The sequence below is a fragment of the Mchenga conophoros genome, linkage group LG11, assembly GCF_057382185.1.
Source record: "Mchenga conophoros isolate Kocher_MC1m ecotype Shallow Benthic linkage group LG11, M_conophoros_male_GT1.1, whole genome shotgun sequence".
Taxonomy (NCBI): domain Eukaryota; kingdom Metazoa; phylum Chordata; class Actinopteri; order Cichliformes; family Cichlidae; genus Mchenga; species Mchenga conophoros.
In genome coordinates this window covers 18,620,163-18,748,173 of record NC_140536.1, presented here as the reverse complement: position 1 = coordinate 18,748,173, position 128,011 = coordinate 18,620,163, and the positions used below count along the sequence as shown (strand labels likewise).

Sequence of the window (128,011 nt, the reverse complement as noted above, 5' to 3'; positions counted from 1 at the left end):
ACATTAAATTCCGCAGATCTGGGTCATAAATATTTCTGTCAAAGGTCAAACCTTTAATTTTTCCCATGAGAGCAAGCGCTGGCTTTTCTTTTCACAATTAAACTTTAGTCAGCTTTTTAATTGTCTTTGATTCTTTGATTAAAAATAAAATCTACAATCCTCAAAATAATTATTCACGTGCTGCCATTTTGCATTTCCACTCTGCTTGCATGCATTGCGTGAGAGGAGCTACAGGCTCGGACGGGCGTCACTGAGTTGCGGCTGCAGATCACCCCACTCACCTCGAAGTTAGAGCCTCCTTTGGCATCCCTTTGCACCTTTTTTTCTTTATTAAAAAATCACCCGGGTAGCAGAGCTTCACTGCGGCGCTGAGCAGGAAAAGAAACTGGCTTTTGTCGGTGCCTCAGATAAACGCGGCCTGTTTAAAAAAAAAAAAGTGTCCCACTCTTTCTAAATGTTACATAAAGCTCCAGCAGGATCCCCGTCAGATGAGCGTCTGGAAACAAGAGAATGGATCGTTTTTGTTTTTAGAAATGAAGACAAAAAAAGGGGCATCCTGCAAAGCATGCAGCAACAAAAAAACATGGCGGATTGAAAAATCTCCCACGCCAGAGTCATTACGCCTGCAATTAGAAAGTCATTTGCATAAATGCTAATGAGTCAGAAATTCATGTCGGCACTGGAGAGAAACGAGGGGATTTTTTTTTCATGTGGCCTTTGAAGAGGGAGAAGGATTTTCACACGGATGCTGGAGGCCCGAGGAGGCTTTTATTTTCCCAAATGATTAATTTTTAGGTTGAAAGTGGCCGCCGTCAGATTTTTAAAGCGTGCTGTTTGAATTAATGATTTGCAGGCGTTAAGATTCAGTCAACACCGTTTTGGTTTTGCATTGTGCTCCAACAGACACTGCTGCCTTCTCGAGGCTTCATATGCCTGCTGATAAGACGAAAATTTATTCTGGAAGTGACAGCTCTCAAGTCAAGTTTAACACCACAAATCATCACCAATTAATAGTTTCTCATCTCTAGACTCATCTTTTAGTTCTGTGAAGATTTTTTTGTTTCTCTTTTTTCTTTAATATATGCAAATCTGCATCATCTGCATGTAATTTGCATAACAGTTTATGGCTTTGAGTGTTTTAAATCGGGTGTCCATTGTTTCATGAAATGATGTTTTTACAAGCAAAATTGACAAATGTTGTAATATTTACCATCGTACATTTCCAGATGCAATAACTTTAATAAATTAGAATAATACCGTACATTTAAATAAAGCTCCTGTTTAGTCAATCCTGTATTAGGAATATATAGGCCACTACTCACATCTAATTAAAAACATAACTTTGTCATTTTCAGTCCATTTAACAGTGCTTACAAAGAGCCATGGTTCACTGTTTCTTTTACCATCCTAAAGGAAACGCTGGTTTTATTTAGTTAACTTTTTCTCAGCTCTTTCTGGTGACCAATCCCTTCTGCAAGGTTTATCAGATGAAACAAATGGTTTTATTAAAGGCAACTAAGTCATTTACTAATGCCTCGTGTGTCTGTTATAGATCAATATAAGATCAGTAGTTGCTATCAGACAGGCTGAAAGTGAATTATGAAGTCTTCTGACTCCCTAAAAATGCACAAATTTCGTGTTATATTTTTTCCCCAACGTATAACATGCAAAATACTTGTTTTATGTCCTTTCCCCCCCTTTTTTGCACTAAGCGATTTGTCATGACATTGTTTGCCTGATTAATCAAAATCCTAAAAAGGCAGCTGTCCTGCTGGAGGAAATTGTCCCTGTTAGGGAGCTTAATGTGTGTTTTTTCTTTCTTTTGTTATTCCTTTATTATTATTAACAGATTATAACCAATGTAAAAAAATGAATATTCATTAACATCAATAAACCCAATAGTTGGATCTTAGAAAATATTGACGACGAACTCGAAACGGTGTAGACGCAAAAATGAAATCTGTAGTAGAGTTTCGGATGTCCTTGAATAAAGTGACAATAAAGTGAAGTATGGAGTGTCTTCATGCCTCGTCTCTTTTTGTAAAAGCACATGTCTGTTCTCCTGAGCAGACGGTGAATGGTGAGTGAAACTTGTTGAAGGCTCCTGGTGCAGCTGCTGAAGCTTGGTGTGACTTCTACCTCCAGCAGCAGCAGCAGCAGCCCCGCGGGCGTGTCTGCACGCGTGTTTCAGTGGGTCACGGCTGCAGGAGAAGGATTTACTTCCTTCGCTTTAATTTTTTTAAAATCAGTTCCTGGGAGTTTTGCCACTGACGATGAGATGACGCTTAATTAGAAATTAATAGGCTTGAAGCTTTCGCAGTTCGGGCATGCGCAGTAAAGTTGTGAATCCACAATGACGTGCACGACGAAGGAAAAAACGGGGTTGGCGGGTTACGTGTGGAGGAATGAGTCGTGTGTGTGTGTGTGTGTGTGTGTGTGTGTGTGTGTGTGTGTGTGCGCGCGCGCGCGCGCGCGTCTACAACACAGATTATTTAGATAATAAATTAATTTATTGTCTAAGAATGTTGTATAAGAGCATTTATGAAACACTGCAATTTGGGATACACCCTGCACCTTTCTTTCTTTTTTTCTTCTTTCATACATTTCAAGAACAATGACTCAAGTGCAAAATAATGACAATACATCAAAATACATTTAAAATCATCGTTTTTCTATAAGCGTTCCTTTAAGATTACTCATTACTGACTGGAGACCCACATCACCAGAGTGGATGGGCTCGACCTTTATTAATCATAATAATGACAAATGAGCAAGAAATATTATTTAGAAATGATGCAGTGACAGAGAGGATGAGGTTTTTGTTGACTGCGCTGGCTGTAAAGATATCCGTCATTTCACTAACCTAAAATACACCCTTAAATGAAATGACTATTTTGGAACAATTAAGGCGCTGTAGTCTGCTTTCAAGAACTCTGAAAGTGACTGCCTGAATCTTATAGTGGCTTTCTAACTTTACTTGTTTCTATATTTAAGGATTGATGACGAATGATTAAAAAAGAGAAACAGCTTCCACTCCTTTCACTTTGCAAGAAGAGAAATTAGATCTTGAAGCTTCTCTAACTCTTTTTAAAAGATTTTTTTAAAGTAAAACACAAAGAGGGAGCATAAAAACAAAGTTGTCAGTCCACAGCAAATCTTAATATCACATCTCTGTTCTCGGGTGTCGCTTTATTTAAGCCCCTGTTTAGGCCTTTTTGCTTCCTCTGTGCTCGCAAAGTGCGAGAAGACTGATCCACTAAAAGCGGAGATTTAAGGGAACATTAATTCACTCAGATTGTGGTGAGTATAAGTAGATTTATTTTGTTAAGGTATGTCGTAATTAAATGACCTGTTAACGTTTATTCACAGCAGTTTCCAGGTCAGGAGAGCTAGAGCTGATACCTAGAAACATTTTATGGGAGGTGTTCAGAGAGTGATCTCTAAAGCCACCAGATTAAGAACATAAATGGTTGAATAATAAATAAAATCAACAGAACAGTGAAACGCGGGCCTAATTTTCCAAAAACAAAAAAAAATGTTCTGCTGCTGAACTGTTTTGATTGGCTGCCACCTCACTGCAAGAAAGAAATATAAATCAAGCCAATCGGTGATGACCTGAACTGATCACACCAATTCACTTGGTTATAGTGAATAATAAGCATGACCTGTGAAAAGCTAATGCACACTCTGCTTTCATTTTCACACGTTGACTCAAACGGGCTCGCAAAAACAAACCCAGTAATACCTGAAAAATACACCTGCCAGATACACCTGAGATTAATAAAGGAAATATGCAGCTCAGATTTCCTGCTGTGTGTGTGTTCGTTTCCCAGAGTTTGAAAGAAAATCCTGAACACTAATCATCTCACTGTATGAAATAAGTCACACATTTAATGACAGCAGAATGCGCTTTCGGTAAATGTACGTTTGTCCGCATATTTTCTTCAAAGACTGACTGGATTGTCGGTACACCTCCTATGAAGAAATGTAAACACTGCAGCTCCACAGGGAGACGCAAAAAGGAGCCAAGTTTACAGATCTGTGTAAAACAAATCACTTGATTCTTTTCTTCTGACATTTTTAATATTTTTTTCCCGATTCAGTGCGTCACTGTGGTCATTTCGGGACGTCATATGTGACAGAAGAAGAAAACTAATTGGTACAAATAATTTAAGTAAAAAAACAAAACAAAACGAAAGAAGACAAAAGTCCAGTTTTCAAAGAGTTCGTAAAGATCTGGGCTTAAAATATTGAAATGACAATATTTTTTTTTCTTATTAGATACGATGAGCCCAAAAGTGTGACTTTTTCCTTCTTCTTCTTTAAAATATGACTTAACTTGTTTACATATCAGAATAGATATCTGTTTGTTCTGCGAGATGTTTAAATTTTTGAATGCGAAGTATTCGGATAAATCGGATGTCACCGAAATCAAGAGTTAAAAGTATATAAACGTTAACAACCAGAGGAAAGAAATGTCTTTGGCGGATTACTGATCGAGGAGGGAAAATGAATGACTCTCTCTCTCTCTCTCTGTCTCTGTCTCTCTCTCTCTCTCTCTCTCTCTCACACACACACACACACACACACACACACACACACACACACAATTAGACACGCGCGCGCGCACGAATGCATGGCGCATTTGCATGTTGTATCCCACGGTGGAAATTACAATAGCGAGCAATTAATATGCGCATAAATTAAAAGTGAGAGGGGTTTCTGAATTCCAGGAACAGGCGGTCATCCAAAGAGGAGGAGAGAGGAGAAAAAAGAGGCTCTGTTCACACGGGACAGCAGCAGCAGGAGGAGGAGGAGGAGGAGGGAAAAAAGGAGGAGAGGCAGGATTGAGGAAGAGGAGGAAATAGATGATGGATGGAGTGGAGGAAAAGAGGAAAGCGGTGAAGAAGGAGAGGTGGGGAAGATGGCAGGATGCAAGGAAGTGAAGCGCATTAAAGGGAGAAGATGTACAGAGGGGGGCAGAAGATAGGAAATCTGAAAATGATTCCTTTATGATGTGTTTCGTTTGACAAGAGGCATCAATGTGTGTATTCTGAATGTATTATTTGAAAACAGTTACACAAGTTTTTCCACTTATTGTTATTATTATTATTTTAGTGACTAAAATGATTAATGGTTAAATGGAAGTGGTGCTGAAAAGTGGTGAAAAGATTTTTTTAAAGACCCTAACAGTAACATTAAAAACAAGGTATTGTGTATCAATATGTAGTCTAAATAATCCTTTATCAATAATCAATTTGGAAGACTATAAAACACCAGTATGCACTCTCATCCCCTGCACCAGTCTGTCATCATGTTTTTACATCATTTGCTTTTAACAGGAAGCCCAGTAATTACACACACAGCAGATTACTGGTCATACTCCAAGCCCCCAGCAGCATACACCACACTCCAGCAGATTTGAAGTGCATACTGTATACAAAAAGGCAAACCAGATGGAATTTATGAAAGTTTTCATTTTAGCTGTCTTTATTTTCGTCCAGTGTAATGTTACAGATCACCACCCCACACACCAACGAAACCACAACCAAATATCAACCAAACATCAGATCATAATGATGAATAAAAGCCACATCCCTACAGCCTTCCCCAAATATTAAACACAACCATATAGCCTTGATGTGTTTATGAATTGGTCTGCAGGGCATTTTAAAATGTTTTGGACCCAACAGATATCACAGGAGGGGATGCATTGGGTAGTGTGAGATGGAGGCAGATGATTCAGCCCTAAAGGAGCACGGCCAAAAGAAGAAGAAGAAGAAAAAGAAACTGATTAACTTCAGGAGAAGATGTGTATAAGGGTAAAAAGTGTGGTACGTTTACTGTGTCTGACATCCACACTTGATGGAATTGAGTCTCTTCCATCTATGAGAAGTGTAAATGTTTGCAGTGAAAAGGCTCTACAATCAAAAGAAAATGTCTGTTTAAAGCGATTGCAGCCAGTGTGAAGCCTTTACGTTTTAGACAGTTTATTTGGAAAAAACCTTTTTGTCACCTGATCTTTCAAATTCTTCATGAATTTGTGCATTTCATAGAGAACCCATTTAACACCTGAGGTCCCGTGGTCCTCAAGGATCCGATTAACTGTTTGGGAAGTTGGTGAACCTCTTCATCATTTTCTCTTCATCAAAGGACCCCTTTGAGTAAGGCTTTGTTTGGGAACTCCTTGGGAGCAAACACTGCCTAAGAAGACCCTTAAAGATACTTCAAAGTACCCTGAGGGACCCTCTAAAATAAATAGAGTTCATTAAAGAACAAAGCGGATGGAGGAGTCCATACACGTACTTAGTTTCTGGAACAATCTGTTGATTATCCTAAAAAAAATAAAGATTATCCTTAATGATCTATTACTATTTTACATGTTTTTCTAAACAGGATGCATTTAAAATCTGCACATTTTTGGCACCAACCAACCACAAATCAGCTTTAAAACAAGCAGTGAGAAGGCAGGGAGGTAGACACAACAGCAGACATTTGTTGCATTGCAAAAATAATTAGAAAAGTCCAGAATAAATAAATACACAAAGGGAAGGCTGAGATGGCTCCTATCACCTTTTTGCCATACATGATACTGAAGCATGTAGAAGACAAGGCGGGCGCTTGAGAAACATTTAACAGCAGGTGTAAACTGCCCCCTATTGGTGCTTTTTTCAGTTCAGTCCATTCTAAGACTAATATCTCCCTCTAGTGGATGTATGGCTTTACTACAACACATCGTCATTTCATTCACGAACTGCTGAGAAAAAGTAATAAATGCACATGTAATTTCCTTATGGTTTATATCTGTAGTGCTATCTCAACTAATGCTAACAATATTATCTATATACTACTCCGATTGCAACTACTAATACTGGCGTCACCAGAACTTCTGTTGTAGCTCCAGTATGAGTAGGGGATCTGCTTTCCTTTCAGCTTGTAGTCTGAAACCAGATGCTCATGCCACGATGAAAAGATTCTGCACACCAACAAAATTAGATTCATAGTATTTTTATGTAATTTCATATAGTACATAGTTAGGTTGTCAATTTCTTGGATTAAGACACAATCTTTGTAGTTTTGCCTCTGTCTGGATTTTAAATCAATCAATGTGTGATTGAAGTGCAGACTTTCAGCTTTAATTAAATAGCTTTTACAAATATAAATGTAATCTAATGCAATCTCAGAAATGTGTGGTCAGGTGAAGTCTGTGCACCTTATTTAATGACAAAATTGAGCAGGTATCGTATAAGAAGTTGATTCAAAGTGTTGAATTTGTACTCTACAGCTTTGCATTGTAATTTAAAATATGAAGAAAGCCCGATTAGACTTATTCGATTAGAATAATGGGAAGAAAAGTATAGAGAGGGGAAAACAACTCGTGATCTGAAGCATACCACATCATGAGCAAAACATGGTGGGGGCAATGTTATGGACAGGATGGTGTGATGGCTGATAGAAGTCCAGGATAAATTATGGCACATGCAGGGCTATACTCTTTGCTGAAATTCAGCCAAATGCTGCAAAGCAAAGAAAGGGGATATTCGTCAATATCCAACAAAGCAGCTTTTAAGTTTGGTAAATATTAAACTGCATGCAGAAAGAAAACAAACAAACAAACAGGTAAAAACTAAAGGTAGCTGCAGTAAAGGCCTGTCAGAGCATCTCAAGGGAGGAAATATAGTATTTGGTGATGGTTTCTAAACTTCAGTAATTCACTGCCACTGATTATCATCCGAGCATAAAAACAACCATTGTATTTAAAATGATGGCAGTTTTCTTAGTTAATTTTGACCCTTTGTAAATGGAAGCTATAAAAAGGACTGTTATTCTTAAAAAAGTTAACACTGAATTTTCTAAAAAACTTGAGTTGAAACCAAAAGTATGTCCTTCAAATGCATCTGCATTACTACATTTAACATCCATTGTAGGGTAAACAGAGATTAAACGACAATTTGTTCTTTGGGGGTCTTTTTTTCCAACACACCACACCTAAAAGTAATTATCTGTCACGATCAGCGTTTTGGTTTTAGTTTGTTATGTTTAAGTCCTTTAGGTTTTCTAAGTTCATTCTATCATGCCTAGGTTGTCATTATAGTTCTTTGTTTGTTAGTTTCCCTTTGTGTTTTCTACCCCTGTATTAAGTCTCCCTGTGCTATGTGTTTCATGTCTGCATGTCATTTGTTGTCAAGTTCATGTTGTCCTGTCTGTCTCATTCTGTTTCCAGTTTTATTTTGAAGAGGTCATGTGTTCCTGTGTTCATTGTGTTTAGTTTTACTCTTCTACTGCATGTCATTATGTTCATTTGTGTCAGCTGTTTTTCCCCATGTGTTTCCACTTCCCCATATCACCTCCTGTGTGCTTTTAGTCTGTGTGTGTTCATTCACGCCTTGTCCGAGCGTCTGCTATCCTACTTTGTCTCTATGTCTATGGTCATGTTCCAGGGTTTTGTTATGTTTAGCTCACCCAGTTTAGGTTATGATTTAGTTTTGTCTTTGCTTTAGTTTTTCTTTGCTAAAATCAGCCTTCAATAAACGGCTCGTTTTCAGTTAATATTAAGTCTTGTTATTTTGCGTGCAGGCACTTGGGTCCAACCTCTCCACTCCCTATAGTCTGCCTCTGCCAGACTGACAGTATGCTCAGACCATGACGGACCCAGCGACACCAAGCCCCTCGGACGGGCTTGGTGTCGATGGGAGAATGTGGGAGCTCTCGGGCAAAAGAGGCACGGGAGAAAAAAGTTTATCAGCTGCAGGGATGTTTTGAGGCATTTCCCTGGTTCCCTGATAGCAGCTGTAACAGTGCCTGCCTCCACAACCACTGCTTTTAGAAAAAAACAGCATTCACGTCATCAACGTACCTCACAAAGCTTTGAAGTGAGTGACTATATTTTGGCTCCTCATGTTTTTTCTAAGGAGAATATTAAAACTAACACTGCCTTACCAGTTAATGGGCCCGGCTATAAAAAGACTGTTTATGATTTTGAAATGACTAAGACTGAGAATTTTTCGGCCAAGTCTTTCACAGACCATCTTATCCCTTTGCAAAATTATCTAGCTTCTCTGTGCATTGATCATGCCACGAACTATGCGTCCAGGAAGCCAAATTATAAGACTGTTTGCCCTGGAAATGCTAGCCATGAGGCTCAGCTAAGCCGCTGTGGGACTGAAATCCAGGTTGGAGCCAGGGGCTGAGTTGGAGTTTGTGCAGCCTTTTCCAGTGTCTGCTGGAGGGCCCGAGGAGCCCGTCCAGCCTCATGCCACGTCAGCTGGGGGGCCCGAGGAGCCCGTCCGGCCACCTTCTGCTTCTCCACCTGCAGCTCCCGCGCCTCAGCCTGAGGGCGACGCCACGCCTCGGCTTCGCCTGGCCCTGCTTCAGCTTTGCCTTTGCCTGCCAAGCTACCAAGTCACGTCCAGCACTCCCTGGTCCTGTCTCACCGGTCAAGCCATGTCCAGCATGGCTGTTTCCGGGGCCTGTCAAAACAGTCTATCCACGGAGACCCACCACACCACCTGAGGGGTCGCATCCACATCCACACTACCGTCGACCGCCCAACAGGTCTCATCCACATCGCCGCCGGCCGCCTGCCAAGCCGCCCGAGTGTGGCCAGCTATACCTGCTTCGCCACTGCCACCTTGTCTCTGCCAGACTGTGACAGTATCTAATCCATCAGTCTTATAAGATGCCTCTTGACACTGGAGAGATTGTATTGCTCAGCTGGCTTGGGAACACCTTTTTCTCTCACATCAAGGTGCCAAAACGTTACAATGAGTTATTTTGATGCATTTGATTTGTTTCATCACAGCTTATACTTTTGTGTTCTTGTGTTTTCAAACCTAATACTGAGGCTTGAGACAATATGGCAGTTGTGGTTATTTGCACAGGTGTGACAGCTGTGTTGCTACAGAGGCAGAAGCTGAATATGTACAGAGCCAACATTTTTATGTGATGTTGCTGGATACACATCACTTTAATGTTTGGGAGTCCTGGAAGAGTCTAACTACTTAGACCTAACTATACACGCGTGTGCGCACACACAACCAGTCAACAGTTTGGATATACCTCATTTAAAGTTTTTCTGTATTTTCATGATTATTTATATTGAATGAACACTTATGGAATTGTGTAGTAAAAAAAGTGTGAAATAACTAAAAACATGTTTTTTAGATTCTTCAAAATTGCCGCCCTTTGCTTTGATTACTGCTTTGCACACTCTTGGCTTTCTCTCGATGAGATGAGCATCTCTGGGAGTTCCCAGAGATGCTGAGCACTTGTTGGCCTTTTTGCCTTCACTCTGCGATCCACCCCATCCTGAACCATCTCAACTGGGTTTAGGTCAGGTGACTGGAACCCAGGCAATCTGGAGCAGCACTCCATCACTCTCCTTCTTGGTCAAATAGCCCTTACACAGCCTGGAGGTGTGTTTGGGGTCATCGTCCTGTTGAAAAATAAATGACGGTCCAACTAAACCAGATGGGATGGCATGTTGCTGCAGGATGCTGTGGTAGCCATGCTGGTCCAGCGTGCCTTCAGTTTTGAACAAATCCCCAACAGTGTCACCAGCAAAGCATCCCCACCCCACCCCATCACACCTCCCCCTCCAAGCTTCACGGTGGGAACCGTGCATGTAGAGGGCATCCATGCACGTTTTCTGCAATGCACAAAGACACAGCGGGTGGAACCAATGATCTCAAATTTGGACTCATCAGGCCAAAGCACAAATTTCCTTAGCTTTTCCTTAGTACTGGTTTCTTAGCAGCTATTTGACCATAAAGGCCTGATCTCCTCTGAAGAGTTGATGTAGAGATGTGTCTGCTACTAGAATGCTGTGTGGCATTTTTCTGGGCTGTATTCTGAGGTTCTGTTAACTTTTGGTTTCTGAGGCTGGTGACTCGGATGAATATATCCTCAGCAGCAGAGGTGACTCTTGGTCTTCCTTTTCTGGGGCGGTCCTCATGTGAGCCAGTTTCTTCATAGCGCTTGATGGTTTTTGTGACTGCACTTGGGGACACATTCAAAGTCTGAGCAATTTTACTGACTGACCCTCAGTTCTTAAATGACAAATGAACCCTGACAAGGCACACCTGTGAAGTGAAAACCATTCCAGCTGATCATGAAGCTCAGTGAGAGAAGACCCAAAGGTTTGCAGCGCAGTCAGCAAAGCAAAGAGTGGCTACTTTCAAGAATCTAAAATATAAAACAAATTTAGAGTTATTTATCAATTTTTTTTTCTTTGCTTCATAATTCCATATATTGTGCTTCATATATTTCATATTTTAAGTATTCTACAATGTAGAAAGTAGCAAAAATAAAGAAAAAACATTAAAAGAAGATATACAAACTTGTATATTATACCTGAGCATATAGAAAATGACATAAGTCTGTTGGAAACTTTCCTCACCATAAGGATGAACGCTACACATGTCAGTCATTTATAATAAGGGGGGCGAAAAAAACAATGCACAGCTGCACAGCACCCATAAGTGTAGATTTCTGCTTGACCCCATCTCGATCTCTGAGTGGTCTCAGACCTAAATTAGTAGTTCCTTGCTGTTTGCACTGGCATTAGCTGACTGCAGGCTGACTGCAGAAAACTGTAACATTCATCTCCAACCTGTACACCCCGGTTCCTGATGTCCCTCCCTGTTAATCTGCTGTGTGACTCTTCACTCCTGATTGCCACACTTTAGCCCTAATTGAAGGGTGCAAGCTGAAGAGGTGTGGGGGCGTTTGTTGGCTCTGTTGCCATGGACACTGAGCGTTGCTAGGCAGCCAGAGGGATGCTGTGGAAGCGGAGTGCAGCAGAGCAGTGGGTCACTGTGGAGAGAGGGATGTGCACCCACACACACAGACCAACACACAAAACAGAAGGGGGAGACTAATAGGGAGAGAGGATGGAGAGGGAAATGAGAAGGGATGAGATAAATTGGATGAAGAGTACCTTATACTAATTGATTGGCTGCTGTGAGCACCAATGATTATTTAATATTGCAATTTAAAGCTGCACTCTATAAAATATGGTAAAATTGAATCAAAGTAGAGACAGAAAATAGGAATTCACTTTAAAAAGTGCCTCATCTTCACTGGCAGAGATGCTGGAGTCATCTTTTGCAAGGAATACACTATGCACATATGATGCTACATATAACCGGTCAGGCCAGATTAAAGTCTGGTATTTTCTGTATAGAGGAGCTAGGAAGTTTTACACAGTGTATCGAACAGATACAGTGAGATTTCTGTTCAGAAAAAGACAAAAATTTATTCGATTTCCTTTTCATTATGATCCCCAAACTTTATGATCCTGTGCTTAATGATGTGCACCACACCCAGCACACAGAGCTGAACGGGGAGACTAATAGGGAGAGCAGATATAGAAGAAATATGAAGGGATGAAATAAATTATATGACAAGTCCCTTATACTAACTGATTGGGTGTAAGGAGCGCCAATGGTTATTTAACTTCAACCTAAAGCTGCAACCTGCAAAATAGCCTAAACTTTGAATCAAAGCAGAGACAGAAAATAAGACTTCACTTAAAAAAAAAAAAACAGCATCATTGTCTCAGTTATTGATAGAGTTAAGATAAATGAGTTAGTTAAGATAGAAGAGACAGGAAAAAGCTGTGCATTGTGTTTTAAGCATTTATAAATGTCCACCATGTCAGACTGTGTAAATTCAAAACCAAAGCTGCATTGATAAATATAGTTCTTATTCACTTATTGGAGGACATAAATCCTATATTCTCTCTGATTTGATCTATGGTTCTGCTTCCACACACTACTTGGAAAAAATATCTCCTCTTTTCATTTAATTTAGCTACTCTAGCGCTTTTCTTCAGCGGTTAGTCTGTGACTGTGTCTGTTTGCAATGTCAACAGGCGGTTTCTGAGCTTGGCTGCTGAAAGGAGATGTCTGAGTCACACGGAAAATGTGCTGTGAAAACAAAAGTATAGGCTATAATTTGTATGAGCTACACAAGTCCCCAAAACATTTCCTGATAATTAGGGGCTGACATTTAGGTGCTAGACCAAACATTAGGCACAGAAGTTTAAATGATTTGCCCCACAGTCTTTCAGCAAATCAGAGTAGTTAATTTTTCCAGGCAGAAAGACAAACAAATTATTAACAGACAAAAATTCACATCTCGTGGTAAAAAGGTGCAGTACCTGTTTCTTGAAAAGTAGCTTGTTACGAGTATGTGAAGCAAGATTGGAGAGACTAAAATCTTTGATGATGTCCATGTATGTAGAGGACAACAACATCGGAACTTTGTGCTGAGAGTAAAAATTTTATTTCTAAAGATACTATATCAGTATATTTCTGTTCAAATAGTTAGAATTTCTTGTTTTCCCACTGCAGAACTGAGCAAACAATTCTGCAAAACGGCTAAATAAAACCCAACATGAGGAATTTCAACAACAAAAAACACACACACGACACCAAAGGCTTTGAAAATCACTCTGAGCAGGCTATGTGAATCTGAAGAACAAATCTACTGTGAAAAAGAGGAAATCTGGCTGGATTTTCACAGGCATAGCGAGCTTGGTGGTTCAAAGAAGACCCAACGAGAAAAGCAAAATCTCCAAAAATCATCATCTGGCAAGCAAGTAAAAAGGCACAGAGTAGAGAGACAAGTAAACAAGGAGGGGAGAAGATTAGGGCAGACAGATAAGAGAGAGATCAGGAGAGGAAAGGGAAAAAAACACGAGAAGTGAGACTGACAAAAGATAAAGAGCGATAACGAGTGACAGAGTGAGCAAAGAAGATAAGAGTGAAAAAGAGAAAAGATGGATGTTGAAAGTAGGGAGTCAGACTGGAAGCAGGTTCAAGAAATAAGACAAGCCTTAAATTTTATTATTTTTAATCTCAGTTCAGATTTGCTAGGCTTTTTGGTTTGTAGTGACAGGAGCAAAGTTGCAAATAATAACCAGAAACTCAGCAATATCTACATAGAGGGAACAAAGTTTCGAAGTTGACAAAATTCCTGATTAATCTTTTTAGTCACCTTTTCATCTCTGTGCCTGAATCTTCACTGTCTTCTTTACTTGTCTTTCCTTAAGTTGCTTTCCCTTCCCAGTATTTGTCCATAACTCGGTCATGAACTTGTCACAGCAATGCTGTTGTGGTAGAGTCACTGCTGACGCTTCTGTGTAAATGTTGTCACTTTAATATACAGTTAGGTCCATAAATATTTGGACAGAGACAACTTTTTTCCAATTTTGTTCTGAACATTACCACAATGATTTTTAAGTGAAACAACTCACATGCAATTGAAGTGCAGACTTTCAGCTTTATTTCAGTGGTTTGAATAAAACGATTGCATAAAAATATGAGAATCTAAAGCATTTTTAACGCAATCCCTTGATTTCAGGGGTTCAAATGTAATTGGGCAAATGAAATAACTTAAAATGTTCATTTTTTGTTTGTTTGTTTGTTTGTTTGTTTGTTTGTTTGTTTGTTTGTTTGTTTGTTTGTTTGTTTGTTTGTTTGTTTGGTTGGTTGGTTGGTTGGTTTTTGCTTTGTTTTATTATTTTCTTCAAGCCCTGTGTACAGGAGCTGCATACAAAAAGATATTTTGTGAAAAGGGTTGGCGTAATAAACAAATGCTTCAGCCAATACCTTTTGATTAGCCTTGTCTCATGCTTTCTTTCTTTATGGTAGATTTTTGTTCTGTTTTCACTGTTTTTTTTTCACTGTTTTCACTGAGATTTGAATTTGAATGCTAAACAATAAAAATCAAAATGTATGTATGTATGTATTTCTAATACTTGGATAAAAATCCCTTTGCTGGTAATAACAGCCTGAAGTCTTGAACTCATGGACTCATGGACATGACCAGATGCTGTGTTTCCTCCTTCCAGGCCTTTACTGCAGCAGCTTTCAGGTGTTTGTTGGCCTTTCTGTCCGAAGTTTAGTCTTCAACAAGTGAAATGCATGGGTTAAGATCAGCTGAGTGACTTGGCCATTCAAGAAAATTCCACATCTTTGCTTTATGAACTCTTGGGTAACTTTGCCTGCATGTTTGGGGTCATTGTCCATCTGTATAAAGAAACTAAGCCCAATCAATTTGACTGCATTTAGCTGGATTTGAGCAGACGGTATGTCTTTGAACACCTCAGAATTCATTCGGCTGCTTCTCACCTGTGTCACATCATCAATAAACACTAGTGTCCCAGTCCCACTGGCAGCCATGCACACCCAAACCATCACACTGCCTCCACTGTGTTTTACCTATGATGTGGTAGGCTTTGGATTATGTGCTGTTGCACGCCTTCTCCATACTTCTTTCTTGCCATCATTCTGGTCGAGGTTGATCTTGGTTTCATCTATCCAAAGAATGTTTTTCATAAACTGTGATGGCTTCTTTGGATGTGTTTTTCTTTTTTTAATTTTAAAAAATTTTTTTTTTAGCAAAGTCCAGTCTAGCCTTTTTATTCTTGAGGCCTATGAGTGGTTTGCACCTCGCAGTGAACCCTCTGTATTCACTTTCACGTAGTCTTGTCTTTACAGTAGACTTGGATATCGATACACCTTCTTCCTGGAGAGTGTTGTTCACTTGGCTGGTTGTTGTGAAGCGGTTTCTCTTTGCCATAGAAATGATTCTGCAATCATCCACCACTGTTGTCTTCTGCAGACATCCAGGTGTTTTTGTGTTGCCAAGTTCACCAGTGCTTTCTTTCCTTCTCAGGATGTACCAAACTGTAGATTTTGCCACTCCTAATATTGTAGCAATTTCTTGAATGGGATTTTTCTGTTTTTGCAGATTAAGGATGGCTTGTTTGAGCTGCACTTTTGACTGCATGTTGTCTGTTCACAGCAAAATCTTCCAAATGCAAGCACCACACCTCAAATCAACTCCAGGCCTTTTGATTATGGCACAGCAAAGGAACTGCACACACCAGCCTATTAAATAACCTTGAGTCAATTCAATTACTCTTGTTCCCTTTTAAAAAGAAGGTGGCACATGTTAAGAAGCTAAAACTCCTAAACCTTTCATTTGATTTGAATGTGGATACCATCAAATGAAAGCTGAGAGTCTACACATTATATTCATGTCTATTATATAACTATAATTCAGCTTTAGCTGCATCTGACCAGACAAGCATATGTCTCACGAGGAACAAAGGATCACAGATGAGAACTGTGTCTTTCTATTTTTCATGGTTTTGAAATCATCACATAAATGCAACTTTATTCTACTCTTGCATTTCCCTCTGCATAGAAGTACCAGTAAATAATACATGTTAAGTCACTGAGGATGAATTATTGCAGTCATTCTGCTAAAAGGTCATTCGATTGCAAGGACCTACAGTGCTTAGATACTTTGCTCAGGGCATAAGAGGAAAACATATAGCATGTCTTCCTAACATGCAGATGAAAACTCTAATCTACCAGCTGGGTACTCTCAGGACCAAATGGTGAGGTCATAACCCATGAAGCGTCAACACAGAATCCAGGCTCGCAGCTTAAGTCTCGTGTTGGGTAAATACATGGACATCAAGGTCTGTGCATCTGTACTGCACATAGCATGTTTTATACTGATTTAGATGAACTGGGATGCCATACTATGACATTTATTATCACCATCCGGCTCCCTCAAATGTTCAATAGACTACACAAGATTAATCTCCCACTGAATACTGAGGCAACATTTCCTCCTGTTTGAGTAAAGTTTGGTGAAATAGTGCCCAGCTTTGCTAGGAAAGTCTTTAGAGGACTGGAACAATATCATTCCCATGTTTCTAAAGATTTACATCTTTAGCTGGAACAAATAGGTCCAGCAATAAGAAGCAGATTAGCACAATGTTGATTTTAATACTTGGATTTCTTTGGAAAGGTCATGCGTCTTAAAAAATAGTATTAGAGAGCTCTAGTTAAAGTTAAAGGGACATATATAATGTCAGTTATAAATCAAATCATCCAGTATAAAGCTGATTTTATTTCCTGTACAAATATGGGATTTAATCGTGTTTGTGGGAGATCTTAGGCGAAGCTTTTTAAATCATCATGACTCATTCACTATTGTTGCTGTTATCGTTGCCTTGTGTACTGGGGGGGAATCCACATTCATTAATTTCTACACTCATTCATTCAACCTTTTCCATTAATGTATCCATTTACATTGACACTGCTGAGTGTTTTCATAAATTATACCTGGGAGTGAGAGAAGCAGAAGGTCAGCAGAGTGGCTTAAATTTGACTTATACAGACGCAAACAAGTCGTCCATCTGTGCAGCGATGTTTCACAGCGTGACAGGACTGTGAGAGGAAATGTGTGAAAATGAATGGAGCCTTAAAGATCAAGCTGTGCCAGGTTATGGTATCATATCAGGGTCCTCATATGGTGTCACCATCTGACTCTGACCTCCAATTATCATTAATATTATTAAAAGTATAAATAATAAAATTTTTAAGTTTGGAAAATGATAACTGTACAATCAGACCTTGACATGTCTGGTATTGTTTATTTGATTTCCTCATAGGCAGACTGTGGGTTGTTATAGTAACCATGCATCAGTTCACAGGCTCTCAACTTTACAGTCCCCTAACTCATGACTGTGTTACTGAATGCAAATATTTCCCTCTGTTGAGGAGATTATGATTTGTATAGTTTTAATGTTTTATTTGGGAACAGAATGTGTAAGTTTGGTGATGGAGTTTTTATTATGAATGAATGATGATTTTTATGAATTATTATGTCTATTTTTTTTATGCTTAAGGACAACAGATGGAAATTAGCCCTTGGCTATAATCTGGTATGTTTACATTCATGTAATTTTTTTTTACATTTATGTTCATTAACATGCACTGTCCTAAATAAAATAAATAAATAAATTTTGCATTCATGCCCTTCTGTCTGTAGTCACAATAGTTTTGAATGAATTCTGATAAAACTTTGCAGGGGTGTAGAGGGGATCAGGTTAATAATCCTTCAAATTTTACTTACATCCAATAGATTGAGCTGAAGGTAATTATACTATTATAGTTTTAAATAGAACTATGTTTCTTACTGCCATTGTTTGTATTGGCGACATATAAGCCTATAGGGAATGAAATATGTGGATTCTAAATATCATTCCTTTAGACCTCTGAGTGCTTCTTCAAGGTCAATTAAGGTCAAATCATCAGAAAATGTATTTTATCTTCAAAACAAATTTATTGAATAAGTGCTAAGGAGGTGCTAACATTTAGGAAGTTATACTGGAATACATGGATTATAGATATCACATTATAGTTTGCATCCAAATATATTGTCGCATGTCACCTCTGATTCCACTTTTATATGTTTCACATTTCTTTCAAACATATCTTTAAATAAGTTCTTGTCAAGACAAAGAGAATGAGCTGCCTGCTTAGTTAGAAACATACTGTAGTATAATATTACATAATATCCTCAAGCTATTTAGTCCATTTGTTTACAAATGAATGGCTCCATTACCTACTCCTACATAATGTTTGTGTAATCAAAGCAAACATCTGTTATGGAACTCTTATTTGATTTTTACTGCACAACAAATATCTTAAAGTACATTTAAAAAAAGAAAGAAAACAAAATGAATATGTGGAAAATACAGTACTATTCCCTTAAAATTAAATACTGCTTCTTGACACTTTTGCCTCTTGGTCTTGGTCAATTTTCAGAAATGAATTTGTCTTGTGCTTATTGGGCTCCAGGCTGCATATTAACAAGCTCGATTTTATTTATATAGCATTAAATCACAACAGCAGTTGCCCCACAATAATACAGAGAAAACAGAGATGATCAGAGTCTGATTTGATGATGGCACTATTTGAAGTGAAACTTCCATCCATCCATTCTCTAGCGCTTATCCTTTTCAGCGTCTCGGGGGCCAGGGTACACCCTGGACAGGTCGCCAGTCTGTCGCAGGGCTAACACATACACACAGACAACCATTTGCACTTGAAGTGAAACTTTTTACACATAATTTTAAAGAAAGTACAAAAAAATCACATTTTAAGACAATCTGAGGAGAGGTTAAGGGATCAGCAAGCTCAGTGACAACTTTTCTCAGAAAGTCTTAAATCTTGATATAAACTTTTGAAAATAACATCCAGTAGCTAATTTGAGTGCAGACTAAAGGGGTTGTCTGACTAGCAATGAGCCTCACCTCTACACACCAGTACAGAATGCTGTCCATGCCGTCTTTTGTGAATACTTTATACACAAAAGATATTCTAATTTTTTATTCAGCACTCTGATTATAAGATTTAATATGCCAGCTCAGTAGCTTCAAAAATACTAAGCTAATTCATCATTCTGTCTTCAAAACATGCAGTGCTCTGAGAGGTTAACAATTTGGAGCTAGTGCACAAACATGGAGCAGTTGTCAGTATTCATCGGTTCATGAAAGAAGAGTCTTCTTTTGATTGCATAACACCGGTCATTTTCTGCAGTGTTCTCCAGCCATAGTGACCTCATGCCCTCCCAAACACATTAGCAGTCTTCAGGAGCATTGTGGGTTGGGAATTCAAGCTGATGGACAGTAGAGGGGTTACTGAATTCCTGCTTATATCTCTGAACTTTCTGCTAAATGAGACCAACTGAGCCCAACTGAGCCCTTTCCCCCCCACAACTGCAGTTTGCACAAACACGAGCTCAAGCAATTAAAATACCATGGCAACATGAAATATAATGTTGAGACACTGGCACAACTGACTGCAATCTTCAGATTCACATTAAAATAAAGGCATTTCTACAACTAAAGAGATTCTGATGTTTTCCTGTTTGTCTCTTTGGGATCTGGGACTCAGTGAAACATGCTTCAGTGTTTTGCCTCACCAGTGCACCAACACCAATTTTCCACCCCTTTCATTTATAATAATGACAAAAATTACAATGACTAGCCTACCACCTTCCCATAAGTAACCTACTTACGGTCATTGGTGGCCACCTTGAAAGAAGAAGCCTACTACAGTACAAGTACAGTACAAGACAACGACATGCCTATATTAAAAATACATTGAAGCAACTCTGAACTATTGCTTATAGGTTGTAGCAATTAATTTAATTTAAGTTTTGTAGCTTTTCTCTCCTTTGAAGTTGTTTATACAAGCTTTCTAACACATGTTAAACCTGGTGCAGGGATTTACTTCCATTCACACCTCAGAACATCAGTGAAACCCACTTCAGTTCCTCCTAAAGGTGAGGTTGAGATAACAGCTGTGTGCAGATCAGCCACGTTTTTTCCAACACCAGAGTGAGAAAACTGTTTTTCATGTACGACTACTGTCTAAAATATCAGTGCATGCTGCAACAGCAATTTGTCTTCCCTGCAAAATATAATCTACCACAGACCAAAAATAGATAAAAAACAGCCACAGAGAGGTACTGCATGAAGATAACATTTAACACCGGACTAGTGCTCAGTAGCCAGTTTGTTCAGCTTTTCTCAGTGTATGTGTATGTGATGCAGGTCTCTTTGTGCTTCATCTGTTTAGTGCTCTATATATGATCTCAAATGAATTATCGAATGAATTACAGTTAACAGGGCCTCGTGTAGCATCTTTGCTTCAACAGGGGGCGCCAAGCTAAAGGTACAAGTTGGATTGAATGAAAAGCTCTTACTTCTATTATTGTGAGAAGAAAAAGTCCCCACAAAAGCAGTTTATGCTGCTACAATGGAATCTGTGCAATCCAACAACGACAAAGTTAAACTTCTAAATAATGCAGTAACTTATATGTCAGCAGGATCAGTAGCTTTGATTATGCCACTTGTACTGCCTGACATTGTTTGCTGTCATTTTTCCCGTGGCATTTCGCTGACCCCGGGGGCGAGCAGCTGACCGCTGGACTACCCAGCTGTAAGAGAGGAGGACAGCGGGACGTCCATCTGACTACTGCAATTCTCCTCTGAAAAACCCCACCGTATAAGCCTCTTATGTAAAGCAGAAAACACTGGGTAATCTCTCTCTCTGTCACTCCCTCTCTTAGTGTCTGAGCTGTTGTCACTATACTGCTACTAGTGTTTGTTAATTCATCACTTTGGTTCTTCCTTATTCAACTTTATCAGTAACAAGGAAATCTTATCTTCATCTTAAGATTTGTGATGTTGTATAATAAGCTTTACCAGCTATTCGGCCTTACTTTCCCTCAGTATGTTTTTATGTGAAATATTGTTGCTCAACATCAGCAAGTTTCACTGAGATAAAACACTGCAAACTAGAAGATTCCTGAACACAAATTCCTTCCCCTTGTGGGAAGCATTTCCATCTTGCTGCTGTGTGAGAGAAGTCAGCTGTCCACTCCCTGCTGTGTGCTGCTGTTGTCATATGTGGCATTACCATGCAATGTGACAGTGTAGTCCAGATTGTGTGGCACATTCCCTCTGCATGACGCCCACACATCACATTCAGGTGTGGGCCCGTGTACAGGAATACACTCACACACTCTTGGCATGCAGATGGTATATGCTGGTATGCTACATCATATGTTTTGTTCATCTTCAGTTCTTTTTTGTTATTCTATTTTAAATTATTTTACCTGACATTCCACTGATTTATTAAATGCTGGAAAGTAACAAATTACATTCATCCCAATATTTAGAGAAGTATTATTTCTTGCCAAGTACTTTATATTTCGCCCGGACTACATTTTAATGAACATTTTAGCTGTCAGTTACTTTGCAGGCATTTTGCAGATTTTTTATTAGTTTGTATGACACAGAAAATTCATCAAAGTGGGTCTTTTTTTAAAAGTCTATTTTCTACGTCTCTAAGTCGGACTTTATTCCATTTTATAATTTCACGGGTATTAAAAAGTTACTGACAAACCGCTGAACTAACTTTACAGGACCGTGACGTCACCTTTTGTAGTCGTAACGCTATCTCATGCACGAGCCTTATTAGCCGACTTCTCGAAGCCAAGCCATTTGCGCCGTGCTGACGTAACGTGACGTGGTCTAACGCACACACGCCGTTGAAATTGGAAAGAGTAAAATGTTTTAACATAGAAAGAAAGAAGTCTAATCGGGAGGGTGCAAAAGTAATCTTCATGCAGGTGTTTCTCCCGCTGCTCCGCCACAAGCGCCAACTGACTACATGTGTCAAGGTAACGTCCCTATGTCCCCACTGTAAACATCGTGTTCCTCCGCCAAGAACGGTTAAGTAGGGCGGCGGAAAGTTACTGAACCCCACTCGGTGGACACCCAGTACAAACACAACTTTTCCACGCGGAAATCAAATAGTTAATTTTTATTCATTTAATTGCAACATGTATAATAGGACTGCCTATGCGAATAGAACAAATAAAGGACGTAGCCTAACATTTATCCAGGGACTGGATATTGAAAAGAGGCAGTATTTTGGCCTTTCTAGGTAAATGTACAACCTAAACATCTATTGTGCGAGAGAAAAAGATGGCACTCGATAATTTAAAACGTTTGTTTTTATTCGTTTCCCCGCGAAAATTATACGAAAATCTCCTAAATGGTGGGAGATCTGGGAAAGGGGGGAATTCAAAGCAACTAAAGCAAGAATTAAAAAACAATCAAAATATGCTTAAGTCGCATAAGCTCCAATTTTCCGGTTAATGTAGCCCACAATAACAAGCAGTGAGAGTGTCTTTGCTCTCAAAACAAGACAAGCGGAGGGATATAAACTCTTAACACATGATGTCGCCATCAGCCCTTCCTACTTCTCAGCTCACCTTCCAGTAACTCCGCACCGACAATTTCATTGGTCGAGGCATCGCGGACAGCCGCCCCCCATTGGTCGCGCACCTGTCAATCTTAAAGCAATGCCACTCAGGATAGATTAGGCACCATTTGCCATAACTAAATAGTTACATTGTACATCAAGTAGGAAGAATTGTTTTAATTGGTAGTCCACCGCGCTCGGCGGAGAGTTCATCTTCGTCCAAACCGCCTGAACGCGTTGAATGCAACGAAGTGTAACGCTTGAATCTCCCGTCTCATCCAACAGATGTGGACACTGCCCGGGTAAGTCACTCTTTACCAGCTTGTGTCCGCATTTCACGTTTGCCTCATTTTTTTCCTGCCTCTTCCTGTGTTTGGGCAGTTCTGGCAACTGCGTGTCCAGTCGCCGTGTTGTTTGTTGTTGTGGTGTTTGCATGTTTGTGTCGGAGTTGAAAAACTGCCACAGAGCCGTGGTTGTGGTAACTCTGAGGAGGATGTGCACGGTGCTCGTGTAAAACCTCCCAAGTGTCTGTCAGTGTTTGTATCAAGAAAACAGTTCTTCGTGTAGTTTGCTAAGTTAATGCCAGTGCCACAGTCAGAGCTCACTTCTCACTGCGTGCTCGCACGTTTCAGTCCCACAGACCTTCAGTAAACAGCATCTCTCAGCTGGTGGATTTGAGCGTTGTGCGCAACAGTAATAACACTCCATTAAGAGCTGTCAGAAACGATTTACGACAAGTGTCAGCCGGGTTTTGACGTGATTTCTCTTCATTTCTTCAAAGCAATTTCATTCCATGAAAAGAACGCATGTTTAGTTTATTGGCAACTTTTATTGCGCCATCAATTTCGTTTACGTGTTAAATGACAGGTTTACATTGCGGAGAAAGTGGGCAGATGAAGAGAGAAGAGCGCAGTTTTTGCTCTAGGAAAACTGTAGTGATTGGTGAAATTGTGTTTCTTTATCAAAAACCACATCGGACGCTTTCCCTCATATCCTTTAAGCTATCGCGGCTGTTGAATTATTTTATGTCTCTTTCATGAGCCCATTTCCGACAATTGTGCTCTCATTGCCGTGCGTAATTGCTTCTCTCCCGGGAGAGAGTGCCATCAAACTTCTAATTTCCCCCTGAAACCCGGAAACCATTTTACTCGTGGAAGCAGCCTGTAATGATGGCATCAATAAACCCAAATAAAGCTGCTGTCAAGTCAGCTCTGAGTTTTGCTTGAAATCAGAAGGGGCCCGTCTGCCTTCTTTTCCCACGCACAGCATCTCAGAGAGGCAGGTGATTGGGATTAGAGGGCAGCAAGACAATGAGAATATGTCCCTAGAGACGAGTCTGGCATGTCAGGAGGCAGGAGGAACAGTTATCTATTACATCATTATCTAGTGCAGCAGAGGAATGCACCGCAACACTGGCAGATGAGCGGTTCAACAATGCCTGCAGGTAAAGTCCAGATTGCCAAAAAGGTGTCAGTGGCTCTCCAGGGAGCCAGTCCAGGTAAGGGTGCTAGCGAGCGTTGCAGCAGCCAGAGGAGAACAGATTAGGTGTTCTCTGTGAGTCTTTGTCAGTAGGGCATGTTCGCCTTAGAAGCTTACACCACAGATGAGTGTTTGTCCTGATAAGACAGGTAATATGGAGATGGAGGGCAGAACTGACTGTGGGCATTAAACCACTGATGAATATATAAAAGTATCACGAATTGCAACTAAATTCCTCATTTCAAGTAACATCAAATCAGAAAGCTAAAAAAATATATATATAAAAAAAACCTTGTTAAAATTCACAGAAGAATTTGCTTATTTACTACTTAAGACCGAAAATAGATTTTATCTTGTTTTTTAATCTTAATATGAACATGTCGTGCATCAAGACATGAAAGTTAAGTTCTAAGAAGTAACAAATTACAACTCTCAAGTGAAATCAGTCTTCAAAACAGAGTCAGAACGTCATCCAGAAAACTGGACCTGCCAACATCAGATCTTCTCCTGGTCTCCCTCAGCTTTCCTTTGGTCTAACATCTTAAATGTGATAGCTGCCTGAAAGTTTGCCGCTGTTTTGAAGCTGCCAGTATCCCAGTTTAATTCTCTAGTATAGTTTAAGTCTAAGACGTAAAGGTGGTCACAGGTTTGGGTGTAACTGCAGCATCCCAAGCTTAACACCTGTATTGTATGCTGTTCTCCCCCAATCTCTAGCTTAGGTTTTGTACTAAAAACACTAACGTTTACATCAGCCATATCTTTTTAAAAAGATATGTGAGTAAAATCTGAAGTTGGACTGATTGAAAGAAATGCTTTTTGTGTTTCTGACATTATCAAAATGTCCAGGCAGCGATTATCCCCCTTACTAATGCATCACCTTATCTCTCTTATCCTTTTACTTCCATGCGAGATTGTGAGGTGTGACCCTGCTGGCTGTAATCCTGATTCTGACATTATCAGAGGTCCTATATAAAACATTGCCATCTCCTTCAGAAGTTTATTCCACTGCTGCACTCTGGTGCACCTTTAAAAGGAGGCAAAATAGTTGCTCTTAGGTGTGCAATAGAGTCTCAAAGTACTCTCCCCTATGCTTGTGTGGCCATATAGGAATACAACCCATGAATTGAGCAAAATTTATTTTGTAACCGGACTTGTTCAATGAAAAGAGGCTTATGCTTCAGATAACTTACAGTATAGGCTCAACTGTCATAATGGGCTTTTGTGTCCCTGAGAACTGTGACTGCCGGCAAATCTGTACATAGCTCTCATTCCCAGTCAAAACACCATCCAAGCTAGGATAGAACTTACAGAGATGACTTTTATCGTTGAAATGAATTATCTTGAAATAAATTTTGCTGAATCCAAATTAAGAGTTGAGATTGAGAACATGGGGAAAAACAAAACGAACAAAACCAGGTTTGGTTGAGGTTTTCCATGCCAGAGCTCTACCATGTGCTCCCATCGTGTGCTCTGTTGGACACAGTCAAAACACAGTGGGGGGAGTGTGCCCCCTCCTTCTCTTTGCTTCTGCAAATTTGAGGAAGTACAATCATTCTCTCCTGGTGCAGCTTCCTGCTGAACTGCAAACACAGGCAGTCAGCCGGCGCATTTTCCAGACATTGCAGAGATTGTCGGTGTCTGTCAGAAGCACAGTGACATAGCTGAACGTGTTTAAATACACAGCCCTGTGGTTTCTTGTGTGTACAGCATTTAAACATTCAGTTTGATGGCTTCGTAGGACGTGTCCTTATATGTATCAACGCATGCAATTGCATTAATGCTGAGGCTGCTGATTGTTTTTTCATACTTAACTAAAAAAAAAAGTTTAGTTAAGTGTTTGAAAATTGTGAATTGGCCAAATAATAAATTAATTTAAAATGTTAATTTAATTTTCAATATGAGAAGCTGCAAATCCTCCCTTTGGAGAAGCTGTGAGAAGAAAATGTTTTGATGATAAATGACTGAACCGACTGAGTTATTCATTAATTTCATTTGAATTTAGTCAGCTAATTAGTTCATGTTAGGGCTGGGGTTGGACGACGTGTTAAAACTCTCCAACCTGCCGCTGTCAATCCAACAACTGGTGATAGCTGGCATGTTTGTGGACTTCCACACAGCGCTTTGCTCTGCAGTGCTCAACATTGACCAGCTCCAGCTCTCAACAGCTCTCCATTGGTGAATCTTACATGAGGCTCAAAAGCAGCAGTTCACATCTTCTACAGGGGACCATCTTCAGCAACTGGTCTTTTAATTATTGAATATTTACTTATTTTAATTATCAAGGAAGCAGAACACTCAAAAGTAAAATAAACTTGGCAAAAATCTTAAAAAAAAACATTCAATGTTATTTTAATATATAAATTTATGTTTTGCATTGAACCACTGTGGTACTGATGTTACGTGTTATATTCTTTCTTATCTCTTGGACATAGAAAAGGCCTCTAAAGTTTAATTCTAGCAAATGCATAAATGAAGCAAGCCACCTGCTAAAGACACTAGTGCGCACGTAAGGATTATGTGTTGAAATAGTCAGCAGCAACCTTTTTAATAAATGACTCACGCTAGGCGGATTATTTTTTTCAAAATGATAAGCAACGTCAAAGGTTGTTGACAGACCTGCCTGTCATATGTAATTCCTGTGTAATTACCTCTAGGACCAGCCTGTTGAAACAATAAGAATGCCTAACCGATTGAACCTCACCTCTTTCTGCGGAGTTAAATGTTTTTTTCCCCTGATCAACTGGCCAGTCAACTCAATCTAGAAGTTATTTAACATTCAGTTCGTTAACATCAAAGGGGTGTGACTAGTGGAATAATTCACAGTATAATGAAATCAAGAGATGTTATCTAACGATGCCATCACAGTTTTATGAAGAAAGAATAAAATGCCTCTTAAAAGGAATGAGTTCTGTATTTAATCATTCATCAGTGCTCTGGTTTCCTTTTCACCACTCTCTGCCATTTATCCAGAAGGACTCAGAAGGTTGACTAATTTGAAATCAGTACTAACCAGCAAGTTGGATAATGTTTGTTTACCTTGCCCCCATTTACCATGCCATGTGGAGATTTGAAGTAATAACTTTTTGTAATCTTTCCGAGCACTTTAAGGAGGCATGTTGGTCTTAAACTGCAGGAGGAGGCATGAAATGTCATTAAAGTGCTTAGAAAAAAAACCTTCTATTTACCAAGAATTGTAATGTGATATGACTAAAAAATGCACGAGGTACTAATGTTGCAAGTGTGTTTTCTTAAATTTATGTGGGTATTTAGATAATTGGGCTCTGGCAGTATGCCTGCTAGTTAATGTGCTAGTTAAACCTGATCATTAATTGAAGCAGCAGCTTTGATAAAATACGACCAAATTCTAACACTTCTTACCTACGTTGGGATAATGAAAGCTTAGACACTGTACCAGAGATTTGAATTAAACTAAGGAACAAGTGAGCAGCAGTGCATTTGTTCCCTGACAGATTTTCCAGAGCCCTCCATTAGTCAAGACCTTCCTGACTTTCATAGTGGAAAAGTCTGAGGTCTAATTTTCATTAATCAATTTGTTTGTTGGCTGGGCTGGGTATTGATGGGCTTTAATCACTGCTGAAGCCAAGGCCACATTAGCTAGTGAGAGCAGAAAATTACATCAGCATGCCGTGGAACTTAAAAACCCTGTTTTATATTTCAGCACCAAGGAAACTGAAGAGAAAAGAAATAAGAAAGTTGCTGAATAGAGGCAAGCTGTGCTACTGTAGCTACCATGTTGTGCAGGGCAAGTCACCTGCCATCTCATTGATTTGCCTGTTTACCCTTTCAACTCAGACTTGGCCTTGTATAATAGTAGTAAAGCATCTGTGTTGGGTATGTGTTTTCCCTGTGTTTTCACCCTCAGCTGACCCACGCTCTCATCCCACGATGGCGCAAAAGCCTTTCTTGTAGGTTGGGTTAGATAAGCGTCACCCCTTCACCGTTGTCAAACTGAAAGCCTTGCACCACAAGCCATGCTCCTTTTCAAACTGACGGAGCATTTCAGCAGAAAGGAGCAATTACTACCTGCTCTGGTCCTGTTGCTTTCATGGCCTCTTTTGTGTGCTGATTCCAGGGCAGATTCTATCCATGGCTGTTCCCACGCTGAGCAAGGAGAACAGGAAGAACTCAGCCGCACAGCAGGCCTCTGCCTTCTGCTATTATGGCCATGATTCAATCATTGCAGGGCAATGCTTTAGCCTGGCACATTGAAAGAGGAAAAAAAATGTCCTCACTCCCGCTCTGTTAATGGAACTTAAAGCCAAAGGTGTTTTTGTACCAAGAGGAGACCATCAGCCTTTTAATGTGGGAAGTAGCAGCAGCAAGCTTCACCTCACAATCCACTCTCCCCCTGCTGTGATTTTTAAAATGGCCTCCCTTCTGTGCTTGCAGCCAGAGAAGCCCCACGTGTAGTGGAGGAACCAGCCCAGGCGAGATTTGCCACTCCTCGCGCGGCTCATCGCGCCTACTGTTTGTTGTCTTTCCCCTGACCTCGAGTGGAAGAGTTCAGTGTGTTAGATTTTTAGATTTGATTTATTTTTAGTTATACATGCTCGGATTACAAGCAAAACAAAATAAATAGGACTTATCGAACAATGTTACATGACACGGATACAGTTTGCTGTTACTTGCGCTAAGTATTGCAAAAATCCATTTAACCAATCAAGCCAACATTTTCTTTGGCAATCTGGGGGCATCGATACTTGAAATACAATTTAGTGGTAGTAAATCGAAATTAAATCTACTGCAAAATTTCAAATCTGTGTGTATATCTCTCTGTAGTAATGCTGTGAAATATTTAAAATTGATTTTAACTTCACGAATGGAATACCAAAATAGCTTTTATTAAAGCGGAACATTTCCTGTCTACTAATGGAAGACCACGGGATGTGGCTGAAAGCACTGGAAAAAAACATGCGGACCCTGAGATAAGGCTTTTTGTTTGTTGTTGTTTTTTTTTGTCAAATTGCTATTGTCGTGGTTTGGAAAACAGCCTTTATGTGCAACTGACAAAGAATTTGAATTACAGAAAACTATCAATTGAACATTGCTGTATTTCTTAAAATGATTAAATAAAATCAGATATCAGGACAAACGGTAAGTATCTGCGATCGTGGGTTTGGTTATGCCAAAATTTGAATTTAAACAAACTTTCCAAGAAGTGTTACGTCTCCTGACAAGAACTACTGGCGATAAAGATATCAGGGAGATCTGAAATGCTTTTTTTGGCAAAGCATGACCGTGCTCGGCTCTGAGCTCTGCTGTAATTTACCAGCTTTTGTTTTCATACCAGCTGGGAACACTTGGACGAAAAAAAGAAGAGAAGAAATCTGATTATTCGTCCAGCATATGATTATCTTTTGGTCCTTTTTTTTTTTTTTTACAAAAAACAAAACAAAAAAAAAAACAGGATCCACCTTTGTATTTCTTAAACTCTTTGAAACATTTACGTGGGATTTAGGATATTTCCTCATGGTTTACACGTGGCATTGAATATCAGTGTTCCAGGATCTCAGTGAAGTGAGAACACCATCTGTCTCACCTTGTTAAAAGTACTATACCACCCCATAAACGCATGCATTTATTATTTGGTTTCAAACATCGTCACAGATTGTTTAGATTTTTGTAATTTCTATTTTATGCGATGTTAAAGCAGTGAAAAATAAACCTCTGAATACATCAGGGAAAAGAGATATTTCTAAACTTGAGTTATTTTATTGGCAGGAACTAAAACTGTTTAAGACCTGAAATATCTTGTTTAGCCATATCAATTTTTACGATCTTTAATGTACCATTTAACATTTTACATAATTTTTTGTGCATGCAAAAGGTCTGCAAAGTCACAAAAGATAATATGTATGTAGTTAACCTTTGCTTTGCTCGCATGTCCATAAAGCTATGTTTAAAAAAACCAAAACAAAACAGAAATAACTGCAAAACAGGCAGACTGTCAGAAACTTTACATCTGATATGGAAATCAGTGTCTGGGTTACTGTATTTTCATGTCTCTGACCTGTCCTCAGATGGCTTGTTTGTGAGTAATCCATGACAATATAACACATATAATCCAGGAAATATTAACGCCATCCTGTAATGTTGTGACTTGTTTATGGCTCTGGCTTGAATGTGTGCACATGAATGGTGAGGTTTAGTTACCAGTTTTGTGTAACTAAACCTCACTATGCTATGTTCATAAAAATATGCAAACAATGTTTTTTTTTATGTCGCTCAGAACAGACTGGGCTTTTATGCACGAGCGATTTAAAGAAGCCAGAAGGTGAAAAGAGCTGCTGCAGCAATGGCGTGTTTTGGTTGACCACCAAATTAAAATCATCAACCTGTAAATTAAATTGATGTAGGCTTCTTAAATTGAAAAAGATATGGTTGGTGGAGTCTGTGTTGGACGTTTATTTATATATATATATATATATATATATATATTTTAGGGCTGGGCGATATGACCCAAAATTCATATCTCGATATTTTTTAGCTGGATGGCGATATAAGATATATATCTCGATTTTTTTTTTTTAAAGCCATAAGTTAAGAACAAAAAGAGAGTTCTTAGTCACACTGTGTCCCAGATGTCACACGGGCACTTTTATTTATATACAGCGTAGATGTACATGAAGAAATTACTCAAAAATAAATTATCAGCATTTATTAAATAATCATGGTCCATAAATAAAAGAAAACAATGTTGTTTTTGTGCATAACAAAAAGCTCACAATTGTGCAGTCAAAATGTAAACTAATAGACGCTGAGCATAATAACAAAGAGACAGATTTCACAGCTGCACCACGTCTCTGAACAGGTGCCATTTGTGGTCCTTATACACACACACACACACACACAGTACGTATCACTCCGCGAGGCTCCTCCTCGGTAGCCGTAATCCTCCGACAATCCATCAAGCGGTGCAGCTCCGTAGAATAGCAAAGTCATATTAAAACATTTTTTGACAGATTGCTGAGCGCTGTGTACCACATAAAATCGGTTCGCGGTCAGTAAGCACAACCAGAATTCATACATAAGGCGCACTGTCGATTTTTGAGAAAATGAAAGGATTTTAGGCCGTGCAGCCCCTCCTGGCTGCATGTTGTTAGCGCGGTTAGCTCGCTAACACGTTGACGCCGTCCAGCCCCACGCACGGTAACTCGCTAACGGAGATTTTCCGCTTTCATCTTGTCATTGCCTGCAGGTGAAGTTATGGGGGAGGCGGAGTTGTGTTCAGTGAAGGAGAGGCGAGGCCGAGTAACGTTGCGTAGAGACAAAAGTGGACGAAAGAGAGGCAAACCTGCGGCTCCACAAGTATAATTATAACGTAACATAGACTATATCGATATAAACGATATTGTCACATCTTATATCTCGTATGAAAATATATCGATATTTTTAAAAAACTCGATATATCATATATATATATATATATATATATATATATATATATATATAATAAAAAAAATAAAAATAAAATTGGGGCAACAGAGAAAAGTGTTTTCACTGATAATGAAACTAGTCACTTTGGGCAGCACTGGACTCCACCGGTATATGATGCATATGGTTCGAACACATGAGTGTTTTTTGTTTGTTTTTTAAATTAATCTTGGATGGTACTGAAGCTCTTATGTTGTCAACATGCGGACAAACAGACAGTTGTGGGTCCCCTTGGCCACCCAACTTCTGGAGTCATTCACTCATGTTGACAAAATTTCTGTACAGACATACAAACACCTGCCAAAGTACTCAAACCAGAACCAGGTCCCCTTCAGGGCCACATTTGGCACTGAAGACAAATGTACACAGACTCACGAGCTGAAAATATTACCAGCTTTGCTGTCGTGACTGGTGAAAATTCCCTAATGTACATACTGTAATTGTTTCCTCATGTAGCCTGTAAGTACTTGCCAACATGGTCTCTCTGATTTGACCCTTAAGGCCAAAGTGAAAAATCAGGGTACACAAAAGCTGTAACTGCAGGCCAACAAACTCCCTTACTTACACAGGACTAATCCCTGTCCTCCAGCAAGCTCTTAATTGGGCCATCATCAGCTGCTGATCTATGGGTTAAACATCAATTAAGGTAATGAGCACATAGAGAAGAGGGAAGAAGATCGGGTTGGGGAGATGTGGGGGGAGTCAGTCCGAAGGGCAGGGAGGTGATCAGGGCCCACCCTGAGGAAGACTGAAGTGTGTGTGTGTGTGTGTTTCTGTGAAGAGGTAGCTTAACGAGTGGAGTGATTTTCGAGTCGTGGAGTGGAGTGTTGATTATGGCTGTGCGGGATGGAGGCTGCTTCAAACAGCTCAATGGAGACTTCTTGTTAGTTTAGCTGTGTTTGTGTTGGACAGGCTGTGGTCTGGGTGAGATCCTCAGCATGTTTCAGGACAGTAATGTCTAATCTGCTCTTCAGAATGCAAATACTAAAATAACAATGATGTAAAAATCTTAATTAAGTTAAGAGCTAAGGTACAAAATATGACAAATAATATCAATTGGCTAACTGTTTTTAATTTGAGTATTATAAATTATTTAATTATTTTATTGCTCCTTACTCAGAGATGTCTTGTAATTTTGGAATCAAATATTTTCTTCTATGTAGTTTTAAACATTTACTTATTCTGTTTTTTCCTCTGAGAAACATTCCACTAAGAACAATTGATTTGATTGATGATTTTATGATACTCTCTGAAAGTTCATTGAGGAGGAGACATCATTCCCATCCATACTGCTTGACTGACAGATGATATCTAAAAGGCACAGGACAAGATGGATATAAAATTAAAATGTAAGTTACTACTTGAAAAACCATTTTTCATCAAAGAGTACCAAAATAGTATAACATTGTCTAGTACTTTTGAGAAAATTAGTAGCTACATTGTAAAAAAAAAAAAAAAATTCACATTTGTATGTAACTAGGGATGTGATTAGGAGTGTTGTCCATCTCCTCCTCAAAGTGTTAATACTATAGGTTGTTTATTTGAGTAGTAGTCCATGAATGTTAGAAAGGAACCCAAAAAGCCTTTGGTATATTTTTGTTTTGATAAGGTTAGCATTAAACCTGTTTAAAACCTAAATACTTGAGATGGTCATTAGAGAAACATTCTAAGCTTTTGATGCTGTAATATACTGCAATTTGTCTTTCTACTTGTCTTCATTTGACTGAATAGTGAGAAGATGTTGTATCACTATGTGAGAGGTCAATAAAATGTCAAACATGTCTGCAAGAATTCATTTGAAACACTTTTGCCCCGTTAAATTCACCATTCAATATTTAATAAAACAGATGATTCAATCTTCAAAATACATAACTATTTTATAAGCAGACCTCTTAAGTTCACTTGTAGATTTAAAAGAATCCTAGAATGTGCTTTTCTTTCATGTCAGCAGTCATTTTTTATTGCTTCACATCAGCTTGTTCAAACAGCAACCACATTTCTTTCTAGAATTAAAGTTTTAAGTTATAGTTTTGAATGCAAAACTGCAATCAGTCAATCAGATAGAAGTGAAGTTTCTATCTTTTTTACTTTCCAAAAAATGAAAACATTTTCAGTTATGAAAACCAGACATCTCAGTATATCCAAGAGCTGGTTAACCTAAGTTTAAATGCATTAGTAACCCTCTATCTATTGTGCTGTGGGCAGAAATGTCATATTTTAGGTTCTGATTCTGATTGGCCAACTGGATCAAGAATCAAACTATAATCTTCTAAAAAATTATTTGCCACAGGAAATAGAAAAGTGCAAGTGACCATCAGAAAAAAGGTATATCAATGACTGGAACTATTAGAATGGACTTTCTGGGGCTCTGGAGCTCTCACTGTCAGTAACATATGAAACAGAAGCTCCAAACTGCAATGACATGTCTACAGACTCATCTACATGCAGGCGGCTAGGAAAAAAAATCAATGCCACTGCTGTTACAAATACCAAAACTAACCTTTTATTTATAGATTTTTTTTGTAACTTAATGCCTGTTTATCTACAAAAACAATTTTCTAATTGCTTTTGAAGTAAAAGTAACTTTGCCTCCATCAAATAGATTAAAACTGGCAAAACTCTAATTTGGGATCCATCCTAAAATCACACCATCAGGTATTTAATGGTAGCTTTGGATACAAGACTATTTTGATACTTCTTTGCAGTTGATACCAAAACTTTCTAGCACTGAATTAGGTTTAATGGCAGGTGTAAGGTAATATTCATGCTGACAATGACCAGTTTCATACAGTGTGTTCAGTGCAGGACTGTTGTGCTTATATTCTGTATGTGTTTTGTGTGAAAGGTAAAGGAATGGAATAGGCAGATATTGTTGTTGCACCTTTAAGCCGGCACCAGAGTCAAGTCCCAGAGACTGAATCAATGTCTGTGGGAAAGGGAGATCCAGTATTATGGTGCACTCTACACCAGACACCACGACTCTGTTCTGTTTCACGTCACACCTCTGATTCGGGTACATCAGCATGTTATCTGAAAACACACTGGAGCCTCAGTGCCATTTGTTCCATTCGCTGTGAACAAGCAAAGGTGGCATAATGAGAAGTTAGTGTCATTATAGTATGAAAGGGAGTTCATTTAATCCATTATTGATCCAATTTGCCAACCAATCAGTGTTTTCAGTTGAGCTAATGCTCTCGTGTTGGTTCCTGAATTGGTTTGTGAATAAGGTTCTGGGGATATTTAGTTCCCGGGGCCATTTAATCAATATGGCCATTACACTTTGTCCACTGAAGAGGAAACCTGTGAGATATACCTCTGCTCTATACTGATCAGCAAAATATGATGCAGAATATTTGGAAGTTTTGTTGCTATGAAAACAACTTGAGATGTTGTGGCTTTCTATATGGAAGGTGACTGCTGGTCTCACCTTTATATGTCACTCTGATCTTATAGAGAAAGTTGGATCCCAAATTCCTGTTTGACAAAATTTGCTCTCTGTTGATTCTAATTATGACCTAAATCATAATCAGCCCTCTGTGGTTTACCACAGACTTTCCATTCATCTCCCTGATCAACAGCAGCAGAGAATTTCTCTTCCTTGTCCTCAGATGACAGATTCTGGGGAAGTAGAGCAGGAGGGTGGCCTGGACTTTAAAGAGACCTTCTGGTAATCTGAAAGGTCACAGGAGCCTGAGTGTTCTGCCAGTGCCCTTGAGCTAGATGCTGAATCCTGAACTACTTAATAGCACTGAAAAAAAAAAAAAAAAAAAGTTTGGTTTCAGCGCTGATAAAAATGTGCAATAATTTCCAAAGGTTGTTGATGTATACCGTGTTTGCTCGCTCTGTGAGATGCAATTATTATGTGAAGGTCTGGTGCATAAAAGTTGAAGAGAAATGGGAAAAAAACAAAAAAACTGAATGGTAAATCCCTCAGTTGTTGGCTTTTTTTTCCTTCTTGGCTAAAAATATCTTGTTCAGGGTGCTAAATATATTTGGTCTGCCTCTGAAGAAATTGCTGGAAAACCAGCTTTGGAGCCAAAATGGAAATCTGGGCTGACCTCGTTTTGACTACGAGGTAGAAGCAGATGAGAAAATAAAAACACTGAATGCACGTAACATTTGTTTTGATCAGGGATTTTGGAGTCTGCAGGTCTCTGCCCCTCTCATTACATTTCATCTCCTGGAGTCTGTGGTGTTTTGTGATCCCACTCTGTTGCCTTGTGCAGTGTGCTTCACTGTAGCACTTTATCCAGATTAAGTTGTGTTTTCCTTCTTTTAATACACTTGTTACCAAAGAAATAATCTAATGCAAAACTAGCCAAATGGATATCGTACAGAGTGTTCAGTGGGATCAAAGGCCACTGGCCCTGGATCAAGACACAGCCCGCTGCTTCTCTGTAGGTTTAATGCAACTTAAACCCAACACAATTTGCAGGATTAACCTTTAGTAACAGGGCTTGATGGGCACTCGCAGCACTCTCAGGGTTGCACTGCAGAAAACCAATCTTGGTTTGACCTTGACAAGGCCGTACTATCAAAATCCACTTGCGTTCAGTTTGAATCCATTTAGTTCAGCTTCTGACAACCTTCAGCATTACAGCCTTTTTATTTAAAAATTCTCCTATGCACTTAGTAAGCTTGGAGTTCTTAAACAGAGAAAAAAGAAAGTGAAAAGAAGAGAAATGATAAACTAAACAAACAGCACTTAGTAAAAGCAGAAATAATCAAATAAGCTGCTTGCACTGTTGCTTATTTAATCTAAATAACATTTTTGTGTTTATGAGATCAAAAAATTAGATGACTTGGACTCAACATATTTAAACCTCTAATATCAATGAACATTTGATTTAAATCCATAAACTGGAATACTTCTAATGAGTGAAACTTTATTAAATAAGGTCAACTTGATCTGTATTGTCTTGCTTCTGACTTTAATTCAAAACTTAATGCTTTCATACTCACTCCAGTGTCCTACTGATGTTTAAAGGAAATAAAAAAACAAGTGTCCTAGTTTGGATTTCTGTCTCATAGTAATGGACCTTGCTTTCATAGCATCACAAAATCGGCATTTTATAACACAGCTGGAATCGAAGGTTCCTGACTTCGCCAGAAATCCAGTAAGAGCAGCAGATACCAGGAGGATTACTGAGAATCAGAATCAACAATGGCCAGCAATCCACAGCATTATATTTAGCTTAGATTAAGGCTTCTCTGTTGAATGACTCAAGCTGCAGTCTCCTTTGTGCACACTGATGGTTCACTGGAGGTCTATCTGGTATTGTTGCCAGAGAACTCTGAGAACAATCCCTCGCAAAAAGATTAAAAAGGAAGAAGCAAGCAGAAAAAAAGATGAAGTTGGGACATGGATCAAGGAGCACACCTACAAGACCGGAGGAAGCTACAAGAGGGAAAAAAAAGATGTATAAGAGAAGAGATTTTTGTTTCAAATGTCATGCATCTGTTTTAGGAAAGTGTACTACCTCAGATGCATCATTCAGTATTCAGAAACACGGATCATTCTGCCTCCAGAAACAGAAATGTTTCATAATCAGAAGTCTTTTGCTGACTCAAAACTTGAACGTTAACTCATACCTTAAGTTGCTTTTGCCAGGAACTGTTTTGTTAAAGTGAACGCCAGATTTTTCAAACTCTTCGCCTTACAGAAGGAAGCAGTTGAAATGGGTAAAAAAAAAAGAGAAAGAAATAAAGTCACTTGTGGCTTTCATGGTACCGTCTGAATAGTTGAATTTACTATACACTTTTAACCCTGAACTATTTTGCATTTGGTGGTGTTGAGGGGGAATCATGCGTGAGTTCATTGTATGAACGATAAACTTGAAGTGACACAACCGCCTTGATGATACCCAGTGATTTCCATACTCTAAATTTTAAACCCACTATCTTGGCTTCAACCTTGTAAGCTTGATTTTCATAAACCTTATACAGTGGGGCAAAAAAGTATTTAGTCAGCCACCGATTGTGCAAGTTCCCCCACCTAAAATGATGACAGAGGTCAGTAATTTGCACCAGAGGTACACTTCAACTGTGAGAGACAGAATGTGAAAAAAAATCCATGAATCCACATGGTAGGATTTGTAAAGAATTTATTCGTAAATCAGGGTGGAAAATAAGTATTTGGTCAATAACAAAAATACAACTCAATACTTTGTAACATAACCTTTATTGGCAATAACAGAGGTCAAACGTTTACTATAGGTCTTTACCAGGTTTGCACACACAGTAGCTGGTATTTTGGCCCATTCCTCCATGCAGATCTTCTCGAGAGCAGTGATGTTTTGGGGCTGTCGCCGAGCAACACGGACTTTCAACTCCCGCCACAGATTTTCTATGGGGTTGAGGTCTGGAGACTGGCTAGGACACTCCAGGACTTTCAAATGCTTCTTACGGAGCCACTCCTTTGTTGCCCGGGCGGTGTGTTTTGGATCATTGTCATGTTGGAAGACCCAGCCTCGTTTCATCTTCAAAGTTCTCACTGATGGAAGGAGGTCTTGGCTCAAAATCTCACGATACATGGCCCCATTCATTCTGTCCTTAACACGGATCAGTCGTCCTGTCCCCTTGGCAGAAAAACAGCCCCATAGCATGATGTTTCCACCCCCATGCTTCACAGTAGGTATGGTGTTCTTGGGATGCAACTCAGTATTCTTCTTCCTCCAAACACGACGAGTTGAGTTTATACCAAAAAGTTCTACTTTGGTTTCATCTGACCACATGACATTCTCCCAATCCTCTGCTGTATCATCCATGTGCTCTCTGGCAAACTTCAGACGGGCCTGGACATGCACTGGCTTCAGCAGCGGAACACGTCTGGCACTGCTGGATTTGATTCCCTGCCGTTGTAGTGTGTTACTGATGGTGACCTTTGTTACTTTGGTCCCAGCTCTCTGCAGGTCATTCACCAGGTCCCCCCGTGTGGTTCTGGGATCTTTGCTCACCATTCTCATGATCATTTTGACCCCACGGGATGAGATCTTGCGTGGAGCCCCAGATCGAGGGAGATTATCAGTGGTCTTGTATGTCTTCCATTTTCTGATGATTGCTCCCACAGTTGATTTTTTCACACCAAGCTGCTTGCCTATTGTAGATTCACTCTTCCCAGTCTGGTGCAGGTCTACAATACTTTTCCTGGTGTCCTTCGAAAGCTCTTTGGTCTTGGCCATGGCGGAGTTTGGAGTCTGACTGTTTGAGGCTGTGGACAGGTGTCTTTTATACAGATGATGAGTTCAAACAGGTGCCATTCATACAGGTAACGAGTGGGGGACAGAAAAGCTTCTTACAGAAGACGTTACAGGTCTGTGAGAGCCAGAGATTTTCCTTGTTTGAGGTGACCAAATACTTATTTTCCACCCTAATTTACGAATAAATTCTTTACAAATCCTACCATGTGAATTCATGGATTTTATTTTTTCACATTCTGTCTCTCACAGTTGAAGTGTACCTCTGGTGCAAATTACTGACCTCTGTCATCATTTTAAGTGGGGGAACTTGCACAATCGGTGGCTGACTAAATACTTTTTTGCCCCACTGTAGGTGCAACAGACTAATAACATACAACACTGGAGCACAAACCTCTTGGACAGGATGTTCCAGACAACACTCTACATTATTTGTAAGATAATTCCATTAAAATGCTCCAAAAGGCAGCAATATCACAAAGACTTTTTAGAGGTTGAGTTCAGTAACCTAAATTAGAGGATGAGAAGCCTAGCAGAAAGCTCTGGGCTATAGCTGCCTGTGCTAGTATGTCCTAAGATTAAGCACCCCATAAGGTTGTTCTGAAGAGAGAAACTAGCTAAAAAGACCAGACAACTTAATTGTACCAGGCTGTGAAGAGGACATTGGGTGATATTTTGTTTGGGCTTCCCCACATTCCTTTAGTTTCTACCTTTAGGCAACTCCATGATTACAAACTGATTAAGTTTTTGGTTTTCATTCCTGCTTTGTTTTGTCTTTGCTGTTGGTGACTCAGTTTAGCTGTCATGTTACCAAAAGGTCTGGGTATCATCACTGATAAATGACGTGAGATTAACTTGGTCTCTATGGTCCTTTTTGAGGATTCTAATCAGAGTCTGTGAAGGCTATAACACATGGGGATCTGAGTTGGTGGCACAGATCTGTGTGGTCTCAATTGGGATTGGAAAGAAACTGTGACTCCAGTCAGCATTTTTTTTTTTTTTTTTTGCCAGTCACACCAAGGAGGGAAAAATGTGATCTTTGCAAAGCACAGCACAAGTGGGGGGGAAGTAGAAATTGGGAGACTCTCAGTTGTCAGTTGTGAATGCAACCGAATTGCTGTGCCACCATACTGACGGGGTTACGATGGCGTGAGAGCAGGGGCTGCTGGCCAGCACTCCAGCACAGCTGAAATAGCAAGCAGCAAGAGCCAGGAGCTGAAACGCTACACCCAGGCTTCTCACACTCTCCTCGTCTCTCACTAAGCCTCTCTCCTTCTTTCTTTTTCCCATTCTCTTTCGTGCTCTTTTGGTCTTTTCCTATCATCTTTCTTATTTACTCTGTCTGTCTTTAATCTGAAATCTTGCCATTTTCTTGCTCTCCGTCATTATCATCTAGCCTCTATCTCATCGCCCATTCTCCCCACTCTTAATCAGACACCTCCCACACCTCTCATCCACTTCCAGTAAAGCCCAACGCGAGGTTACGGCCTCATTTGAATATATGAATGCATAACAGCCTCCTCCTTGCTGGGGTGTGGCATCGTTTTACAGTCACACAGCTGTGGCAGTGTTATGGGACCATCTGCACAAGGCTCATTAAGATAGCCATAAGCTAATGTGGAGAAAGAATATGCATGGAGGGAGGGAGGGAGGGGGGGGTGTTTATTCATCCTTGTTCCTCTTCTTTTTCTGTAGAACAGCCTTACCCCAGTTGGGATTATTTCCAGAGAGAGAAGAAGTAGAGGAAGGAGGAGCTTGAAAAATCCCCTTTCCACTCTTCCAAAGTTGCACACTTCCTTCTGCTTGTGTATTTGCATGTGATGTCGCTATGGCTTCAGGCGTGTGTGTGTGTGTGTGTGTGTGTGTGTGTTTATGCACAAACACTGGTATCTGTCAGTGACTGAGAGCATGAGGTTCAAAATATATCTTCGTATTGAAACTGTGCTGCTTCATCTTTTTATGACGTTTAAGATTTTATACTGTTTTACTAAGGGGAAGTGCAATGGAGCAGAATTTACCTTGTGAGGCAGCGGAGGTCTCATGAGATCATGATCATGAGAAAATCCATTAGCTACACACTTGAAGAAAAACCAAGTCACTTCTACTCAATCATATATGTGTCCGGCAGCCTCGCCTCTGTCAGTGCGCCCCAGGGTGGCTGTGGCTACAATGTAGCTTGCCATCACCAGTGTGTGAATGGGTGGATGACTGGATATGTAAAGCGCTTTGGGGTCCTTAGGGACTAGAAAAGCGCTATATAAATACAGGCCATTTACCATTTACCATATATGGGGAACTTCCAGTTAAAGGACAGAATGATTAGTACTTTCATACCACCTCTGAAGTTCACTATAGGAGACTGGCTAAAACTACAGGAAGTGAATAAGATGTTTCCACGTGATGATGAAGATGGTGAGATTTGGTTAAGAGATAATGGGTAATTAAGCTATTTATGCTTTAGTTGCACACTTTTTGTAATCATTGGGTTTAAATACACTGTGGGGGATTGATGTATAATATACTGTTCATGATAATTAATTTTAAATCAAGTTCAAGAGGTGCTGATGCCAGCCATTCTGTAATAACACTTTTGCACAAAGGAACAGTTTTTGATGCTGCTCTTTTTCTTGGATCTTTTTGTAAGAAAATAGTATTTTTCTTGTTTTTGGAGATATTAGAAAGGTCTTAAAAGTCACTAAATTTGTTCTTACAAAGGCTTCAGATACTCTGATGGCTTTTTTAAGTGCAGCTGAAATCCATGTCTCTTTTCTGATGTGCAAACCCAGCTCACGGCGTCAGCGAGGAGTGTTTTCGCGGGCAAAAGCACAGCCGTGTTTTCAGTCGATAGAGAGTGTACTTGTTTTCTGGCGGGCCGTGTCAGTGCAGGCATTAGATAACGTTTTATTTGATGGTGTTCAATGGCTGACTCGTCCTCACCTCTCGCCCAGGCCTCTCCTGCTCTCCAGCCCACATGCGCTCCCATGTAAAGCCAAACACACAGACATCCACCCACTGACTCACACACACGCACACTCACAAACACACACTCCCGCTCTCTCTGCATCCTTCCTCTGGAGGATTCTGGCAGTTGTTTATGTTATTGAACTGGTTATCACATTACAGCTGGAACACCACCAGGCTCAGAGAGAAAGAGTCCTCCCGCTCTCTTAAGAAATAAAAGAAAGGCGGCGAGAGTGCAAGGGAAAAACAAGAGCAGAGGGAAGACTAGATAAGAATATGTTCAAATGCTTTTGCAGTGCACTCATCAGCATCACCATGTTTCTTTACTTGTTTTGTGGAAACAGAAACCATGTCTGTCTGTGATCTTTCCAGAATACTTTAACTACATTTATTAGTGATTTAACAACAGCCTTTAACTTCCTCTAAACTGGATAACCAGATGTGTGACTAACTGAATTACCACTGCAATAGTTAAAGTTCTAATGAGTTTATCCACTGGTTAGTTGTTATGGCCAGACTGTAATTAATGACAGAAGAAGCAAAACTGGAATTCTATATTAGTGTCTGATGTCAAAGCAACAGATTTTGATCATTCATCACCCATTGATCCATCCTTCCTAAGTAGCTGTAGATCTATAATAATATCCAGCTGCTTTTCTATGTGCTTGCAACTGTCATAATTCACATACAACAGATACAGCTCAAAAATATTATTGTATTGTACTGTAGTTCGTATGTGTACTGTGTCACGGTCGCAGTGGCAGACCGTGTAGAGAGTGTGTGGAGGACTCAGGTGCAGACACAGGCGTGGACACGAAACTGAGTTGAACGAAAAGCGAGCCTTTATTGTGGCTGAAGACAAGGAGTGCAAACAGGGCAGAAGCGCAGTGACAAAACTAAACTATAACTAAACTGGGAAAGTGATACCAGGATAAACTATGAAGACACAGGAAATCATAACTATGAATACAAAAGACTGGCTGTGGCAACATGGAGGGTGGGAACACAGACGACGCGACACAGACTGCATGAAACATCGAGACTAAATACACATGAGGGATGATCAGGGGAAGTGGCCACACATGGGAGCACAGCTGACACACATGAACCTAACGACAGGACAGGAGAGGTGAAATTAAATACACTGACATTGAATACAGACTTTCAAAGTAAAACAGGAAACATGGAGATTAGACATGACATGAACTAAACATAACCACGCAGACATGACTCATGACAGGTAGACGCACGAACCAGGGAGACGGAGTACAGGGGAAGATGACAGAAGCGACAGCATGAACTTGACAACACAAGACACACATACATAAACACATGAAGGGCAAGGGAGGCTTAATACAAGGGTAATATAATTACAAATGAGCTGGAATAACTTAATGAACCTAAACAAACAATAAACATCAAAATAGACTAAACACAAAACACTGGGTCGCACAACCCAGGACCATGACATACTGAGTATGTGTGTCAGAAAAGTTGATACTCTGACGCTGACTTATATTAAAATTTGTCAGATTAGATACTCAGTTGCCACAGTATAAATACCAGGAGTGACACCTTTGCCTCCTCCTGCTGACACAGAACTTCATAAAACACGGCTGCAAGAAGGCCCATAACCCTTTCCCTCACTAGCAGCTGAACACATGAACAGTAGCGCAGGTATCTTGGCAAAGCATCTTAAAGACTGAGGGCCTTTCACATAGGATGCATGTGCTGTGTTGGACTTTGCAACCAATTCTTTTCTATGCACTGTGCAATAGCGGCACCCTGCTGTGTCCAGCAAAGCACAGCACAAGTGGGCTGCCTGTGGAACACTTGTGCATCACACCATTTGCTATACATTCAATAGAAATGCAGAATGATATGGAGCAGGCATGATTAGTACATGTAAAAATCATGAGTGGCTACAAAAAAATACATAGTACTCCCCCCACCTTCAGTCAGTGCACGTCGCTTCCTTTATGAAAGCGACTTGGTAGCTCAGTAAAGCTTTCATTTCAATAACAGAGATTAAACAGTCATCATAAATGTTAACCTGGCCAGCACACACGCTAACGTTAGCCATTGGCGGTAACTCACATTAGCCGGCTAGGGTGTATAGCTGATAATATAATGATAAAATTAATGTCTGAATTGAGCAGCTCTTTATCAGTTCTGTTACTTGTTAATTTTCTCTTAAAGTTCCTGATTGAAGCCTGAGAAAAGTCTACCAGCTATCTCCTATCTTATGTGTTCTTCTCCTATTAAGTTATACAATCAAATATGACTGAATATTGGTAAATAACTCCCTGTTGTAGTGGAACCTTTTGGATGAAAAGAGAAGAAAAACTCTGCACTCGAAGTTATGGAAACTTGTTTTCTGCTCTGTTTTGCACACCCAGCAAGAATACATAATCCAGATATGTGTTTTTTCTTTTTCTTTTTCTCTTTCACCCCATGGTTTCTCATCCAATCCAAAGAAGTGCTGCGCTTTCAAATCCCCTCTCTTCTTTCCAGCTTTCCTCCTTTTTACAAACAGATACTCGTCCTAAATATCTCAGCTGCGCTTCACCACAATTCACTTTGGAGAGAACTATGTCTGACAAAAGCGTTTGGAGAATGTTCAAGAGGGGTGGTATCTCCAAATTCCTGAATAAGGCTTGTGTGACAGAGCTTTTCTGTCTCCATCAAAGGAAGAATTGCATTGTGTGGCTGCAGAATCTAAAAGCCCGAAAAGTTTCTCTGTCAACAATCTAAAGAATATTAATACTCTGTGATAATAAACAGACTTTAATGTGACCTTAGGATTATAAGATCCACATACAGTCAAACTGTTTTTACACAGTGGTGATTGAAGTGAAAACCAGGGTTATTGTGGGTTAAAATGATTATGGATTAACATGACAGCATGGTTTTCTCCTCGCTGTAATGCCAGCACCGGCTTCACTGAAGCAAGGCAAAGGAGCTTAGTGCTTTTAGCCCGTAGTTCTCTTCTCTGGTAGCATCTGTTGTTACAGTCGGACAGAGCAAACACACACTCGAACCACTCAAACACATGCTGAAGGGTCATAAAGCCCTGTTTTTAATGTACTGAGGGGGAGACAGAGTGTGTGTCTGTGAGAGTAGGTGGCTGATACAGTATGAAGTAAGGGTTTTCACAGAGGACAATTCCTCTGGAGTCACAACAGGTGTGTGCGTCTCTGTGTGTGTGTGGATTGCAAAGGGGGAATTATGAGCCGGGTACTAAAAGGAGGAGGGGTGGGTTAGAGGACTTATGAAGGGTCCCCTCTGCCCCACCTGTAGCCTGTCAGCTGTTGTAAGCCTGTTAAAACGTCAGCTGTTTCTGAGGAGAAGTGTGTGTATGTGTGTGTGCGCTTGTGTGCATGTCTGTTAGTCAATGTCAGGGAGCTTGTGGAGGTTGGGGGGAGGGCTGGCTCTGTGTGGCACTCACCGCCCCATTGCACATCAAACGCCTTGTCCCCTCTGGGGATTTGTTAGTGCACAACACAGCGGCTTGTGCTTACGTTGCCTCTTTTCTGTTCATTGCACTTTGACTCAATTGTTCAGTTAAAGAAAAAAAAAAATCAGAATCAGAAAGCATCTCTGAAACAATGTCTCTATTTTGTCTCTTTATGAGCAGCAAGTTTGATTCCTTACATGACAGATGTCTTTGTTTTGTTTGTTTTTTTGCAATTGAACCAAACCCTAAAACTTTAAATATAATTAAGATCTTACTGTACAAAAATGAGTCCAAAAGAATCAGTCATGATCAAAAAACTTCAAGTTTAAATGTTAGGAAAGTAATTTTCAATATTTAGTGCTATCTAAACTTTTATTTGTTAGACAGTAAGAAGAATGTGGTAGCAACTTTCAAAGGTGTGACTCATGACCTGACAGCGTGGTCCTAGAGCTAAGCAGACTGTGTTTCAGTTTGACATTGTGGAAACTTTGATAGCGCTTTGGTTTCAGCTGTTGGCTCTGACACTGATCTTTTAGTGTCGAGAAGTAATTTTGACCACGTCAGCTAACTTCCACTCTTTCATCTTTGTGCTTGATAGAATAGCTGCATGTATCATTTAAAAAATATGGTAAATTAAATCACATTTAATGTTCATCTTGAACTGCTTTTCTGTTTTCCTTTATTCTTTCTGTTTGGCAGTAGTTGCGTGTTGATAGATTCTTTGTGCAAGGGGGCTTATTTTGTTTCGTTTTCCCCTAACCAATCAGTAGCAAATGAACCGACAAACCACAGCTGAAGAAACGGTTTTAGTAGTTTCTAGGAGCAGTAACCTTCGAGATCTAAGCTGATTTGAATGCTCCTGAAACACTTATCACTATTTTATTTTCACATTACTATATCTCTGCTTATCCTGATGTAAGAAGACATTGTTTACATTTGGCCCAGTAAATTCAGATTGGTTCATTTTTATTATTCCTCCTGCTATTGGTATGGAGGGCTGGGCCACTATATCAGCCAGTTTGAGCTTATTGTCAGTCCAGGTGGCATGAAATAATCCTCTCTGTGTTTGGCAAAAGGCTTTGTAACACTTCAAACATTTCAGTAGTACAATTACAGGTAATTATATGGCAACATGTAGTGTTTACCACAGGCATGCTTTACTTGCTTCTCCAAAGAGGATCTTGTTTTGTGGTTACACCAAGTCCAAAGCATGGACTGCAGCTCTGCTCTGGAGATCTGGAGGGCTCCTCTAACCAGAACCTGCAGCAGGTGGGGGCTGGTTTATGTGCTCACTGCAGCTCAAAGCAGAACAAAGACTGCCATTAGCAGCTGCAGAGCAAAGCGGTGTATGAAGTTGTGAGATTATCCACAGGCTGAGAGAGTCACAGAAGAACCAGCCCACACCACACCCCACGCCTCCATGTGTTCTGATTTTTTTTTCCTTCTATTCACTCAGCTGATGGGCTTCCAAATAATAATTTATAGTAAGTACAGACATATAATAAGCTCCCAAGTCACCAACATCACTAACAACCAATCGTATAGATTACAGGAGGTCAGAGCAAGTGAGCTTTGAAATCTGTGGTAATAAAGGTCTCTTGTTATGTAGAATGACCATTTAGGAGATAATTTTCCTCCTCCAGACCTCTCGATCTCAACAGCTCTTTGAAATTAACATAGGTGATCTTTTGATTCCAGATGTCTGCTCTTGTTGTGTGGGGTTTTTTTTTTTTTTTGGTTTTTTTTTCCTTCAGGGCGTAAGCTGAATGTCTGTTGTCCTGCACAATGCACTATGTCATGCTGGTGTGGGAGTCACAGGTGTTGAGTGATTTATGGCTTTAATTTACTTGATAGATTAAAATATGATAAAGTTTCACGCACAGGTCATTAATTAGAATAACTGAGCCAGCTGTAATTTTACTTTAAATCGCTTGGCAGGGACATGGAAAAAGCTTACTACTACACTTTACATATTAAAATGTATACTGTACACAGGAAGGCATGTTGTTAGTCAACAGGGATTGATTTCCCTTACGAAGGCAATGGTACTTCATTGATTACTCCATAAAATAAGCAGAAATCAGAGCGCTGCTTAATTTAGTGCTTCGTGTTATATTAAAGACAGATTCAAAGGAGAGTTTGATGTTAATAATCTGTCCCTAAAACTGTTCCTGTGTTGGGCAGTGACAGCCTGGAAAAGCGGTGCGCTTGGAGCTGCAACAAGAGGCTTTTATGGGGTGGGGGGGTTGCAGCCTTTGTGGAGCCAGCTGAGTGAGGCAGACAGTTGAAGGGAACAGGTTGCTGCGTCTGTTGGGGCTTGTCTTGCTGCTCTTGACTTCTAACCTATAGCTGCGACAGCTCCAGGGGCTAGGAGATACCAAATTTCCCCAGATTGAGTGAGCAAGGGCTAGATTAGATAAAGACAAATACAATACTGGTCGGTACTGTGACATACAGCAGTCCCTAAAGGTGTTCCAGTGCAGTCTCGTGCTATTTTTAAGTAGCTCACATTCTGTGTGTAGTTTAGATTTATTTCTTTGAAAATGTTATAAGCTTATCCAACCATGGATATGCCTGAAAAACCTCAGTGGGTGGCCGCTTCTCCCTACTTTCCCCTGACATGTTGACAGTGCTGGTGTACAGTCACTCCTGCTCTGGTGTATTTTCAGAAGAGTAAAGCAAAAGATGGGATAATTTACATGGAAAAATATTGGCAGATACAATCTGTGGGCTACATCGTTGAGTCGTTGCAGAATTTTTTACACACGCCCTTACCAAAACCACTGACGATGCCAATTCTGACACCAGAGCCAGTGAATTTATGGTGTTGTGGTTGGTTGTAGACTGGATATTGACTCTACTTTGGTAGTGCCCAAACTACCTCAAATAGATCCTTCTGATGCAGAGAAGCTCCATGGATTATCTCTGAAGATGTCCACAGAGGAAGTGATGACTTTAATTTCGCAGCTAGCAGAGACCATGGAAAGCAATTGCTGGCGACGCAAAGTGTGCAGGTCCCGAGTTAAACTTTTTTATGACTTGAAAGCAAGAGATTGAAGCGACTGCTAGTGAGAGTGCAGGATACCATTGATTGACATATAGCAAAGTTTTAAATGTATTAGAGGGTTACCTAGGCGACTGGAGTCTGGAATGTCTGGCAAACACGGTTGCCAGCTGTCAGCAACAAAGCAATGCATGACGAACGAATTACTTCCTGTGTGGACGCGCCTTAAGGGTGAGCTCAGGGCCCTATCGGAGCAAGCTCATTTCTGCAACTTCTGTATCTGTGATCTACGTGGCCACATGTGAGAAAAGGAAGGAAGGCAGACTGATCAGTAAATGAAAAGCATTCCCTTTGAGCTCAGCCACAACAAACTGGAACAGTGATCATATCCGTCTGGATTCTGTACAGAACTCCTCCAGCTTCATTTAATTAATTACATTTTTAAAATTTTTGCTAATCTAATGTGTTTCAGTTGGAACTTGCTCATTTTGAAGGCAGTTTTGAATTAAAGTAGAACTCTAAATACTAGAGTGCCAAACTGGATCTATTGATTTATTAAGTGGCAAACAATTACTTGCTTTACAAATCATTTATCTTTTTCGTAACTTCTTGACTGATATATTGATTTACATTGTTAAACTGCACATCTTTATTGGTCCCACAAAAAGAGACGTCAATGGCTGCGGGAATTCTAACAACAGATTTCAACTGTTTTTGTCATTATGATCTCAACAATTAACCAGTTTATTATGACATAAAAGGATTTAGAAGAGTTAATGGTTTTGCCTCATTGTTTTGTACTTCTTCATTTGCATCACATCCCTACCTTAATGGCTAAAATCAGATGCAAAGAATTGAAAGCAAATTCAATGTGCTTATCTTATATTTTCTGAATAGACATACGTGAAAATAAATGGTGAAAATTGAATTGAAATTGGTTTGATCCACTCAAGATGCTTTAGGGCATCTGAAAACCTGCTGGTTTGAAATCACTAGATTTCTAACATGAAATGTAAGTAAAACGAAGATTGGCTCTGGATGCTGGCACAGATAATGTGGAGTAATTAGACAGCCTCATTGTTTGGATGAGTACGTTCTGTTGGAAATGTTCATCTTCTGAGCTTTATTATGCTGTGAGATTTGTCGTAAGGATGTGAAAATGTGGAAAATTCCTTAATAATGTAGGTCACATGCGAGAAAATGGCTCACACTAGTGCCACACCAAAGAAAAGCTTTGTCATTTTTTTTTAATTTACCCCATCCTCGGGAGGGAGGCAGATTTGCATAATCAGGGTATTCACTGTCAGACCCTTGAAAGCATATCATGCTTATTCACAAACCTATTAGTCATTTGGTACAAAGACAAAGTACCAAATAAGCTTGTCTTCAACAAAACCTCCTGAGTTTTTCTTTGTCATGGCACATCACTCAGGTGGCACACCTTTCACATTGAACAATACGCAAAAACAAATCTTTTTGCCTTCTCTGCAGCTGTTCCAAGGATTTGCAGTTACATGGATGGATGTTTATCATTGCAAGAGCTGAAGCTTATATGCTTTTGTGTTTCCTTTAAACATAAATACACTTGCCTCTGGGCAAAGGAGCTGCTTTCTTTTACTGCTCTGCTAAAGAGGAGAGAATAGATATCCTTTGCTTAGTGTTTGTGCCTCCCCCACCTCTCCTCAGTGCCGGATCCCCACCACATGTAGCCAGCACCACACAGTCTTGGCCCGCGCTTGCAGTCAGTTGTCAGTGAGAGCGGAGGTAGGCTCATAGATCCCCATTTTAGGCTCCGGGCCAACACCGTGTGTTCAACACGGAGAGCCCCCAGGCAGTCGTGCACACGGATGACAAATGTGGATGGCAAGCGGGGGAAAAAACCTGGAGAACGGGGCAGAAAGATAAGGCCATCTGAGCAACCGTGTTTGTTGTTGAAGTAATTGTGCCCTCAATACTCTGACATTAGGATTGTTGGGTTTAGTAGTGGTGTATATTTTCCTAACCATGGGCAGATTTCCTGTTCCAGATACACAAAGGGAAAATATTTTTTCTTCTCTCCTTTTACAGATTTATCCATATAAGTTACTGCTGCAAGATGAATATGGCCTTTGGAATTTTTGCCCCTTGTTTAACCCGTTGGGTTCTTGGCACATACGTGCCTGCACCCATACATGTATTCACTGTGTGTGGAAACTCAATGACACAACTGTTTAGCAGACTAGTGGCCTCCCATTTCCCACACCCTCCGGCCCCCCTTTGGAGATTTCAAGGTCAGGAAAGGGCACGGGCTGAGATTCATGTCTTGGGAAGCAGAGTCGCTGTTGCAAAAAAGTCACAGAGAGCGAAGCGTTCCTTTTACAGTGGTTGCTGTCAAACAACCGTATCTTACCAAGATCAGATCTTCTAGGATTTGGATATGGCATCAGATAAGAACCGTCAGCAGTGGTCCACATTGGAGATGATGGGAAGGTGGAGATGTTGCAGTGTAGCTGTTGAAGTTTAACAGCAGAATTTCAAAATCGCATATTGAACGGTAGGGCAGAAGGGCACAAGACATTACCGCTGTGTTGAATTCTCCGACAGCTGAGCATTCGAGTATATGTGTGTATTGCATTGCATTGCCTTTGTGTGTGTGTGTATGTGTCCAGATTTTTGGGGGGTGGGGTCCTCAGAGAGTCCAGAGGATCAAAAGGTATGTGGGCAGCTGCCACCCTGTTGCTAGCAGCTTATGATCCAAATGGAAGATGTATAGACACACGTGCACGAGGGATAGACTGGTGTGCAACAAGGATCTCACACCCTCAGTTAGGCAGCTAGTGACTCCCTCACTCATTTGGGACACATACATATAGCCATATTCTGTTTAGCCTATAAACTGGGAATTACAATAAACACTATGTCAGAAGCTTAGTAAAATTAGGTTTAGTTATCAAAACACAAGTTATTAACTTTTGCATTTGTCAGCTGACGATTTCAGCATTCCAACATGTTTTTTGGGGGGGGCATATTTTTCCATTGTTTGTTGGCAGTACATGGAAAAAAAAAATCTCACTGTATTATTTTACCATAGTGGAGCAGATCAATCTGGCTGTGATGATCACTAAAGTGAAAGTTTGAGTAAAATAAACAGATCAGATATGAGATAATAATAATTTTATGCTGAACAAAAATGCAGATTTTTTTGATAGTGTACTGCACTGTTTTTTTTGTTTTGTTGTTGTTTTTTTTTTTTTTTTTTTTTTTTTTTTTTTTTTTGCTGTGGCATATAATGTCAAGTTTCGTATTTTAACTATCAGTTTAAACTTCAAGGAATGAGATTTATATTTAGAAAATAATCTATTGTTCAATTAGTTATAATTCAATAAAGTTAAATTTTGACCTACTAAAAAATTGGAAATGCAAGGATTTGCATTAAATGTGCTGAAATGCGGGGAAAAAAATTCTTTAAAGAGCTGACCAACACACACCTCATTTGCTAACATAGACTATGATGAATTGGTGGCAGTTGCTGAAGGCATATTAGGGCAAAGGGTGACCTGGGAGGGGTTTATGGGTAGAGAGGGGGATGAGTGTACTGTTTAATTGTGAGGAGTGAGGTAGAGTGACAAGAAGCAGCAGCAGAGGAGGGGGCTTGGTGGTGTTTGGGGTCCAGTAAGAAGGGTAATTTGGGGCGTCCAGAGTGAGGTGTTCCACCAGCAGTTGTCACTTCGGCAGTCGATGGTGGGTGGAGTGGCACATGTGCTGCTCTAAGCCGGACTGTCTTTCTATTCAGGACTTTGTATACCTCTGCAATCTTTGACTTGGACTACTTTGGAACTATTGACCTCAACATTGTGTTTTGTTTTCTGCTGTGTCATAGAACTTCCAAAACAACTTTTTGGCACCAAAAATCTTCGCTGGTAAGAGCAGTCGATAGAGATGTTACAGTTGGTTTGATTAAATTGATTTGATGTGAAATGAATGCTATGTTTCTTAAAACCATGAAGAGAGAAAGTCGTTTTTTTTTCTTTTAAGATTTCACACTACCTCGTCTCTGTTTAAAAGTCACGTTTTAGCTGAAGTTCTGAAAAAAGATGTTTTTCATGAACATTCAGAGATTTCTCGGGTCTCTAATCAGTCCAGGAAGCAATCAGTAGGTCTTTACGAGGTAGATATGGAAGAGTGCGAGGTGACTTGCTGTGTGGCCGGCTGTCCTTTGTCAGCTGCTGAACTGACATCTACCCAAGTCCCCAATGTGCTGAGAGAGGCTCAAGAGTGGAGGGAGGGTCTGTTGTAGTGATTTATGGTTGAAAGCTTGTGTTGTTGTGAAGCTCATAACGTCACACCTGCTCTTTTTCTTCCTTGAATTGAAGGCTTGCATGACCATTAATGGTGAGTTGAGTGCCATGACGCTTGTGCCCTTGACACCTGTTAAAACTATGTTCTGTACTTTACGTATGGTGAGATATATCGCATTGAATACAGCTGCTGGGGTTCTTTAACCTTTGCGATTACCCTGTTTTTACTGTGCTTTTTCCCAAAAAAGAAAAGGAAAAACACAAGGTTAATAGCAGGAGGTTGTTTTATCCTAGAAATAATAGGCTTATTTTGATTTCCAGGCTTAAATTGATTTGTCTGCCTTTGTGTTGTTTGTAGAAAAAGAATTACATCAGGAATTTGAAGGGTCTTGTTCTACAGATGGGAGATTATTACATGGATCGTGCGCTGCACTGTTGTTGGTTGCTCCATAGTGATCATCATTTAATTTTGGGATGATGACAGGAAATAAGTTTTCCTTTCTCAACATGGTTGTGATGTTTTTTCTCATTTCTACAAGTTTTATTGAGTTGCATTGGTGCCTTCTGCTTTTTAAACCAGTCAGAACAAGAGTGGATGGACTTGCAGGTCTCCAAGCAGCTGCTCCGCACTTGTTTTGAAAGGTTTCTTGACAACAAAGCCGACCTGGCTCGATCTCCTGTGACTAGATTGAAAGATGCCTCTCTGAGCTGAAGGAGCTTGTGCTTTCTAATGACCACACACACACACACACACACACACACACACACACACACACACACACACACACACACACACACACACACGCAATCATGACTGAGTCTGTGTATATCTGTTACCAAAAATGTTTTCTATAGGGAGAGTGAAATTGTTGAAAGGACTACAGTTACTTCTTAGAACAGTGGTGTTTGTGTGTGTGTGCCACACTCCGTGGAGTGTTTATTATTACTGAGTACCTTTAGCATACTTGCGGTGCCCACATTACACAGTTAATGACAGATAAATAAACATAACGTTTGTGGTGGATGATAAAAATAGGTAGGTATTTTCGTGCTGAAAAAAAAAAAAAAAACAGAATTCCTCCTCCCACTCACCTGCATTCATGAAAATAAACCCGACAGCACTTGCGTTAAAGCACTATGTGTTAGAGCCAGCCGGTTGTCTTGATCTTACCTGTCTGGCTCTTGCATAAGGTCCCATTGATGAAAACATGTTCGACTAGTGATGTCAAACTATCGTACGCACGCTGACTCGGGCATGCACGCCCTTCGTCCTCGAGTGTCACATTGATGTCATTAGTGTTTTGTCTGGCGGGCATTCTTCTTTGTCACATACCTTTTGTTATTGTGCCGCAGCACATTTGAAACGATGGGAAAAGCTTTCAGGGAGGAAACCTGGATTCCACCAGACATCTCAAGAGTTGCATTTCAAAACTATTTGCCCTAATGAGGCAGATTATAGATTATAAATGATCTGATCTCAAAGACAAACAAAGCCCAAAGTAATGGGTAGTACTTGAATGAATAATAAATTCATTAAATACTGCCGCTGCCAGAATAACTCTCATTTATAAATCAAATTGCAGCTGTTTAATTTGCTGTGATCCAAAAAAACAAAACAAAACACTGTATGTAAGAGCTAGTTCAATGTAATGGCACAGCGTTGATTGATTAGTTGTTTATTTAGCCATTATCATACCAGTTTATCATGTCATTTTTTTTTATGTCCTAAAACTGTCAGTAAATAAAGAAATTTATGATCACAGGAGTTCTCAGCCTGAGGGGAAATTATCATGTCTGAAAAACAAATATATCCAACTTACAATTACACAAACAGTAAGAAGAAGCAAATTATGCACATTTGAGTATCTCCAAGCACTACGTATCTGAAGATTAAGTCATTTTAGATAAGGTTATTTGATCAAACAAAAATAACCATCAATGGCATGTTTAGCTGAGATTTTAGACATCGGTTTCAGTTCTTGAAAAAGCATCTAGAAGACTCAATTTGATTTACTTTAAGTGACTGTAATACACCTTTAAATCGATGCACGAAAACTTTAGAACTTGTAGTGACCTCTTATACATGCAAGGCCACAGCAGATCTTCAAATACATTTAAAAAATGCCTCAAGCCCTTATTAGATAATCTGAAGGATTTCTAATCAAGAAACGGTTTCACATTTTTCCTATTTGTCACAGTTCTTACGCGGTTACAGTTTATCATTTTAAACTCTTACCACTGGCTCCTCTAATCAGTCCACACCTTTCAGGAACAGGAGTGCCCCTGAGCATGTTAGGAGGTTTTATCTTTTGGTCATGATGTAACCCAACAGGCCAAACCACATTGTCCATGTTGGTGATGCAGTGACAGGGGTAGGTCTTAGAGCGACAACAAATTACAGTTAAAGTATTGTATGGCCTGCCAACAAGTCCCCTATACTCCACATGGTTTCTAAAATTCAGCACAAAAGACATCTTTGTGAATCTGTGTTTGCACTCGCATACAGTATATACGTGCATTATGGGTATTATCGGGATATTTTTGCTGTATTCATGCCAGAGGCTATGAGCACAAACAGCAGATCAGTGACAGTTAGGGCGCCCTGTGTTAAGTGCGTAGGTGTGTTTTTTCTTTTTGTGCGTGCTGTTGTTTGTTTTTTTGTATACGTGTTTGGGAGTGTGTGTACGTGCTCGGGCAGACTGCAGTATTGATAGCGACCCAGCAGTGCGGGCGTGATTCACAAGCCATGAGGCACAGATCTTCTTACTACCCCTCCCATCCCATCTCATCTCTTGCCCCAAACCACCACCACCTCAGAAGTGCTGCCCTTGCACTGCATCAGCCCTACCCACTCTTTCCCACCTCTCTAAAGTCTCACCCATGATTGGTTAAGAGGAGAGGGGGGAAGGGGAGATCATATTCCACTGCCAGGGTTGGCAGCGCTGAAGCACAGGCACAATCACAATCATAAGCCAGGCTTCAGATACGAGGCCAGCAGCTCCCTCCTCCTCGTCCATCTCCCTCTCCTCCTCCACTATTTGTCACCATGCCCTCCCTTTACTCCACCTGCTGATATTCCACAAAATCAGCCATAGGGTTTTGTTGATATTGTAAAGATGCATGCTGGGTGATCTGAAGCTTGAGTGTGCTGGGAGCTGTGTCCAACAGTTGCCCGGGAACATGAGGCAACAGGCTGTAAATATCACACAGCTGGTGCTGGCAGAACACCCTCAAGGTTGGGCTCGCCGGGTCACATTTTCAGTGGCCCAGTTACACGCCAACCTTTTCCCAACCCCCAACCCTTCACTCTCAGCCCCATTGATGGTTCTATCTGTTTCCCAGCGAGGAGCAAATCTATTAGACTTTTCCTCCTCCTCTTACAAAACCCGATTCATTATTGTAATGCATCTTGAAGCTGGTGTGCAATGCATGAACCTTGGCATTAATGCCTTCAAGATGTCAGTGTCTCAGTGCCTATATGTGTTTGCAATTAAGACAGGAGGGGGGGGGGGGGGGGGACTGGAAAAGACCAGGGGAAAAAAGTGGTTAGAATCCCAAGTGGATGCTTTTCATTTGTGCAAGAAAAATGAAATGTCTTCAAATTAATTTTCAGCTTACGAATTAATCAACCGATTAACACTGGTTTGAGCTCAGCCTGCCATTTAACCTTCAACCTTTAAATGCCCCTAACACTGGAGAGTTTATTTCTGGTCCTTCTGTTTTTAATGAGGCAGAAGAGCATGTTCATTTTGATCACTCTTCTGGTCTGCTACATCTTTTCTGTTTTTGGTCAAATTAAACCACAGGTGCAAGACCACCTCAGACACCTGCTGATTTGATTTCATTTGATTCCCAGTTGAACAGCGCATCTGATTGGATCATTTGTCAAATTGTATTTTGTCCAACTTGTCAGACCTATTTTGATGGAACCTTGAGTGATAAATGAATATTGGTAAATTATTGATCCATGTCTACCTCAAAGTGAGCCACAGATCAGTCATTTTCCAAGCCTGGTGCAGAGGTCATGACTTCAACAGCTATATCCAGGCAAACTGCACACATCTTGAAACATGAAGCCCTGAACTCCTGTGCAGATATTTAGGCTATGTCTGTGATATTTTGCCAGCAGGGCCTGCTTAATGATATTTTTATATATTTCATTAGCAGTCAATATAATTTTCTTATATTTATATCATGACAAACAGTCACTGTTACTGATAGTGCACTTTAGCTTAGCTTCCTTTAGAGGATCATGTATCTTTTTGCCAGTGATTGCAAAAACCAACAAGTTTGCTGGTTTGATTCTTTTCACGTAAGCTGTGCTACAGAGAGCAATTTGTGATACCTAGCTTTCTACTGATTTTTTTTCTTTTTAAGTTTAGTTCTATGAGGTACTCTCTTATAGTCAGCATATTATGCATAGTAAATTGTGGCTGGCACATCACCAGCCACCATTTGTTACCATTTCCCTCCTGTCAGATCTTCTGGGAAAACTTATTTTAGGACCAAAAAACAAAACACATTTGACATCAATTGACCAGACAGTCCTGTCTGACACAAACTGACTATCAATCCCAGCATCAGTAAGAGTTATCGAAGTGTAATTTGAATCGAATCTTTTACGCTATTTAAAATTCGTGTTTCTTGACTGTGGCTTTAAAACACCCGATACTTTTCCACTTTGTGTTGTTAGCCAGAAGTCACATGAACCTTCCCGAAGTGCCAGCTACATCAACATTGGTAAACAGCAGCCGGTGATTCATGGGGCATTTTTTGGATTATGTATTCTTCACTTAAATGCCACTGGCTGGTGATTGTGTACCTCTGTTCAGGGTCACTGTCTGTTGTCTGAAAAAGACATTTTTTAGCAACTTTAATGGATGCTTTTTCTCAACAATAAGAGAGTTTATTGCCTCAGTAATTTTCTTTGAACAACTGTGTGAACATTGTGCCAGTGTTGTTGGGTTTTTATTTTTTATTTTACTTGGTCCTTAAGTTCAGAACAGCCTGTTTTTACAGCTTATTTTATTTCCTGTGTTGAATTTGTTCTCGGCTTGCATTTTTGTGCTGGTTTAACTCCTGGATTTGTGTTAGTTTTTTCATAACCATTAAACGTTATACGTCTGCTGGGTATTTAAATTGACCCTCATTACAATTGGTATAAGCACATACATATAGGTTTCAGACAATTCCCATGACATTGGCAGCTTTCTGTCCATAAAGCGTTAGAAACTGATTTTAGTCTAGGTTGATGTAATCATAGCTTGGGCTCGAATGGACAGCACATAGTGGGTGTCTGCAGTGGAGCTGGTTGCGATCAGCTTTAGCAGATGTTGGTGCTGAGTGGGAAAAGTAATGGATTTCTCTGTAGTCCTTTGGCAAGGCTCCAGCAGCCGAGAATCATCTTCACCACCACTACTCCTCCCCCTGACGGCCAACCCTCTACCGCTGACTGTTATCTCTTTGCTCCAGGCTGCTCCACTGCCACTTTACACACCAGGATGGTAAAGAATGGACATACAGGAAAACACACATAAACACAGACAAGCACAGAGACAGATAATACTCAGGCCTGACCAATATAGACGCGCTAGTGTTGTACTGGAGATTTATCATATGGGCATACCGATAACCTTCCCCCAAAAAATGTTTTAAGCTTAATGACTAATGTATTTTCTGTTCATTATGAGCGAGTAAACATTCATCAGCTTAAAGATCATTGGGGAAAACAATGGTCATCACTTTTCTTAGGATCATCATGTTTCTTTTTAACCAGGCGTATTCTGTCTCAAACTCATTTTTAAAAATTAACTCAGTACAATGATATAAGAGTCAAGTTGGGGCAATGTCTAAATTAGCATTTTCTTACATGCCACGCAGTCTATGTTCATTCACACTAGTGAAAATGGCATATAACATACATTTGTAGTTATTAGCTGACATTGCAGGGTGCAGTGCGACACTAAAAAACCCGTGCCTGAACCCATAACAGCAGGGAAAAACTGCTGAAATAAAGCACTTATAGTGTATTTTAATTAAAACTGTCCTGTTTCAGGTTTTGTTCTGCTTGAATTATCACTCATTTCTGACCCAAATATCTCACAGTAGCTGTCAGACTTTAGTGTGCACACACAGAGATGGATCATCATCTGATTACATCATGCCGTCCATCGTAAAAGCCAACAGAATGCTATACTGACAGAGATCATGTTTAACCCAAACACCCTCTTTTCCTGCTACATTTTGTGGCATGCAAGTGTATCTCTTTCCCTCCAGGTTCTGGCACATTAAGCCCGTAGCAGAAACATTGGTCGTATTGAATTGGAAATATCGAGGGCAGTGTTAGCCTCGGGGGCAGCCAGGCAGGTTGTCAGAAGGAAGGTCAGTAGTTCACAAACCTTGACTGGCTGGGAAAATCTGGATGGCATGCCCTTTAGCAAGTCATTTAACCCCTGATTGCCCAAAGGAAGATTTTTTTATTTTTTTATTGTCTGACTGTAAAAGACAGTTGCAACATGAAGCTTCCAGCTACGGCTCTGCATAAAAGTGAAGCAAGTTATTGCAGAATAGAGTATTCTTGTCAACTTTTTCCTCATGAATAAATGTTAAAATCATAATATAGCCCCTGTACCTCGTGGGTTTCCACCCACATCATTGGAATAGAAGATTTGATGCTTTGAAATGGTGATGCACTGCAATATTTTCTAACCATTCTTTTTATGGACTAATCTTTGTTACAGACTGTCCTAAGGCTGTGACCTGATGTGCCCTCTCTAGAACTTAGCTGACACATTTCTACAGTAACAGTATTTTTCATTTTTATGCTCTTTATGATGCTCTCTTAAGGCTCTTTAATTTGATGACCAGATTCTCAGTTGGCTTACTTTTCTGCATTGTGCCTTTTTTGTCTTTATGAAACAGCACATTATAATGGATTGCATTTTTTTTTTTTAATTGTCAGATATTTTGAGGCTGGTGGTTTTTTTTTGGTACATACTATAGAATGTAGTGTGCATCTTCAAAGGACACTGAAGACAACCCCAAACTGATGTAATTAAGAAGAACAGAAAAGAACTGACATCTTGTACGAATACTTTTTTTCATTTCTAGATTTCTTGTGTGGTAGGGCGTCTCTGCTTTGGTACAAAGTGTATGAAAACATCTCGCATTAGAAGCCACAGAGCTTTATCAACTTCAAATTGCCCAATTTATCTAAAGAGATGATGAATTTTTCATCAAACCTGAACAGCCGATATTTGTGCTTAAAAACTATAGAAATGTAGCACAGCTGTACTTTCAATGATTGCAGTTTCCTTAAAAGTTCTATATTCCTTTTATTCAGTTTTCCTAACTCCAGCCATAATAAATTGTTAAAGACTAGCCTTTCAATGGCCTCTTGGGGAATAAAGCATATAAACGCATTAGGCGTTCCCCAGGGTGCTAATCTGGGTCCACGGTAGATTCCTAATTATCAGTGTTTATCTTTTCATTGTCCAGAGCCTCTCTATCACTCGTGTCTGCTCAGTGAAGTAACAGACACACTCCAGGCTCTCCGCTTCCCATGTGAGAGCAGAGATTCTGCCTGACATCAGACATGGGAAGCGAGCTGCAGCAGCATGAAGGGTAAAAGGTCGAGACTTGACCACCCCAGGCAGATAAAGCAGCCTTTTCATGTGTGATCAGCCCACAGCCTAAAGACAAATCCCTCAGTTTGCTGCCTTTGAACTTCACTGCAACTGCAGTGAGTCCCCTACTCTCTCTGTGGCTGACAAAGAGAGAATGAACGCAAACCCTATTATTTTATTAAAATATTTCGCCACCACTTCTTTACTTTCCTTCATTTGAAGCTGAATGAAAGGAATGAATGTGCAACATAAAGAAATGCCTGCTCTTTCCAGGAGTACACTAATTAGGTGATCCAGGTAGAATTCATTATCCTTTGCTAGTTTTCCTATTAAATTGGTGATACTGAAAATGGAGACGAGGAGGATGAACGAAAGCGGATGAGATGGATTTTTATAAAATAATTTTGTTTAAGGGGCTGGAACAAAATATGTGAAAGATCTTGCCAGTATAATACATTCAGTTCCTGCAGCTCACTGTAGATGCTTAGTGTAAAAAATCGGGCTCAGGCAGCCTCCAGTTCTCCATCAAGCCTTTTTACAAAGCAATTATGACATTCATAACACTCTTTCTTCAGCCCCCTTCCACTCTTTCCCATCAGTGCATAATTCATAGGCAACTCATCTCCAAAGCTAAGCCAATTGCATCCTCTCTAAACGAGCATGCAGTGCAGCTCCCACAGCAGCACAAAAGGAATGTCAGTCTCATGACAGACTATTTCACGTTCTTTGTTTCATAAGAATGGATGTAAATAGAGGGCGTTCTTCTGCTGCTGCTCTCCCAGGTAGAGGGAATGCAAACAATGCTGCGGACCTGATGTGTGTACTTGCTGCTTTCCAGATGATTTAGCTCTGTAATTCTGCCACTTGGCTGCCACTGTGTGTGTGTGTGTGTGTGTGTGTGTGTGTGTGCGTGCGCACGTGCAGGCTGTGCTGTGTGTCCACACAATCTGTATGTATGTATATATATATATATATATATATATAGAGTGCTATTTTTAAAGATGAACCGTAAATAGCAGTAACAGGGCCTAAAACGGTCTTTGCCTCTGTTGCCATTCCTGGGCTGCTGCCGTCTCATTCATTCATGAGTTTGCATGAATTTGCAGAAACACTCTGGGCTTTCTTGCTCTGACTTGCCCTTTTAAAATATGGACTTCGTGATGTACCCATCCTCTGTTTTTGATCAGGCACCGTAGCGTATCCCAGACCGCCCTTATTTCATGGTTAGTTAGACGTATGAGTGAATTAGACACACGTTTTTTCACTCGTCATCTTTCGCTGTTCTGCATGGAATTAGGTCAGCATTCAGTTTAGGTAATAAGGCGTAATGATATTAATGGTCAGAAAATGACATTCGCCATCCTGTCTTTTAAATATGAAGTGTCACTGGAGATCTGCCCACTCATTTTGTTTGCAGATGTGTCTGGTATCTTTCGTGAGAAAATCTGTTTGAAAAGACTGAAAATTGCAATTTAACCACATTGATTATTTATATGGATATTTCATGGATTTAAAGGGAGAATAATTCCCTTTAGCATAGTGCAGATCGTCATATTGTCTTGTCACTACTGAGCTTCCTGTAGAGAAATGATCAATGCATAAGACGGTGTTTTGAAAATGGGAAATGAGCAGAATCCGCAGACTCTCTAATGTGCCTCTGATCGGGGATTCACATTCGGCGTGTCAGGCGGCCTGGGCCGGGCAGCCGGTTGCCGTGGGCGACCAGCAGATCAGTGATGTGGCGGTGATGCCTCTAATGAAGCTGACACAGCACAGCCTCCCGACTCGCGGGCCCCTGAGGGCCTCTTGCTCTGCATGTAGAGCCACAAACACTCCCACCCCCCTCACCTACTCTTCATTTCAGCCAAATGTGCTTCTGATTTGATAGTGCCTCAAATGGATTGCTGCATCATTTATTCTCTTGTATATGTTGGGTTTGTAGTAGCTAAATAAGGTCATAATATACAAACAAAGCCTCGCTCTCCTTGCCCTTTTCAGAATCTCTGTCTCTCTCAGCCTGATAAATGTCTCTTGTGTTGTTTTCCAGAAGCTGCCCAGCTGAGGTGAAGGGGAGGGCAGAAGATCCTAGTTCAGCTTGAGTGTGGATGACCTGCCCCCAGAAACAGGACCATGATCTGAAAAGCGTGCTGTACACAGAGCCCCGTTCTTCCTTTCTTCCTTCTCCCTCTTTTTTTGTTTTTGTTTTTTTCTATCTTGCTGGTGAAAGCCTCCCTGCCTGGGTCCTTCAAACAGGGTCAGTGTGCACAGCGAGGGCAAACTGAAAGCGAATAGAGATTCAAAGAGGAGGAAAAGTAACAGCAGCCATCCGTGACCTCACATCTTGTCACTTTCCCCTGATCCTCCCACTGCAACACCAGAACCATGGGGAGGAAAAAGATCCAGATTCAGAGGATCACTGACGAACGCAACAAACAGGTTAGAACAAATGACCTGAACTGTCATGATATGGAAAGAAACTCCTGTTAAACTTTCCTGTTTCAGAAACCAAAATTAAAGAACTAAAGTTTTCAACAAAGTTAATATAAGTAGCTGGATAATTATAAATAGTTGGATTTGTGGATCAGTCCTGTGGTATTTGAAAATGAATCCTGTATTGACCCTGTTTCATGTGCATGCATAAGGAAATCCCAAACGCCCTTGTAGTGAAGAATATGATAAATGTCATGCAGTGTTAGGTAATCAAGATTTAATATTGAGTTTTATTTAATTTTTTCAGGAGCTTAATTTCATAAAAACTGGCATAATTATTGTAAGGAACTTGTAATATAAAATGAACACATTAAATAGCTTGTTTGCAAATGTGGTCCATTGCTATAGACATTATGTTGTTCATATAAGAAATGAATTGCACAGCTTATACATTATGATGTACATTTATAATAAAGCTGGACCTTGCAGTTGTTAAAATGGGGTAAGTATCTCTGCACAGACAACACTAGATGACTTTGATATGTCGCCGAGTGGGTTTCTTCTGCTGATAGCACCACTGTACCACAAGGCAGTTGTATTTGACCCATCTGGAGTGATCGTGGGACAGTTTGTGTCATTACTTTATCTTCTTCGGTCTCAGTTTCCACTTGCTTGAGAAACTTGCAGCAGAAAACACAGGCAGCACACAGTCCAGACATTGTTGTTAACTTTGTTAATGCACTCATTAGCTATGCTGTAGCTAAATGGTTACACTGAAGGCTAAAGACAAAATTAACAACCACACACATATTTGTTTAATTTCTGAGCTAAACTTCACGATCCAGTCGGGAGTGTTAAATGACCCATATATAGCCAGTAGATGCAGGCTTTCACTGAGCTGATTTCTCTGTATAGCTCTCATCTGTCCTGCTCAGATCTAAGAAAGAAATGATCATTTTCACTTTTCCAGCACTGAATTCCATTGTGGTGACAGAATACTTTAGCTCAGGCAATAAGAAATTCCCACAGGGATCCTTTCCGTTTTTCATATGTCCCATGTAGCATGAACAACATAGTTGCAGCTCTCTCAAGAGTGCCACAACAGAACAGTATAATAGCATTGTGTTTTATGAGGCTCATATGTGTCGGGGGGTTTCTCTGACACCTCCCCTTCCTACAGTGGAAAAAGGCAAGAAAAAAAAAAGTATGATATTTCCCCAAAAAACAGACTCGGTCCCTCTGGTTACATCAGTGGCATTGTCAGAGAGGATGAAAGGGTAAATGATCCATCTAAAATGAGTCAACTGGTAAATGGGCTTCGCTCCATTGAGCAGATTGAGTAATGGATTTGACGTGCCCACCTTCAAAAACAGAGAGAGAAGAAAAACAAGATGGAGACAGGCGTAGGGAGAGAAACAAGGTGCCTGACTGAATAAGACCCGAGCAGTGTAAAAGCGAGGTGGCCGTAGGGTTTGGAAAATCATCCTCAGTTTTCTTCTCATCAATCTTAGCAGGTTGCATTTCGATAAAGAAGAGGAAGCAGTGCCTGCAGGGGGTCGGTGAAGTATGATGACTTGTTATTCATCAGTACACAATTGGACATAAAGGAGGAATGGGTTGTAGCTGTTTCTGCTCGAGCAGCCAGTGTTTGTGTCAGGTGTTGAACAGTTTATCAATAAGGTGATGAACTCTGTGGTAATACATGATCATAATGTCACAATCCCAAATTAATCATTGACTGCGATCAAGCGATTTCCCCGCAGAAAATGATTTCTTAATCACTTTGTCAAACCAGTCAGCGTGATGACATTCTGATGCTCCTATCGAACCGAAGCTGTAGTGAGCATTTACATTTCACCTTCTCCCCCCCCCCCCTTTTTTTTTTCTTGTTTATCTGATGTTCTCAGTGAGAGCAGTTGACACAGTAAAGCAGGATTCAGTTGTTCTCTCAATGACATTTAGTGTTTGATATGGAACAGACTATGAAATAAGTGGTTTTTAGATGCTTTCTCTGTGTTGCTTCAGCTAATGAACAGTGCAGCTTCTGAAAGGAAATCAAATGAATTTTGGAGTACATGCAGCCCGTCACCCTCCTACATGTTGATTCAGAGATGCTGCCATAAGCTCTGCAAAATAAACAGCGTTCAGAGTGTGGGCCCCGGCTGGAAACATGACAACATCTCAAATACCACATTTCTTACAAAGACAAAGACGCATGAAAAAGAACAGGACTGGCATGTTGGAATGCTTTGATTTATTTGTTTATTTCTTTTTATGGAAGAGTGTTTGTCACATCAAAGATAACACAGAAAGAGTTGACTTTTCATTAACACTGTGACCCATTTTAGCAAGAAGATGTAAGAAGAAGAAAGATTCGCTGCCAGAAATCAAAGAATCCTGAATCGCTAATCAGATTTATGTTAAGCAACAGCTGTAGTGCATAGTGCAATGCAAGAATTACATTCATCATCGGCTTGTTTTGGAAATTAAATTTCAAGGAACAAGAAAACTCACTTAAAACTATTACTCCAGGGATGCTAGTATAAACTATCCGCTTAAGATTTATCTTTTTGTTTTGCTAACACTGACCCCAAAGTTAGAGATGATATTTTGATTCTGATTTTGGATCAGATTTTGGGGCAGTTGCTCTCCAGTACACTGCTTCTCCATCTGTTTTTCTTTGTTAAGTCTAATGAGTATTGTAGTCGTGCATTTAGCGTCACTATTATTAGTCCATCATACCAAACTGATTGGAGAAAACGTGATTTCACAGACGTCTCTATGATGTGTAGTTTTAAATATTAAGAAACCCTTGTGCCTCAACTCCCATTGCAAAGCATTTTCTGATCATTCAGATTAGAAACTGTTAAATAAAACATGCATGTGCAGTAAGCAAATGGGACTTTATCAGTTTATGGTTAATTCAGATGATCAGCTATTAGACACATCAAAGCACTTCTTTACATTTATGCAAATATTTATTGATTTTAACATTTAAACCAGCTCCTGATACAGATTTAGCATATTGTAATGAGTATTTCTGTATTGTCGCTGACTCTAAAAGTAAACTAATTTAAGCTTGTCGTGCCATTAATTTTTTGGGGTTTTTTTAACATCGCTGTTGAATTAATTGTAGGCCTGTAGATCAATTATTGGGGCAATTTCATGCAAAATGTTCCAGTGGGAATTCACATACCCATCTGTAGAAAAAAAAAAAATAGATATGAGTCAGGTGTAAACTAATCCTCAGCGGCACCCCCAGCCAACGTTACAGCTTTGATGCATACGTTCATAATTCAGCTAAAATCTGAACATGAACTTTTCCAAGCTAAAGATTGTTCTACAAAGTTGAGCATTTGCTTTTTGCTTCCATCTAGCAAAACATACAATTCTAAGCCATGTTTCTGAATCTGCATGATCTTTTACACATGAAAAAATCTCATGTGCAGTACTTTTTTATGAGCCTTGAAGCAGCTTGCAATAAATGTTTTAAAATATCTGTGAATGGAAAAAGGTAATTGTGCAGAATTTTTTCTTTCACTGCTAAATAAGTTGAATTTCAGCATTTCAGCTGATCTAAATTTTTTTCAAGTGTAGCCCATTGTTGAAGAATAATCAGTCTCCTAACTGAAGTAGTTGTAGTTATAGCAAATTTACTGAGAGTCCACAGGATTAACATTTTAGAACAGATAACTTTTAGTAGTTGTTGGAATATAGTCATGCATAAAGAAGTATTTAAAAGTCTAACGATTTATGAAGCATTAAGCATCAATCTGTTGTGTGGTGTCCGCAGCGATGTGGACATTGTATCGGCATGCTCTCTTGAAGTGAGAAGTGATTGTGAAAGCAAAGCTGTTGATCTCCATTCCTACCCACACCTGTGGCCACAAGCTGTGGGTAGTGACCGAAAAAATGAGATACAAGTAGTGGAAATGAGCTTCCTCGGAAGGGTGTCTGGGCAGAGCTGCTGCTCCTCCATATTAAAAGGAGCCAGATGAGGTGGTTTGGGCATCGGACTAGGAAGCCTCTTAAGGCATCTGTGAGGTGGGATTTTTTTGAGCATGTCCTTCTGGCCGAAGACCCCAGGGTATACCCAAAACATGCTTGGGTAGCTTGGAACACTTAGTGCTCCCCTCAAAAAGAGCTAGAAGAGGCTGCAAGAGAAAGAAGCTAACTGCAAGTTGACCCGAGCACTATCAAGAGCAATCTCGATACCATTTGAATTATTCTCCATAGTTTCTTATCTTGCATATAAATGGATCCAATGCCACTCTCTTAGACTGCAATTTGTAGCTCTCATCCTGTTCTGTAGTTCATCGTGAACTGTAGTCCAACGTGCAGAAAAACCCCTGTGCTGAGATAACCCACGTTGGAAAGCAGATCAAGATTCAATTTTGCACATGCACTGTAACTCTAAACTTCTAGGCATTATTCAACAGAATAGCACATGAGAAAACAAATCTCTAACACACTAATATTAGACACTTGATGTTTTGTTTTTTGTTTTTTTACCTGTCAGCTATTGCACCGATTTGCACCGATGGCACACATAGTTGTCTGGTGAATTCATAGCAGAGGGATACTGTGTGTACTGTATCCTGCACACTCAACCCAGGTGGCGTTCTGGCCTAAATCAGTATTTCCAGTAGTAAAAACTCTCTCTGAAGTGGACTATCTCCTGCGGTGTGCTGTGGAAAAGCAGAGCTTTGACAAATGGTCCAGCATCATTCTCCCAACATTTTCCAGAATTCATATGTGAAAAAAATGAAGGACAATACAGTGTAGCGATACCATAGGACAAGAGAGACTCTGGAGAAGCAGCTGATTATTTTGCTCATTTGTTTGTTTGTAGCACAGTTCTTGGCAATTAAAATATTACTAGAGGAGCACCTTAATTAAAAGTGAAGAGGATATTGTAATGGCAATTTACAGTTCAATTCTGTCTCTCTTTTACACACAACAAATGCAATTCCAGTAGATACAGTTTTATTTACAATAACTTTTGAATCGCTTAACATTTTAAAATAAAAATAGCATATCATTGTTCTGTAGATCCTTGAAAGCTCGTACCTGTACTGATTAGTATAGTGAGACCCGGTGTATTTATTTATTTATTAATTAATTTTTTCCTCAACTGTTCAAACTGTATGTGTGAGCGAGACTGTAAGCTAGCAAATGAAAGAGAGGGTTTTGGCTACAGGAAACAGCAAGAGGAGGTTGTGGTTGTCAGTGGTGGTTTCCTCATCCATCTGCCACACAACCACAACCTCGCCAAGACACATGCACGCACGCACACGCACTCAAATGAAACCACTCGCCCCCTTTCTTTCTTACTCTTCTCACTGAGGATGTCTTATTCTTCAGTTGCCATTGGTTACCTGGCAATTCAGCTCTTAATGTCAATTACCTCCAGCTTGTTTATCCTTTGTGGTAAACAGCAAGATTGAAGCTCAGACCAAAAGTCACTACCCCACTGCTTACTTTTTTCTAAAAAAAGAAAGACGGACAGAGGTTTTGTTTGGGATGTGGGACTGATTTTGTTTGCTTTAAGCACTGGTGGATGACCTTATAATTTTTTTTAGGGAGCAGTTGTTGTTTGCAGTGGCTTCTCTCTACATCACCAGTCTTGTCATCCCGCACAACTGTAATTTCCTCCCTTACCAACATCGCCACATAATTTATCTGCTCATTCTGTGTGTGTGTCTGTGTGTGTGAGACAGAGAGAGAGAAAGAGAGGAAGAGGAGTGGAGAGATATGTAGATAGGCAGAGAGATAAAGATGGGGAGGGGGTGTGGGGGGGTGAGATGATGGTAGCAGTGTGTGATGAGGTGGGAAATGGGGGGCGGAGGGGAGGAGAGGAGTCGGTTGCCCATGGATACGACCCCGATATAATTTGATTTGTGGCAGCAGGAAGCAATGAGTGAGCGAGTGCGAAGGGAGGGAGGAAGGGAGGATGTGGAAAAAGCAAGAGAGAGAGAAGAGAGGAAGAGAAAACGAGGGCGAGAAAATAAGAGAGGAGAAGGAGGGATGAGGGAGGCTTAAACATGTCGGGTGCAGAAAGGAGCAAGAGATGGAAGAGATGAAGTGATTGTAGGAGAGAACGATGCACAGATTGAAGGTCTCACTTGCTGCTTTTCCTGCTTTCATCCTCAGTGTCTCTATCTTATCTCTACCACTCTATTTGTTCTCTCTTTCTTTCTGTATTCAATTCATTTCAATTATAGTTTCAGTTCAGAACTCAGCTGCCAGCGGAGCAGCCTTCTGCCACAGAAATGTGGCCTCAGTCGATGCAGGTAAACCCTAGAGGCAGTATCAGAATATCATTAATACGTTTATTTGGCGACAGATATATTATAATGCATTGTAATTACCATAAATGGACAAAAAAAGCTCAACACTCTCATTCTTAAACATAAAACCAGAAGATGGTTATTCCATTAGGGTTGCAGTTTTGCTCTTAAAAGCCTAGTAAATGCGATTAAATTTTGATGAAGACTTTTTTAAAGGTCTCGAATATCTGTAAAAAATTGCAGTGAAATCAGTGCAACGTTTGTAAAAACACTTCACTTAATATTAAAAATGTCAGAAATATTCTTGATTTTTTTTTCCAATTTAAAAGCAAAAAAAGTAAACCAATCAGTCCATTACTGAAATTAATGTAAAATAGCTAAAAATCTTCAAGGTCAAACATGTGACTCCCTCTCCCTCAGTAAACGTCACCAATCTCCAGATGTACAGAACAAAAAGCTTTCTTAGAATGAGAATCAAAAATTTAAAGGGACTTTAGGACTTAAGGTTACATAAGAAAGTGCAGTAAACTGCAGGAAACTTGTAAGCATGCTGCACTTCAGGTCACAGCCACAATCATTGATGTCACAGCAGGTTTTTGGCTTGCACGTCTGATGGAAAATGTGTTGATGTCATTCGTGGGTGTGGCCTGAAGTGCAGCATGCTTGAAATCTTTCTGCCTCTTCAACACCATCTGTGTACACATTGACTTTTATTTCCATTTCTCCCATATCAAATGCTCGATATTGTAGCAGTACCTGAAGCTTTTTCTTCTTTTTCTTCTGCTAATCTTCTTCTCCTTGCATGTGTTTGTGTTTGTGCAATCCTGTGTGTTTAATCCAAACAAAGCCAAATCTCTCTGGATTGTAAATACCAGTTGGTTATAGCGGGGAAGCGCTTCTAAAGCCAACCGGCAGACAACAAGGGACCCTGTGCTTTAGCAACACTCCCAGTTCTGTTCAGCTTGTTCACAACTGAGCGTGTGTGTGTGTGTGTGTGTGTGTGTGTGTGTGTGTGTGTGTGTGTGTGTGTGTGTGTGTGTGTGTGTGTGTGTGTGTGTGTGTGTGTGTGTGTGTGTGTGTGTGTGTGTGTGTGTGTGTGTGTGTGTGTGTGTGTGTGTGTGTGTGTGTGTGTGTGTGTATAAGGGAAAGGGAGAAATAACGTGTGAGAGAAGGAAAGTGCAGAAAAGAGAGCGGGAGAGAGTGTGTGACATAGAAAGAGAGCATGGAAAAGAGCATATCATAGTGTGAAAGTGACACAGAGCGAGTGTGACGGGAGAGAAAGGAGTGTACGGACTGAAGTGAAAGTCTGTGCACAAAATACAATCTGAGTACTTGAAAGAGCATGTTTAGACATTCTGTCTAGGAGTCTTTTTTTCCCTAAAAATGTCTCTATCTTGTATGTTTAATACACAGTGCTTCCATGCAGTCAGTCTTGCTTTGTCTCAGATACCCAAACCATACGCTTCAGAGCACGATTTGTGCCGTCATTAGAGTCTGGAAGTGCAAAAAGCTCAAATTACACTTTCAGTTTAACTGAGAATAAGCTGGTTTGAATGGCTCTGGTCCAAAATGATATTAAGTCAGGTCTTGAGGGGGGAAAGCTCAACATTTGCGTAAATGTGCTTTTTTACTTTCCTGCCAAGATTGAGAGTCACAGTGAGGTCAGATAATTTACTGTAAAGCTGCAAGTTGTCAGTTTTACTCTTTGGTTTTTCATCAGATAAAACAGGATATAACATGACAATTAGAGAGCTTTAGGGGAGCTTTGACAGATGCTAGCTGTCGCTTATTCTACAGTCATATTTAGTATCAGTTTTACTCTCAGCATTTGACAGATTTCCCAGTGTGTTCCTTTCAGTTTCATCATGCCTTGTGTCTTATTTGCAGATTATAGGTTTTTTAAATTCTGGTGAACAGATTTTTTTTATTTATATCTATATGTTTTTATTCAAACACATTCAAAATGTGTTGTATTTCAAGCTGAAATAACAAAATCCCTTTCACTTGCTTCATTTCTTTTATTTATTATTTGTAAAAAAAAAAAATGCTGAGTAGAACTTGTGTGCACCGCCTGCACCCTTTTCAAAATATTGGCTTTAGTTTAGGTTTAGTATCCAGTTTGTCTTAGCGTTAGTATGCGATTTGGGTTGAATGAAAGAAATATGGTTATCAGCATGTATTTTTCTTTCTTTTTTTCTGTAAATGGTTGCGACCTGTACATTTTGACATTTTAATTTCGTAAGTGAACATTACTCTAAACAGACCCTGAAGAAAATTTTCCTCTCGTGAAAATTGAAATAGATCTTTCACTAAAAATCTATAATCTGTGGCTTGTTGCCAGATCCACACTCTAGCTCCGTGGCCCACATCATCATTCAGGACCAAGAGACTCCATGAAAACCTTCTTGCCTTAGAACAAGAAATAAAATGTCAGAATATGTAGATAATGCCCTTGTTTTCATTTCAGTTTAACTTCATTAATAGAGTGTCGTTTATAATGTTATAAAATTACAATTGTTTTAGGGAACTATGAATAATTTTACTAAGATTGTGTTAGAGCTCTCTCAGCTCAGTTTTCGTTTTTGTCATCAGGTGACGTTCACCAAGAGGAAGTTTGGTTTGATGAAGAAGGCCTACGAGCTGAGCGTCCTGTGCGACTGCGAGATCGCTCTCATCATCTTTAACCACTCCAACAAGCTGTTCCAGTATGCCAGCACTGACATGGACAAGGTCTTGCTGAAGTACACAGAGTACAACGAGCCACACGAGAGCCGGACTAACGCTGACATTATCGAGGTAAAGCGTGGAGACGGGAGGGAGGGCAGTGGGTCAAACAGCAGGAAACAACTGCGTCTTTAACACCTCAAAATCTTTTTAACATCCTTAAAAGGTCCACTTTCCATTTGATTACCTTTATTTTAATTAATTAATACATTTATTTATTTTAGCAGATGCTAGGCTTAAAGTAATCTTGACCTAGATACACTTCCTGAACAAACTGTGTTGCCTTCTGTTGCAATAAGGCTTTGAGTATCATAGTTTATTGTACATCAAGTCATTAAAAGGGGAAGCTGGACATTTTCAGATGTGTATTGATTAACTTTCTTCCCAAGAATAAGATTAGAGATTGATATCACTGTCATGCCTGTTTACTTGTAGGCAGGTTAGAGGCAGAGGGTGATTAAGGTAGCTTAGCTTAAAAAAAAATCTGCTGATGTGATATATTACATCATGTTTAATCTATAAAGAAGCCAAAGTCACACTAACCTTCAGTGTTTGTAGCAATCTAACCTTCTTCTAAATTGTTATGCATTATAAATTAGGCTTTAAGAAACTGAAGTGGTTAAACACTGCATTTTTAGAGGTGTCATTACATTTTTTAAAAAACTTTTTATAACCCACTGTTCTTTCCTGAAATCCCTTGTTACTGAAAAGTAACTATATATTTTAGTATTTCTTTACTATTGCCCAGTTCAGAATTGTGGAGTCCAGTCAGTCCCAGTGCTGTTTATGGTTGGATTCTGGCTCGGTTCCTTTGAGCTTAATGGGAGTAGAGAGATAGGAACAGCTGGGCCTCCCCATCTTATCCCCCGCCCCCCTTAACACTCTGGCTTTGGTCGTATTGTTACCTGGAGACCTCTCTGACAACAACAACAAAACACCAACAAGCCAAAGGACAACGCCTAGAACCAGTTGGAAACCACTTCAGCATAAAATGCCCACCAGTTAGAGGAAGAAACTTCTGAGAAAAAAAATCTTTGTTCATTTACATATTTACTAGAAGAGAGGTCAACGGGTTAGGTCAGCAGAGAAATTGTGAGGGCAGTCCGTCAGTTCCATTTTTATGTTTTTGTAATAGGAATCCATTTGCTTCCTAACGTCTTTCCTCCCTGTGGGAAAAGGCTTCGCTGGAGCTTGTCAGGCGAACATGGAACATATTCACATGCCTTGCTGACCCTTTTATACATAAGGACCCTCTTATGAATTCAACACGAGATGGTTAGGTATGATTCAGCGAGCCGTGTGCACTGCAGTACAGCACTTACGCTTCATATGGAGCGTTGACTTAAAGCTGGATCTCGCCTGGCTTTGAGGTTTTTTTTCTCACTGAATATTGCTGCAGGAGTTCACGATCAGTCAACCACGAACATTGTCAACATGCAGTCACCGCCATGGCTTTACTGTCATGTTGAATGCTCGGGCTAAATCGTATTTCAAACAACGCACAGCAAAACAGCAAGGTTTGAAAAAATGAGATGGCTAGCTCATGAATGGATTTAGGCCATTATTAGTTGGGCACTAGCATTACCTGATCTGTGTCAGCAGCAATTTCCCAATCTGAATTTTTTGTCAAATTGCCCTTATGATTTTGGAATAAAACCTTGTGTTGGCAATGGCCTGAGAACAACAACATAATAGAGTGGGAGTGATTCCCTCTTTTATCAACTGCTTCTAAATTGCAGAACGTAGTCCTATAAAATTGAGATTGATGCTACAGCAATAAATATTATTCGAACCTTTTGTTCTCCACTAGTTTTTGATTCACTACATTTATGAAGTAAGCGATACCAACCTGTGTCCCTGGAGTGATGAACTTTGACAGCAAATGATGAGTTTTATTTCCCTTTTTCAGGCTATTTCAAATACGTTATTGGAAGAAACCCACAGGCTGCAAACATTGTTTGATTCGATTTATGAAGCGCTCAGAAGCTCATCTGACCTCTAACTGCTGCTTTAAGGCGTAATTCTTTTTCAAGTTCTCTCAAACTGTCCACAAACACCTAAATCAATGGCTAGCTACAGTTATGTGCTAAAGGTGTTTTTGAATGGAGAGCGCTATTTTCCATTGTAGGAACCTACCTGAAGGACTCATTGATTGAATTCAGGTCCTGGATCACAAAAGTCCCAGCTCTGGGTTTGCATCTGAGTATTCTCTGGCTGTGAGATTAAATCCTCTTTCCAACAGTTTTCCTGAGGAATTTCTGATTATAAAAAGCTTTTCAGACCAGAACTGTTGGGAAACCATTTTCCTTGAATACAAGAGAGGGTCATACTTGAAGCTTGAATTACTTCATATATAGCAGAAAGTAAATTCCACATTCAACTAGATCTGATTTCCATCTGTTTTTCTGTTGATGGGATCATTTGGTTCTCATCAGAAATGGCCAAAATAGCACTCTAAAATCACACATGGACAAAAACGAATTTGCCAGCCTAGCTACATTAAGCCTAAAGAAAATGCAATGAATAACAGATTTATCTAATTTATTTCACAAAGGGGACTTTGTCTGAACATACTCCTAAACTTCCTGAGTTTTGGGATTTGTCATTATTGGTTATTATTTGGTTGTGTAGAGGCATGAAATCTTTGGGGCCTGAGCAGAATGCTCCTAAGGGGAATTTCATCCAATAAGGGCTTGCATTCAGTAATTGCTGAAATCTCAGTGAAAGTGTTGGTGAAGCAGTTTTGTGTTTGAGTGGGCTGAAGGTAAGACTGAGAGTTTGAGGCCATAATTTTCCCTTCACCTTTCTGTCTGTCAGTTTCTCTCTTCCTTCTACCCTTCCTGGCTTCGCTTCCTCGTAATCTCCTGATTCACTCGGTCACGACAGTTTTTCCCTTCTTTCTTGTCCTTCTCTTTCTGTCTGTCTCAGAGTGTCAGCAGTAAAGCCTTTCTGTAGGCTGTATCTTCAGCTGCAGATGGCTCTTAAGTGTGTGTGTGTGTGTGTGTGTGTGTGTGTGTGTCGTGGCTGGGCGTTGGGCTGCTCCGGGCCACATCAGCTCAAGCTCCACTGGCTCTGTTTGTGTGCGTACATGTGTTTGTGTTTTCGAGTGTGCCACTCTGTCTCATTCTGTCTCTTTTTGTGTGTTCATTAGTGTGTGTGTGTGTGTGTGTGTATCTATGTTTGAGTGTGTATGTGTGCATGCATAAGTCCACCTCTTTCTGTTTGCACGCTCTGCAGTGGCCCATGAGAACGCCTCATACAATATTCAGGCTTGGTGAGCCTCTTGGTTGTGTCAGCTTCTGTGTGTGTGTTTGTGTGTGTGTGTGTGTGTCCTACATGGGAGCTTCCTGCCTATACCGGACTTTATACTGCCTGCCACCCATTCTCTTAATAAGTCAGGAGGCATTAAGCAACATTCGCAAGCATTTGTCCTCAACTGTCCCCTTCCACAGATGTACTGCATTAAACACCACCTTGTTGGGCAGGTATCAGTGTCGTTTGCCCCTGACATTTTCCATGAATTCTTGCTATTTCACATTACCAGTAGAGTAGCATGAGTCATTTCAGTATTAAAAATAAAACCCTCAGAACCTTTTTCAGAATACGTTATATAGTGTACTGCTAATAGCTGCACAAAATAGCAATTAAGTAAAACTGCAGCTTATTTAAATGTGTCTTTGTCACTTTTTGTATGGGAAACCTAAATCTCCAAGGTAATGAGTAAATACAACCATTGCATAAACGTAGTGGAGGGAAATGTGTAATATTTAGCTCCAAAACAGGTTGTTGAAAAGCAGAACCATTGACAGCTGTTAAGGAGCTGATATTCTGCATTAGCTGGAAATTGGAAAACATTTGGCTGACAAAACATTTGAAAAAAAAAAGATGATGCAACACAGTGGTAAACATGCCCCTGGTCCTACGTTTTTAAAGCATTTTTGCTGGCATAAAATTCAAAATGAACATCACTGACAATAGCATTTCTCAGTTTAGTTTAGTTTTTACTTTTTTAAATCACTTACAGGCTTTTAATCATTTGCAAATCATTGAATTTTGTTTCACACAGTGTAATCACCTTTTTGGAAGCAGAGTTATTGTAAACATTTGTCTGTAACGAACAGTGTATTTGTTGGGGACTTGTTGGCAGATAAATACACGCTGGGTGCTCAAGTTAGGAATGTCCATGTAGAATTTGGTCAAAAGAAAGTACTCAACAGTGTCTGTGTTTGTGGCAATGAAAGGAAAAGTTCCCCAGTACAAATGTGTGGTTTGCTGAAAGTTTTTGGATAAACAATGGAGCTTTGTGACACAGCGAAATAAGATAGATCTGGCTTTGGATGCCCTCAAAGTACTTGTTACTAGAATAAATATAGTGTTGGTTGTTGACTGTAACAAAAATAAAGAAGATCATCACATGTATCCTTTTAATAACTCAGTTTTGACTAAGATTTCATTTGATATTTTCTTGGCAAGTTATAAGGGACAAGAGCCCAATGTCTTTACTTCTCTGAAGGGCTCTTACTGTGAAACACTAGCAGGAATTATTTAGTTTTATTAAATAATTGCTGTAAAGAAATGCAGAAAATTTGCAAAGTAAAAATGACCTAAATCTGTTAACATGTTCTTGTCCAAAAGAGAACCGCCGTTTAAACAGCTTGAACAGACTTGTGAATATTGTAAAATACTTTTTATCTCCATGTGCAATAAATGATAATTATCATTTTGTACATTTTGTACATTTAAATGCCGCAACTGTGACTGGACGTGCGTTACAGAAATGCTAGACATAGAGGGTGAGGGGCTTTCAGTGGCGCCCTGTACAGTCGAACAGTCAGTGTGACAAGATTGGCGAATTATACAATAATTATTAAAGATTATCTGCACTGGCACATGGTGTAACATCGCTGGTCAAGGACAGAGCTGAGACATACCGAGTGACGGAGCGCGAGAGTGAGGGAGAGGGAGAAGAGAGAGGGGATAATTGGATAGTCTCAAAATGTGCCCATTTGCTGCTCTGCCTCTGCAAGTGCTTTTGAGTATAAATTATGAAGTGTGGATATAATCACGCAGGCACACGCAAACTGATACGTGCACGTGCGTACACAGTCTATGCTTCGTGTATGTTGCTCTGTCTATGCTGTACACGCATGCACCTCTGGGCCTAAATGCCTAGATGCACTTAAGTTCATATTGAGGTGTGTATATGGGTGTGGGTGTGTGGACTCTATTCATCACACAGTTAGACATTCCTTCACTTCAGTGCAAGCTTGAGAGGCTGTGCATATGCACACACAGCCTCTCTCTGAGATGCACGTGCTGCTTGAAAGTGTGTGTGGGCAGCCTGCCTCTCCTGTCAGAATGTGTTAATCCGCTTGACTACAGATCCCAATCAGGGCAAAGAAGGGAAGTGAGCGAGAGACAGAGGGAACACAAGCGAGCGCAATGCTAAAAGAGTGGGGATGAATAGCTGAGGAGAGAAAGCAAGATGGGCGGAGAAGGGGGATGCCCTTTTTCCTTTAAGCGGCTCAGGGAAGACAGATCTCACCAAGAGCTTCAATGCTCGTGCTTAAGGACTTTGGGCACCGCCCTGATCCTCCTGGGCTGCAGCCAGGGGAGACTCACATATTGCGAAACATTACTTGTCAGTATTTTCCTACTAAGCAACAGATTGAGTTTGTTGCTACAATAGCCCATAGCGCTTCAAACAAATAGTATACAACCCCAGATTACCCCACTTAGTGCACAGTGAGAAATTCACCCCTCTGCAGAGTTGCATGCCCACTTCTCCTCTGACGTCCTCTCGCAGAAAGCTGATGCCTGTGTTGTCCCGTAGATGCTCCTCATATAATCCTTCTTTGCTGTCTGAACTCTGTGGTCCTCCTGCTAAGACCTGCCATGCCCAAGGTCCTAATCTGGAGTAGAAGGGGTCATAGGAAGGTTTATTGGTGCTTACATTAGTGGTCACCACTCTTACTGGGATTTGTTTCTTCCAAGTTTCTGAATCACAAAACTTGTGCGAAAGGCCCAAAGCTCAACCATAATTAGGATTTTTGGATTTATTTATTTGTTTTACGTTACAAGTAGAATTGTAATGTGTTCTCCCTTTTAAATTAGATTTTTTTGGGGGTTTGTGACCTGATACATTCACACAACTTGATTTGAAACCAAGATATAAACTTGTCTTATGTTTACTGTTTTTTGCAGTTGAACTTCAAGGTTAAGGAATGCAATACAATGCCTTCAGTTATGGTCAGTATTATACCACACATTCACAGCATTGTGTTCAGAACAGAGATCCTGACCTTATGAAATAATTAACAGCCCTGTGCTGAAAAGGGGCCAAGATTTCATTAAAACAATATTAAGTACTGGAAGTCCTTGATTATAAAATATGTGACTCACTCCCAGAATGAGGCGTGTTATGGAGATTCTGAATGAGGAACACGTACTCCTAGAGGGCAGAAAAATAGGCTTCGTAATATTTTGTTTAGTTGTCATTAGTGTAGGCGGTCATATATCAATAAGACTGATTGGCTTACAGGTCATCTGTAGTTGACGTAGGGCATCATGCATGATCAGCTTCCTCTGATACATAGCATACCATCCAGAGGCCTCTTGAGGGCTAAGTGAGAGAAGTCCATTATTTTCATGGACAAATAATTCCAGTGAGAGCTGGAGGGGTAATGGCTGTTTATGCAGTGATGGTTTTTAATAAACTAAATGGTTAGAAATTAAAGGAAGTCTACAAGTCATAAACTAAACTTTGTCCAAATGTTTAAATGATTATTCCAACCTAACTTCCTGAATTTTATACTTTAATTAGAAAAAAACCCACTTACTTAGACCATCACAATGCATAACATATAGTTGAGTTTTCATTTACATTTTCATGTTAAATGCACTTTTGACCCTGAAATTAATGCATAATTAATACTTCACACAGGGGAGCACTAGGAACAGGAAGCATAATTAATCTAAATACAAAAGTGACAGAGAGCAGGACGAGGAAATGCATTTACGTTCTTTTCTGTTTTATTTTATTTTATTTATTGATTTTCTGTTTTAACAAGGCGTTCAAAAAAATACATTCTGAACCCGCACGATAGCGAGTGTGTTTTTTTTTTTTTTTTTGTTTGTTTTTTTTTTTTGTGGGCAGCGAGGACATGACTTCCTCACGTCTCACGGCTTGGCAGTTTACTGACATGAGAAAAAACAAGTGCTGATCTATAATACAACATCTGAGGAGCCTGGCAGCCACTGCTGTGCTGAGACTTTGGATACGATGCCCCAAATGACTGACTGTAGGGGGCTGCATGCGTGAGAGAGGGAGAGACTTTCTTCTGCATTTCTGTATTTGACAAGCCACAATGGGAGGTGACATTACAGTTTGCTTTGCACTTACCAGGCCTAGACAGCAGGGACTCTGCCTGCTACCTAAGTACTTTTGGGACCATATAACCTGCACCGTCATAGTCCAAAAGAAAGCCTAACAATAAACAGCACATACTGTACCGGGCAAATAAAAGTGTTAGACAGTGAGATTAGAAAACTATAATAATCAGTTAAAGGAAAGATTTTTACATGTCTCTGTTAATATTCTGTTTATCCTTCATGATCATGTTTGTCACTAAAACATCCCTTCCTAATATCAAATCAAATCAAATCACTTTTATTGTCACATCACATGTGCAGGCACACTGGCACAGCACATGCGAGTGAAATTCTTGTGTGCGAGCCCCACAAGCAACAGAGATGTACAAACACAACAACACAAACGAGCAAAATACAAGAATGGCCAACCTGAAACTAATAAATATATGTACAATATATAATAGTGTATGCATTTCTGGATGTGTATACTAAATATTTTCCTGTGTGTGTGTGTGTGTGTGTGTGTGTGTGTGTGTGTACACATTTTTACAAATTAAATAGTAAAAAAAATAAAATAAAATAATAATAATAATAATAATAATAATAATAATAATAATAATAATAATAATAATAATAATAATAATAATAATAATAATAATAAAAAATATATAAAATATACAGAGTTGAATATGTGCAAAACAAGTGGCATTTATATACAGTGTGGAGTGCATAATGTTGAAATATACTTCTGTTAGAAGTGATGAAGAACAAAATCCAGTCTTTGGTTCCTGAATAGATTTCAAAATTCATCCAGTCAAGTGGCCACCTTCCTTTTACATAGATTTTGATTCTGTGCTGACCTGCAGCGCAGCAACACTAAGTCAAAGTGGGGAATTTGGTACTCGTATGTAAAGTAAATGCCACTTTAGAAGTCAGTTGTATTTTTATCTGTCTTATTTGCCTTCATAGCACTGAAATCGGTTTGTAATTCTCAGATAAATTTTTCTAATGAGGAGTGATCAGTGGCCTTATGAACACCAGACAATAGTTTGGTGACTCACATCCTTTAACTTTAGTTAAAGTACAGTACAAATCAGTGATTAGTCCGACCCTCCTTTGTTCTTAAAGCAGTTGTGATTGTTCCAGTTGTTTTGGAGGACTGGCCAAAGTTTCTGTGGATTACAGCTGATTCCAAGTTAACTTGATGATGTTGAGATTAGGTTTGTGTACGTTACGCTATCAGTTGCAAGACTCTTTGTTCTTCTTGATAACAAAGATAGGTTTCATGGTCTTTTTGCCATGTTGAACAATTACTTTATCATAGATAAGAATTTAAACATCTAAAGTGGCTAAACAGGAAAACTGTGCAAGCGGTGCTGTTCGGCAGTTTCATATCTGGGCCTTCCCACCTCCCAAAGTGTCCTTGGGCAAGTCACAGAGCCCAGAGTTGCTTTCAGAGGCAGTGTGTGTATCTGTTAAACTTATACATGGCTAGATATGGTGACACCCAAACACACATGTATGTTTTAGGTAAAGGTCTGTTTTTCTGGCACCTTCCAAATGAATGTGACGATAAAGCTGATAGAGGCAAAAGTGAGAAAAATAAAAGGAAATGCAAAAAAACAGGAAGGGAACCTGATACACTCAAAGTATTATTGCCACTGTTATCAAACATCAAATACTGACACTATGCATGCAGTCGTACAGTGACTTTCACTCACGACTTAGACACATAGAGGCTTCAAACACATTTTCAGAGTAAGGGATAAAAGGTTGGAGCAGGAAAGAGAGAGGAAAAGGGAAGGAAATTATGATGGGAAAAGCTCTGGGAACAAGAGACAGGGCAAAAGAGGAATGGAAAAGAAACTGAAACAGAGGAGAGAATGAAGGTTGATGAGAGGAAATGAGCGACTGGGGAGTATTGCGTATGGAGACATTTCAAGGAAGCAATGGCGAGAGATGTTAAGGGTGGAAAAACACAGAAGGACAAGTGCGAGAGTTTGCACTTGCACTGTGAGCGAGCGAGAGCTACGTTAAAGGTGGTGGGCTGAGAGATGAGAGGCCGAGAGAAAGACAAAAAGAGACAGGACAAAGCAGCAGCAGCGTTTCATGGAGAGCTGGAAACAGAGGGCGGGCGGACAGGCGGGTGGGCGAACGAGCGAGCCAGAGGGGAACGAAGAGAGTGAGGTGGGGGCGGGGCTTGCGAGCAGTCATAGCCAGTTAGAGGCTGGCGTGGTGCTCTGCAGGGTGAATCTTACCCTGGCAACACAATAGAGCGAGAGAGCGAGAGGGAAAGTGGGAGAGAGGGAGACAGCGGACAGGTGAACAGATGGCTGACTGAGAGACAAGCTGATCAGTGCACAACAGAGGGGTGTGTGTGAGTGTGAGCGAAAGAGAGAATGTGAATGTAATGCAATGTAACACAAAATGTTCAGTCTGAGAGAGAGTGGGAAAACAAACAAAGAAAGTGAGAGAGAGTGAGAGAGGGGGAAAGATGCCCATGTTTACACTGTAATGTTCACAAAATATCAGTGGAGTTTACATGAGAGAAAGACAGAGAGGCAAGCCTGTGATGTCCAAAAAATATCAAGTGTGTGTGAAAGCAAGTAGAGACAGTGTGAGAAGGAAGCCTACTGTACGTCTGTTTGCATCCATATGTCAGTGTGTCCATTAGGATTGTTGCTTTTTATATGAATTTGAAAGTGTCAGATGGAGAGGAAACAAAGGAATATTTGACCAGTGGTAATCCGTTCAGATTTTTGATTTATGGGTCGGGCGTTTTGTACTTCAGTGGAACTGAAATGCAGTGTCATTCTGACCTTATTCCATGGCCTGCTTCTTTGGCAGAAAATAGAGTAAGCTAGCAATCTCAGTGGATAATTACGGCCTCAAATTAGGAAAAGCAATAAGCAGAAGCATTTAGACTTCAGTACTACGTGCTGAAGAAGTTACAGATGAAGGTAAGTTTGTATGCCAACTAACTGGTGAATCTATTGCCACGATGGCATAAAGACAATGAAAATGAATGAACACTGTCCTTATTGGAAGCATTAGTGGAAGCATTGTAAGAAATGTTTTTATTGTCCTTTGGGGGAAATGATGTTTGTGTCAGAGTTAATAACACATGGCGCCTTAATAGCATATGCATGATAGCTGCATCTTTATGACAAATAATGCCAGATTTAATCAAGTACAGAAATTCAAATGAATCACACTTAAAATGGGACGATTTTAAGAAGATCGAGGGCATTTAGGGAATTTTGTCCAAACCCCAAAGACAGTTGCATGTTTGGTCTTATTGTCATTATTTTTGTTCTTATTATTTAAAAAAAAAAAAAAAAAAAAAAGTATATGATCACCAAATCCATTTGTATTTTGGCCCTGTTCATCATATCAACTCTAATGAGGACTGATATTTGACGACGTTTTGGTCGCAGATCTATGAAAGTAGGATCAAGTTTTAATTGAACTAAAGCTTAAATTGAAGGAGATTAATTTTTTGGTTGGTGTAACCATCTACCTTTTAAATTAGGCTTAGGAAATGCAAAACTGGAACTTTGTCTCTCCTCACAAGTATCAAAGTACAAATGTGTGTCACTACATGTGAACAGTGCACCAACATGGCTCCAGTGTCATCGCAGTTTTGTTTGCAGGCTCTTTATCTCTTTGTGTCCTGACAGTCAGGGCAGGAGGTCCACGCTTCTATCACGTCCTCCACACAGCCCTCTGTCACATGCCGTCATTGTCAAGTTGAAAGTTGTTCTATTTTTATTTATTTTATGTAGTTCTTTTATTCTCTCAATTTTTAGGTCAGTGCGCACACACATCTGCCTCAGCAGAGTGTGTTTTCTATGAACTGTGCACAACAAAGCGCATGGTGGCTGCTCCTGTGTGTGAAATTTACATTAAGCTGCAGATCAGAGCACTTACTTGTTCTGGTGAGAGTTAACAGCTGAATCAGGAGACTGTCTCCATGTTGGAACAAATCTTTCTAATAACCCGTTTCTGTGGGTAGATAAAAAAGCAGCTTTGACACTGCGATAATAATAATGGCTTTGGTTTTTAATGAGATTCATATCAAAGAGCAGTATTGTTATTAACACTGAAAGTCTTTTTACCCTTACATCCAAATGGCATCATTACCCTCTTGCCCTCACCTGTTTTTAGGATTTCAGGCTAATACATCAAAAATGAAAAGAATCTCTGTCTCTTCCTCCTCGGGGTTTAGTCTGGAGCTCTCGATACAACGACTTCCCGCCAGCTTCACTTTAGAGGCTGAATTGCATGCAGTTGAATCATTCTCACTTAACAATGATTGTGTGCTGTGCACTCATGTAACACATGGTTAGGTTTTAATCAGACCGCCACTAGACTATAGTCGCACCTGACACGGCAAGTGCTTGTTAATTAAAGAAAGTAAAGGGTGCATGAGATATTGAATATAATATCTGTTGGGTGATACATGTAACAGTGCCCTGCATTATATGTTGTGTGTAATTGAATGTCAAAAGATGCCAGTGGTTTTATTTGTTTTACATACTGAACTACAAATTAGGTAGACTACATGTTTTTGTTCAACCCCCAAATTACACTTACATATGAAAAAGGACTGTTTCACAATACTGTGGAAAAACTATGCCCAACCCTATGATTCAGTAGCTTGTAGAGCCATTCCTAACAGCAGTAACTTGAAGTAATCACTTTCCGTGTGACTATGATTCTCTCACATCGTTGTGGAGGAATTCTGGCCCACTCTTCTTTCCAGTGTTCCTTGGGTTCATTCAGGTACGAAGGCATTTGTTTATTCACACCTTTCAATGAGGTTCCATCACAGCATTTCAGTGAGCTTGAGGTCTGGTTTTACTGCACCATCGAGACACCAGATTTGCTGGTGTACTTGGAATCATTGTTCTGTTGCATGACCCAGTTCTAGCTGTTTAATCATAGTCGACTCAATCACTGAAAAATGCCCTGGTCCCATATCTGCAGAACAAGCCAGAATCATCACTGTTAGTATTTGCTCTGTGTTCATATGCTGTGTTTGGTTTTCTACAAATGTGGTGCAATTTGGCCAAACATCTCCACACCTAAGTAGTTTTCTCCCAGCAGCCCTTCAAAACCAACCATAATCATTCAGTGTCTTTGTAATTGTAAAGTCGTGACTTTGGCCTGTAGACTCTGAGATGTAGCTCTTGTTGTTCTCTGTGCTTTCCACGGTCTCACTTTGGGGGGAATTCGCTGGGATGCTCACATCTGTATGCCTGCTTTTATAGAGGTGCTCACACTTGCTGATGATCATCTAATCAAGCACATATGATTAGCAGCACCTTAATCTCATAATACCAATGGAAGCAATAAGAGCTTACTTAGTTTTTCACTTTTTTCACATGACTGCACATTACAGTTAATAGTAGAAACTAGATTTACGAGCTTTTAAAGAAATTCTTTTCCTGTGATTGCTTGTTCATTAAACAGCCACTTTCCCATGACTTAATGATGCTTCTTTTTTGTAAGACACTGAAGGTCATTTGATAATTCTTGAAATCAGTTGATTTCTACAGAGTGCTGCTTAAAATATAGTGCTTCGCAGACAGATGCCCCCTCCCCTCCCCTCCTTCTTTTTTTTTTTTTTTTTTTTTATTCAATAAAAAAATGTTTTGGATGGAATGACTTGCTGGAGTGAGAACTAGAGTCTTTTTTCTTCTTTTCTTTTTTTTGGCCATGGTTATAGTCTATTTTTCCTTTGGGATAGATTTCAAGGCGAGGGATTTCTTTCTTTTCGCACCACTCAAGGCTAAAGCTTGTATTTGGACCACAGTAGGATCTCCAGCTCCAGTTTAAGATCCATTTTGCTACGAGGATCTCTCTGCTTGGCTCTGTGGTCAAGGGCCCACCAGGCAAAGCTACTTAACAGCAAATCTTGTTTAGCACAATCCTCTCAAAATAAGAGCCTCTATCTCCCTCTCTCGCCCGTCGGTCTCCCTCTTCCATTTCTCGCCCTTTCCAAAGTGTGCGAACACTGACGCAACCTGTCTGCCGTTAGCTGAAGTGCTAATACCAGCACATGCTTCCTAGCTCACCCTTTACCCTTTTGCTTTACTTTACCACATTCCTCAGTGCAAAGCTTCACACCAATTACTAACACTGTTGATTAGCCAACGTGTGCACAAGTGTGATGCCTCGCTGTATCTTCTGACATGCACATAGTTTATTGGCCTTGTTCTCTCAGACCACATCCTCCGATTTGAAAGCTTTCTGCGGTTGGAATAAGACTCAGTAGTTTTTCAGCCCTTTAAACCATAACTTCCTGAGTGCACCTGCTGGATAAGCAAGTACAGTTTCTTCCTTAATAACTTGCTTTCAGGTGGGTGGCAGATGTTACGAACTTTGACCTCACAAATCGACAGAGGATTTTCAAAGGTTGAAGTTGAGAATGTGTGTTCTGTAAGGCAGCTTTTCTGCTCACAGAAGGTGCCGCAAGGAAAAAAAGACAAACTCTTTTTATGTCATCATCAGGGTCAAATTGTTCCATCTGACCTTAGCTGGCTCATGTTTATACAATGAATAGCGTAGGAGTCAGCACATTTTATGCAATCAAGATGTTCATTTGTGTTTGAGAAATGAAAATCTTTCACTGTGTGCTAATTTCAATATGTGCATGGAAAAATGAAATGTAAATGTGCTTCCTTCTCCTCCTCTACCCCTCTTTAACCGCTTCAGACGTTGCGAAAGAAAGGCTTTAACGGTTGCAACAGCCCTGAGCCCGACGGCGACGACTCCATCGACCAAAGCCCGCTAAATGACCGCAAGACCGAGGACCTGGACAGCCTCTTCAAGCGCTACGGCGTGAGTACAATCACATTTTTGTCACCTTATCTAACCTACCCTTTTCTTCTTCTCCCTTTTTTCTCTACTTTCCTCTCTCTCTCTTTCTCTCTCTCTCTCTTTCTCTCTCCCTGTCTGCCTTCTCTTCTTTTGTTTGGGGATCGAAGGCTCTGAACAAGAAAGAGCACCGGGACTCTGAGAGCCCAGACCCCGAGGAGCCCTTCTCCCTCACCCCCCGCACTGAAGAGAAATACAAAAAAATTGACGAGGAGTTTGATAAAATGATGCAGAACTATAGGCTGTCAGTGAGTACCTCCCACCACTCTGCGTAACCCTGCCCCCTCTTCATGTTGGTACCTTGCTGCTGCCGCTGACCGGACAACCGGAGATTTCCGGCTGCTGATGGTGGCCTGACTACTCACAGAGCACTCGCCTTCACCATTCCCCACTCCTTTACCTTCTCTACTTCACCGCTTACCAATAGCACCTATCCCCATCCCCCAAATCACTACCCACAACCACCCCACCCCACTGATGGTGTGTGCTTCAGCAAGAAATAAGAGCAGCCAAGTTCATAAGGGAAGCCTCTTAAAAGTAAAATTTTAACTAATGTTCACATTCATCATTAATTAATGGAATGGTATTATTTTTTTGTAAGAAAGCCTAAAGTTGTGTTTCCAATGTTGTTTGGTCTTTTCAACAACCAACACGAATATAATAACTTTAAAGTAACATAGCTCAGATAGACATAATTTATGGGGTACATGGAGATTCGTTTTCTGCAGTTAAATTTCCTAGGACTCATAAAAAAGACAAATAATATTCTTTTTTTGCTGTTTTGTTTTGTTTTTTGCAGCGCTGCGCATGTGTAAGACAGAAAGTGATCCTTAAAAAAGCAGCATGACACCAAATAGGGCATGCTAACTGTGATTATTCATCTGAAGTTACAGTCATCACAGTGAAGCACATTCTCAGGAGTATTATGGCTTTTAATACAATGTTTCTGATGCCTCTGCAAGTTCGCAAACGTACAAGAATAAACAACAGAGGGAGAGGAGCGATAACTAGGTCCCTGGTTCTCACAAAAGTTGGCATAGCAACTAATATTGCAAGGGGAAATCATGTTTTATGGTAATAATCAACACGTTTGGAGCATGCCTTCGGGCAGTCAGATTTTTTTTTTTTTTTGACTGAATGCACCAATTGTGTAATACTTAGCAACATTAAAGAAAGAGCGTTGCAATTTCAGATAGTCTGTATCCACCAGGGCTGTGTCTGTTTCTCAGATAACACATAGAAAGCCAGAGTGCAGTTGATAACCGGCTGTTATTAGCAGCATTACTGAGGTCACTTTAGTCCCAGTGTAGTCCTGTTCCTCCGATGGGCTCCTGACATTATCCAGGTTCTGCCTCCTGACTGGCGCTCTGCCAGTCCCCTTTTACCGCTCTACTTCTTTGCCAATTTCTCTGTGATTCATTTTTTCCTCTCTGCTCAATAATGCCATTAATGTCACTTTAATGACTAGCACTTAATTTACAGCTCCTCTTCCTGTCTGCCGGCCCCCTGATTGGTCGCTTGGGATGGGACACAGTCACTTTGAGGTTCTGCAGAATAGTTAGGCAGTAGTTGTTTACTACAGTCACACCTTTGGTGTTACACCTTTATGGAGGGTGGAGGCGTTTTTCTTTTTTCTTATTGTTGTTCTTTACTGTATTAGGCTTGTTTTGTGGTATGCATGACTAGTCTCATAATCATGCTGTAATTGTAATTGTAATTGTTCATATGTTTATGAAAATAGGACTGTGAAAAGCAATATAATTATGAACAATGTATAATGTATGCATTGTCAGCTACATATCTAGTTTACAGCTAGAGCGATGGAAAGACTATGCCTTCGCCTGGTTTTCAGTTTAAAGGCTTGAAACACACTATTTGTTAAATTAAAAGCAGTTTTATGGACAAAACTAGTATAAAAAACACACTGGTGGTTTGGAGGGAAGAAAAGGCTTTCTTCAAAATGACATCAAGTGCTAATGTTAATATTAATTTACTAAAATCTCACATACATCAGAGCATAATGGAGAAAATGAGCTGCCTCTCAGATTAATCAGCTCAGTGAATCTCTCCCCTCCTGATATCCACCCTGCCTCCATCAGCCTCTCTGTGCTGTGTGAGACAAATAGCTCTAAAAAGACTTTCTCAAAAGAGAAAACCACAGAAGAAGAAGAAGCGGATTCAATCTACTGCACTTAGAGAGCTACAGCTCTTGGCTCATGCCATTTGTATGCTAGCGTAACGCTGCTAGCAAATGACTCTAGCGACAAGCTGCCCCGACATCACTCTGCCCCTCGGTGTCCCAGTCAGCCTGCCTACCTGTCTGGTTTTCCAGCACACCTTTCACGGTCAACCAGTAATCAGAAACATGCAGCACCACCTGCCACTCCTCCCCTCAGCATCATAATCCCCAGCATGACAGATAGGGGCCAGGATATACAAGCTTAATCCCACTTGTACTCAAATACCTCCCAAGGTAGGAAGAGAGTGGTGAGGGAGAACGGGCAGGACACTTGGCTAAACGAGCCCCCAGCTAACGTATCTTTTCCTGTTAAACTGGCACTGTAGTAGGCAAGAGAAAAGAGCTTTGGGTTTTTGTTTTTTTTCTCCTAACCGGAGGGCCCCTGGTTTGATCCTTTTCTGGCTCTGAGATTCTGGGCCAGGAAATTGAATAAGAAATAGATTTCTGCCTTTTAACAACCACCTCCATGGTGCCTTTCAGCAAGAAGCTGAATGTTTTGTCTCCTGTATAAGCTTGGTATGAATGTCAAGTGAAACATGGTGTTATTGAAACTGCTGCACACTTAATCACATCTAATTTAGTTTTGAGATTAGTTTAGCTTTGAATTTCATGCCATGAAAGCATGAGGACTCTCAGCATCCCTATTAATAGTTTCTGTTAAGAGCTGCAAATAAAACAATTTTCAGTGAGAATCAGATGTTTTGGAGAAGGTGAGCTGCGAGTCATTCAGCCTCTTTTTATTTATTTAGGATCAAATATTGGTGACGTCAGAAAGAAATTAGAGTGAGGGGGGCATAGAACTAAACAACTAAAGCTAATTTACTGGTCAACTGCTGGGACATCTAAAGGTCCGTCAAACACTTTTCCAATGTTGCATCTGTGTTCAGATCTGCAGCCTCTTACAAATACGATGCGACAATCCTACAGTTGAAAAAGGGGAAAAAAGAGAAAACTTTCAAAGGCTTTCAGGACAAGAGGGAGGAAAAGGGAAACTAGGCCATGAGTTTAATTCATTCTGATTTACCCTTGCATCCAGGAAACACACCCTTGTTGAGAGAGCTCCTCCGAGGGAAAATAGGTTAGCCTTCTCTCCCCTCTTTTTGTTCTCTTCACACAGAAGAGGCCTTAAGCTTCCTCACATGAGCCTCTGGAAAAGCTCCTAGTCAATTATTTACCTAACAGGTTCTTGTTATTTTTTTCTATGGTTCCCATCCTCTGTGCTAAATCCACAGGATGAGGAGCAGTACCCAGTTAACCCTCCTCTCTGCAATTAGGAGCAGCAGTGTTAAATGGAGTCAGAGTGGGCAGATGTAAATTCTCTTGTAATTTGCCAAAGACATGGATTAATTCTCAGTGTAGCACAGTGGAGAGCAGGGTCAAGACAAATTTAAAATTCATATTTACAGAATAAATGAAGAGGTTTTGGAGTTATGTCACCAATCTCCTAAGCAACCAGAGGCTGATACAGATATGAAGGTCTTGTGGAATGGTGGCGAGCAGCAAACAGTCGATGGCTAAATGTATTACAAAGTACCAATAAAGAGACAGACAGCTGAAGAGGATTGTTTTTTAAGGTATGCATAGTACTCTTGAGTCATTTCTCATTTTTCATATTCAGTCAGGATAATAGGAAGTTGGTACAGAAACATGCAATTACAAGCTTGGAAGGCAATATCTGGTATAACTACTAAACTCTCTTACGCAAGCTTTCTTAGAACTTCTTTAAGTAGTCGTCAGGAATAGTTCTCCAGGTTTCTTGAAGGACATTCAAAGCTCTTCTTTGAATGTTTTCTGCCTTTTGATTTCTGTTAAGATGATCCCACACTGCTTCAGCAGTGTTTAGGTGTTTGGAGGCCAATCCTTGACTTATAGTGTTCTAGTGTACATTGTTCTATTCAGCTAGACGCTTACTGTAGATATATTCTACTGAAAAATAGTGATTTTACCAATCAGATGCTTTCTAGATTGTATTGCATGGTGGGTCATATTTTTTTGTGTTTCTTTAGTTGAAATTAAATCCAGCCCCAAACCATGATATAGTGTCCACCATGTTTTACAGATGGCCGTACATGTAACTAACATACATTTGAAGCAAAGATTTTAAGTTTTGATTCATAAAAGCTGTGGCCACTGATTTTTCAGTCCAGTCCTTGTCTTATTTGCTATACCTCAGCTTTTTATCCCTCTTTTATCCTTTTTTCCCTACATTCAAAATTTTTGGTGAATCACCTTGTTTGTGAAAAAATGCTGTTTTATGCCTGCCAAATATATTACTTTTGAGAATCTTCTGTAGTTCAACTGTTAAATTTGGGAACAAATTATGTTTTTGCAAAAGACTGCTGATAGATGGTTGATTGATACAACACTGGTTCATACCTTGGCTTAACCTTGTGTTTGAATGATTCATAGGTCAGTTTAAAGTGGCTTAAACGATATTTATAATTATTATATTATTATTAAAAATTGACTCTGCTTCTAACGTCTAATTAGATTTTTTCAAATCCTATTTTTCATAATTCCAAATCACCACAAATATACCATCAAGGTCACATTGTCTTCAGTGATATTTTCTGTCCTGAATGCTATTACTTATTGTCAATTTATTTAAAACCACAGTTCCATTATTCCAACTTTAAATCTGTAAATACAGACTGCAGTCCATCTTTCTCTCTCTCTCTAACCGTAGTTTAACTGTAGCTTAGTAAGTTTTAGACTTGATTAATGGGAAATTAGTGCGTTTCAGGCTCAGGTAAAGGTGACAGTTTGATTGCTTTGTATTCGGTAAAAATGGCCGTCAGCAAAGACTCCAGCTCTGTCCTCTGTTTGTAGTTGTTCTCCCAGTAAGAAAAAATATATAATGAAATCTATTACTGAAAAGAAAAAAAAACATTCCCAAGCACTGTAGGGATAAACTCTTTCTGGATCCTTATGCTCTGCGTTCATACACCTCTGGCCCACTTTGGATTAACCCCACCTCTGTCCACCCTTTCCCATTTATCCATGCCCTTCCTTTACCTTCTGCTTGGCCTGTGTGCAGTGGTGCAATGCTGTTAGCCGTTCTCTTCACTCTCCCTGTTAGCCACTTACAGCTCTCTCTGTACAGCCTGCTTTGCAAACTTCCTCTTTGTAGGCTGAAGAGTGAATTTTACATTTCATGTATTTGGAAGATTTAATAAAGATTAGTCATTTTTCAAGGCTAACATAGCGAATAAATTGAAAGGTTTTTTGTGGAACTATAATTTGTTGTTTGTTTTATGAAAAAAGGGCCAGTTTTTACTCTGTTTAGACTTTGTGTGACGAAAAAAAACCCTAATTATAAAATAATGAATAAAGATGATTATTTTTGTTGTTGAGGTTTATATAAAAAGACCACTTTATTAGTTGGGAAAAAGTTGTTTAGTTGTTTGAGGAAAACCTATGATCAAGTAACAATTTTTGAGATTTGACTGAATAAACTAGCACTTGGTTTGGTTTCAGTCCCATAACTCCCTTATTTTCGTGTGATCTCCAATGCAGTGCAGAGGGAAAAGAGGTAGAGATCAAGGGCAGGAAGGTGCCCTCGTCCTCCTTGATATTAAACTGGGTCCCAGGCAGTTTGAGTACAGTACAGTGCAGCGGTGGCCCATATTCTATATATAGAAGTCCTTATTTCAGATTGAGTTGGAACAGGGTGAAATGGGTCGGACTGCTGGACAACCCGAGGTCCTTGCCCCTGATTTTCCTTTTTTTTCTCTCTTTTTTTGCACTCGGGGACGTCTGGTCATACACTTCATCAACTCAGGTGACGAGACTGATCATTTCTTTTTTTAAAAAAAAAAAAGTGCAGTTGATACGTTTTTGAACAGAAAGGTGGACTGTCTTCAGGATTTTTGAGAACAAGAGTAATATTGTAAAGCCCATTTTGGTAGGCAAGCTCCTGCTGAATATTTCCTTAAATCCCCAGTGATGAGCACATGTCAGTGGGGGTGGTGGGATGCTGCTGGAATGTGACAAGCACGCTATGAAATGTCACCAATAACCCGATGCAATAACCTGCTGCTGCTGCGACAAGTTTTAACCTGGCATGAAAAGTGAAAGGCGAGACAGCTTTTTGGCCTTTTCACCAAGTCACCTTGCATGACAACTGAGTGAGTGAGTGTGCGTGTGTCTGCGTTTGGGTGCGTCTGCGTGTGTTTGAGATTTGATGTGTGTGTTTTTGGTTGTTTTGAAGAGTTTTATTTCCAAAACAAAATTGTGTTCTTTTAAAGCACAGTAGAAACAGCAAACATCAGACATGTCTGATACTTTTGAATTGATTTCCTGCCTCAAGAGTGAAGCTTGACAAACAAGCAAAGAATCAAAAAATCTTCACCGTGACAGAATACCAATGCAGTGTAGGTAGATTTCAGTTATTGAGGATCATTTTTAATATCTTACGGGTATGATTTAAAAGTTATTACTAACTGCAAAGTTTTAGATCTGAAACATATGATATGATATTCAGAATTCATGGACTCCTGTTTATTGTTCATTACTTTAGCCATTAAGGCTAATGATGATAAATGATTTCTTTGAAAAACAAAGATCTACTTAAGAAGTTATTTTTGTGTCAGCATTTGAGCTTTTTGAATCTGATTTTCTTTAAACAGGTGAAAATATCTATCAGTGTAGGAAACAAATATTCCCAATGCTAATCAGTTTTTTGCAATTTTTTTTGTATACTATTTTTATTCTTGTGCACTGACCTGTTTTGGAATACAAAGCTCTAGTTTTGGGAAGAGTGATTTTTTCCCCCCCTCTGTATTTATTTATTTAATTATTAACTGTTTTTTAACTTTAAAAAGTGGAGACATCAGTCATTATGCAAGGATTAAAAGTTCCTTCTTCGTATGTATATTGGATGTACAATAAAATTTACAATACAAACATTTTTCTTTAATCAAAATCAAATTTTGCAACAGCACTGAAAGCTGCCCAGCAGAGCAAAAGGAGACAGTCTTGAAGAGGAGCCAAATTCAAATCAGATAAAGTGTTTGGGGTAAAAAAAAAAAAAATTCTACTTTTCAAGTAATTCTGAACTACTGAAATAATTCACTACTGTATTATTTCACAACAAATTGCCCTTTAAATGAAAAATATATTTATCAAGGTGAAATAAGCTTGAAAGAATAGCTACAAATTCTTGAAACAATAATTAGCGTGCAAAACAGAAGATGTTCCACTTGCGTTTCTTTTTATGTTGTTGCTTTAAAGTAGGACTCTCCTTTGTTGTGTAACTTTTTAAAGTTTCGTTTTGGGAAGACTCTTCTCATTGTGATCGGTTTTATTGCTGCAGCTGTGTGCGTGCGTGTGTGTGCGTGCGTGTGTGTGCGTGCGTGTGTGTGCGTGCGTGTGTGTGCGTGTGTGTGTGTGTGTGTGTGTGTGTGACCTGCAGGCTTGTTTGCACTGCTGCTGATCACTAACTGATCACCTGTTCATTATTTTTTTTATAATATATAATTATATGTGAGGGTGGATAAACATGGCCACACTCTAATCTTTGCCCTCTTCCTGTCATTCCACCAGTCTACAGTCCCACAGCCCACCTTCTCCATGCCAGTCACCGTGCCAGTATCCAACCAGAACGCAGCGGCAGCGGCGGCCCTTCAGTTCAGTAACAACCCTTCCGGCGCCCTGGTCACCACCACCTCCTTTGTCACCTCCACCCTCACAGATCCCCGGCTCCTTTCCCCACAGCAACCCGCTCTGCAGAGAAACACCGTGTCGCCAGGGTTACCACAGCGGCCAGCCAGTGCAGGTAAGAAACAGCATGAACAAAATAAAATGCTCTGTTTTCTGTGTGGATTGATAATGTGAACTTATAATAATCATCTGAAACATCTTCTCATACATAAACTTCCAATTTTAATACCAGCAGCTGATTGATCGATCAACAGTGTAGGTTTTCAATTTGCAGTTCTAAACATTGATTGGGTTTTGTCAGTGAAGGATCCTCTGATGCTAGGCAACTGATGAATTTTACTTTTTTTTGAAAACATCGACAGTTTTGAGATAGACTGAAGAACAAAGAAGACAAACTGACAAAATCTCAAAACTTCTTCAAAAGATAACTAAAGAAAAAAAGCCATTAGACTGCCACCCACACTGCTTGATTGACAAGTATTGGAGAAAACATGGAGACAATATTTAAAAAGAAAATGAACAGACTAGAAATTTCTGGCTACATTAAGTCTTTATAATATGATTTTATATATATATATATATATATATATATATATATATATATGAGATTTTAAAAGTTTTTTTTTTTAAATGTAAAAAAAAAAAAATATATATATATTTTTTTTTTTTTTTGTTTTCGGCTGCACCCACTAAAAACCTCTTCTTTTAGTGGCTGCAGCTTGCCACTGTTTCTCAAATGTGTGCATACTTGTACCCCTAATCTAAATAATGCCAGAAATACATCAGTCTTAAAATTCTGCAATTCTTTGTTCAGTAAAATGGCCGATAACCATTTGACATTCAGTGTTCCAGCTTTTAATGCAGTTCAGTCGTAACCTTGTGTAACCTTAGAGTTCTGTAAAACCTGACAAGTGTAGTCATGTTCACTGTGAAAGCTCACACAAAGAGATTATCATATTTAATGACAGACAAAAATAAAAAAAACTGTTTTTTGAGGGGAAAAATGCAACAAAAGTAACAGTAACTGGAAAACCTTTTGACCACTGCAGCTGCCCCTGTGTCATAGAGTCCAAGTCAGATTGAACCTCTTAGAAAGACTCCGTGCAACCACGGTGTCATTATACATCTTCTTCTTATCGGTGTGGTGCCAGTGCAGTTTCACAACCAGTTTTGCATTGCTGTCTTTGGAAATCAGCCCACATTTTGTCAGGTTTGATAACCGGTCATTATGCATTGTTACTCGAAGAATTTGAGGTGATTTCCATGGGTGTAAAATATGGCATACAGATTCTGTAGGCTGAATCTGCCAGACGTTGATGATTTCCCTTCTCTGCCGATGTTGATGATGGGGCGCGCTGGATTTGTGGTGCGGTGCTTCTGTGGGCTATTTAGTCTTGACAGTGCGAGAAACCAGTCGTACACTGGCACCAACGCCATGTCAGTGGAAAATGTTCTTAGTGTCGTTGCATGATGACAAAAATAGTTTGCCTTGAATTATGTCTTTTTGAACATTTGAAATACAGTTTAGCGGTTTTTATTTATTTTGAAGGGAAACATTATTGAACAAAGAGGTCTTTCAGACATTGCTGATTTCATTAAACAATCACTTAGTCTCAAGGATTTTGAAAAAGGACTTTCAGTAACTACATGACCTGCAAACTGTTGTAAATATGGGTCACGCCACATTGAATGTTAATTAGCAGCATCTGTCAACACTCTGTGTTATGCATATGAGGCTCAAATCCCCGTGTAAACCTGTGGCTGGTGGTTCTCCGTCGATGTTTGGCCTACTTTCCGTACAGTTGATTTTTATCGGTTTTCAAATGTTTCGTTTTGACATTTAATAATTGTATTTTTTTTCCTTTTTCTTTTTCCTTTTTTTTTTTTTTTTTTGCATCCCAAGCAGTCAGTCTGTGGACAAACATGTTATTGTACTGGTTTCTAAATGTCTCTTGTAACTGAAATGATTTGAACCACTTTTAAACTCATGGTTGTCATAGTGATGTAGTTACTTAAAGACCATTTCATAAAGTGCCCTCGGTCTATGCAGAAGCACGGTTTATGTAACAGCAGCGTTTTAATAGAGAATCTTCTGAGTCGACAAGCAGCAAAATGACCAGTGATGTGTTGTGCAGCCTGCATGCTCCATCAGTCTAAATAACTCCTCTGCTTGTTGAAATAAGTGCACACTACCTATAATGACAGACATCCATCATTTCTATGACTGGTTGGCTGGTACACCGTGCGCCTGCTGCCTCTGTGTGGCAAACCAATCCTTCAACCTCTGACTAAAAGGATTCGTGCCCCATTTTTGCGACTCAGACAAGGTTACTTATCAAGCTTTGTTCCGACCAGCGTAATCTCATTGCAAGTCAGAATTAGGTGATGTAACTCGCAACAAATGCATTACAGCATCTTTCATAACATGCCGTTCTCTGAGGCAAGTGGGTTTCACGTAGCAGTAATGGACGCCCCTTTCCTCCCCTCCCCTTACTCCTCATAACCTCAGCAGTGCAAATACATCGCTGTACCCTTTTATGCATCCCACATTATCAGAGTTGCATTGGGTTCATTGTCTTTGCTTATTGGTGTTTTTCCATGTGTCTGTCCAGCCAGATTTTTTTCAGTCACCCCTAATGACCCCGAATTTCTAAAGCGCATTGGAGCCAAAGAACTGAAATTGCACCAACCGAGGGAAAATAAGTGTCAGTGCAGAAAAAATGCTGCCTGCGATGTGAGGAAAAAGCAAGCATAATGTTTGCTAGAATGAAGATAAATGTATGTAGCTGTTGCAGTGTATAAAAATGTCTCGGTTTCCTGTGCTTAGAGACAAAGCACATGAGATTTAATTTTATGACAACAGTGAAATTACTATTTTATGCGTTTTATGCTTTTGGTTATTTGGGAAAAATACTGAAAAACTCTCTCACAAGTTTGTGTTATTACAAACCTGCTTTTTTAAACATTTAGCAGCAACACAGCTTCTTTAATGATATTCACTTTGATGCGATGCGCTGTTGGTGGGGCTAAGCTAAAACAAAACAAAATAAAAAATCAGTTGTCACACATGCACATTTCAGGAGAATCAGAGCAAAGTATTTTCCACAGTTGTCCTTGCTCACATGTGACAGACAGCAGGAAATGGTCGGCTTCAGACACCTTCGCGCTACTGGAAATACTCTGTGTGATTTAGGCGGGAGAGCTGCTTGGATAGAGCGTGCAGGAGGCAGCACATATGATGCTGTGATGTTCGCACATTGGTGTTATCGGACACAGAGCATTTTAAAGACCGGCTTGTGAATCTCTGAAGATAAATCTCTCAAACCTACACTGCAAGGGTAAAATGTGTTTGATGTTTATTTTCCAAAGTCAGGATTTTTGTTAATATCACTGTGGGTTTGTGCCGATCAATAACCGTGAGAAGGAGAACTCATCTACTTATGATTAAAGTAGAATTGCTTCAACATTCACACATTTATAGTAAATTAACATTAGAATAATGTCTCTAAGCACTCCAGTAGCCTCGTAGTAATCCTATGAGGAGAATGAGGAAATACCTTTGGATATAACATTTTGTTTATTCTGATGATCTTAAATATGTAACAAGAGAGTTTGACTGGCAGTTAAATACACTGTAAACATGGACTGTCTTCCTCCCAATGAAGAGCTTTCATTTTTAAATAATATTGTACTTTTAATTAGCTTTAGGTGAGCATTTAGTCTTTCAGAGTTTTTCCCTTCAAAATATCACATAAGTGCCATTGAGAAGTAATGAAACTAACACTTAAACATTAACTGGAAATGCAGAATTGAAACCAATTATGGTCCTTCAGTGAGTGAAATGAGCATCGATTGCAGTAGGACTTTTTAATGATACTTGATTTAATGATTTCATTTTTCATGCATCATTTTAGATTAGTGCTACTCAGATTAACTGTTTGATGTGAGGTAATATTTAGCGTTATTTATGTGACCGTGGTGTGTTTTCCTATTATCCCAGGTGCTCTGTTAGGGGGAGACTTGGGGAACTCTAATGGAGCGTGCCCGAGTCCAGTCCGTAAGTAAATGTTTTCTTTTATCTTTTTACCTTTCTTCCCAGTTTTGGTACAAAGATGCGCGCACGCACGCACGCACGCACACACACACACACACACACACACACACACACACACACACACGCGCACACACACACACCTCTTTGCTTTCTGTATTTTGGCTGGACTCTTTAAAGAGACATGGTTTCTGAAACTGACGTAGAGACAGAGCAATGCAGAATATTTTGTGTGGCAGCAGGCTCACACAACTCGGACGCCAACTCAAACAGCCACACACACGCACACACACGAACTCACAAATGCAAGCACAAGCATGAAACACCTGTTGACTGGCGACAGCTGAGGGTCACAGTACAAGCTGCTTGTCAACAGTCCAAAGAACAGAATGGGTTTCAGGTTGTGAGGGAGAAAGGCAAGCAGAGACTTTAAAAAGAGGAAAAGAAACTGTCGATGTTACAGAATAACTTCTGTGAAGCTTCTCAGCTGTTTTTTTAAATTCAAATCTTCGGCAATATTAGAAAGCCAGTCTGGGGTCTACCGGCTTTAATGTGACACATGAATCTCAAAGTGAGTTCGAAATTTCATTTTTAGTGCCAGTTTAATGAATTATGAAAATTGAGCCGAGTACTGATAAATGTATTTGAAGCAAACTGTAAGTTCAGGTTTACTCAGATTCATGATTTCTATGGCAGCTTAAATTGTGGTGCAACTCAAGGTATTGAATACAAAAGATTGAATCCACTACTGAATATGTTGTCATTGTTATTATTATTATTATGACAGTCATTCACTTTTAATTGGCAGCTTTGATATTTAAAAAAAAAAAGAAATGTAAAACACCCGATAGCATGTTAAAATACTCAAATTATGATACTGTTAATGAGTTTTTAATTGAATTAAATTTTTCCACTATTTTTTATGTACTGAATGTGATGCTTTTTCTTGTCGATATTATTTTGCTGTGGGTAAACTGTCCTTTTTTAAAAGGTGGTGTGAGCTATGCTAATCACACTAAAGTGCCGTGTTGTTTCACTTCATTTATTCAGCCTGACATTGTGCTGATGTCACCTGGTGAGGGTGATAAGGGTCTTATTTCTACTTTATTTTGACCCAAACGATCAATAGTCAGTCTCACTAATTTTGGTTTCATCATCGTGAGTACTGTGGTACATTGAGAAGAGAGTTTAGAGATTTATGTCCCTCTAAACATAACACAAGTGTCATTGAAAATGGGCGAAACTGCCACTTGGATATTGATTGGCAATGCTAAGCGACACCAATTATGGCCACTTAATGCTGCATCCTGATTGGTGGACAGAGGCTGCGTGTATACGGGCATCTTCTGTTTTGTTATTGACCCTTCAGTGCATCAGAGGATCACAGTGAAAGAAATGAACAACAACATATACTGACCAGCTCTCTCTGTCAGCTCCGTTTCCTGTTTAGTATCTAACGTAGACATCATCAGTCACTGTTTCTTTTGTGACGCACTTACACCCACAGACTTCATATGCCAAACTGCATGCCACTTTAAATTGTGCGGGTTAGTCCAGTGAAGTTCAGTAGGAGTCCCTCGGCATCTGGCAAAAATGCTTTGTTGATCTTGTCACTGGCGTGAGACGGTAACCAAGGAAATGAAGCAAATCAAACCAAAACAAAGCTAAAGTTTATCAAATTTTAAAAAAATTAAAACAATGATTGTGCCATGCATCACTTCTCTTTGTTTTTGTTCTTTCTAATATTAGAAATCAACAATAAAAGTATAGCCACTGTTTTAAAATAGTATTTGTCACATACGGACACAAGCAAAGTGTCAGAACGTGATTAGCTGGGAGCTAGAGTGTAATAACTTAAGCACTAGCCAGTTTAACAGTCGTTGTCAATGAAGCTCTTTCCATCCATGCAAAACTAAGACTCTTATCATTTAGGATCATTTCTTGTCGTCTTCTTAATATAAAAGTGGAATCGGACGTCTGCTCAGCATTTGTACTGTATATTAATCCTGACCTACAAAGCTTTGATTGATTGATTGTTTCTCCAACCAAGGGAAACAGACTCCAGTGATCACAAGACCAGATCTGTTTTAATCACTGAACAAATCGTAGGAGTGATTCAATGGTCTGTAATGAGGCAAGCTTAAAAAAAATGAACAACCAGTCCAATCTTGTTCTGGAAATCTGAAAAATAGGATTAATGGCGTCCACCCCGCACCTTTCCAACGTCATCTGGCGCTGAAAAGAGCAGCCTGTTTAACTCCCCTCACTTAAACCACTTCCCGTGCTTACCCACCACCCCTCACCCGCAATTCAACCCTCTAGCTGCACTGCTTCCCTCCCCCCCTTTTCATGCTGTCTCTCTCAGCTGTTCTCCCTCATCTTCTCTCTAGAATAATCTACCGCCCCACCCCGCTCACCACCACCTTCAGCACCTCCCCACCCCCCGATCCAACTGTCCCCTGTCTTGGCAAAGGACTCTCCTCAGAGGTGACTTTGACACTAGCCAGAGCTCTCCCCTTAAATCCCATTAGCTGGGAAAGATACTGCCAGCAAACCCATAGTAATAGATATGGTGGAAAGGTGTGGAGCTTTTTTCCTGTCTATATTCACTTGATAAACGCATTGTCTCAGGGTAAGGTGGGCCAAAATGAATCAATGCATTTATATTAACTTCCCTGCACTGTATGAGAGGAATACTCGAAAGCCAAGGCTCAATATTGATATTAGTTTTTCAAAGCTATTAATGAAAGTGTGGAGACTTTTCTTTTTTTACCAAGTGTTGCTAAAAGCAAGTCATCATTCAATAAATAAGCATTTAAAGTCATGTCCTGACTAATAATGCTGTAAATTGGACTTGTTATTGAAGATCAAAGAGCTGTTTTTAACAGTATTTCAGAAATGAGTCATTGTTAACTTTATTAAACTCTTCACACATTGTATTTTTCTTGTAAGAATAAGCCTTTGTTTAGTTGTCAATGGCTGTGCTGAGTTGACCCTCAGAAGGTAGGTGGATATCTGTGTTTCGATTTGGATGAATGTGACCACGAGGACTTCTGTAAACACATCACGACTCCTTCGTGTGTCGAAATATGAAACCTCGTTGTACCAGAACTCATCTAAGGTTACCTGATCCACCCGGATGGCTGCTCCACTCCGTCCTCCCATCTCACTCCTTCATCTCATTAATCACTCTCTGCCTGCTCCTTCTTCTTTTTTTTATTCATCTTTTGTGTCTCCCATTACCATCCTGACAGTGTTACCTATTTTTTCCCCTCCCTTCTTCCAGATCTTTTGTTTCCTCTTTCACTTTATGGCTGCTCTCCTCATCCCAGTTTTTCTGTCTTCTTTCTATACCTAGGAGTCTTATTTTTTGCTTACTTTCTTACTTTTTTGTACAACCCACTCTTTTCAAGTTCCTCACTTCTTCAGATTTTTCTCCCATCTTCTTCTTTTCTCTGCTTTACTCCTTTTATCTCTTCTTCTCCATTCTCTTCTTCTCTCCTCCCTTCTTCCCCTCTTTTTTTTTTTTCCTCTTCCCCTCCCCTCCTCTTGAATCTGTCATTCTCAGCTGTTGTCCAGGGAGTCAGTGCTACGGGAATGTCACCATTGACGTCACCCAGCATTCCACACATTCCCACGCCCAGCCTCGCGTAATAAGAGACATCACACACACACTGACGGTAGTCACACATGTTCACCCGGACACTGACAAGAACACATGTAAAGTATATGGAAAAGTGCATTCGAACAGTCAACGTACACAAATAAAGCCACAGATGTCTCAGAGCGGTTCTGTGACTCATGCTCAGAATAGGACTTATATTCATGTGAGCTTCTGGATGCTCAGTGTAAACAATAAATATAAACACACGAAGTATTAAAATACAGTCACTTCACGACTCGGCACGAAAACACGGGGTCCACAACTCAATAAGCGTATGCTATTTTTAACTGCTTGGAATAAAAAACAAAACCAAATCTGCAAGTTTGAACTCTTCTGTTAAGTCTAACATTTTTCTTGTAGTTCTTTTTAGGAAAACATAAAAATTATTTAGTTTCTGTTTGTTATTATATTAGAATGTAAAAGAGATACTGAGAGGGTAGAAAACAAGCAAGCATGGAATTAAAACAAAGACCAGAGATGAAACCTCTGGTCTTCTGTTGAATAACAGAAAAGAATTTCTTTTCTGTTATTCAAAATTCACATTTCTTTGTAAGTAGGGCAGTTTTTTCCTCTAAAATGTGTATGTTTGTTTTTTGCCTTACCTTAGTTGTAGGTTTTTATCTTTTTTTTCATTTTTCCATTTTCATTTGTGCCCTCGATTCAAATGCATTCTGTGGGCAAGGCAGAAAGCTCCAGACCTCAGCAGATCAAGACAAATTTATATTTGTTACTAGATACAGCTAGAAATATGGGATTATACATCCTTTACTTCTTCGGTTGATTTTCACAGTTACGTGTAAAGCTAAGTTGTTTTGTGTTGCTGGTTATGTTAGAAAATAAGTCAGATTTATTTGTATTGTAGATTTCCGTTTTTTAAAAGTACATTTTGAAGGTCAGGGCCAACCTCCAAAGCTGAAAAGTGAAGGCAAGAGGACGTGGCAAAAACTGACATTTCTCTTTTGACCACTTGCGGCTAACTCCAAAAGGAAGTCTGCTATAGACTGCTGTGTTAAATTGCCAGACTTTACAACAATTGAAAGCATGCCTATAGCAGATGCTGCATTGTTTTCCCCCTTTATAACAGCTCTGATTGGGGTGGTTTTTTTGTAACTCATCCACTTGAATTAATGAGTTATGGTGTGGCCATGTTGTTTCATAGGCTTCCTAATCAGAATCTGCTCCTCTAATTCATTTAATCCACATAAGGTAAATATGGAAGCTTGTTTCCACCACTAAAAATATATATATTTATATCTATAGTAGAAAATTTTGAATTAATAACTCAAAATTTGGAAATGCCTAACTCCAAATTCCAAGAAAATTGAAAAATTTCACTAAGGTATCTCAAAATTTTAAGTTAAAAACTTGAAATCTCGAGTTAGTGCTGCCAATAAGGAAGCTTATCTCCATGTTACCTGGATTTTGATTGTGCGTGTCTGCACCATTTACTTCCGTGTAACAAGGAAATTACTTCCTTCACTGAGATTCCTGATTGGCAGAGCTAACACAAATTTTTAAGATGCCTAACTCGAAATTTCAAGTTATTTTCTCAATTTTGTTTTTCCAGTAATTAAAAAAAAAGAATTGAATAGTTAAATTCTGTCGTTCAAAATAAAAAAAACAAAATGAAAAAAGAAAGCATGGCAGCATTCAAAAAGCTGATGTTGATGTTTCAGAATTCAGAGTTCCAAGGAAATGGGGGACCATGTTTTATACTGTCTTTGTGTTTTATTCCTTGCTGTTACATATTTTTCCACAATTTACCATTTTTCATCCCTTAGTGTCCAAACAAGAATGCGTCTGGAGTCTTGTAAAAATGACTTCAGTAAACACAAAAATGTGTCAGTAATCTGCATCTCCAAATTCCAGCTAAAACCAACACTTGTCTAGTATAGTGTAAGCAGATATCCATGCACATACAGGGCTACACAAGCATCTCAGCACTCCATCTTTATTTTCTCCAAGGGGATTTGGAGTTGGCTTGAGGGCGAGTGAAAAACGCGTCACAAACTCAAGCAGAGGCTCACACTCGTATTCACATTGTTTGTAACTCCTGACTCTGGATCGCCACGACTCCACCACCCTCTCTGTTTACACAGAGCCATGAACACAATGTGAACAGCAACAGATTTCCATCAGAGACATGCACAAGTGCTCGGTGCACATTGTGCAGCATGAAACACACGGAGGATCGCAGAATTTCCCCGAGTCACCTGATGTAATGAGGGTTCACTGTGCGTCAACAGGACACAGGTGTTCTGGTCAGATGATGCTGAAAAACAAACTCTTCTTTTTCCTTTCGCATTACCTCTCTACCTTCTGTCCCTCATTTCCTAAATGCTTTTTTTTCCTTTCCTAGCCTTTCTGTTCATCTCTACTCCTCCCTTATTATCTTCTCCTCCTCTGTTGCTACTTATTTCCACCCCCCGCCTCTGTAACCAGATACCCTTTCATCCCTATGTGCTTCATTCCTTTTTCCTAAGTAGCTTTCTTGCCACTCCTCCTGTATTCCCTTTCTGTTTCAGTCATATCTAATATGTGGTCACTTTATGCCCTCTGCTTCTTGTCTCATTACCTCATTACCTGCTGGCATCTTTTCTTTCCTCCTTCTTCCCCCCTTCTTCTGTCCCTGTTGCTTTCAGTATCTCCATCCTTATCCTGTTTTGTCTTTTCTTTACAAATGACTTTTCAAGCCCACTTTCTTTCTTCCTTGCTAGCTTCCTTTGTCCTCTTGTCGTGGTCATAGTTTGTCTACTTCCTTGCTTCCCGTCCTACTTCTTCCACCATCCTTTTCTTCTTTTATCATCTCGTATTGCTTCATCTCATTCTTGTCTTTTGACTTACAGTACCTTCTTCTGACATCCTCTACTGTTATCCTGGCTTGTCTCATTCCATCTGTTTCTACCTTGCTGTATTCTGCAACATCTTTTTTTCCTCCCAGCATTCACATGTCCTTCCAGTACCTTCTCTGTCCTGTCTCTCCTTCCCTCCTAATGATTTTTTCCATATACCTTACTCTTTGGTTGTTCCCTGTCTCCTTTGTTCCTGACCATACTGGTTCCTCCTTCTCTCCTTTCTCTTTTCCCTCCCACAGTTCTGAGTAATTTCTTAATTCTCCTTTTTTCTATCATTTCTTGCCTTCCTTCTTCACACTTGAAATTCAGTTTAAAGGCTAATAGTTTTTTGTTTTTTTTTTTTGTTTTTTTTTCTTGTAATGATCATTTTCTTTTCTTTGAGGGGTTATTGAAGATTTGTTTTGTTTTCCTACTTGGAGGAAATAACATAAACTATATGGTAATACTATACAGTGCAATTATTTAAGCTCTGCTTTATCTCTTTTTGTTTCCAGCTTTCTTTCTTTGTCTATATCATGTTTTAGGGCCAAAGAACAAATCTGATACTGCTCTGTCAGGAACTATCCAGACCTGTCAAATCTTCTAGGACAAGAACAGGTCTGCTTAATATCCCCAGAGTCAAAACTAAACATGAAGACTCAGCATTCAGGGTTTTTTTCCTTCATATATTTTCAACAAAGTCTCAGATAAGTTCAAGTCTACGGCAGCTCAATCAAGTCTGAGGATTTTTCTATTTGCCTCTGATTAAATTAAATTTGGGTAAATTTGGTCTTATCATGTACTGCACTATAGCTGTGTTGTAACTTTATTTTCTTTCATAATGTTCATCTAATCCTATTTAGGTTATATTTAATCATATTTTACTCTTTTTAAAATCTATTTGTCAGGGTCTACTTTTCATCTTCATATCTTTCTTTTGTTTTGTTTTTTTTTATAAAGCTCTTTGTCTCTTTGTCTCACATGATGTCTAAAGGTGCTTCACATTAAGAAGCTTTGCCTTAACTTCTCAAGCCTCCTTCCCTTTTCCACCATTTATCCCTCTATTACTCCTTCCTTTGCTCCTATTGTGCTTTTCCTCTTTCCTCCCTCTCTGCCCGGTCTCCCTCCCGCTGAGCTGATAACAGAGGTAGTGTTCGCTTCTAGTTGTTGTTGTGAGGTTTCGTTTATGGGAGGTGTGTGTGTGAGACTGAGATGAAGCAGAGTCACATGCCACTGTGTCTGGAGGCAGCGTCATGGAGAACTGCTATCACACATATCCCTTGTCTGTCCAAGGGGAATACTGTGTGTGTGTGTGTGTGTGTGTGTGTGTGTGTGTGTGTGTGTGTGTGTTAGGGCTGGGAAAGTCCCTGCTGTCCCCCTTTTTATATACTCTGTGACTGAGTCTCTGTTTGAGCCTACTTGTCTTTTAGCCTCGAACAGGCTGCTGTCTGCTGGAGCCTTGTTGTTATGACAAGCAGATATCCTCCATCTTCCACATCACCACCAAATCCATCGTTCGTTTTAATTTTTTAAACTTGATTTAACATGAATAGGCAACAAAGGTAAACACAGTAGACAAAAAACCCCAACGACACCCATCTTAAATACAATACACAACCTACTAATAGAAAAGAACGTAAATATGGGAGAGGAAGCAGCATTGTATCGTGCAGTGTTTTTCTGTGACAGAAGCACGTCACGAATCAGGCTTTGTTTCTTAGAGTAACTGTTGTGTGGCAGTGTTCAGGTTTGGAATGTGGCAGTTGTGCCATTTCAAAGGAGGGTGCGTTCAACAGGTGTAGCATGCTGTAATGTGGCCAGACATGTTACTGGAATGCCCTGATCGACGTTAAAGATCAAAAGAACAAGGGGGAGAGAACTTTTACACTGCAAACCAGAAGTTATTTTATCTTTGAATACTGTCAACAAGCCTCATGAAAAGACTAAAACCAGTTCATTTAACCTTAAACGTAATTAAATGTATTGTGCATATTTAAGACCTTGTAAAGCTCCACTGTTGAAATTATTAAAAACTTATCAGTGAGCTACTCATCTGGACTAGATGGCCTTAAAAAATTATCTTTGACTTTTCATACATTTCTCATTAACTAAAACACAAAACAAACATTACCAGACTTCCATGTGAGATCAGAACAGGGTTAATTTCTTAATATGCACTCTTTTAAGCATCTTGTGTATTGGATAATTCTTCATTTTTTGGCAAATTGACATCTGTTCATTTTAATAAATGATTTGGAAGGAAAGCCTTAAGAGATGAAGTTAAATATTATATATAAAGTCCCTTAGATCAATTTACACATAGTTAGTAGGGGTGCAACGATACACAAAATTCACGATTCGGTTCGGTTCGATACTTTGGTGTCACGGTTCGATATTTTTTCGATACAAAAAAATGTTCATGCATTTTTAATTTGTCATTTATTAAAATTATAAATATATATTTTAACTCAAAAGTACAGTTTTTGAATTTAACCCTAACCCTTGTGCGTGTTTTTTATTTTGACAGCGAATGCGCACCTGCGGACCACTTATGTGCAGCCCTGGTTATTTAGCTCATCATATTGCAGCCACAGAAATTCTTTATTCCATGAAACCATAAAGCTGCACTTTCTTTTTGCCTTATAGTCTGATTTGTCATAACTTCTCCGTTTTGTGGTAAGCTTTTCTTTGGCTGTCACTTCTTCACCCTGACCTGTCTTATTTGGCTCAGCAGAACTGAAATGCTTTTACACACTCACTCACATAAGCTCAGCGATTCTCTGCGCGATCAACCTCTCACATGTTTAAGCTTGCTGCGGGAGATTTCACTTGTCATGTTTGCATAGTAAGCTAACGATTAATAAGACGATGTCAGAGGAATTGGTGCACAAATTATCATCACTCACAGATCAGTGCTGTCGCTCTCTATACACAGTTCGCACGATTGCAAAGTGAAAGCAAAAAAACAAGCGCAAATTCAAACGCGACTTCAATATGTCACATATTGACAGTGGCTCACCGATGCCAATGACATAATTACCCAGCTACATTTCCGAAAGAATGCAAAAGCATTGACATATATTTTTCCTACAATAGGGAAGAGATAGATTTTGGTAGCCCGACTGAAAAAATCGCTAGCTCCGGGATGTCGGGCTAGCGATATTGCGAGCCCTGTATCTGATTGAGGAATCACTCATCTTTGGAAAAGAGAGTTTATTACAGAGAAATGGCTCTTTCCAAAATAAAAGCTATATTATCCGCTTCTTCTGGGCTATATTCTCAGCAGCATAAGGAGAATCATGTGCTAACAGCTGTCTAAATGACTCGGCTAAAGTTAGTAGCATGCTTGTTGTTTTTGTCTTTGCACTAGGATGATGTCGGCGTAAATGTGCAGTCATATTCGTTGTGTTCCCACTAGTGCTTTCAGGTTAATCTTGTTGAAATTACCTTAACGCCACAACACGGCAAATCTCCGTTAACGAGCTACCGCCGATCACTCCGTGCATGGGGCTAGACGGCCAACACGTTAACGAGCTAACTGCGCTAACACACTAGTTCACACCAATGTAATTGAGCATTGCATGGCACATTCAACATACTGTTTTACTTTAGTCCATGACTCGCTTACCTTCAGGGTCATACGTCACATGAAAACCAAAATAATTCCAAACGCCAGATCTGAATGACGTTCAATTTGCCTGTTGCAAGGAGAGCTTAACTTCTGTCTCGCTAGCTTGCCCTGCGCTCTTCCTTCTGACTATGCTGTCTGTGTTGAGCGCTCAGTGGATCTGCGCTCGACAGTGCAGCCTAGGCGGAGTAGTCGAACACAGATTCACTGAGCGCTCAACACAGACAGCATCGTCAGAAGGAAAATTGATAAAATAAATTACAAATGTTGTATTGTTCGATACATATGCGTACCGAACCGAAAGCACTGTATCGAACGGTTCAATATCGATACGAATATCGTTGCACCCCTAATAGTTAGGTCTGTAAATATTTTTGTAATGATCATTTTTTCCAATTTTGGTGAATGAGATGCAAAAAAGATGTTTTTTAAAAAGCTACTGCATGAATTGTAAGGACATTAAATGCATTTGTATACATTGCCTTGTCCCTTCATCTGATTTTCAGAGTATTCACTGTGGTGGTGTACAGAAGAAAAATGACAAAAACTGTTATTTTCCAAAACCTTATGGACCTTAGTTTATATAAAAGAAACATTTTTATTTTGTTTTTCTCAAAAAACAGTTTATAATATCATGTATTGCTACAAGTAATAATTTACATGTGTGTAAATACAATATAATGGTTTTACACATGTACATTATATGCAGTCACAGTATTGAAAGTACAGTGTAATCGTTAAACTGCATGGAAGATTTTTGACTGTGTCATAGAGACCAATTTAGCAATAATTCAGTGGCAATGAAAGCTAAGTTTCTAAGGAAGTGGGGGTTTTTCACAGTGTTTCACAGATGGCAGGTGTCCAGAAAGATTTGCATGTTTTTCTTTTAACCAAGTGCCAAGACACGTAAAAGTAAAAGAGGAAATGTGTAGAGAGTGAGTGTGAACATGGAAATAAAGAAATAACATAGATCTGGAGAGATCATGACATGGTTTTGATGTGAAGAAGCTGCAGAGAATCATCTTGCAAAGAAAAAAGCTGTTTGAGGTACAGAAACAATGATGAGCATGTGGTGCGACAGAGCGATCAACTCACTAATGAGAGCTCTCTCACACACGCATGCAGAGCTGAATATACACATCCAGGCAGACAAGCACAAAAGGTCACTAGTTCACAGGTAGAAACATAAAAAGCATCAAAACAGACAAACACACAACCTTCTTCTACACTTCCTCTGCACTGAACCTCACTTTCTTTATTTGTTTCTCTCCAGCTAATGGCTACATCAGTGCCAGGGCCTCCCCAGGCCTCCTCTCTGTATCCAATGGCAACAGCCTGGGGAAAGTAGTCCCGGCTAAGTCTCCACCTCCACCCAGCCCTCAGATGGTCAACAGCCGTAAGCCGGACCTGAGGGTCATCACCTCACAGAGTGGCAAGAGCCTCATGCAGCTGGTAAGGAGATCATGAGTGGAAGCAGCACTTCAGTTCAGAATTAGTCAAAATTATGCGATGAAGGCTTCGGGTGTTTTAATCTCTCAAGTGTAATACAGCCAGTCTCTCAATGATGAGTATCAGTAATCTTTCCTTTCTTTTTGTTACGGTGCCTTTTGATGAAGCCTATAATATATACAATAGGGGCCTGCCTCGTGGGTGAACCATTCATATTTTCTATCCTATTCAGTTTGCATTGATAGTCCAAACCTCCACAATGTTGAATGAGCAACTTGATGAATCTAGATTTTAAATGTATTACAAAAATGACATAAATGCTACAGTGGGAGATTTTTGTCAGGATCTTTGTGCAAGTCACTGTCCAGGAGGACCTCCTGTCTGCCTCCAGCAGTATGTGTCATATCATGAAAACATATTTCCACGACTGCTACTTCTCTTTAGCCACTTCCAGTTTGAGTCATGCAATGAAACTGCCAAACCATTTCATCTTTATTTCTGCTGCTGCACAACTTTGCGGGGACTCGCCATTGGCAGCTGAAGTAATAATTGTTTGGGTCACTTAAAAGCGACAACTGACACAACCCAACTTTGAACATTTCTGAGTTCTGACAGCAGGAATTAGAAGTGTTTAAAACACTTTACCCTTAGATTCCTTTGTTCTAAATCTAACTATAAAGATGAGGAGTTACTTTATATGAAAACTCTGGTTATTAATTATTCCAGCGATGCGAACAACCTGTCCACATTCATCAGGCTGAAGAAAATAGTCTACAAGAAGATTGTGCAGGTGATGGACTCGGCAGTAGTCTGGAATAACTGAGAGGCTTAGAAGATGAAAATAAAAATGTTTCACGTGGTTCTCACATGTGTGACATGTTCACAGATTCCTTTTTTGCTGTGGCCACTGTGCCTTTTAATGGCCAGAAAGTGAAATAATTTATGTAATTTAAAATATAATAATGTCTGCTCTCCTTCTCTAAATATGGTTCTAACTTTCTCACTATTACATAATTTCTATTACTACAGCCAGAAATCTGTAAACACAATAAAGCAACAATGTCCATCCATACATGGTGTACAGTCTCTAACAAGGCAGACAGACAGATCCGCAGCTGACTTCTGGATCCAGTCTTTCTCCTTCACTTTTCAGTATCTTATTACCATGATATGCATCTCTATAATTATTCTCAAAGTAACCATAACATGTTCATATCTCTACACCAGTTAGATTTTATAGAAACTTAACAGCCCTTTGTTTTTTACTCTCCCCTCTTCCACCGGCCGTGCAGACTGAGGAAGAGCTGGAGTTGGTGAGTGAGGTGAATAGACTTTTAGAGTTTTAGGCTCATGGATGTGGTGTGTGATCTCACCGAGCATGAGTGTGACACGGTCAGCAAACGCATCACTTCAGGGTTGAATCAGTGGCACTGGTGTTATGAGAAGAGTAGGCGTAAAGCCACTGGAGCATCAGAGCTACACACAGACGGTGGAGAAATCATCTGTTTGCTTCTTTTCCTGGATGAGTTTGACTGTAAGGGTTATGCTTCACTACAAGCTTCACCACAAGATTTTTAAATGCCAACAGAGTTTATGGCTTGATTAAAGTCATGAAAAGACTTGAACTTGTGATGTTTCAATCCTACAAGACTTGACTTGAACTTCAAGTTTGTCAGGGAAAGTCTCGGAACAATACACAATATAAGAAAGGCAGGCTCTGCATAACCACATACCTTGCATGCTTAATTCATTAGGCCCAAGGACTGAAAGGACTTTAATATTCCATTTATTTGACAGACATCATTTTCTTAAACGGAGAACTAAATGCATATTGATGGCTACAATACGACTAGACTGAAAAGCTTTTCATGAGATGCGCTGTCAATTATGCAGAACATAAAGTTTTAAAAGGCACTGTTTAATTATTTTAAACGTCTTTAGACTTTATTAGCTACAAGCTTATCACGAGGCAGAGTTTGACCAGTGGGGAAAAAAAAACAAAAACAAAAAACAAAAAAAACGCTTTCTTTCAGAGTCAGATGAAAAGATGGATAACATTTCTATGTGATGCTATGTAAATATAAAGTTACATCCAAAAGCTGCTTAATGATAATCTCTGTATTGCTTTCTAAGATGTGATATGAAGCTTCCATTTAGGTTGGCATTAAGACTGGAAACAGGTGGTATCAGCTAAGCTTAGCTGCACACTAGTGATAAACATCCCTAAAGCTGTGTTATAGAATTTATCGTGTATGTTTAATCTGTGCACAAATCATAAAAGTGTAAATCTTCTTTTAACAGGAGGGTTTTTTAATATTTCTTAGCTAAAATAAGATTCATAAAAACATGACAGGTTGTCCGTCTCCTTAAACAACTCTCTGCAAGACTGCAAATTAATGTGTATTTACCAAAGGTCGTAAGAGTCTGGGAAACATAACCTAAAATGAACTTAGAACTTAGTGTTTGATATAATTTTTTAAAAAGTTTATATATAGTATAGAAGAAAAGCAATCGATTAAGCAATAGATTGTGTGGAGAAAATGCCAGATATAGCAACTATAATAAAAATGTAAATAAATAATGCATTTTAATATATTTATTTATTTATTTATTATATTTTTTGATTTGGCTGAAGGTTCAATAATCACTCTTTATAAAAAAATTTACAATTTCATGACAGTTTTTTCATGGTTCATTCTTTAAAGGGTTAAATCTCAGTACTCTTTGTAAAATATTACCAAAACATTTGAGACCAGGTATTTTCTTTTACAAAGACTGTGCTTTTTATCCTTTTGAATTGAAATATATTGAAAACAGTCTTGGTCTTTTAGCACTTGCATTTTCACGATTTCCAGTTTTTGTTATTGATGGAGTATTATTGCGAATTATTGCGAAGGAAAACCTGAAAGCAAATTGAATTTTAAAATGTGTATATTTAAGGGACAGTTGAGCCTAGCCTAAAGTGACATTTGTGAAGCACAAATAGACTGTAGAGAGAAAACATCAAGGGAACCGGAGCAACCACCTGACTCTCTGCTGTGTGTGAAAGCTGCTCAGCATGTGCATGTTTGGTTTCATCCGAGTGTCGATGCTCTGAGGATCAGAGTGAGGAAAGCTCACAAAGTCTCCAACCTGGAACACAGATGGACGTGTTAGACTCAGATACGCTGACCTCTTCAGTCCACATACACACACACACACGCACACACACATGCATGTTGACAGGTTCACGGGTGTTTCCTTGCATAAATATACCAATACCCACCCCTCAGAGCAAACGCACACCTCACATTGTTTATTCATGCCTTGCATTCCTTTCTGTACACACACACACATGCACGCACTAAATAAAAACACGTCCTTACACACATTCAGCCCCTCTCGTCTCTCTTCTGTCAGCCTTGTCGATGCATGCGTTCCTGTCAGCATGATTCTCCGGCACAGCGATGCCTCTCATAACACCTTCCACCGTGATAACACAAGCACCCGGCCCTGGCGACAGCATTGCCGTGCCAACGCCACCTTGAGATGCGAGACATTTCTCATCTTGCACGCCGATGTTAAAGTGTCACAGAAAAGTTAAAACACCTCAGAGAGAACTGAGGTGCTTGGATTTTCTTGCTGGCAGCGGATATGCTTCTGGCTGTGGCATGGTGAATAATGAATCTTCCAATGCCCTGCACAGGCGCAAGTGAAATCAACTAAATGTTTATTATATTAGATTTTAGTTATTAGGTTTTCTTTGCTTCTATCTCTTAATAAAACCTCTAAAGTGTCAGTAAAACTCAGAGCTGGAAGTTAATTAGAGTTGCTGCACTTGTACTTTGTAAAGCACAGAGTAGAATGCAGGAGATAATGTGTCTGTTTTTATTTGAAATAGAAGTAGAGCAAGCTGTGGTTTTAGTAAAATTATTTAAGTAGTAGCTGACCTTGGGTACATTACAGTCTCTGCTTCCACTCTGCTGTACAGTGAAAAGCACATGCTAACCATTATCATTATTGCTGTTGAAAATGGATGAAGTCATGTGCCGTGAACCTCTACACTCAGTCCATATAAGGAGAAAAAGAGATGATTTGTTGTGGATCCAGACCAGGTTTTCTCACGACATGGAGCCGCAACACTGGATCTATGAAACCATTCTGGCTAAAACATCCATCTGAGATTTATAACCAAACCCTCTCTTTCAAATACTGCGTGTCTTATCAGAGATTCCTCAACATGAAAAACATCAGAAGGATTTGGTTGTGAATTTAACAGTGCAAGTGTTTTAGCATGGATTAACTACACTGTGCAGAGAGAGACTTGCAGATGTTTATACCAAGAGGAAATGTTGCATATGAAAATCAACTTGCTACTTGTCAGTAGCTCAATGCAGACTTTGTTTTTAGAATCACTTCTTCTACTTCACATGCCCCAATGTTCAGCTTCCTCTGTCCATCTCTCTGTGTTCCCAGAATGCTCAACGACTAGGCGGCTCCCAGGTGGCACAGCCACTCACCACACCAGTGGTCTCCGTGGCAACACCCAGTCTCCTAGCGCCCTTCTCCGGCATGCAGACGGCCTACAACACTGGTGAGTTGTGGAAGGCAGCAAAACTTGGAAGTCTTGTAGTGTGATGCCACAAACCACTATGAATATTCACTTTGTTCATTGTGTGAGAGCTTCTGGAGTGATTCTACTTCAAAGGTCTCCATTAATATGGATTAGCGCTGATTAATATTGATGCACCCGAAAGTTGTATGATGTAAAACAATCCCCCTCACCCCTCCTCTCCGTCTCCTCTCTCTGCCTTTCTCCCTCTGCGTCTCCCCCTCCATCCCTTAATCTCAGAGTACCAGCTGACGAGCGCAGATCTCACAGCGCTCCAGACGTTCACGCCACCGGGGCTGGTGCCTGGCAACATGGCTGCTTGGCAACAGCAACAGCAACAGCAACCAGCAGTCTCTCAGCAGCAGCAACAGCAGCAACCGCAACTGAGCTTGGCATCACTCAGCAACTTGGTGTAAGCTCCCTTTTCTTACTATAAAACACCGTTAATGAGATGAATCCATTAATCTTACAACCTTTAACCTTCTCCTTGAAATACCTGAGCAGTAAAACTTTTACAAGAGCCACACATGTCACATGATCCATTACACAAACCATAGCACATGGTCGTATACAAAGCTGTAACATCACCCAAGCTGCGGTTTATTCATCTTCGTGGTGACCTAGATACTTCCCCCTGCTCAGCTCCACCTCCCACTGCGGTCCCAGTCTTTAGCTTCTGGTTGCAAGGCTTTGCTTCTAGCTGCATTATGTGGCACTCTAGATTTAAAACTTTAAAGGTGGACTCACTCTTGGACGTTCCCATTTTTCAAGTCTTCCTAATTTTCCAGCTAATAGGTTACTCTTAGAACAAAGTTTACCCTGAAGAATTTGAGCTAATTTGTAATTAAAAAATAAATCCCTGCAGCTGGTCTGAGTGCCCTCAGACCTTATATTTTGCTTTGCTGTAAAGCAAAAAAAGCCTGGAATCATCACTAGAATGATGGTCCGTCTTCTTACTTTAGTAGTCCCATTGTTCTTGGTGTCTTGATGGCTATCCGGTGATGGATACTTCTAATGCATCTGTGAAACCACAGACTGCCTTTGAAAAAAACAAAACAAAAATAATGTGTATGTTGGTGCGTATTAACAGACACACTAGGCTCGATTTGCATTGCATGGTTAAATTGTGCTCTAAGGACGTTCTTATCTCCTTCAGATGACCAGATCTATAACGAGTCAGACGAACTTATAAATTCCAAACAAGCAAGGTCATTACAGAGCAGACACACACCATTAGTAGCTGAATCAAGCCATCAGATTTTAACTGATTATACAGCACTCAAAAGCTACTTTGTAAACAGTTTTTTTTCACAGCTCAGTGCAGTACAGGAAGCAGACAACTGATGAAGAAAAACAGCTCCTTAAAAAGTTTCTTAGGTTTAAAACAACTAACTTACTTTTGCAAACACAGCTACAAAGGTGGGTCCGTTCTTTGAGTTCAGTGTTTGTGTTTGGGAGTATGTTTCTTTATTATTGAGACATTCTTTGTAAGTCCTTCTAACCGAGGTTAGCTTTTTTTTTTTTTTTTTATATAACCTATCTTCCCTTTGTTGGTGCTTTGCAAGACCATGAAAGCAATTTAAAAAGTGAAATGTCACGATATTATTTTTACACTTGCAGAACTGATGTGACCTTTACCTGAGTCTAATCAACTGCATTTCTACTTTACAAATTAAGTTGGTACAACTAAGTCTTTATGTGACCATTCTGGGTTTGCTAGGTTAATGTGTGGGTGGGGGAGCAGCTTGTAACTGCCTCTTGTTTTGTCCTCCCTCCCCCCCTTTTTCTCCACAGCATGTGGGGTGCAGAGAAACAGAATGCGGAGATGGTTAACTGCATCTCCAATTTTGCTGCTAACCTGAGGTGAATGACATGATAGCATCTGGTGCTCTGCCACACTGTTTATCTGTCAAATTATTATACTCCCACAGTGAATTATGAGTCTATAATAACTTGACAGTTTGTGACCAAAATAACCAAAAGAAATACAAAATTGATGCAATTACATGACAAACACAATATCAGCCAGTCTTCTCTTTCCATTTGTATGTTTGATGTGATGCCTGTTGCTTTGCTCTCTCCATGTATCACCGCTCGTTCACTTCTGCTGAGGCAAAAGCACCTTTTTTTCCCCTCTCAGATTATCATTTGACTAGTCTGGTTCTAGGAGTTTTTATGCCACCTAAAGCTTAGATCTGAAGCTCTTTGGAAGTGTCATCAACAAAGAGGAAGAAGCTTCAGTGTGACAGCAGCAGCACCTTGCTATGTTCTTGAATGGAAGTAGTCTCTGGGTGCTGCTTTCAATTCCTAACACAAAACCAGCGCACAGCTCTGCGCCACCAGCATTGTTAGTGCATTAAAATTTTACTTTTCAGCCATTTAGCTGTCACTCTCAGCTGACAGTCAGACAGAAGATTGAACTGCTCAGGTACACGTTGGTCTGAATTTCCTACACTAGTGGGACTAAAAGAATAATTTAGAGCTCGACGGTATAGAATCACTGTCAAGTGCAGCTATTTCTTACAAAAAAAAAAAAGACGTGTTTATTTCCAGTTGATATTTAATTCCCTGTAAAATACTCGTATACACACAGACAAGGGCGTTAAAGTGCTGCTATCCTCTTGTTCAAAATGTATGTATCTCAATTAAACATTGGCTTCGAATCTTGATCACAAAACAGATTCAAAATAAAACAAATAAGAGAAATGTGTTTTTTGTTGTTTTTTTTGTTTTTTTTTTAAAGACACTTAGAATAATTCTAGCTGTCAGGAAAGAGATTGTTATTTGTTCCTCTGTCTGACAAGCTGAAAATCATCCAGGAAAATATGATAATGGGTTGTTTGTTAGTGTATACAACAGCTGTGACTCCAGGGGGTTGAGCATCTTTGAAAAAGCAGCATATAGTTAACAGTCACCACCAGCTCATATGCAGCAGAACTCTTCATATCGCCTTGTAAATGTTAACAAATGGCAGTCCAGATTGTATGAAATCCTTCTGCAAACAAATCAATTGAACCACTTGGAGATCCTGAAAAAGCAGCCAGCAGTGATTTCCTTGAGCGTTGGCTGTAATAATACAACAACTGTTTCTTATACCGACAGCAATATGGAGCATTTTTCATATCAAAAATATTCTTAACATACTAATGATTTTCAGGAATTTTGTAGGAAGATAAAAGCTCAAAGTTCAAGTATGTTCAAGTATTTGCAAAAAGAAAAGAAACAGAAGGAGCAGGAAGTTTTACGTTTGAGCTCATGGAACTGCGGAAAGTTGGCGTTTTTGCTTTGCTCTACTCCTTAATTGTTTGATCGCCATGTTTCATCGCTTTTTGAGCTACTCTAACAAAGGATTTCTTTCATAATAAAATAACCAAGACATTCCTCAAAATACGAAAAAGCAGGATCTCCCATTTTCTGCATAATCATGCCGCCCAGATGCTGACTGTGGCAGAGTTTCAGCAACCTCAGGTGTGACACTGGAATTGACACCAGGCGGATTTACAGTGTTGTGTGTGGGATCAGAATAACAGAATCATTGCCACTGAAAACAAGCAAGCACCACAGAAAATGTGGGATGCTTTCCCAGCTTGCCAAACTGTTCTCTCGGCAAAACGGAAAATCGTGCCTTCCTAAGGACAGCATGAGCAGACGTGGGCTCTTCTGCAGTCCAGACTGCTCTGCTTTGTTTCTGATTTCATCACACCGCAGCCTCACAGCGAGCAAACAAGCTCCTCCAATCAAATGGTGATTGACAGCTTGGCTGCGAGCCTCGCCTTCGCTGTCGGCCACACTTTTCCTCACCACAGGCTTCACAAGGAAATGATTCCTGTCAACTTACTCTCTCCATTTCCCTCGTTTTAATCATCCCTTCTTCCACTAGTTCTGTCATTCTGCTTATTTCCTGCTTTCCTGGTCAGGCTCAGTTAATTTGGTGTACACCTGTTGACTCTCATCTTCGACCTGACTTCCTAATCTAAATGTTAATGTCACGGCTGCCCCTAAATCCCCTCGCTGCGCAGCCTTGCATTCAGCTTGTCTGTGTTTATGGAGAAGTGGTCTCTGCATACTGGTTTTGCAGGACATGTCGCCATGGTTTGTTTCCTCACTGAGTCGATGTGTTATCAGCAGACACAGCCTCCGTTTGGGACATTCACAGGAAACAAACAGACCCACTTTCAGGGGTGGCTGTTTGCTAGTACACAAGTGATGTTTTAATGTACATAGCTACTAATCAATCAGTACGGAGCTTAAAAAAATTATTGGTTTCCAACTCTTTTTTTTTTTTTTTTTTTTTGTGCCCAGCTTTTCTTTTTTGTTATACTTGTTTCCTAACTCGTAAACACAAACTGAAAAAAAGGAAGAACTTTTGGAGACGGTGCACACTCTGATAAATTGCTGAGAGGACACACTGTTTGTTGGCAGGGCATGGTGCGTACATGCTGTCAGAGGCTGAGCAGTTAAACCTCCTGGTGGGAATCAGTATTTTCTCAAACCCTAGATTAGAAACCACGGGGGATTCATTTTACATCCCTCTACCTGTACAATAAAAATACAATTTTATTTCTATTAAGTGTGTGCCATGTGGGTAATTTGTTTATTTATCCATTACATTTATATAAGATGGTCACATGTTAGATTGTTAAATTGCAGAATTACTTTATGGGGCTCAGAAATCTTTATTTAGCAACAGCAAGCTGATTTTTGGCACCACGTGGACTCAACTTTAATAAGCAGACTTTAATAAACAGACTAATTAGCATGAATTTATTACAATTTCACAACTGACGCAGAGGCAAAAGAAAGTTAAAGAAGAATAGAATTTCAAAAATGACTTTAAGTATAAAGGTCTCTGCAAACTACACAGAAAATTAGTGGTATATTCCTTTAAGGAGAGTTTGTACTACAGATTGCCAATTTGCCTGATCCCATTTTAGGAAACTCAACCATTTCAGTTTTACTGAAAGTGTCTGTAAAAGTGCTTTGCATGTGGATCACATTTTCTCAGCACAGGCTTAAGCACTTCTTGCTTTTCACGACTCTGCCTCTAACAACATCCCAGCCTGACCGAAGCAGCTGTTAAGGCCCTTTGTTTTTTGTCGTAAGCGTGTCTGGATTGACCATGACTGGTCTCCGTCCCACTGTCTCCCTGCTGTTTTAGCTTTTTAAAACTTGCTTGTCTCTTTTTCCACCTCCCTCCACAGCTTGGCTTCTCAGCCCAACTTGCTCTTTGGTAGGGAGGAGGGCCTCTGCTGGTATAGTACTCTTTACACTTAAGCCACACAGCTGCAGCATGCCGCTTTCCCAAAATATCTGCTTCACAAAGGAACCTTTTGGTACTTTAACTCCAAAACAGCAGTGGTTAGTAGTAAGAAAGAAACAAAAGTATCATGGCGTCAAGCAGATAATATTTCCTTTGTTTTTAATGTACCACCAAGATGGTTCAACTAAACTAATCTGACAAAGGAACTGCTTGCAATTACTAACTGAGGAGCTAAGATTCAGTAATGGACATCCTCAGCAGAACACCATTTAGAAAGCTGAACTCAAAAGTAATAGTCAAGAAGTCAGCTACGCCAGTACCTGTTTATTCCTTCATTCTGTACTTCAGTTTGTAAAATGTTTCTGTTAAGCCAAAGTAATACTGATAGCATCACTGTTACATCACCAGGGCTAATTTCTCAGTCCTGAAAAAGCTCCTGCTGAGCTGATGAGTAGGCCTACTCGTGATTAGTAAACTGATCTTGATCTGTAACACCCCTTAAAAAGATCAGCAGTATTAATAGACTAGTATTTCATTGATAGTGCACAGGTCAACAGTCTGATTGGAGTTAAAATTCTTGAAAAGATGAACTTTTTTTTTTTCTCTTCCCAATTCTCATCCTGAGAAAAGCAGAGCATTTTGGGAAACACGGCTGCAGCTCAACAAACCGCACTGTAACCAAGTGTCTGCTTCTGGCTGTGCTCACCATGTTGTTAGTGCTCGGGGGTAGCCTGCCGCTCTCGCCTTCATCACTGTCACTGGACTGTTGACTCAGCCGTTTTCACTCGCCATAGCAACGGCACCCCTGTGGCACCATCATCCATCTACCTGTACCGTCCTGAGCCACGACACGCAGGTTTGATGAAGTGGGTATGAGAGAGACGGCGTGAGCATCGTCCTACCAAGGGATTTGTGTCGTTGTGTGTGTGTGTAGGTGTGTGTGTAGGTGTGTTTGTAAGACAGTACGGGAGGGAAGGAGCATTTTTATGTAAGGCAGGAAGAGTGCACAACTTTAAGTGTGTGTCAGACAGAGGAAGACAGCGAGCACATTTGAGTGCCACGGACCCAGATCGCCTGGAGGAGTCCTATCTTAAATTCCCCTCTCAGTCTGCCAGTAATTGAGGGAATATTAGAGATACAGTGGTGCAGATGGCTCATGATATGACATATTAGAACACACCCAAGGGGCGAAACGCAGTAATTGGGAGCTTCAAATTCAGATCCACCATGTCAAGCTGGAGGAGAGGGAAAGATAGAACGAGCCCAATCCAAAAAATCATGTCGACTGCGTTAAAAGGAGCGAGCCACACCGCAGCGTCAACAGTCGGTGTCAGCCACAGTGACAGGTTCGACTCAGCCTCCAGCCAGCGGAGGAGGGTGAGGTGGTGCTGATCAAAGAGTTTTGGCAGGTAAAAGCAGAGATGGTGACAAAGACGAAAGCTTTTTGGCATATAATTGTCCTGAAGATCTTAGGGCAGCGCAGTCAAGGAGTTAGGTGTGGATTGGTTCATTTGAAAACCTGTGAACATTTCACGTGTGAATCTAAATATTTTCTGTTTATCTGGAAAATACGTTTTATGCTGATCTAACTTACAAAACACCAAGTGAATACAATTTATCATATATAACAATAGAGCATAATTTACACTCTACTGTGACGCTCTTGGTTGGCGCTACTTGGAGGTTGAAGAGAACTGCTGATAGATTTGTAAACTAATAATAATCAAGTCAAATCAAATGTGACATAATGTTAAAATGTTCCGGGGGGAACGAACAGCACAAGAGAAATTTTGGTTTTAATGCTAAAAAAAATTATGGACAGCATGAAAAAAAGCCATTAAGGAAGGAAGATCACGCTGCTGCTTTAGTTGTCTATTTGAATATAATACCGATGCCGCTCTCATAGCATGGACCATATCGGCCGGGAAAGATGCTCTGTGGCATATGCAGCTAAAAACGAACATGGCAATGACCTTGCACACGAAAACAGAATAGAAGAGTGGAGGATGCGTAATTTGTGACCGTGTGAAAAAGATGCTCTTTTGAGTACAAGGGAAAGTAAAAGTTAGCTGCTTTCTGAGAAGGAATCAGGGGCGCACCTGGCAGAAAAAATGGACAGATGGAGATAAAAATCCACAAGCACAAAGGGAGATTTGCTCATTAAAGAGCTGTGGAAGTGGCCCAGGCATGGAGGAAAGCAACCTTACCAGATCAAGTATGACAGGATAGTATAACAGTATAGTGTTTAAAAAAAAAAATTTAAAAAAAACCCTGAACCAAAAGCCTTACAGGTTGTGTGTTAATTGTAGTCTTGGTTTGCACTGCTCCTTGGTGTGCCTAAAATTTTCCCATAAGAATAAAATACAAAGTACAGCAAAGACAAAATATAACTTTAAAATAGACATGTAAAAACATTTCAATTCCAATATTTTTATATTTTTACACTGCAACAGATTTTCCCAGTTTTTTTTAATAAACATAATTTTAGCAAACGACAACTAAAATATATTTAATTTCTGTCGTACTTCTTATCATATTTAAACCCTTCAAAATGTGTGATGTGTCATTCTTTCATTTATTTTAGGAAACATGTTCTTTAGGCCCTTTAATAGCTGTTGTATCACAAACAAAGATATAAAACAGAGCAAATACAAAATGCAGATGTTCTTGTTTAGCTACTTGCATCCACTGAATAATGACTTGAGTATCTTTTTTGATGCTCCAGTATGATGTTCAGCTGTAGACCTTATGGGATCAAACCTAATATCCGAGTGTTTCAGCTGCATGGCTTACTGAATTTGCTTTAATGTGCCCTTAAATGTAGCCTTATCTGTTCTTTGTGTCTTTGTTCTCCATGTGCTTAAGTCCACACACGCCTTCGTGTTCCGAGTGTATAGTGTTACCTGGGTGCCTTTTGCTTGAAAATCCTGCTTTTCATTTTACAAGTCCAGCATATGTTTACTGAATTCTTTGATCCATTCATTTTAAAGCGACCATTCTTTTACAGTTTTGGCTGAGCTCTGTGTTCCATCCCTGCAAACTTTTGTCTAATGAAGATCTGCTCTCATGTACTTTTGATGGATAATACGTGTAGTTGTGTAATTTCATACTGACATAATGCTTCTTGTTCTTTTCTTTCTTCTTCTATCCGTCATTTCTCCAGGCAAGTGGGAGTACAGGGTGCCGCGCTGACAGTCAACACAAACCCCAACGTCAATATCAAGTCCGAACCCGTCTCACCAAACCGTGACCGCAGCACTCCCAGCTCCACCAGTGGGGTGGCTGGAGTTGGAGTGGGCCAGAGTCAACTCCAGGGACAAGGTCTGGTGTCCATCGCCTACCCTGGTACTCTGCGTCTTGAAGCGGGAGGCCAAGGCCGCTCACCTGTTGACAGTCTCAGCAGCAACGGCAGCTCATATGAAGGCAGCGACCGAGACGATGGCACCCAGGGTCGAGGTGGGGGTCTGGATTATCACCACCAGGTCGGCGCCGGAGCCCAGCAGCCCACCATGGTCCTTCTGCGGCCCTCATCAGCAGAGCCTCAAGAACAGGATGGGACCAACGTCAAGAGAATGAGACTGGACACCTGGGTCACATAAACGGATCGATGGACAGATGGAGGATGGAGATGTGTACTTGTGGATTGTGTACATGCCCCACCAGCTCCAGCAGCCCCAATATCCACATTGCATACGCACAGACAAAATCCACCCACCACCAACCCAGTAACCTGCTGTCTACACAGTAAACCTCACATGGATACATACATGACACAAGCATGCTAACATACTCGCACATGTGGACACTCACTCGTATAGCAATGTGCAGTCACGTTTGAACTGTAATGTATTCTCACTGACATACACCAAACCCAACAAGACCAGGAATTATTTATCAAAAAAAAGACCATGCTGCGCATCATTCAGCTGGATTCGGATAGAAGTGAATGAGTTTGTAATCAGGCTGCAGTGGTTAGGAACTGTGGCCTGATTAAATTTGGCCACATGGACTTCTTGACAGTTTCTGGAAAAGCAGACAAGCCAAACTTGGTTTCCCAGCATGCCCCTGCCATGATTCACGGCTGGTGGCAATCTCTCACCTTCATATCTTTACTGTCTGGTAGGTTTTGATCAAATATGACAGCGCTGTATTAAAACGGTGCCACCAACGAGTCCACATCGATGTACACATCCGCCCATCCACAGTTGTATTGCTATCACTCTAGATTTTTGTTTGTTTTCTAAGAGGAGCAGCTGTGCTCTTTTTTTTTTTTTTTTTTTTTTTTCTTCTTCTTCCTTTTCTTTTTTTTAAAGCGTGGAGTTTTGTCCCTCTGTCTTGACTGTTGACATTTAGAGTTTGGATTCATTTTGAATATGAAGACACTAAAAGAATAACTTGCCTCCCTTCTCAGTCAAGTCGGCGGCTCCATCAACATGGCCGGCATTGGGTCCTGTACAAGAATGGCGACCACCAGGGGTCTTTATTTAATCAGAACCACGCAGACCAGCTGTAAAACGAGGAACGTGATTTGTTGCCGAGGTAAAAGACTGCTTTTCTTTGAATCAGGGACGAGCTGCCACAGCTCAACGACACATGACGCAGATTCTCCTCGTTTCGCCCACATCGTGTCAACTACAGATGCTGAGAAAGGTGTGTGTTTGGTTTGTTTGTGTGCGTGTGTGTGTATACGGGTTTGTTACCTCAACTGGTTGTTTTCTTTTTTGCTTTTTTTTTTTTTTTTTTTTTTTTTTTTTTTTTTTTAAACCAAGTGAATTTGGATAAATCTTCACTTTCAATTTCATCCTTGAACACACACCTGCAACGCACACAGGTGAAATTATTTTTGTGAGCAATTCATGTTTTGAATAGATAGCTGATGTTCAAAGAGGAGAATCGTGAGGTACCATGTATATAAGCAATCTGTAACCTTTGTGGCTTTTGTGTGACAGGGATAAGGTTTTTTTTTCTTTTGAAGGTTAAAAAAAAAAATCATATTCAAGTATATATTTAAACAGCTTCAGGCGGTAGCAAGGGCAGCTCTGCATTTGGGGCAAGAGACTAGACCAGACGACAGGGATTGTATATATAAACTATATATTCGGCAGGATATCCCTTAAGGAAGTGGAAAAAAACAAAAACAAACAAACATTGATTCTCAGTGGATCTGTCTCTTTTATATTATTATTATTTATGTGTGTATATAAAGTGTAATATGTGGACGAGCCCAGAGAGGGTGTTGTAGAGGCAGGAAGGGAAGACGTAGCCGTGGTGACTCGGACTGTTTAGAGTGAGCAATGATTAGGACTCTGTTGCTGATGGAGGGCACTTTACCTTAACTCCCACCTCTGACACGCACGCACAGCACGCACACACTAGAGTTAGACTGATGTATTTGGCTGGATAACAACCTAAAAATGGCAGGTACATGTAACATATTGCAATTTTTATTTATTTCTCAAAATTCTCTTTTGATGTAGTTTAATTTAAGTAATTTACAAGCTACAGTAAGGGTCTCAGTGTGGTTGCCTAATTGGAGCAATTTAATTAATTAAATTAATAATTCAATAATTGCAAGAGTCAATATATTAAGTTAATAGATTGAAGCAGTTTTTTAAATGAGACTTCTTATTCCCATTTCCAGCTCCAGATTTTCAAACTTAAAGTTTATTTATTTGAACTGTGAGTCAGCTTTGCATGACTCACAGTTCAAATAAATCCTTGTATATCTTTTTTGCAGACCCTCAGTTTATCAACTCTGTGAAAGCAGCCTCCCCTCTCCCTTTAAGCCAACTACTTTTTCTTTTCTATTTGCCTGCCCCTCACAAGAAAAAGACTTGGAATAGCAGGTAGGTGGCCATGGCCAGTGCTTTGTGTCTCAAATGACTGCTGCAACTGGCTTTGTAAAGAACCAAGAGTAGAAAACAAAAATCGAACATTTAGGGCTGAAAGGATTGGATATGTTTAGTGTGAGCTGCATACGTTGGATAGAAAGCAAGGAAAAGGATCATAAGTCCAATTTAAGGAGTTGTTTACATTTTTTTTTTCAAACAAAAGAGTTATGTTGTATAAAAATTGGAACAGAAATTTTCTTATAGCTGTGTAGCACTGTCTACGTCAAATTCAGTTACTAATTGTAAATCTTTCAAAGTCATTGCTGATGTAGTTTCATCTTTCAAATGAATCTTTTATGGAAGCATTTATTTGAAACCTGCTAAAAACTAAAGATTAGTAAAAACAAAAAACAAAAAAAATGCCATTCCTATTGTATCATTTAGCTAAATTAAACTTTACTGGAATTTTTCCTCGTGCAGCGACTGCCAAATATTGGGTATTTTGTGCAACTTGATGCAAAAGATTATTATCCGCTACCACCATATCAGTCAAACTCTAGAATAAATACATATAGATAGTTTATGATTAAGCAAGCCAAGGATTTCCCTGATCCCTCTTTTTTTTTTTCTTCTTCTCCTTTTAGAGGTTTACCTTTTCCTCCAATTAAAAGCCATGTTTCTATATTTAAAGGATCTCTCCTTCGCCTGTCACTGGTTGGCTGCAGTTTTATATTATGGAGAGTTTAAGAAGACTATGAAGGAAAAGAGAAGTGAAGGATGTAATTTTTCTACTCTATAAAGGTGGCAACGGTTGATTTAGGTTTTTCTTTTTCTTTTTAAACGTGGTGGTCAAAAGTGCAAATTCATGTATTTATTTTTCCTAAAAGCACTCTCAGCCTCCGTCCATTTGCTTGTTAAAAGCACTGGCGTTTGGGTGTCGTTCGTCGCTAAGCCGGAGGTTTCAGAATGACTCTTGATCTTTTAATGACTACCTCCCAAATCCAACGCAGACTTGTCGACTTTAGGTTTTACCGCATCCAGCCACCACATCCTTCTCATGGGCAGGCCCTCGTCACCTCTCTCTCACCCCTGTCACTCACTTGGTTTTTTTTTTTTTCTCCCCTCCTCTCTGGAAGCTTAATCTTACACCCAGACAAACAAACACACGCACACATTTCATTACACACTCCTCTTCTGTTTACTCCGTCCAGATAGCGGGTGTCAGCGCTGAAATGACAAGTCAAATTATTTTGGGGTCATTTCCATGAGAAACACAACCACCACCAACCCCCCTCCCAACTCTATTCGACTTGCAGCTTCATCCCACACACTACTGCCATCATCCGCCCTTCAGTTCATCAGTGATTTCTCATTTCCTTTTTCTCCGTCTGTCACTCACTCACACCCCCCCCCCCCCCCCCCCCCCCCACACACACACACACATTCATCCTCTGTGACAAGTCTGAGTGTCAATATTGCTTTTCTGAGTGCTTGGCAGAGTTAACATAAATCCCCAGAGTGTAAACACTTTGACTGTTAAGACTGTTGTGCCCTGAGCTTCGAACAAAAAAAAAAAAAAGAGAAACAAAAAAAGTCTGCAAGTTGTTATGTTTCGTCCAAGAAATGAGATTGTTTGTGAGCAGGCAGGTGAGAGCCCTCGTGAAGCCCTAACATGTTCTTTAGAACAACACTAGGGGTCGCTGTAATCACACAACAGACAATCGTGCTGAGAAGCCGTTCTAAGAACTTGCATCCCCCCCTGAAAGAGAGATATATGCTCCTGTACAATGATGTTTAGAAGTCTCACTCACTTTCCAGTGTTAATTTGTGCTGGTGACAGTCTGTTTTTAATTGTTCTCTGACAATTGATATTATTGTTATTATTATTCTTATCATCATTACCACAGCCACACTGATAGTAGCTGTCATGATGATATAGGTTTCTGCATTTTCTTTTTCTTTTTTTTTTGTTGTTGTTTTTGTTTTTTGGTTTTTTTGTGTAGGTTAGACCTCTTGTTTTCTTTGGAATTTTATTTTATTATATAAGAATATTCTATAAATATATTTTTGTTTTCATTTTTTGGGATTTTTCTTTCTTCTTCAACAAGGGTGTTATTAATGTTGCACGATTTTTATGACACGTAACAAGCAACACACGAGTAGTGATATTAGTTTCCACGTGTGGCTGTGGATGGAATCGCTGATTGAGTCGACAAATCGCTTCAATGCTGCAAAACTTTGAGTCCAATGTACAAACCTCTGAGTCTAAAGGGGGTGGGGCAGCGTGACACGTCTAACTTATTTCTGACCAGACACAATTATGTCAATGCATGGGCGTTTCAAAACAACAGAAGTGTGAATCATGTTATAGGAAATAAAATGTAATATTGACACAAAAACACATCACACAGGATTACATAAAAAAAAAAGTGAAATTAAAGAAAAAAAAGTTTAAATAAATTATAGCTAATATATTGTGTTCGGCTAGTCTGCTTTTTTGTTGTAAAGATAATTTTGTTTTTGTTTTTGGAGAATGATATACAATTTGTGTATATTTTCATAAATAAAGTATGCACTGATATGTTATTACAAATTCTATACTGCTTTTACAAAAAAAAGTGTTTGTTATTGTACCAAAGTATCCATTGGTCCCCTCTTACCCTCCCCTTTTTGCGTATGTTTTACCGTATTTTATATATTAAATAGACGAGTTGACCTACAGAAAAAAGTTTGAGTTTGTGTAACTTATTTGGATTCCTTTTTTTTAGTCTGATTTGATGCATCATGGTGTTGCCACCACTAGAGGGCACCAGAGTGTTTGGTATTAGTGTTTGTCTCCAGTTTTCAGAGGCTTAAAAGTAACAGGACAGACCAATATGATTTTAAATATATGGAGTGATTTTAACACTTGGATGAAACTTCTTTGTTATCAGTGACTGATTAAGTGTAGATATCTGCATAGCAATGGCTGTAATACCTAAACAGTTAATGCAACAGTTT

General features: G+C 39.8%; 1 protein-coding gene across 8 annotated transcripts; it reads left to right on the top strand.

Moving 5' to 3' along the window:
• The first annotated feature begins 22,754 nt into the window (after positions 1–22,754).
• mef2d (myocyte enhancer factor 2d) lies at positions 22,755–127,739 on the top strand. Of its 8 annotated transcripts, none has more exons than XM_085291280.1 (12): positions 22,755–22,954; positions 62,154–62,542; positions 71,419–71,622; positions 85,914–86,051; positions 93,587–93,818; positions 97,704–97,760; positions 109,154–109,332; positions 110,622–110,642; positions 113,785–113,902; positions 114,161–114,332; positions 115,715–115,783; positions 122,344–127,739. In XM_085291280.1, exons 2-12 carry the CDS (start codon positions 62,489–62,491, stop codon positions 122,777–122,779), a joined length of 1,680 nt encoding a protein of 559 aa, XP_085147406.1. In that variant the 5' UTR covers positions 22,755–22,954; positions 62,154–62,488; the 3' UTR covers positions 122,780–127,739. The 8 variants fall into 8 exon arrangements, with proteins under 8 accessions (XP_085147406.1, XP_085147405.1, XP_085147407.1 ...); XM_085291279.1 differs by having other exon boundaries at positions 110,622–110,651; XM_085291281.1 differs by lacking the exon at positions 85,914–86,051 and adding an exon at positions 85,642–85,767 and having other exon boundaries at positions 110,622–110,651.
• The last annotated feature ends 272 nt before the right edge of the window (positions 127,740–128,011 follow it).

What these genes read in the sequence shown, in the direction of transcription:
- mef2d (XM_085291279.1), top strand. Translation starts at nt 62,489, where the DNA reads ATGGGGAGGAAAAAGATCCAGATTCAGAGGATCACTGACGAACGCAAC. An exon ending in AGCGTGCCCGAGTCCAGTCC is followed by an intron (nt 97,761 to 109,153) that starts GTAAGTAAATGT and finishes GTTTCTCTCCAG; the next exon opens with CTAATGGCTACATCAGTGCC. An exon ending in GCATCACTCAGCAACTTGGT is followed by an intron (nt 114,333 to 115,714) that starts GTAAGCTCCCTT and finishes TTTTCTCCACAG; the next exon opens with CATGTGGGGTGCAGAGAAAC.